The sequence below is a fragment of the Daucus carota genome, chromosome 5 (genome assembly GCF_001625215.2).
Source record: "Daucus carota subsp. sativus chromosome 5, DH1 v3.0, whole genome shotgun sequence".
Taxonomy (NCBI): Eukaryota; Viridiplantae; Streptophyta; class Magnoliopsida; order Apiales; family Apiaceae; genus Daucus; species Daucus carota.
In genome coordinates, this window is record NC_030385.2 from 951,217 (window position 1) to 1,071,974 (window position 120,758).

Consider the following 120,758-nt stretch of genomic DNA (forward strand, 5'->3'; position numbering starts at 1 on the left):
GTTCCCACATCCGTACGGTTGGATCATCCAGAAATATTTTTTTAAAAATGTAAGAAGTAATACATGATAGAACACTAGTCAGCAGTACAAGTCAAACCACTAGTTGACTGATAAAATCTCACTCCAAATAAAATTATTTTTTAATGAAACTTTTTTCATATCATAAAAATATATAAATCTCCACATCCGTACGGTTGGATCATCCAGAAATATTTTTTAAAAAATGTATGCAGTAATACATGATAGAACACTAGTTAGTAGTACAAGTCAAACCACTAGTTAACTGATAAAATCTCACTCCAAATAAAATTAGTTTTTAATGAAATTTTTTTCATATAATCAAAATATATAAATCTCCACATCCGTACTGTTGGATCATCTAGAAATATTTTTTAAAAAATGTAAGCAGTAATACATGATAGAACACTAGTTAGCAGTACAAGTCAAACCACTAGTTGACTGCTAAACTCTCCATCCAAATAAAATTATTTTTTAATGAAACTTTTTTCATATCATAAAAATATATAAATCTCCACATCCGTACAGTTGGATCATCGAGAAATATTTTTTAAAAAATGTAAGCAGTAATACATGATAGAACACTAGTTAGTAGTACAAGTCAAACTACTAGTTGACTGATGAAATCTCACTTCAAATAAAATTATTTTTTAATGAAACTTTTTTCATATCATCAAAATATAAAAAGGGAAATGATAAATAAGCTCCATATCTTACTATTTAAGCTCCAATTTTAAAATTTATACCATATTTACCCATACTTTCTCCACATGTTTCCACCATATTGTAGGTGTTAATGCATGAAAAAATACAATTGGAGCTTAAATAGTAAAGTTTGGAGCTTATTTATCAATTCCCTATAAAAATCTCCACATCCGTACGGTTGGATCATCCAGAAATATTTTTTAAAAAATGTAAGCAGTAATACATGATAGAACACTAGTTAGCAGTACAAGTCAAACCACTAGTTGACTGATAAAATCTCACTCCAAATAAAATTAGTTTTTAATGAAATTTTTTTCATATCATCAAAATATATAAATCTCCACATTCGTACGGTTGTATCATTTAGAAATATTTTTTAAAAAATGTAAGCAGTAATACATGATAGAACACTAGTTAGCAGTACAAGTCAAACCACTAGTTGACTGCTAAACTCTATATCCAAATAAAATTATTTTTTAATGAAACTTTTTTCATATCATCAAAATATATGAATCTCCACATCCGTACGGTTGGATCATCCAGAAATATTTTTAAAAAAATGTAAGCAGCAATACATGATAGAACACTAGTTAGCAGTACAAATCAAACCACTAGTTGACTGATAAAATCTCACTCCAAATAAAATTATTTTTTAATGAAACTTTTTTCATATCATCAAAATATAAAAATCTCCATATCCGTACGGTTGGATCATCCAGATTTTAATTCGATGATGCTATTTATGTGTATACCATCAGGGACTTTAACTCACTGGTATTATTAAAGTCTGCACCATCAGTGACTTTATATCACTGATGTTATTAATGCGGAAAGAATGTTATTAATGCGGAAAGGGTATAGCAGGAAAAAAGATTATGTAGCGTACATCAGTGACTTTAAGTCACGGTATCAGTGACTTTAAGTCATTGATGTACGCTCCCAGCACCGTCGACCTCAACCAACCAACGCTCACGATTTGTTGGCTGTAAATGTCCGCTGTACAATTGTGTACATTTAATTTCCCCCTTTAAAATTTATATATATCAATGGTTTATCTTTTCTAATATACTATATTAGAAAACTAATAAAAGATATTTTATATTCAATTCGATCGATACGAATTCGAACGTGGATATCATAAGGTGAAATTGAAATGTCCTGAATATCATATTCTGGAAATATGAACCGAAATACAATCCTAAAAGTGTTTACTTTTTTTCAGAAAAATTATAAACACAAAATAATGTAATGTTATAAAATTAAATTTAATATCATATTTTTTGAATGTGATATTTGAGATATTGTTATTATTGAGAACCGGTGCATTTAAAATTTTAAGATGTATCCATTTGGCACAATTAACGTCTTTGTGTTCATATTGAATTGTGAGAATATCAAGGTGAATTTGGGACTTCCGTTAAGCTCTGATGTCATGTTGAGAGAGGTAGTAAATTTAAAATTTTAGAATGTTAGAAGAAGGTCCGAGATGAATATATTTCGACAAAGATCATTGATCGAAATTGCGATAAAGAGAGAAATACAACACGTAAGTACGATAAAGAGGCAATTATTGTCCTCACTTTTCAACTTTGTTGTTTACTATATACATGAATATTGTCTGGTGGACTTAAACGAAGACAAAATATAATACTAAATATAATACTAAATATAATACTACTACTACTTAACGTAATTTTCAGACTGACATCAATTCATATTGTAAGCTTAAACTCAGATTCGAGAGGCCTGCAAACTTCTCTTAATGGCTTCCTCGGATCCAGGGACATAGCATATAAACTTCTTTATAAACAAATTCCATTTATTAGAGTATGTAATTTTATTTCACTTATATTTATGCTTCCGAATCTCTTATAAAAATGAAAATAAGTGAAGATGAAGATAAATCAAATATACTTTCATAGTTTCCCTTCATTTTCTGATTAATGAAAATTATGATGAAAGTACTTCACTTATTTAATTCCGTTCCTTCTAAAACTTGGGAACGGAACTAAAAAAAAACTGTTTTCATCTGATTAATGAAAATTATGATGAAAGTACTTCACTTATTTAATTCCGTTCTTTCTAAAATTTGGGAACGGAGCTAAAAAAAAATCTATTGAAAACTTAATTTAAAAGTATTTTTTAGTGGACTGGTTTTTTTTAAACCCAGAATCACATGTTTTAAGCAGTTGATAAGTCTTGATTTTCAGAAACTTGGCTGAAGAAAACAGGACATAAGTTCTTCTATCTTCAATGGCTTTCTTGGAGCATGGGAGTCCTGGCCTTGGTATCCTCTCAACTTTGCTCATGCATACAACATTGATTTTGTTTCCATTTACTCTAACAGTAAGATGATGCTGCATGCTCATGTTTTCGATGTGGGGTTCGAATATGATGAACACAGACCTTATCTTTGATTTGTTATAGTGATTGTCCAAGCACTGAGATGCTTTTGATAGTTGTTGCACATCAGATGCCTTATCATTTATCAGATGCTGATATGCTTTAGCCCTGTCAACTTCTTTATTTTTGGTCATAATGGTGTATGTGCTTTAATGATTATTGTTTCCTTTAACTCATCATACTTGGTATTATCTTACTTGATCATTGAAAATGCCATTTTCGATTGCTTATTGGATCACAAATCATATGGTGATTTTGTCGAAGTTTGGTTATGGTGCAGGAGGGCTTTTCTTTTTCTGCGAAGAAGGGTTTGATCTGGGGGCACCATGCATTCAAAGATCTGGGCTGGATATCTTGAACCTACTGATTGTCTTTGTTTTCTTGATTATTTTGGTTTTGGGGTTCATCAGTGGTCAGAACAGAATCGACAAGAAGTGGATCCCTTTGGTTGGTTCTTTCTGTTGTGCGGTTATTAGCATTGCATATGTTAGTAATGCTGTCTGGGGACTTGTCGATAAAGATGGTGGAGATTTTGGCTGGTTGGTGGTGCAATTCCTTAGAGCTGTAATATGGTTTGCCTTGGTACTATCTTTGATTGTGAAGGGGGGGAAAAGTTTACAGGTTTTGGCTTCAATTTGGTGGATTTTGTTCTTTCTTGCAATTACAGCTATAAACACAAGTGTTTTGCTGAAAAAGGACAATCTTGAAATCCTGGAATCAGTAGCATGGCTAGTCAACTTCTTTCTTCTCATATGTGCTTTAAGAAATATCAGTCATTTTGTATATAGTGATATCCGACTCAAAAGATTATCAGAACCTTTATTGGCTGAGAAATCTCAGGAAAGGCTTAGCCGATTAGGCCAGGCCAACCTTTTTAGCAAATTGGCGTTCTCTTGGGTTACTCCTTTACTGTCTTTGGGTTATTCAAAGCCGCTGGTTCTGGACGACATTCCATATCTAGCAACTGATGACCAAGCAATTGTAGCGAATCAGAAATTTGTACAGGCATGGGATTCACTTTTAAAAGAAAGAGACTCAAACAGTACCAAAAATTTGGTATTTTGGGCCATAGCAAGAAATTACTGGAGGGAGATGGTGTTTGTAGGAATTTGTGCTTTCCTAAGAGCAGCTTGTTTGTCACTTTCTCCATTATTGCTATATGGCTTTGTTAATTACTCCAATGGCGATACAGGAAATACAACATGGGAAGGAGTTTTGTTGGTGGGCAGCTTAATGATTGCCAAGATTGTTGAATCCATTTCTAATCGACAGTTCTATTTCAGTTCAAGAAGATATGGCATGAGGATGAGATCAGCTTTAATGGTAGCTGTTTATCAAAAGCTCTTAAGGCTTTCTAGTGTAGGAAGACGAAGGCATTCAACTGGAGAGGTTGTCAATTACATTGCTGTTGATGCTTATCGGATGGGGGAATTTCCCATGTGGTTTCACACTGCATTGTTTTCTGTAGTGCAATTATTTTCTGCAATTGGAGTTCTTCTTGGAGTTGTGGGAATTGGTGTTCTTCCAGGTTTACTTCCTTTATTCATCTGTGGAATTCTGAATGTGCCATTTGCAAAAATACTTCAAAAGTGTCAGATGCAGTTCATGTCTGCGCAAGACCAGCGACTTAGATCTACATCTGAGATCCTGAATAACATGAAGATCATCAAATTACAGTCATGGGAAGAGAAATTCAAGAAACTGATTGAGTCTTATCGAGATAATGAATTCAAATGGTTGTCTGAATCTCAGTTGAAAAAAGTTTATGGCACTGTTTTATATTGGATGTCACCAACCATTGTTTCTTCAGTCGTTTTTATTGGTTGTGCATTTCTCAAGAGTGCCCCCTTCAATGCAGGAACAATTTTCACAATTTTATCAGCGCTGCGTGTTATGTCAGAACCCGTGAGAATGATACCTGAGGCTCTTTCTATGTTAATTCAGATCAAGGTCTCATTTGATAGAATCAATTCTTTTCTACTTGACGATGAACTAATAAGAAATGAAAATGCAAGAAAATCAGGGGACTCAGAAATTTCTGCTAGAATACTAAATGGTGATTTCAGTTGGGACCCTGAATCAGGTATTCCAACACTTAAAGATATAAATTTTGAAGTGAAATGGGGGGAAAAAATTGCAGTCTGTGGTCCGGTTGGGGCTGGAAAGTCATCACTTCTATGTGCTTTACTCGGAGAAATAAGCAAGATTTCAGGAACTGTAAGATATCAAGTCAATATAATTAATAATTCTTAGTTTTTTGTTCAGCAGATCAAAATCAGATTTTTTTGTTCTAATGACTCAGGTGGATGTCATGGGTTCTGTTGCTTATGTTTCTCAAGGTGCTTGGATCCAAAGCGGAACAATTCGTGATAATATTCTCAGTGGACAACCAATGGTTAAAACTAAATATGAGGAAGCCATAAGAGTATGTGCTTTGGATAAAGATATTGATAGCTTTGACTATGGCGATCTCACTGAAATAGGTCAGCGAGGGCTTAACATGAGCGGAGGACAGAAGCAGAGAATTCAACTTTGTCGAGCAGTATATAGTGATGCTGACATATATCTTCTCGATGATCCCTTCAGTGCAGTAGATGCACATACAGCAGCTATTCTATTTAATGTAAGGTCAAGTTGTGATAACATTGAGCATTATAAGGCGGCACTACTTAATAATTATATATTAAGTGATACTGGTAATGCAATTGTAGGACTGTGTCATGGCTGCTCTTGCGAAGAAGACTGTTATTCTTGTGACACATCAAGTAGAATTTCTTCCGGTGGTAGACAACATTCTGGTAATACAGAATATTACAGTATCTAACATTTTTGAAATGCAAGTATATCATATATATTCTTATATTTAGTTATCATCTACTGCTTTACTCTTCGAAGGTAATGGAATGCGGAAAAATTACTCAATCAGGAAACTATAAGGAACTACTGATGGCAGGCACAGCATTTGAACAACTTGTAAATGCTCACAAGAATGCAATAACAGGACTGGAACCTTCAGATCGTAAACCTAAAACTTTTGAACATGTGTCAGGACATATAGATGGTCCAAAAGACTCTCAACCGAGTCATCTTATCAAAGAAAACAGTGAGGCTGATATTTCAATGAATGGTTTACCAGGAGTGCAATTGACAGAAGACGAAGAGAAGGAAATCGGGGATGTTGGTTGGAAGCCGTTTCTGGATTACATAATTATTTCAAAGGGAACATTGTTTATGTGTTTTACTATACTTAGTCAGATTGGATTTGTTGGTCTCCAGGCTTCTGCCAGTATTTGGCTAGCATTTGGTGTTCAAGTACCTAAAATCAGCATTGTCATGTTAATCGGTGTTTATACTGCACTATCTACATTAAGTTCTTTCTTTGTCTACCTAAGATCTCTACTTTCAGCAATTTTGGGATTAAGAGCCTCAAAAGCGTTCTTCTCTGGTTTCACTGATTCCATTTTCAATGCTCCCATGCTCTTCTTTGATTCTACCCCAGTTGGGCGGATTCTAACACGTGTAAGCAAAATTCCTTCTCTTTTAGTGTGCTCAACAATCATTTTTTTCAGTAACATCAAGCGATGACTATCTCTTTGCAGGCTTCATCAGATCTGAGTACTATAGATTTCGACATCCCTTTCTCCTTCTGCTTTGTATTGGCAGCTAGTATCGAACTAGTGACAACTATCAGCATTATGGCTTCAGTAACATGGCAAGTTCTTATTGTAGGTATTATAGCTACCGTATCTACAAAATACCTCCAGGTTGTTACTTCTTATACTCTTTATTGCACGCTTTTCATCAATAGGAAAATGCTACACACTCTAATACTTTCTTTGGTGGTTGAAGGGATATTATCAACCCTCTGCAAGAGAGTTAATGAGAATCAATGGGACAACAAAAGCTCCAGTCATGAGTTATGCGGGTGAGACAGCACTGGGGGTGGCTACAATAAGAGCATTTAACATGGAGGAAAGATTTTTCCATAACTATCTAATGCTTGTGGACACGGATGCAAGTACTTTCTTGTATTCTAATGCAACACTGGAGTGGCTTATATTGAGGACAGAAGCATTTCAAAATATGACCTTATTCACTGCTGCGTTTCTAATTGTGTATCTTCCCACTGGTTACATACCTCCAGGTACTTATTGCTATAGTTCATCAAAACGAAACATATGCGGTTTGATCACCTAAGTACGCTACTGATATGTAATTTTTTTATTTCACAGGACTTGTAGGGCTATCTCTTTCTTATGCTCTAGCATTAACAAGCACCCAAGTTTTCTTGATTCGCTGGTATTGTAATTTGTCCAACTATATCATCTCAGTAGAACGAATCAAGCAGTTCATGAATATACCACCTGAGCCTCCTGCAATAATAGAGAATAATAGACCACCAGGTTCTTGGCCTTCCAAGGGTGAGATTAAACTGCAAGAGCTAAAGGTGAGGGTACTAATAAAGTTTATTTCTTTAACTAGTACAATTAGTTCAAACAAAACTGTAATTGTTCGTACATGGAAATTAATGTCGTTTGATTGCTTGTTAGATAAAGTACCGTCCCAATTCTCCATTAGTTCTTAAGGGAATCACATGCACTTTCAAAGAAGGAACTAGAGTAGGCATCGTTGGACGGACTGGAAGTGGAAAAACTACATTAATTACTGCTTTGTTCCGTCTGGTAGAGCCTTACAGCGGAAAGATTCTTGTAGATGGGATTGACATTTGTTCTATAGGCCTTAGGGATTTAAGAATGAAACTCAGTGTCATCCCTCAGGAACCAACTCTTTTCAAAGGTAGCATTCGTACAAACTTGGACCCTTTAGGCCTTTATACAGATGACGATATATGGAAGGTAAGCCACTCACCTCAATCAAAATATCTTAAATTTATTTTTGATCAACAATTTCTGTTTCTTTTACAGTTTGGATCTTATGCTAAATTTGATACCTTGTTCATGCTCTAAGGCTTCTTTTTAACGGGGTCTTCAATTAATATTCCTAATAATAGGAACTGACTACTAAAATTGTTTTGCAGGCATTAGAGAAGTGCCAACTAAAGGATATTATCACTAGTCTCCCAAACCTATTAGATTCTTCTGGTCAGTTCTATTTTCTCTATGTACGTATTCAATGACATAAGCAATTGCTGTGAATTATTAAAAAAAACTGCTATTTTTCATTATTCTCTATTTCTCTACAGTAAGCGATGAAGGTGATAATTGGAGTGCTGGACAGCGTCAACTCTTTTGTCTAGGAAGAGTACTTCTTAGAAGAAACAAAATACTAATTCTGGATGAAGCTACTGCTTCTATAGACTCTGCAACCGATGCAGTTCTGCAGAAGATAATTCGCGAGGAATTTGCAAGCTGCACAGTGATAACAGTGGCTCACAGGGTCCCAACTGTTATAGACAGCGATATGGTCATGGTCCTCTCATTTGGTAAATTTTCCTGCATTCTTAGCGTGTGTTATAATTAATCTGTTTAGGTTAAATACGATGTGTTTTAAAGGCAATACGAGGTTGAAAAAAAACTATATATGCAGGAAAACTACTGGAGTATGAGGAGCCAGCAAAGCTTATGGAGGATACTAATTCATCTTTCGCGAAGCTTGTAGCAGAATATTGGTCCAGTACTAGTGCCGGAAAAGACCATCTGTAGAGGTGTGAAATACGACAGGAAAGGAACCATGCTTGGCTGAATAAATAGTTATCTGCTTAAAATCTAATGCCTGTGATTGCATAGCTATGCAAAGTTTGTAAAAAATGTTGACATTTCTTTTTAATAAATAATGGCAGCTGAAGTTCTGGTTATTTTCATTGGCAAGCAAAGAGATCAAATTCCAGGCTTATGAAAAACCAACTTGAGTGCTGATACTTTCACATTTCATCAGAAATCTGGGAGTAATGAACTCTCTGGAAGCTCTTGAAATTTTAAACCATATAATGAATCTTTGTTATTAAGATTTTGTAAGAAAAAAAAAGTGTGCTAACTACGATTTATATTACTAATTTTAATAATGACAAATTCGTCATCGTCTGAAATATATAACTCCGTCATATTAAATAATTAAATGTTAATTTTTTTTCGTGTAATCTAAAGATTTTATCCGTCAAAAAATGGATAAAAATGATAATATTTTTAAATATATAAATTTCGACATTCCCTCCTATTGAAATCGAAATTTAAATTATAATTTTTTGTCAAATTAAAAGAAATGTAAGAAATGTTACGAAGTTCCGCTCAAAAACCTCAATTTTCTCGTCCCCCAGTATCACCTCACAGAAAAGAAATAAAACCCAAAATAAAAATAAAAAAAGAAGAGAGAGATGAACGAACAATGAGAAATCTGAAATTATAATGATAATAATTATGATGATGATGAAGATGATGTAGTTATACATACAATAGCTATGTTCTGCTGCTATGTTACTCTTGTAATACCTACACTCTCCCTCCGTCTTAATCTCTCTCGTTCATTTTGCTGATCTCTCTCCCTCCCTCCCTCTCTCTCTCTCCCTCTCTCTCTCTCTCTGTCTGTCTCTGTCTGTCTCTCCCTCTCTCTCTCTCCGCCTCACACAACACAGTCTCTCCCGCTATAAGTGAAAATGAACGGAGGAGATGGAGATGTGACGGCAGCTCCGGCGGGGTCACTGGACTGGAAATTCTCTCAGGTGTTCGGTGAACGAACTGCCGGCGAAGAAGTGCAAGAAGGTGCTATTCTACTTTCGTTTTGTTCGATCTCGAATTGTCGCGTGCTTTTACTGAATTATTTAGGGTTTTGAATCAGTTGAATTCATTTAATTTAACTGAATTAGATGCTTGTATATGTCTGTCCGTTACTTGATTCACGGTGTTCTTCGTATTGATTTTGCGAAATTAAGTTGCTCAATGAAGTAATGCTTGTTACTGTTTCTTTTTAGAATGACTTTTGAAACATTTCTTATTTTGGTTGCATTTAGTTAATGTCGTAAATTACTAGTTTAAAATAAAATGTGGTTATAAGCAATTGGAAAGTGTTTTGTGTGTGTTCAAGTCAGCTTATAAATTAAATTGTTTCGGAAAGCTATTTCAGTGTTCAAGTTTTTCAAAGGTTTTTAGTGAATAATAGTTTCTTTCTTAGTTCAGTTTCTTTTATGTCATTAATCTTGTTAGCGCATCCATCCCCTCAAATGGCTTTAAATCAGGGAAAAAAGGTCAAATGAGAATGATTCATGAGTCACTACACATTCTGACTTTTTTGTCAGAAGACATTGTTTTCAACGTTAGAGATAACGCATGGCGTTAATCATGATACCAGGCCTACTGTCACAAGGGATCTTACTAAGTCTACTTCCATTTTTAAGTCAAACAACTATTAGTTAATTTGTCAACACTTGGCGATAAAATCTGTTCTACACCACACCTACTTTGTTGACTATAAAAACCGTAATGTGATCAATATATGAGGGGTTGATATGTTTAAACCGTAATGTGCTCATAACATACGTCAGCAATAAGAAAAAAATTGTTTAATTAATTTACTTTGATTAATGCTCTTCAAAGATATGAATATCAGTTATCTACTTATAAAATTTCTTAATTAGAACTTTTATATTATATATGTATGAAATCTCATTATGTTAAGTTCATATTAAAATGTGTATTACATGTGGAGCTGTCAGGATTCATATTTGCTGTGGAAATAGGGATACATATGTGTTTTTTACTTAATTAATTAGGGTTTTGAATCAGTTTAACTCATCTATTTGTTTAAATAACTGAATTAGATGCTTGTATATGTCTGTTCAAATTTGCTATGAAAATATGGATACATATGTGTTTTTTACTTAATTAATTAGGGTTTTGAAATTTGAATCAGTTCAACTCTTCAATATTTTTATCAAACTGAATTAGATGCTTGTATATGTCTGTTCGTTACTTGATTTACTGTGTTGTTAGTATTGTTTTACGAAATTAAGTTGCTCAACATTGTAATGCTCGTTACTGTTTTAGCATGGTTTATGAAACATTTCTATTTTGGTTGCAGTTGGTTAATGTTGTAATTTACTAGCATATAATGTGGGTATATGTAACTGAAAAGTGTTTTGTGTGTGTATTGAAGTCAATAAATTAAATGTTTCGGAAAGCTGTTTCTACTGCCCTTACTCAAGACAAATTTTTCAAAGGTTTTTAGCAAGCAATAGTTTCTTTCTTAGTTCAGTTTCCTCTATGTCATTAATCACATTAGCACGTGCATCCTCTCAAGTGTCTTTAAATCAGGAAAAAAAGGTCAAACAAGGATGATTAGTGAGTTACTACAGATTCTGACTATTTTGTCATAATAAATTGTTTTCAATGTTAGAGTCAGGTGGCATGACGCTACTTATGACGACAGGCCTATTGTCACGAGGGATCTTACTAAATTTCCTTTTGTTTTTTTAAAGTTACACAATTATTAGTTAATTTGTCAACACTTGGCAATAAAATCTGAGCTACACTACATCTACTTTGTTGAGTATTAAAATCAATATTCTAAAACTGTAATGTTCTCAATAAATAAAGGGGTTGATCTTTTAAAACCATAATGTGCTCATAACATACATCAGCAAAAAGGAAATAATTTTTTAAATTAATTTACTTTGATTAATGCTCTTCAAAGAAATAAATTTCAGTTATTTACAATACTTTCCTGATTATAACTTTTATACTATTTATGTATGCAATCTCATGATTTTAAATCAAGCAAGAAATATATGGAATTAGATCTGGGGCTGTAAGGATCCAATTTGCTATGAGAATAGGGTTACATGTGTGTTTGTCTGTTTCTCTGTTACCCTTTGTTTCTCCCAAATATATCTGGAGATTTATTCACTTGACTCATAGTTTTTTTTTGTTGTAAATTTCTGAAGGGCTAAAATTGTTAAAGTTCCATTGATATTTCTATAGCTTAGATTTTGGACCGGAACTGAAAATGTTTATAACGCATATATTTTTGTTAAATCATTATGATGATCCATGTGCTACTTTGCAGTTGATATTATATCAGCTATTGAGTTTGATAAATCTGGCCACCATCTGGCTACTGGTGACCGTGGTGGTAGTAGAGTGGTTTTATTTGAAAGGACTGACATGAAAGAGGTACGAGTTTTGTTTATAAACTGACTTTTGGTCCTAAAGGTTATGGATTATCTCCCACAATTTTTTTTGAATTATGAATGTGTAAACAAATTTAAAATTGGTTTGTAGCATGTTGGAAGTCGAAGGGATATGGAGAGGATTGATTACTCAAATAGCAAGCATCCGGAATTTCGTTACAAGACTGAGTTTCAGAGTCATGAGCCTGAGGTAAGCGTCATTAACCTATATGCTGAAAATCCAAATAAATAGCGGAGAACCCAAAGAAAGTATCATCCTACAAATGAAATATTGTTTCTGATTTGTGATTTTGCTTCCGTCAAGTCTTCTGACAAGTTCCCTAATGATATAGATTGTTGTACTCATTCTGAACTTGCATATTTTGCACTCAGTTTGATTATCTTAAGAGCCTGGAAATTGAGGAGAAGATCAACAAAATAAGATGGTGTCAAGCAGCTAATGGGTCCCTCTTTCTTTTGTCAACTAATGACAAGACAGTCAAATTCTGGAAGGTAGGTGTACCCTTTCCTGCAGCATAAAATTTATTTTTACATATTTGTTCAATCTATAATACAGTTAGGCTTTACTACGCCTTCAAACTTGTTGGGAATTTATATTAGGAAGGGCTTTGAGCCTCTGAACCTGTAGAAGATATAGAGATTTAATCATGTATGTGTTATGTGAATAAAATACGAGAGTGGTTGATTAGTTTTTTTATATTTGGTTTTGGAAAGACTACACACAAGAAGTAAAACTATCCCTCCTTTATCTTGAGCATGACAAGCTTCGTGTTAGTTTCAACTTTAACCTTTAGGTAACGCCTCCAGGAAATTAATAATGTACTAAAAATATATGTAACGGTTGTACAAGATTCTTCTAATGATGACAGAAAAATATGGGATTTGGTAGTGACATCCATATTTTGGTTTTATATATTTGAACATAATTATTCTAGTTAAGATTGCATTTCTTTCTTTATTAGATTTAGACCCCGTCACCCGGCGCCCTTAAAAGTCTAAATCTCTTTAATTTTCTTTTAAATCAAGATCTTCTCATCAATGTCTTATATCCAAATCAATTCAATATCTGATCACATATATATTTGGTTCCCCTGATGTTATATGGTATATCGTAAAGGTCCTGTTGGTAGTGCTATTTTATCTGTTCTACTTCTTACAAGAAGAACTGTGATACACTGATTATTTGATTTTTTTCGTATTGTTTTCAACGAAATATGTTAAAGATATCTCATACAATATGTTCTATGTGTGACATTTCTGTTTGAAAGGTTCAAGAGAAAAAGGTCAAGAAACTCTCAGAGATGAACCCAGATCCTGCCAAAAGTTCTGAGAATGGCAGTTCTACTCGTTCAAGTGTTTCTTCAGGCCATCTATCGAATGGAGATGAATTTTCTTTTCCACCTGGAGGGATTGCATCCCTACGTTTTCCAGTGGTAGTTGTACCTAGATTGAGCATTATTTTGATTTTAAAACTGACGTCATATGTATATTTTGTTGGATTTTGAAAACTTGTCAGTTCTACTGAGCAATAAAAAACTTTTAAGTTATAAATTTATAATACTTAACTGTTTGTTCTCGCATGTTTCAGTGTCTCTATTTAGTTAGAATTATGTTGTATCACACCTTGTGTAAATTTTCTTTCTGACACTTGTCTGTATTAGAATTACTTCATGAATTCTAAGTTCTTATTAAATTTTCTGTAACCCATTTGTGCACTATGCAGGTATACAGCAACGAGAGTAGTATTATGGCAAGATGTAGACGAGTATACGCCCATGCACATGATTATCATATCAATTCCATTTCAAATAACAGGTTGGTTTATACTTATCTAGTTATCGTCACTCCATAATTTTTCTAATTTTGAAATTAGCGTAATGATCACTGACTGTTGTTGCACCAAGACTTTTAAATTGTATTACCTTGCATTGAGTGTAATTTTGAGACTAAAATTGTTAGAATTATTCTCTGTCTGGTATTATAGCAGCTCTGCTACAAGCTGTCTATCCTAATAGTACACACTTTGTGTATCACTGAATCACTCTTTATTCCTTTTCTCTCTTCTCAGTGATGGAGAAACCTTTATTTCAGCTGATGACTTGCGAATAAACCTTTGGAACATGGAAATTAGTAATCAAAGTTTTAATATCGTGGATGTGAAGCCTACAAATATGGAGGATCTTACTGGTAAATTTCTCTAGGTAGTAGACTACTAGTACATGATCTATCCATGCTGTCATGTGTACAATTATATTATTCACTTGTGGCCTCACATATTTAGCTTGTTAAGGATTCAGTCAAGATCTTTGTGCAGTATTTTTTGTCATTAATTCGATGTTTGAAGTTTGAACAATGTGACTTGTACGTAGGTTAAGTGACAAAAAAGGAATTGTTATTGACTTATAGATAGATGTTACTGCGGAGGCTTTTTCCATAGGAATTACAGGGTATGTAAGCTACCTAAGCATGGTTTATAGATAAGCATAATAACACAGATCTTTTGGGATTAATGAAGTTTTCTGTCTGTGATTCTTCAGTAATTCTGGAATCTGGACCCTCCTGATCTGATATAGAGTTGGGCATCATTTTCTAGGTTCAAGATATTTGCTATGTGTATTTTTTGTATTGAAAGAAATTGATTAGTTTTTCTGTATATTTCTGAGTGCAGAGGTAATAACATCGGCAGACTTTCATCCTACCCACTGTAACACATTAGCTTATAGTAGTTCAAAAGGATCAATTCGTCTTATTGATTTGAGACAATCTGCTTTGTGCGACAACCATTCTAAACTGTAAGTGTTTGCTATGCTTCCCTTCATTGCAAGTTTTATTTGTTGTTCTTATTATATTTGACTTCCACAGGTTTGAGGAACCGGTGGCACCTGGTTCAAGATCATTTTTCACTGAGATAATTGCTTCTATTTCTGATATCAAATTTGGGAAGGAGGGAAGATACATATTAAGTCGTGATTACATGACATTGAAGGTTTGATTAATTGTGATGCTTTATTATATTATTTGAGTGCTTAATTTTGTTGTAAACGCTGAGTTTCTGCAGCACTTTTTTTCTTTTTCATACACTGTGGTCTTGTGGAATTGCATGACTTTACTTGAAAAAACAGGAAAGTGAAACCTATCACAAAGTGAAATAAGCTCTGAAATTACTAAATTTTACTACATGACTAAATTTGCTCATGGTCTTCATACATGCATATTGTGACACAAATTGAATTTGAGCTAGTGCATGGAATTCAAAACTAACGCAGCAACAATATCATCTGAACCCTACATCTACCATTGTAACTTTTTGTGCTTTGCAGTGATGACCCCATCAGGCTTAGCAGTTAACATGTAAAATAGACTACAACCACCTTGCACCTTCATTTACTTCCTGATGTGAACTCTGCCATAATTTTCTCCTGACACAATGCTGGCCAGTAAATTCATTTTCTGTATAATTTTAAATGTATCATGCAGATGAAATATAACATGAAGAGTATTTGAAGGCTGAACCATAGTTGCCACCCATATGTTATTCTTTATTTGGTAAATGTAACTCTCTATATATAGACCCAAAGACTATTTGTCCTCTTGATAATCGTTGCACTTGGCTCATTTATCTAAATTCTCTTTTCACTGTTTTCACATATTCAACCTTAGGTTCTTCTCCTATTTAAATCAGTTGACCTCTACGAACATTTTTAATTCAAAGTTTGGGAAGCATGTTAGTTGGCTCAGCTTACTAAGTTGGTTCTATGAATTATAGATGAACCCTGTTGTATCTCCTGAAAAAAGAGAATTTGATTCTGTTAAGCCACTAATTACGATTCAATGGATTAAATGTTCTCAATCTTTAAGAGGTGAGGTTGTACAGTCGAGCCTATGGCTTACATGGGCCTACCTGCATAACTCATAAGTCATGATAACAGGAGATTAGGCAGTTTCCTTGCATTACCTCCAACCGGAATTGCCACCTTGATCCAAGATACAAGTATGGAAACAATTTATACCTCGAGACCCCTTGTTTTAAATGATAAGTGATAACCTTAGGGTACCGTCTACCCATTCAAACTGAGTGATGGGTTGCTTAATTAAGGGATTTTCTTTAACCATGTGGTGGAAATCTGTCAGACCTGATAATGTTCCTTACTATGCTCGACTAGGATCCTTCTATGAAATGCATCAGCAACTTGTTGCTTCTCGCGGTTTATACTAAATATAGAATCCAAATCCTATTAAATTGCTAGCCCAAGTATGATATTTTGAACCATATCCCTCTGCTTCTGTTTGAATGATGAAGCATCGCCCAAAAGGTAGTAATACCGCTTGAGAACTATCTATACAAAGGCCGGTAACTCTTTTTTATAAATGGACTTGAGATGAGAGACCGAAGCCCTCTGACGCTACTCTTAACCAACCGCGATGCAAAGCTGGGCTGGGTCTGGGCATGCCTACTCTTGAATCAAGTATAAGGAAAAGATGGTTGCTACTGGATATGATCCGAAAGGAGGCCTTCTTCGCTTTCGACTTAAGCTGCACAGACAAGGGCCAAAGCCAATCCTGCACGTGTACCCAATCACTAAAAGCTACTAGATAAACCTGATTCGTCTATTTTGTTGACAAATTTTTTTACTAAAATTTGGCACGGAGAGGATCGAGGATTGTGACATGGCTTGCCTCAATCTTCAAAGAAGCATCTGACTTGCTACAGTCCATCCATACATATCCTCATTCATTTGATATGTTAAAGGACTTGTTATGTTGCATATCCCTCAATAAACTTGCGATAGTAGCCTGTTAATCCTAGAAAACCTCATCATTGCTCCAAATTCTATGGTTGCCCTGCTTGTATTTTGTCACAAATATGCCAATTGGTTTCGACCAAAATCACATCTTTTTCATACATTAGTTATTGACGTTGCTCCAAGGTCTGCAATACCTTGGATATATCATATATGTTATTGTTATGATGTTGCTTTTTTGGTTGAATTGTGGACATGATGTTCAAAAAATCAAGACTTTCTTATGGAGAAAAGACTTGGCTGAGAATGTTGCGGGAACATTTCTTTTTCTTAAGGGCATTGCCAAGGATAGGTTTGCCTTTCTTGGGTCCTCAACACAGTTTTTGACTTTTTTGCACGTCTTCTCGTTTTACTTGATTCTTTGGGGAGTGAATCAGTGAACTTCAAAATTTGATACGGAAAAAATTGTTTTGTTGTGGTGTTCATCCAACAGCACTTTGATAGAAGAATTGTGTATTTATTAGCATTTTGTGACCTTGTTTAATGCATAAATCTACATAAAAGTGCCAAGGCACATTTTTTTGTTCTGCTAGTGATATCGGGTTAGACAAAGTGATGTTAAATACTTGTATAATTCCAGCCTTGAACATGTCATGCAGAAGAGTTTTAGTTTCATCTTTTTGTGCACGGGGTATTGTACGACATTATGTTGATCGGGTCGTTTTTTTTGCTAATCGATTACACACGCACACGCCAGGTTTCGAACTCCTGAAATCACGCAAGGGAGACAAGAACTCAACCACTGCACCAACCTTTGTTGGCCGGGTCTTCATCTCTTTCTTTGTGATCCCATGGTCATGTCCCCTTGTTGGTGGCAGGGGAATGTGGAAAAAGGTGCTTTAAGAGTACCGAGTGCAAGTACATGGGTGTTAGGTCTTGGGTTCTCATCGTTCCTTGTGGTCGGCTTTAGGCAAATATGTGTTTGATCTCCACAAGGAAGTCATGTCCCTCTTTCTAATGGTGAAAATTATTTAGGGATGGGCATTCTCCCGCCTCATCCAATCCGATCCCAACCCCATTTGGGTTAGGGAATCGGGGATTTGTTCGGATACGGTGTGGGGATCAGGGAAAGTTCTATAAAAAAAATCGGGGATCAGGGCGGGTTCGGGGATCAGTATCTCGTCCCGATCCGCCCTAAAACTCCTTGATTTTTCTATATAATAAAATTTTGAGTAAATGACAAAATGATGGCTGTAGTTTTTCAAATTTTACAAAATATTGGCTGTACTTCAAAAATTACAAAATGGTGGCCGGAGTTTACTTCCGGTTTTTAATAAGGTGGCGGCCGTTAAGTTCCGTTAAATTTGCTCCGTTAACTCTAAAAAAAATAAAAAAACAAGGGTAAAAGCGGGTTTTGGTAGGATGTTCAGAGCCATGGAAGGAGTGGCACAAGGGTTGTGGGAATAGGCAGATTTATCGGAGAAGAGAGGAGAGATAAGAAAAAAGTAAGGGTGAAAGCTAGGTTCCTCCCGATTGTCATTGTCAAGACGCGACTCCACATATCAACTCTTCTTCTCAAGCACTCACACAACGTCAATCACGCCAAGGCTCATCTCGAGATATCACAATGGCTTTTAAAATCAGTTGCCTCCTGCTTCGATGTTACAGCCTGTTGAGCCAGTGTTAGCATCTAGTGGGTGCTATTCTTTCCCAGAAACAAATCCTCGCCAAGGCTTAACCCTTTCCAAAACCTCTTCCGAGTAAGCACCCTAACTCCAATTGGCTAATTCTCTTAATTAATCACTCCAGTCCCTAACCCAGCCACTACACTATTCACCGAATCATCAATTCCTCTGTAATTCAAAACAGGACTCTCTAAACCTGAAAAAATCAACCCCAAAACCCCAAGAGAATTCAGAGAAGATGGGGGTGGTTTGGTTTGTGATCAGAGAGATGGGTCTTGATTCAATTGACGGAGCAAGCGCCTCCTGCGTTTCCCAAACACACAGCCACAAAATCCCCAAGTCGAAAACCATGCTCATGAATCTTGTGTATATTAGATGGGCAGCTGTTTGTGCCTAAATTTGTGTTAAAACCCGTTTTTACCCTTAATCTTTTTTTTTTTTTGGACTTAACGGTCAGATTTAACAGACCTTGACGGCAGCCACCTTATTAAAAGACGGAGGTAAAGTTCAGCCACCAATCTGTAGTTTTTGAACTTCAGCCAACATTTTGTAAAATTTGGAAAACTACAGCCATCACTTTGTCATTTACTCTAAAATTTTAGTATTAAATATATTATATTTGTATATAGTTTAATTTAAATAATTCCCATCATCTTATTATTTAAATATTTTAATTTTATAATGCAAATTAATTATAATAAATCTAGTTTTATCTTCTAAATTTATTATAAAATAAGGGAGTACTCCCTAGATTCCTGTCCAAAGTATGTTCCTTTCCACATATTGAAGAAATAACTATAACGAATGAAGTAATCCTTTAAGAAAAAAAGATATGGGATTTATTTTGATTTAGTCAAATTGTCCCTTCGAAAAAAACAAAGAAATAAATACTAGAGTATGCTCGGATTTCATCCTAATGTAAATGAAGTAGTAACCAAAGGAGAATTTCACGTTATTCCTTTCGGTAAGGGAGGATTAAGGAAATCCTATTGATTGCAGCTTTCTCGAGACCTCTGGAAAAAGCATGAAAAAAACCGGGCTCGAAGTCCTTTAGATTTCGCACATAGGAGATCGAGACACGACCCCAGGTCTGTGGGAAAAGATGTAGATGTAGATTGATCGCCCTAGATAGAACAACGCGCTTTCTCACGGCCGGGCCGGCTTGGAAGCAAACTACCCGTTGCCTATCTCACCCCCTTTTCCCTTTATGACAAAGGTGGGGTATTTCTATTGATCGGTCGTGCCATATAGGCTCGACTTGGACATCCAATTGCTCCAATTTGAATTATCAGTACAATGCCTTCTACTCTTCTACATGTCCATGGAGTTTTGAAAAATCCAAACATCTTAGAGATAGATAGAGAGGTAAGATTTTATTGAATGAATCGCATGCTGAGTTGGATTCCCATTTGAACTAAGGATTCTTGTGGTTCCGGAGGATCCAACTACTGGGTAAAGAAACAAACTTCATACAAGTTTAAATTCAAAGTTAAAAGAGATATGCCTAGTTGTTTATTCTTTGAATAAAGGATCTAATTGATAGCTATCCGCGATGGGTAATGGCACAACCAGAAGAGGGGTAGGAGAGACAAGAAGAGCCCCGTCAAGGTGAGCGAGAACATTCGGGGAATCAAAGCTGAGGCAATGGTAATTGAACATCTCAGCGGCGGGATTGAATACCCGAATCGAATCGGAGTTCATGCTGTCTGTTTGAACCGGGGTTTGAAACCAAACTTCTCCTCCAGAGGATAAATGGGGCGATTCATGTGAGATCCAATATTAATTTGAATTAATACTCGAAATGTTATATAAAAGTAAAGAAATATTATATACAGTGACTTATTTATATAATTTTAATTAAAACTCATATTATTAGATATATTATAATATTTTTTTAAAGAATTAATGAATTTCTCGAATCCCCATTCCCCGTTGGGAATGGGGATCGGGGAGCAAAAGAATCCCCGTTTGGGGATTGGGGCGGGTTCGGAGATTGGTTTGAAGTTCGGGGATCGGGGGCAGGGATAGCATTCCCCGACCCCGAAGTGACCCGACGCCCATCCCTAGAAATATTGCCTTGAGAGAGAATCTTGATTTCTTGAGCTTACATTCTTCCCCTAGCCATAATCATCAAGGTCTATGTTTTTCAATCGGCACAAGTTGTACCAAGTTTCTCAAGATTTAAGTCAAAATCCCAGTAAAAAGGACAAATATAGTCAACCATCGTTAGATGTGCAAGATGCAAAAGCACTTTGTTATGTTCCCTTTGACCCTTGATGGCTTCACTCGTCCACAATGCGACCCCCAAACAATTAGAAGGCATTGCAGGTATGCCCAAGATGCTGGCAACACCCGTTGATATGAAACCACCACTTAATTCCCCATCATTTCTTCTTACAATTTAAGTGTCTTATAATTGGAAATGCTGACTGCCAAATTAAAGATATCTCTAACTGAAGTACTTTAAATGGAGCTTAATTCTGACTCAAATTGACCAGTTAGTTGTGTGTTGAGTTTTTGAAGATGAACTGATGAACAAGTTATATTAAGTGATTGGGTTGATTGCACTAATATCCCACCTTGATATGTGGCTTGAGTGAAGTTATGCATGATCAAACTTCTCGTTGGAATTTCTCCTGCTCGACCTCAAGGCGATGCACCATTATCTGTTGTCTCTCTATCACTCGGACCAGCCTTGCCTCCAATTGCTTTTTTGATTGTTCGACAAAGGCAGTGAGCTGCTCCAATTAGAATTTCTGGCAGAATTGACAGCCATTCTGATTTGCCCCGTCATGTTAGGACGAAATCCAGCAACCTTTTTCCAGTTGTTTTCTATTCTTAGTTGATTGGAAGTCAGTGCCATCATCTCTCATGACTGGATCGAACTTGCTCTAATTCAGACTTGCTATGCTATGATGTATTTATGAACCTGAACAACAAGATTTACTCTTATTAAGCTGCATATTTATTTTGATTAAATGAACTAAAAATTTTCAATCTTTGAGAGGAGAGGTTCTCCACTCATGCCAATCTAAACAATTTTTATGATCTTAATTACAACCCCCCCCCCCCCCCCCCCCCCCCCCAATACTATACCTACCTCACTTTCCACTTCCCCTCTTGTTACCGTTTTTCACTGCTCATACTATACAAGCATCACTCATGTAATAATTTGTTACTGTATTTCACCTGATGTCTTATTAGGCCTGGTTATTCGTGCACAAGTCATTGTAACCAAATATTTCTGTTTTGTAGTTATGGGATATTAATATGGATTCTGGACCAGTCTCAACATTCCAGGTTCACGAGTATTTAAGACCCAAGGTGAATTCGGCTTCCTAGAATACTAACATCCTATTTCTCATATGTATTCACGCTTGTATCAATTTAATTATTTTATTATCATCCGCAGCTCTGTGATTTATATGAAAATGACTCCATCTTTGACAAATTTGAGTGTTGCTTAAGTGGTAATGGACAGCGGGTTGCAACTGGTTCTTACAGGTATGTTGCCACTATAATTATTTGTGTAAAAGTTACTGTTGTTGCATTTTTCTTTCACTTTACATGTAATATTAATCTATGTGTTCTCAGCAATCTATTTCGTGTGTTTGGGACCGCTGAGGATAGTACAGAAGCAACCACACTGGAAGCTAGCAAAAATCCAATGAGGTACTAGTGACCAGATATGTTCTCACGAAGTAGCAGTAAAACTGACTCACTTTGACAGATTGTCTTCTGTTTTATAGATTTGGATATTTACTCCTCTCTACACCCTTGTTACTTGATATTTGACTAGTGCTTGAACTACACTGACCGTGACTGTTTTTGACTAGTCATATACTTTCCTATACTTTAGCATCATCATGGATTTGTGAATGTACAAATAATGCTAAAAGTTCTGATATGCTTTCGCAGGCGGCAAGTTCAGACTCCCTCAAGGCCTGCTAGATCCCTAGGCAGCAGTATATCACGTGTTGTTAGAAGAGGTCAATGCATTCTCTTTTTCCTTTTACATTCCTTTATTCGCTGTGGAATACTACTTAAAAAGATTCTCCAAAATAAAGAAACTACTGTTTGTTTCCAAAAGTTGTATTTACAGTTCTTTGAATTTAGCTTACCTCGTATGTATTCTTACAGGGGGCGAAAGCCCAGGTTTGGATGCAAATGGAAACTCATTTGATTTTACAACGAAGTTACTCCACCTGGCATGGCATCCAAGTGAAAATTCCATTGCTTGTGCTGCTGCAAACAGCTTGTATATGTATTATGCATAAATATGGATCTTGACAAAAATGTGGCATTACGCATGAATTAATATTCATGACTTCTCCCTGCCAAAAAAAAATTATTCAGGACTACTGATGGAGAAGGCCGCTTCTGAATATCTGGAGGCTTGGTTTATGCAGTCTCGTATATGTAAAAAATCCCTCAGTGTTGAAGGTTCAGAAGGTTGGCTATCATAAACATCTGCAAAGAACTTGTAACAGTAATCTATCCTCTTCCTGTTTATTTCTTTACCGGTCTGTCCTCTTACATCTGTTTTATCACCTTTCTATCTTTTGTTTCGAAGGAAAGATGTAGTTGTTTCCCTATTGTGTTTATTCAAAATCGAGTAGAAAGGAAACGTAAAGTGGAGAATGTTGTTACTCATAGTTGCCTTTAGGGTCAGGGCGAATGTAATTTTACAAGTCTCGGGAAGAGCTGGTGCAAATTTGCAGGCCTCTAGCTTCTGAAGTTTCTCTGTAACAAATTAGGATAATTATAAACTCTTTTTGTTATAGGTTTTGTTTCAAGTAATTTTTTTGGTAAAGCTGATTTAAACGATTCTGGCTGTTGGGTTAGAATTTTTTGTGGATCTTCGGGATGCTTTGTATTGGATATTTAAATATTTTTTAATGACGTCGAAGGTGACCAGGCATTCAATTCGAATATATAGTACCTAATGATTTTTTTATACCATTTTCCGATATATAAAAACTTGAAACATGATAAAAGCCGTGAGCTTTCTTTAGGGTTTTACACGGCTTTAACCCTCCACTCCCTCCTCTATCTTGTTTTCTTCGGGAGTTTACTCATTTTAACTTTTCTATCTAAACAGCATTATATTTATCATCAAAATATTCTTCTGTATTGCCACTTTGACAAATATATTTGCTAATGTATGAAAATGGAGGAGTAAAATGTATTAGATAAATATACAACTAGAAATATTCGAAATGTGCAACTAGAAATCTGAAGTAAACAATATTAAGGATACTGTGTAATGAGAAGTGTGCAAGGTGAAAAAGGAGGATAATGTATGAAGAATGAAGAATATAGCACTAAATAAACCATTAACAATAATAACAAGGATAAAATGTAATGAAAAACATACGGGAGATTTCTTTTACGAGATAATAAGATGTTTTAAAAGAATAGCGTTATATAATTTCTCTTATTTAAGAAGTGAGGGATAGATCTAGAATAATAAATGTAATAACTCTAAATTTGTTAATCCAGTATCCGACCAGCTTGCGCGCATTTCGACTAATCCGGAAGTCATACTAGCACTCCGAGCATGATAGCACACTCATTAGCTTGCACGCATTTCGACTAATCCGGAAGTCATACTAGCATTCCGAGCATGGTAGCACACTCACTCCCGAAATGTTTAGAAAATCGAACTCGTGATCTTGAGATACCGAACCTTAAACGCCAAATATATATATATATATATATATATATATATATATATATAGGCTCATGATCAAATAGAAACCACTCTTAAAATAAAAACTAGAAACCAGTTTCCCTACCACTATTTATGACTACGGGTATCACTAATTTATACTGCACTAATCACTATTTTTATACAGTATGTAAACAACGATTTTTATTATCAAAATTGAGAAAATCTACTTATCTAAACTATTGATAATGCTTATAGATGATCAATTTCATCCGTAGGAAGGTTCTTGGCGATAGAAAGCCGCAAGAGAAGTTGTATGATGATGGTAAGTAGTCGTTAGTTTTGTAAGTTATGATGAAAAGTGTATGTGACTATTAGTGATGATAGACAATGGTGACAAGTCATGGAAACGTCTGGTAATGGTGGTAAAAGGTCCATTATTATGATTTGGATGAAGATGATGGTCATATACGTTGCATATATATGTGTAGAGTGGAGATCTGTGGGATACTATTATTTATGAGAAATTGGAGTCCCTAAGATCTACCGTTGGATTCTAAACAGATCATGTGGCTAAGATTTAATGAGAAAAAAACGGCTGATCATTTTAAAACAATTTTAAACTCCAGATCTGGTCATGTTTCTTCAAATCCATATCCCGCATTCTCCGTCGAAGCACACAACTACCATCGTTACCAGGAGTGCTTGATTTTCGCTGTGATCAACCCTAGGTGCGGAACTTTAGAGACTGAAGTCATCGACTGGGGAGGGATTTGCAGGACGCCTCAACTTTGTACGAATATGAGTTTAGGTATTCCCACGAACTCCTTATTATATTCTTCATTTTTATTGAATGTCGTTTTTTTGACGACTAAATTACCCGAATTTATGAACGCCGGCAGCCTGGTTCAATGGGTTGTCCTTCATTTATCGTCTCTAATTTGTGGTTGCCCTCTGGGTTCTTTTTGGGGCTTTGTTTAGAAACTGAACTGGGTGTGTGTTTTCACTTAACATTGCAAGCTATTTGGATAACGAATGTTGTGTTTAAACACTTTAGATCGTTTTGGTGATATTTGGGGGTTTTGTTTTGTATTAGATTCTTCAAATTCTAAATGTATTTTGTATTTAAGTTCTGCAATTTATTGCTGTTTTGATCCTGAAGTTGCATATTATGTGATACTGCATTTGGTTTGTTGATTTGAAAACAGAGTTTGGTATTTGTAATGTGTCCTGCAAGTTTGTAATAAGCTTGACCGACTAATATGCCAGTGCTGCAATTTTGCTGCATGTCGATGCACTGAGCACTATAATATGTGAGTTTGTAAATCCTGGTAGTCGTATTTAATAGGTTGTCCTACATATGTTGTTTGTGCTTCGGGGAGGACTTCCATTTTTTTTTTGTGGGCTTTGTAGATTATGGAACTCTCTGTGTGTTCTTCACTTGACAACAAGCATATATATTAAATTAAACACTAAAGTCGTAACTGATGCTATTTGGATAATGAGTGCTGCATTAAGACACCGCAGAATGATTTGTTGATAGTTTGGTATATCGTATTTTTATTAGATTATTCGTGTTCTTCACTCGCTGATAGCCATGTTCTGCGTTTTTTTATATGTTTTTATGTTGAAGTTGCAGATTATGTGATAATGAATTAGATTTTGGTGTTATGCATTTTAAGTTTTAAAGTTGGTGTGTGCTAGACTTGTGCATGACCTTCCACTGTCATTATTTGGTTATAATATTGGTGTTTGTAACACATTTACTGAGGCTACTATCTTGTTCTTTTGGAAACAAAGTTTGTTCTTTTTAATGTGTCTTGCAAAATGTGTAATAAGCTTTACTGTCTAATGTGTATAGGGCGAAGGAGAAAAAGTAGACTGATCGATAACTCATGGGTATACAATTGAACAAAAAAGAAGCCTGAATGCATAACTATTAACGATGACGGGCATAGTTGCAAGTCTGCCCACGTTGTTTCAAATGGTACTTTGCTTAAGAAAAAAGTACGTGGAAGCGTGATTGGCATGCTATTAAGGTCCAAAAACAAAAAAGAGGCATTTGGCGTTGCAGAAGATGGTCAATTTCAGCAAAATAAAGTTGTTGGGAGATTAACGATTTTAGCACTAGAAAATATATTCCTAACGTGTTCCACGATTGTAAGACTTTATGTTTAGTTGCTACATTAGATTATTTGGAAATATATTATGTTATGAAATTACAATTTTGGTTGTGGGAATTTAGAACATGGGGATACACATTTCTAGCGGGTTGTTTATATGAATTTAAAACTTTGTGTTTGCTAATGAAAGTGCCCAGAGTTGTGGTACAGCACTTAGTTCATGTCGACATTATCTAGCTGCGCCATTTGGTAATGTTTAGCCTTGCATGTTATTAGTATCCATTTGTCAAGTCTAATGCACTTTCAGATTTTGCTTTTTGTTTTAGTCTCTGTTAAACTACATCCCTGATTTACATAACATGGAGTAACTTCACAGTACCAAAGTGTTGGTGTATATCTAGTAAATATTTAACATTTTGTTGCGAACCAATATACAGAGACAAACTCTAACTCAAATTTTCAAGGCATCCCAAATGCACAGCATTGTTTAGAAACTGACTAGTAGAACCAATCATATGGATACAACAACTAAAATCATTTTTTTTTTAAATAAAGCATCTTGCACCCGAATCAACGTCAACACCATTATTGATCTCCTCTTCAACATCCTCGTCACTTTCACAAGTTTCAGAATCAGAAAATCTGTATGAATGTTCCGAATCTGAACTTTCAGCGTGGAGACATCTTGAACACCTATACATCAAAAACAATACTGAAGCACATAACCACAGGTGCAAAACATAAAAAAGGAAAGAAACCTTATTCTAATGAAACACATAAGCACATTGGCAGAACAACATTACATGGTGAACAATGCAACTATCAAAAATAATACTGCAGAACACATTAACTACTAGAGTACATAACCACATGTGCAGAACACAAAAAAAAAAAGAGAAATAAACCTTATTTTAATGAAACACATATGCAAATGTGCGGAACAAAAAAACAACAAACACTTTGTAATGATACCACGAAGGGAGCAAAATACATTAACCTTAGACAAGTCCTGCACACAATTATTATATAAAGGACATCTTGCGAAACATTACAAGACTAAAAATGAACAAAAGATGCAATAACAAATCTGCAGAACTTACTTGATTCGCCATTCTTATTAGACATTAGACACTTGTTGTGGAGAAAAACACAGAATGCTCCAAGAGGTATATATATTTTCTCCAAAGAATCAAAGATTGAAAAGGAGAAAAAGGAAAAAAATGGCAGAGCGAGTGCAGGACACTTCTCCTGGCATTCTCCTGAAAATGGTCACAAGCAGTTGAAACTGCCCCGTGACTTAAGCAGCATGCAACTTTGACTCAAAGAAAGCACAGATTTGCGTCTAAAAAAAAAATTAAAACATACAAATAAAAAAGTATATCAAATATCCTATCAGCCATTGGATCTAAATCAAAATGGAGGGCTTGGATTAGGACTCCAAAGACTCCAATAATTATGGTACTCCAAATAACTTTCCTCTTATATTCGCGAGATATGCTATATATAAATTAGTGATATGTTATGTACAAATTAGTGATTTCTGTAGTTAAAAATAGTGATAAAAAATTGTCCAGAAACTGGTTTTTAGTTTTTAGGCTAATTTGGTTTCTATTGGAGTAGGACTCTATATATATATCAGGCAGAGAAAGCAACAAGATTAAAGGCAAGCAAACGCAGCCCGATTATATAAAGTGTGCGAGTTTGGTTGAAGTTTCCGCTCAAAACTCCTTTTTAGCGTCCGCACACAGAAAATATAAAATACCGAGCGAGAGAGAGAGATAGGAAGAGAGATCGAGAGAGAGAGAGAGAAAGAGAGAGAGTTCAAAACAGAATAATGATGATGACGGTAGCTATGGTGTGCTGTTCCTTGATTTTAATGTTACACTTCCACCTGTTAAGCTTCGCTACCAACACTTCCCATGCATTCTCATCATTTTCCCTATATAATCCCTCTTCATCTCTATCTTTATCACTATCTCGATCATATCCTCTTCCTCTTCATCCCTCTCTCTCTCTACACATTCTCTCTCTCTTTCACAAACACAACTCAAAATGCAAGGTGATCAAGCAAACGCCACAGCAGCAGCGGCAGCAGCTCCGCCGAGCTCGCTGGACTGGAAGTTCTCTCAGGTGTTCGGTGGACACGGTGCCGGCGAACAAGCTAAAGAAGGTCCTCTTACTCCTCTCTTTCATAATTATTAGTTTGATCACCAATTTGTTTTTTTAGCTTAATTAGGGTTTGATTTACTGTTATTATGCTGCTTGTAAGTGAATTAACTGTTTGTTATTGCTTGATTTTGACTTGATTCACTGTGTTGTTGCTATTGGTTAAGTGAAATTAAGTTGCTCAGTATCATAATGCTTGTTACTGTTTGTTTGATATCATGATTCAAGAGGCATTTCTTAGGTTTGATTTAGTTAATTGTTTTAGTAAGTGTAAAATGTGGCGATTTGGAACTGTGAAGGTCTTGTTTGTGTGTGTGTGTATGTGTTTTTGTGTTCACGTCAGATTTCTGATCAAATTGTTTCGGAAAGCACTTTGTTGTCATCGCATAAAACAATTTTTTCGTGGTTGCTTGCAAGTGATTGTTTTTTTTCGCTTGATTTCTTATATGTCCGGGATTCTTGTGAGCACATACATGTCATGTAATGGTTCTGTATAGGGAAACAGAAAGGTAAAATGACGTTTTCAAATGATCCGGGAGTCATAAATGATTCTTTCTTTTTGAACCAGGATTTTTAAACGTTCGAGATAGGTTGTGTGACGTTATTTATGAAGGCATGTCTATTATGACAAATTTTCTTACGCCATTTAACGTCATGCCTATCATGATAAAGTTTCTTACGCCTAGCATTCTCCTGTTTTCTTTTTTTAATTTGTCAGACAACAAATCGTTAAATTGTCAACCCTCTGCAACAAAAATCTGAGCTACACCTTTGTTATTGCATTACTGTCTTATGAAGGGTATGATCATAAATAAAGGGTCTAAACAACAGTAAAATAATAAATACATAACGTGCTGATAAATACGTCAGCAAGAAGGAATTAACTTTAATTTATGCTCTGCAAAGTTATATATTTGCTATAGTTTTCTCCTTATAATTACTTTCTTATATGGAATTTTCATATATGTATGTAATCTCTTGATGCCAAGCTCAAGTGATAAAGAGATGGTATTAATTGTTTTAGGTTTCTTTGTTATTTGGTTGTCTTTATTTATTATTGCTACTGAAAAAGAAATTGTATTTAATGTATACTTTGTTGTCTAAGTATAATGATCTTTTCGCTACTTTGCAGGTGATATCATATCGGCAATTGAGTTCAATAAATCTGGTCACCATCTGGCTGCTGGGGACTCTGGTGGTCGAGTGGTCATATTTGAAAGGAGTAACACAACAGCGGTCAGAATTTTTTATTAAAAAAATGACTACTTAATCTGATGGTTATACATCATCTTACTACATTTTTTAAAAGTTTGTGAAATGTTTATGCAAATTTTAAAATTTTTGTGTAGCATGTTGGAAGTCGAAGGGATGCAGAGAGGATTGATTATTCAAATAGCAGGCATCCAGAATTTCGTTACATGACTGAGTTTAAGAGTCATGAACCCGAGGTAAAGCATCATTAACCTGTCCAATTAGATTTCTGAGAACCCTAAGAAAGTATCATCATCCTACAAAATATGTTGTTTGCGTCTGAGGATCATATATTATATTCAAACATAAATTGTTGTCCTCATTCTGAACTTGCATATTTTTCAATAGATGGATTATCTTACGAGCAAGGAATATGATGAAGAGATAAATAAAGTTAGATGGTGGCAATCAGCCAACGGGGCCTTATTTCTTTTGTCAACCAATGACAAAACGATAAAATTTTGGAAGGTTGGCGTTCTTTCCCTGCAGGCTTAATTTGCTTTTTCATATTTTCTGCAATTCATAATACAGTTTCAGAACTTGTTGGAACGTGACAATCATGAAGGCCTTTGGTCCTGTAGAAAGACTTGATTCTGTTTGTGTATAAGTTACTCCTCCTCGATCTCGAGCCTGAAAAGCTTCAATTCAGTTTTAACTTTAACCCTTACGCAATTCCTCAGGAGTTCATAATATTACTTAAAATAGAGAAGATTCTTTTGTTGATGACTTGCTAAACGTAAATGAATGTGAGACCTAGCAGCGAGTCCATTGGTTTTATATATTTAGACGTAAGTTTACTGATTATGATAGCATATATTTTCGTTCCCCACCCCCACCTCTTTTAAAACAGTTAATCTACTCAATTTTCTTCCAATTTAAGATCTTTTTATCAATCCGTAATATGCAAATCAGTGCAGCATATGATCACAAATAAATCTATTTCCTTCTGATTTTATCTAATATTTGTTAAATATCTTGTTGTACTGATGCCAATTCTTTTGTGGTACTCCTTACAGGAAGAAATATGATACACCAGATCTTTCATATATAATATATTCGGTTGCTTTTTTTCTTTTTCTTTTTGTAGCTAAATGTTTTCCGTATTGTTTAATAACAACATATATATATATATATATGTGTGTGTGTGTGTGTGTGTGTATGTGTGTGTTATATATATATTATCTTATACCATATGTTCTCTCTGCGACATTTCTATTTTAAAGGTTCGAGAAAAAAAAGCCAAGAAGATTTTGCAGATGGACCCAGATTCTGAAAGTTCCTTGAATGAAAGTTTCTCTAGGTCAACTCTTTCTTCAGGCGGTCTATCAAATGGAGGGTCTTCCGACGTATCATCTGATCCAAAGTCACACACTGGTTGTTCATTTCCGCCTGGAGGAGTTGCATCCATACGTTTGCCTGTGGTAATTGTACAATTGTACCTAACTTGAGTTTTAGTTTTTATTTTTTTAAGTTAATGATATATGTTGGCATTGAGCGCTTATAATTTGGCACTCTCGTCTTGAAAAAATCTGAATTTCGTTTTAAGTAAAAGAGTGGGAAAATATTGTGCTTAGAAGAAGCAAAGATAGATTCTTTGACCATACTCTTGCCAGGTCTTACTGGCAAACCACTATTAAGATTGTTTGTGCTGTACTTCACTTCCTGCACTTTTAAGTACTAATCCTCTACCTTCGTTTTAAAAATAAATTTAAATGGGGAAGTAAAATAAAAGAATCTTTGTAGTTTGCACACGTCAGTGTGATACCTTAATGCGCCTTACACCGCACATCAAATTTCATTCCTTGAACTGAATTTGTGTTCAAATTTGGCAGGTTATCAGCTTCTTTCTCACCCATATTATGTTTTAATCAAAGACTGATGTGATATGTGTGTGTTGGTGGAATTAAGAACTTACGAACTCAGTCGGCACAAAGAAACTTATGACTTTATATATTCAAAAAATTTGTGTCGCATGTTTCAGCGTCTCTATTATCTGTATTATAAGCTCATCACATTTGTGCAAATTGCAGGTAAGCCGCAATGAGAGTAGTCTTATGGCAACCTGTAGACGAGTTTATGGCCGTGCGCATGTCTATCGTATCAATTCCATTTCATGTAACAGGTTTGTTTATGCTTATCTGTTATCTTGCTAATCGAAAATCTTTTACAATGATTTTTGATATTGTCGATTAATTTTTTAGTTTGGCACACACATTCTTGCAGCTCTGATTAAACCCGGCTCTTAATTGTGAACTCTCTGTATCACTGAAATCGCTCTTTTATTTGATTTCTCTCCTCTCAGTGATGGAGAAACCTTTATTTCAGCGGATGACTTGAGAATAAACCTCTGGAATGTGGAAACAAATCGTCAAAGTTTTAATATTGTTGATCTGAAGCCTGAAAAAGCAGAGGATCTTGATGGTCAGTTTCAGTGGAATCTGTAACTATGTAGCAGTACATGATCTATCAATGCTAGCATGTGTACATTTAAATTATTTACCTCTGACCTCACTCTTTAGCTCGTTAAGGTTCTTTCCATGTTCTCTGCTCATTATCCTAGTTATTTGTTTGAATAGGAAACATCTAAGTTATCATACAGTCGACCGTAAAGGAATGAATTCATATATATATAGTCTTACTCCAAACAAACCAAATTAGCCTACAAACTAAAAACTAGTCTCTAGCCGATTTTGAATCACTATTCTTAACTACAGAATTCACTAGTTTGTACATCACAAATCACTATCTTATATATAACATATCTTGCAAATATATATATATACACAACGTATATGATCATCATCCATACCCGTACGGAAATAACTGACCTCCTGCCACCATTACCAGCACCTTTTATGACTTGGCACCACCGGCTACCATCACTAATAGCCACCGCCGCTTGCCACCATAACTTACCACAATTAGCGACTACTTAAACTAGTGATTCCTGTGATTGTAAATAGTGATTTTTAAACTGTTTTTTAGTTTGTATTTAAGATTTGGTTTGTATTTGATCACTCGGCTATATATATATTTATTTATATAGTTGTTAGTACATAAGGATGCGAAAAATAAAAGGATGCATTGACATTTGTAATGGTTTAGTTATGTGGGTTATAAGCTAACCAAACATGATCAGAACTGGATATCTATTGGGACCAGTGAAGTTTCAGTGAGTGTTTCCGCATTAATTCTGGACCCTCCTGGCATAATTTTGATTTGTGCAGCATTTTCTAGGTTTTAAATATATGCTTTATGCGTTTTTGTTGTATAGAAAGCAACTGAAATTATTTCTCTACATATCTGAGTTCAGAGTTGATTACATCAGCAGAATTTCATCCTACCCATTGTAACACACTAGCTTATAGTAGTTCAAAAGGATTAATTCGTCTGGTTGATTTGCGACAATCTGCTTTGTGTGACAAACATTTCAAACTGTAAGTGTGTGCTCTGGCTTTTCCCTTCATCTCAAGTTTCAGCTTATTTGCATTTTTCTCATTATAAATAACTTCCACAGGTTTGAGGAACCGGAGGCACCTGGCTCAAAATCATACTTTAGGGATGTAATTGCCTCCATCTCTGATATCAAGTTTAGGAAGGACGGGAGATATTTACTCAGTCGGGACTACATGACACTAAAGGTTTGATGAATTGGATTCCTTGAAACGTAATTAGTTAATTTTTTGTAGATTCTAAGTTACTGAGGCACTTTTGCGTGTTACCCGTTTTGTGAAGCCAGAAAACGAAAACCTCTCAAATTATGCAATAGGCTCTAAAATTAATACGTAATATTTTACTTCCAACAGAATAACTATGTGTTTATCTAACTTACTGAGATACAAAAACGAGATTTAGCTGATGTCTGCCTATTTGGAAAACAAAATGAACACAGCACCAATATCATTATCAGAACCCTAGATCTACTTTATAAACTTTTTGCTGAGCAGTAGTGACCCTTTCAGGCTTAGCATTTAAAATATACTACCAACGACCTTGCACCTTCTTTTACCTCCACTTCCATCAAATATGACAACCCATATCAAACCATCTCCAAAAGAAGGGCTGGATGAAGAACTCTTCTTCCTCTTTAATTGATCATGCAGTGGAAAGTTGTTAGTAAAAGGATTCTACTGCTGAGCCACAGTTGCTAGTTGCAACCCATATGTGATTCTTTTCTCTGATCAATATAACTCTCTGTATCAAAGACCCGAAGCCTACTACCCTCTCAGAGTCTCAGTCTTCTCTATGTTTTCATATGTTGCATCTTAGGTTCTTCTCCGTCACTTTGAATCAGATGACCGTGAAGAACTGTTAAATTTAAGGTTGGCAATCACGCTCAGTAGTGATCTGACTTGGTTATGTTTACCAATTTGGCTATGCCTATAGTACATGGATCAACAACACAGTATTGAAGCCTCTGGAATCTGGATTCACCTTGAATGTTTGCTATCTGATTCAAAACCTGATCAGGGTTTACGAAAAAAGAAACTTGCCTACCATTCATATTGGCAAAAGTTTCTTTGAACTGGTGCCACTATGTTGGCCCAATATGAAATTGACAAGTACTATGACTTGGAGCTGTTGTTTTCCTTTATTTATTTTTAGGAAATATAGAGCTGTTGATTGACCTGTTAAGTATAAATGCGTTACATCAGTGTTTATGGTTGAATTGTGAAGTTTATTGGATGTTAATAGGGTAAAACTATATTAAAACGATGCAAATTTTTTTGCCTTGCCAAGATATATCTGGTTAGAGAGCTATAAAATAGTATATGAAGAAGCAAAATAGCTAATATTTTCATGTATACATGCACATATATATGTGTGTGTGTGTGTGTGTGTGTGTGTGTGTGTGTTGTCCTCACGTTCCTATCTGCCTGTCTTTAAGTTTATTATTGTTGTTTAAATACAGTGCTCCATTATTACTTCATATTTTTACATGATGTGGCCTCTTCTGCATTCAAATTTTAAACAGATATCTTTATTTTATAGTTATGGGATATTAATATGGATTGTGGACCAGTCTCGACCTTCCAGGTTCATGAGTATATAAGGCCAGACGTGAGTTCGTATTTCCTGAACACTAACCATCTCATTTCTGATATACGCTTAAGTTGATAAATTTTTGTTACTGAATTGTCATTTGCAGTTATTTTATTTATATCAAAATGATTACCTCACGGATCAATTTCAGTGTTGCTTAAGTGGTAATGGTCAGCGGGTTGCGACTGGTTCTTACAGGTATGTTGCCTGTACTATTAAGTGTACTGATCGTTTTTTTTGTGCTTGAAAAACTACCATATCGGCTTAACTATGTTCTTTTTTGTAAAGTTACTCTTGTTACAATTTTTCCACTTGCACATAATATCTATACAAATGTTCACTACAGTTTATTTCGCGTGTTTGGAACTGCTGAGGGTAGTACAGAAGCAACCTTTGTGGAAGCTAGCAAAAATCCGATGAGGTATCTTTGTAAAGCAGCAATAGAACTGAAATTCGAGCAGTTGTGTTCTATTTGATATATTTGGACAGTTGCTTTCTACACCTTGCTACTCGCCACTCTTTACTAGTTGACTATTGGTTGAACTAAACCAGCCGTGACTGTTTCTGACTAGTCATATCACACATCTTTTTCTATACCTTAATAATATGCGGGGTTGTAAAAAATACAGCCAATGCTGAAAATCTTGATATTCTTCCACAGGCGACGAGGTCAAACGCCATCGAGGCCTTCTAGATCCCCTGTTGTTAGAAGAGGTTGATGCATTTTTTTTCTTCTAGATTCCTATATATCATCCTCTGTGATAATGAATTTTCCCAAGCTAATGTTCCTCAAGAAAAAACTAATATTTGTTTCCAAAAGTTATACTTTGGCACATCTAACTTATATTGATATGTAATTATGCAGGGGCTCAAAGCCGAGTTTTAGAAGCCGACGAAGACTCCATCAATTACAATGCGAAGCTACAGCACCTGGCATGGCACCCAAGTGAAAATATCATTGCTTGTTCTGGTGCAGACAGCTTGTTCATGTTTTATGCATAAAACATGGATCCTGACAGACATGCATGAATTAGATCCGGAGTGCTGACGAGAAAACCTCTTCCGAACATCCGAAGATTTGGTTCATGCATGCTCATCACATAGTGCTGTAGTTTCTTTCCTATTATGCCTGATAAAATCTGCAAGAAACTTGTAATAGTAGTGTATCCCCTCTGTTGTGTTATTGTTGGACCCCTTTTACAGAACTAGAGCTGTAGTTTCTTTCCTATCATGCATGTTAAAATCGAGTCGGAAACGCAAAGTGAAAAATGTTACTCACAGTCACCTAGTTCAGGCCGAGTGTTGCGAAGAGCTTCTGCTAATTTGCAGGCCACTAGCTTCATACATGTCTCTGTAACAAATTTTAAGTATGATCACAATCACAAACTCTCTCTGTTGTAGGATTTTCTTTAAAGTAATTGTATTTTGTTTTGTGGTTGCTTATTTGTTTAAATCATATTATTTCAATATTCCGTTGGTTCTAATTTAGTGACCCATTGAACGTGCAACATATCTTTCAGAGATCTGTTTGAATAGAGTGTCTTATTCTTAGTTCAGGTCGACGGTCAAATGTTAGAGGTGGAATTTCAATTCATTGGCGTGTTTGACGGCACTTATATATCTTCGTTCTAAAAAAACAAATCCTACGTATATTTTGTTTATATTTTATGTCTGCATGTCAAGTTTATAAATTTTATTTAGAAGGGTGTATTGGATTGAGGTTTTAAAATATTTTTTTTCATTCATGAAATCCGAGGGTATTCGATTGGTATTGTTTGAAATCCATTAAAATCTTGATGTATTCAATTGAGATTTTAAATTATGCTACAAATTTTGGTGGTATTCAATTGGGATTTTAAATTATGCTTTAAAATCTGATGGTATTCAATGGGATTGTTTAAAATCCATTAAAATCTGATGGTATTCAAATGCTGATGGATTTTTTTGGATTTTATAAAATGATGGATTTTGTGGCATTCTTCAGTGAATTTTAAGTTTTTTGAAACCCCACCAAAATCAATGAGATTTTGAAGTATTGTGCTTAAATCCAAATCAAACTCTACGACATTTTATCAAGAATCCGCACAGAATCAAAATCACATACAATCCATAAACTAAAAACAATCCATTAAAATCCCAATCCAATACACCCCAATTATACTGTTTCTACTAGTATGCAATATAAAAAGCAAAATACGTAGTAAATTATATAAAATTAAATTATGTTACTCAAGAAATAATAATTAAAATTACAAATTTTATTTTAATTTTCAAAAAATTTTTGAGAAAAATTGAAAAAATGTAAGCGTGAAGAGACAGACAAGGCCAGTGGAGGCACGCGGTTGTTGGTTTGGTGAAAGACAGGAAAAGGAGGATAAGAATGCTGACTTATTCCATTTCTTATGGGGTTTCACCACGTACCACACCACATGTTCCATCCTCTCTCCTGGACCCTCAGATTGGAATTCAATCCAAACTCCTTTTCCCAAAAAAAATGGATTTTTTAGTGTTTGTTAATGTAATGTATAAAATTTTTGCATCAATAATACTTTTATTTAACTAAAAAATAGTTATTAATTTATTTACAGACACACACGATAAGACAGGGAAAAAATTCGAGCTTAACAACTTATTTGCACTCTGTAAGAAAAAAATAAAAGCCTTTGCCTTTCAAATTTTTGATGAGATTGTTTTTGTGTTTTTTTAATATCTAGCAATTTTTCCTTTTGCTTAACAGGAAAGCATTCGGTTTGTATTTTATTTTACTTACACGGATCTCATCTGATTTGTAATTCGTTTTGTTAGGACAAAATTTGAAAATGATGCAAAAATAATTTGATCATATTTGGGTTTTAGAGTAAATTTGGAAGTTGTAGCCAAATTTTATACCGAACTTTAAAAGTTTGTTAGATTTTTAAATTCTCAGAAAAATGGTCAAATCTTGATTCCGCTTTTTTAAAACTGTGGTTCCGTTAAATGTCATTAGCGGGAGAAACGGAAAGAGCAAAGAGCGATAATATGAGTTTCAAATTTTGATAATAAAATCGGTGTGATTTTGTTGAGCCATTTTCGGTCCCTATACCTATACGGTCTACATTTACCGTACAAAACAAGTAATGCACGCGTGTTTGTTCTCAATAATTCCGCTTCAAAGCCTTCACACTTACATTTGAACGTCCAAACCTCCCTCCCCCACCGCCGTTTCTTGTCGGCTTCATCTAAAACATAGTCCTTCCCTCTCGCTGGATAGTGGGGTGGTTTCTGAATTTAAAATAAATATTTTTATTTAAATAAAGAATTTAAGTAAAAATTATAAGTAAGTTAAGACTTATAAAGTAATTAAAGTGTTGGAAAAGAAGCAGAAATCATGAAACGAAAGCTGGCATTCTCAACTTCGTATTTCTTGACACAAACGGTACGAATAAGTAGTTCTAACTTATAAATCCAGAAGCAAAGCTTTTAAATCCGGGTTGGAGGGACGCGGAATGAACTTTAATATTTCTGTAAAGCATATTTTTGTAACTTGTTTTTGAGATTTTTCTGAATAAAAAATTAATATTTAAAAGAAAAAAATCTTTTAAAATAAGTTATAAAACTATATTTGAATTACGTGTTGAATAGTTTAAAAAACATATAAAATTAAACGAAACATTTTTCTCACATAATTGAAATATGATTAATTGCTTAAATTCTCATGCATAGTGCCGCAAAAAACGAGACTCATACTTGATCAGTAAATATGTATAATGAAAATTAATTAAATTAATCGAATAATTCACTAAATAATTGAAGACTTTAAAATGTAAGCACCAACTTTTAGAGCGGAGCTCACGAGTAATCCTCTGAAATACTTACTTGAATATAAAATATCAAACATTGGTTTCGGTCAAAAAATCAACGCTTGTTGTATATTTATTAAATTAAATTACATAAGAAGTGTAGTTTAATGAAGGTGTATAATGCCAAATTATTACTTTTACAAATCAAACAGAATGGAATTTTTTAATGCAACAAAATCTTGGATTTATTGTGTTCAAGTGAGCTGTCGGGAATGAGTTTAGAATAAGCCAAAAAGGTATCTAAACCACTTAGCTTGATCATCACTTTCTCCCTGCTTAAGAATTAATCATCATACTTATTTATTGTTAACTAGTTTATTATACTAATGAAGGTGTAGTAGTAGTACTATTGTTATCACTATAGTTGACATTTGTTTTTATTCTCCTTTTTTAATTACTTGAAAAAGATCACTTTTTATTAAATATTTGGTTAGTGGAAGGTGTGGTTGGACCATCCAGCCTCCATCAGCTTAAGCCAATTCAGAGTCCAACTGATCTGACAAAGACTGTACTCTTAATAGTCATATTCTCTCTCTCTCCCTCTCTCTCTCTCTAGTCTCTCATCTCTCTCCCACACACAATCTCTCTCACAGCACTATCTCTCTCTGTAGATATACCATTATATAGGGGTATCAACTATGCCACTCTACCCCTATGATCATGATGTTTGATTGTCATTTCCCAACATCACTACCAATTATTTTTCCTCATATCTCGAATTTTGTTTGATACATAAACAAATCTCTTGTCTATATATTCATATAAACAAACTGAAAACTGACAGAGTTTCATCAATGGGTAAAATCTTTCTGATCTCTTTGGTTTTTGTTTAGATCAAAAATATCTTCCAAACAGTTGTCTTTTTCCTTGTATTCCCTTCACTCTTTCCCCACTTCAGATATCCTAAAGGTCAAAACTTTGATCAGATCTTTCAATTTCTCAACACAAAAATCAAAAACTCACCAAAAAGATTCAAACTTCAGCCAAGAAATCAAGAACTTACCACAAAGATTGAAACTTTAGCCAAGTACTTGCCAGAAAGGTTGAAACTTTAGCCAAGAAATCACTATAAAGATTGAAACTTTAGCCAAGAAATGCAAGACCCATCAACTTATTCTCAGATCAATCTCCAATTCCCTGAGCAAGAACACTTGAAATGCCCAAGATGTGATTCTTCCAACACTAAGTTTTGCTACTACAACAACTACAATCTCTCTCAGCCACGCCATTTATGCAAGAACTGCAAAAGGTACTGGACTAAAGGGGGCACTTTGAGGAACATTCCTGTGGGTGGGGGTAGCAGGAAAGTCACTAAACGCAGCTCAAACCCGAAAAAATCGACAAATTCTAAGTCTACACAGGAGAAACAAGAACCCCTTTCAGCTTCTGCATCAGTGATCAATACTAAAGATCAGGATGGTTCTTTGCTTGAAATTGGTGGGACTTTTAGCTCACTTCTTGAGGTGAATAATGGCCAGTTTGGGAATATGATAGAGGGTTTGAATGCTAGTGGATCACCTAGTTTGCAATTGGGGGATTTTTCGCAGAATCAGAGCAATTCTGGGCTGGGATCAAGCTTAGTTGCTAACCCTTTTGTTGAATTTGGAAATAACAAGGATTCAGAGGGGTTTTTGGGTGTTCAACATGATCAAGATTCGAGTTCTTGGAGCGGTACTAGTGGGGATCCTGATCTTGCTATGTACACACCAGGTTCGAGCTTTTCAGTAGATAAAAGTTTCAATCTTTGATGGAGTTACTTATATAATCTTATATACAGTATTTACTAAGATTTCTCATCTTGGTTTCGCTGCTAGTGATGGTTGTTTTTTAAAGAAGCCTTATCGTCTACTGATATATTATATACCTATACTAATATATGTAATGCAAGAACAGATTAGAGATGTGTTTTGTTAACTTTGTTGAAGAAAAACTCGAGTACTTGTTCTAAGTTTATCACATTGCAGTGTTACGGTTTGTATGAACATTTGCAACTTTAAATTATCACTGAGAATGATATTGTGTTGTGACTGAGCAATGTGTATGGTGACAGTACATGATATGTGTTGTTAACTCTTAACATTGTGCTCTTCGTAAAGATCATACAAAATAGCAGGTTCTAGTAATGTGTATATCTGCTTACAGGAACTTAATGTGGATGAGGTAAATATACTTGAGGTTTATATTCCCGTCCCCAAAATGGAACCCTTTTCCTTCGTAGTTATAGTAGTCATATGAATCTCTCTTAAATTAAGTGCAGAGATGGTAATAATCGTAAAGATTTTCCAGGTTATGTTTTAAGACATTCAGTGTGATGGATACAATTATAATGCAGAGATTTAAGTTGTTGAACGACAATGGAGTTTTAGGAGTATTATATAGAGTCAAGATTGCTTCTGATCTTTATAACAGGAAATCAGAGATAGTGTTGTGTCTTCAATTGCTATCTAGAACAAGCAATGGAGCAGTTCTATATATTTAGTTTTTGTTTTTCAATATGTATAGTATGTTAGTTTAATACGAAGAACTGTTTCCATCACTTGGGTTTTGAATCAAAAGAAGAGACAGTAAAAAACATGAAGTAAAATAGACCTCCCTGAAAATAATAAGTAGATTGTCTTTATTAAGATCAAACTGCATATCAGTAGCAAGTTCTCTAAGACTATATAAGCTATATCTTGACATGAAAATTCTAAACTGATAAACCCAGGCCAATACCTTGGCCTATCGTATGCCATTGGAAAACCTTTAGTTAGATCGTAAAAAGGATACCCTCCTTACTAGGCTCCAACGATGCTACTACTCATCAAGGCTGTAATATCAGAGTCCAAAACGAAATTTTCCGTCGTGCTGAAAATTGTATCGTGCCCGTCTTTCATAATAATTGGAATACATATTTTCCATACGAAAGGTGTGGCAGTCCTTTCCAGCATGCCACTCCACCAGTCCGCAGGGCATGCAAATCAAATTCCAACACTTTGGGCACGCCCTTATGGGGTATCCCTTCGAATCATCCATGAACTCTTGTCGACAATCAGGATTCGGACATTCAATCTTCCTCCTCCCAAAAGAAGATGCCAGAGTTAACTCACTCTTCCATCTACAAAACACTTCCTCAGGAATAAACCTACGACAAAACTCTGGCCTCAGAACATCTTTACACTTAGATTCAGGACACACAACCTGTGAGGCATCTTCTTGTATCTCTTTCCTCAGATAAATTTTCATGCAATCCCTGCAGACTCTGTGCTTGCAGCTGGGAGCACACACTAAATCCCTGATCGAGAACACATCCATGCACACATCACAACTAGTGCTCGAAGCTTCCCCCTGCATGGAATGGCTATTCGATAGATCATATTTAGGAAGATCTTCCTGTCTGCAGCAAGACTCCAGGACACCCTTCATCTTCTTGACTTCTTCTCCGGCACCCAAGTTTTCGACATCCTTCACCAGCATTACATCTTTCATCTCTACTTCCCTGCTCTGCTTCATCATCTTCCTCTTCTTCCTGAGACGAGAGCTCTTAACTTGTTTTCGAAACTCCTTCCTCCACAAGTTCATATAAATATTTTCTATGCTTGCGTGCTTATAGTTGCACACAAGCACAAGATTTAGGGTTCTCAAGGTATGTGGAATGCGATTAAATTTATAGAGTTTTGGAGTTTTTGGTAGGTCTTTATTTCCTTGTGCAAGAGATTGTATTTGATATGAGTCTCTTATGGAAAGAGATTTAATTCCTAATAGAATTCAAATAGTTTCCCACCACCAATAATTGAAATTTACTTCCTCAGAAGAAAAAAAAAAGAACAAAAGGGAAAGTGACAGTTTTAGTGGAAATTGGTATGGACATAAATAAAAATAATATCATAAATTATTTTCAAACGAATTTGATACAAGCTTGAATTTAGTTGGAATTATTTATTTTTTTACATGTACCATTGTTTTCAGCTTTTTTTTGTTTTCACCCATATGCACCAGTAGATTTTTTATACTTCAAAATAGATTTTTTATAATTCAAAAAATCAGATAACGAGTCAAAATTTTAAATTAGTACACATATCCAATTTTCCTTGTCCCAATAAGATGGAAGATACTGGAGATATCAAATTAGGTAAAAAAAAAAATTAATGGTCATGTATCATGTATTTATTGATTATGATCTGAATAATAATAATAAATTTATTAGTAATTTTCACAATAAAATCATTCTGAATAGATATGGTCACAAATTTAAATTTGTACTCAATTTCAATTTGATACATGTAGTACCAATGGGCCAACGTGATGAGAACATCGAGAGATTCATGTTGCGGTTTCAAGTTTGGTAAATAAAGGAAAAGAATGGAGTGAAATTATTATTTATTTTTTCTTTTGAACAAATATTATTTATTTTTCTTTGAAAATCTTTTCAAACATGGCAATAAATTTTTTTCGACAACTATATAAAAAAGTCCTTTTCGAGTCTTTAGTTTCCTTTCCCCCCTCCTCGATAAGGAATAACTTAAGGAAATTGGAGTGCTACTTTATATTCTATCCCGTTTTCTATATCTAAATGATATTCTTATTTCATTTATTTTTTTTGCTACTACGTTTTCTGAAAACTAATTCTGCAAGTATTGCGAACCTCACTGCTTATTTCTTAAAGCCACTTTTTCTTTTTTGAAACGAATTTCTCTAATGATTATAAATCAGAATACTACAAAATATTTCTCATAATACTTATTCCTTATAAAGAATAATCCTAGGAACACATTATCGTTTGTAATGGAGAATAAATGGAAGACAGTATGGGTGTTTGGCTAAACTTATTTTTCAAAATAAGATTTTATTTTTTGAGAAAAATACATTAGACTCTACTTTTTTCGTAAATAAGTCATTTATTTTTTGTCAAATAATGAATACGAAACACCTCTGTATCATTTGTATCTGAAAAAATTATTAAAAAATCATTTTCCAAAACAAATTAAGTACTCTTTTTTTTTAAGTGGTGCCCAAGCATGCACATACCCAGCACATGTTGAGCTTCTTGGATTGTGAATTGGTGATGCCCGGAAATTTATTTTTGACAAAAAGAACAAGTTTCTATAACAATGGTAAAATAATATAATCATATCATATCTTATATATAATAAGTATAAAGGATATAATTTTATGGCATAGTCTCATTGTTATTAAAACTTATCCGCTTGATCATATATACGTCAAATAAGCATCGTTAAATTAGGAAAAAAATATGTTTTATTGTGTAAAGCAACTGATATTTGCTTGCATTTTATAGTTTGTTTTCTTAATTCAAAATGAATATGCCTTTAACATGTTTATGATTCTTTTTTTGGTTCAAAACAAATATTATCTACCAATTTTAATTCTAGAAGCACATAAATTCCACTATAATAAAATTATTTTAATTTAATATTTTTTCTTAAACAACATACTGAACAAAAATAATATTATGCACAATATTAAAGTTAATAAACCGAATTTGATCCAAACAATTAACATCATAAATTATTTTAATAAAAAAATGAGAATAAAGTAATAAATCATTAATGTTATAAATGATTTTAATCAAAAAAATTTCAAAATATATACAAATTTGGTTGGAAAATTACTTATCTGTCAGAGTTTTTAATATATATAGTCTAACAAGATGTATCAGATTAGTTTCCATAACACAACCCAATGCATTTAGGATGAGAGGATCCTAGTATCAAGGATGTTCGCGATGTGGGCGACCCCCGTCAAGAGAGGGCGGCCCCCGCCAAAAGAGGTCTGCATTTAGGATGAGAGGATCCTAGTATTAAAGGGGTCCGTGATGCGGGCGGTGCTATTTTTCTCTAAAACTGTAGACCAACCTATATACGCGGTTTGGTTAAATATTCAAAACACAATCACACCGTGTAAATCAAAAATCACGTAAATCACGCCACATAGATACAGTGTGGTGTAGTGCGGTTCATATTGATTAATACTTCGTCTCTTCATTCAGTGACCAAATCAACATTCAAATCACATTACAAATATAAATTTAAAATCAACTTCATGGTTGGCATACCAGACAAGAGTCATTACAGTGCTATATTAAAGAGCTATATTAAACTATTAAAGAGGAGTACAATATTTTAAATAAATAGAATAAAAAAATAGAGCTAATATTAGGTTATAGTAAAGACCATTGGATTGGGCTAATCTGAAATATAGTACATGTCTGTATGGACTGGGTCTTAAATACTGGTTTGGGCAACTTTTTAATAAATAAAGATGTAATATTAATATAAGAATAATATATGTGTATAAATATATAATATAATATATATATTATACGCAGTGCGGTGCAATTTGAACCGCGATATCTAAATATAAAACCCGCACCACACCGGATGACTTGTAAAAAGTTCAAACTATGACCGTACCATAAAAATTTAAAACCGCATATTATAATATGGTGTGGACGGTTTGTGCGGTCTGATTAACCCCGCCTGGCAGTATGCTCAACTAGTAATGGAAGACGGGGAAAAAAAATTTCTCTACAAACATCTGACTGATTAGATCTTCTACTGAGGAAGAGACGATGGGTTTCGCAGGAAATTTCAAATCGATTTGCACAATTCTTCTGTATGTTTTGATACATTTTTAATTATAACTAAAATATATTTAATTATTTAAATATATTTATGAGACCTATTTATATATATGTGAATTAGAAACTGATTTATCATTTATATTAAAAAAAAACCAATTTAGCATATCTGATAAATATATATTAATCTAAAGATATTTATAAATTTATTTTATTTAAAAATACATATTATATGTATATGTATATGAAATAAAACTAAAAAACGAACACACAAAATAAAAAAATAAATATTATAAATCACCCTCTTCATAGTTTAAAAATTGTGTATAATAAAATATTGAAATGTGAAATAACAATTTAAATTTTGAGTACAAATGTCTAGATTAATTATCGTATATTTAAATTTATATACATTTGACGATCAAAGAAAGTCAAACTCAGTTAAGCAAAGTGAAAACAGGCGGGAGATGAGTTCTCTTACATAAATCAGTTAAGTTAATGTTCGAAAAACAGTTGAGTTTGAATTCATGGACATCCCACAGCTCTTGTTCTTCCTCAAAACATTCACCAACACAAGATTACTTACACAAGGCAAACTTGTACATCAAAAGATCTTAACTTTAGGCTTAAAAAACAACATTGTCCTCTCCAAAAATCTCATAACTTTCTACTTTTCTTGCCAAGATTTTAACTATGGCAGGCTTGTTTTTCAATCTGTAGAAAACCCTTTTGATATATCTTTGTGGAATAGCCTTATGGCAGCTTACACTAGGAATTATAAATTCTTGGAAGTTCTTGATCTTTTTCGAGTTTTGTTGTTGCAATTTGATTGTATTAGGCCTGATAATTATACTTACCCTAGTGTTTTGAAGTGTTGTAGTGAGTTGGGTAGGATTGATTATGGTGGGATAGTTCATGGTAGTGTGTTGAAAAGAGGTTATGTTTGGGATGTGGTTGTGGCAAGTTCTGTTGTGGGGATGTATGCGAAAGGTGGGTTGTTTGGGTATGCGATGAGAGTGTTTGATGAAATGCCTGCGAGGGATGTTCCGTGTTGGAATGCTGTTATGTCTTGTTACTATCATGATGGGCAGTGGGAGAAAGCGTTGGAATTGTTTGGGAGAATGAAGGGGTCTGGATTTTCGCCTGATTCTGTTAGTTATACTACTGCGATTTCTTCGTGTTCTAGGCTTTTGGATTTGGAAAGGGGGAAGGTTATTCATCATGAAATGTTGAGTAGTGGGTTTCCTTTGGATAGTTTTGTTAGTGCTGCTCTTGTTGATATGTATGGGAAATGTGGTTGTTTAGAGACGGCTATTGAGGTTTTTGATCAAATGCCCAAAAAGAGCTTAGTTTCCTGGAATTCTATGATTGCAGGATATAGATTACGAGGAGACAGTAATTCAGGAATTAAACTTTTGTGGAGAATGATTGAAGAAGGAAACAAACCTACTTCGACAACTTTGAGCAGCTTATTAATGGCTTGTTCTAACTCGGTGACACTACTACATGGGAAGTTCCTTCATGGTTATATGATCAGAAATAACATTGAAGCTGATATATTCATCCTGAACACGCTTGTAGATCTTTACTTTAAATGCCGCCGTACTAAGTATGCTGAGTTCATTTTCAGAGCAATGACAAAGACGGATATAGTGGCATGGAATGTAATGATTTCTGGTTATGTATCGGTAGGTTGTTACTTGAAGGCTATTGGCATATTCAATGATATGAAAGAAGCTGGGATAAAACCTGATGCATTTTCACTGGCTAGTGTCCTTGCAGCATGTTCACAATTAGGTGCCTTAAAGCAGGGCAAAGAGATACACAAGTCAATGAGTTTGAGTATGATTGAATCAAATCAAATAGTCGTTGGAGCTCTTCTTGATATGTATGCTAAATGTGGTGCTGTTAATGAAGCTATCAGCGTTTTTAATCAGTTACGGGTGAAAGACCTTGTATCATGGACTTCAATGATAATGGCTTATGGATCTCATGGCCAGGCATGTGAAGCTTTGCAGCTTTTTAAAGAAATGCAGAAGTCTAATATCAAACCTGACAGAGTTACTTTCTTGGCTGTCATTTCTGCATGTAGTCATGCAGGATTAGTTGACGAGGGACTTTACTATTACAGCACAATGATCAATAACTATAGGATTCAACCCACAATTGCTGAGCTATCGTGCTTGATAGATTTACTTGGGCGTGCTGGAAAATTACAAGAAGCTTATGGTATTCTCCAGAGGACCCCGGATATTAAAGATGATATTGATTTGTTAAGTACACTACTTTCTGCATGCCATATGCATGGTGAACTAGAACTAGGGGAGGAAATTGCAAGCTTGCTAATTGAGAGGGATCCTAATGATCCATCAACTTACATTATCTTAGCAAAGATGTACGCTTCTGGCAGAAAATGGAATGAGGCACGCAAAGTCAGACTGAAGATGAAAGAGCTCGGGCTGAAAAAGAATCCCGGGTGTAGCTGGATAGAGATTGATGGAAGAATTAAACCCTTCTTTGTTGAAGACACTGAAGTATCACAACAAGATATGATATATTCGTGTTTATCCATTCTTGCCAGTCACATGGAGAAGGATGAACTGGTTGTGGATGATTCGCATTAGGCATAATTAGTTTCACTGTCATATCATGAATAGGAGGTAAATCTGTTAAAAGTTATACTCTTCTTTGTTAAAATGCCTGAACATCAATCACTTCTTGAAACTTGTTCTGTACCTTAGAGCTTTTGTGTATCTAAATGTATGCGCAAATTAGTGGTACCATATTGTCAATGTTTATACTCCAGCTAGATGTCCTGTTTATGTCTCTTTAAATTGTATGCAAGGTGATTATATGATACCTTTGCTTATGTTGCTGCACAATTGTACAAATTCAAAGATTTATTTTGTGGATGGAGATGGATTTGCTCACATGAAGGTATCTTATTAAGGGATATCAAAGGTCAACAAAGAACTTTTCTCAATGTCTTCATACGTTCCATCATAATGAATCACATGACCCTGAAGAACATTTTGATTAAAGTCTGGGAAGCATGTTCAGTAATGATCTGATTTAGTTATGTTTACTAATTTAAAAATGCCTATAATGTATGGATCCATTCCAAAGTCTTGGATCTTTTCGATTCACCTTGGATGCTTACTATCTAATTCAACGTGATCAGGTCTATGGAAAAAAAAATTGCCTACTCTTCCATATTAGTAAAACTTTCTTCTACCTGGTGTATCTTTGTTAGCACGACATGAAATTGACATACACTATGACTCACAGCTGTTGATTTTTTTAACAGAGTTGATAAATTAATTCGTTAATATGTTTACATCAGTGTTTTGATTGAATTGTGAAGTTGATTAGATGTTCATAGGGTGAAACTTTATATAATGATGTAAGTTTCTTATGTCTTACCATCATATATCTGGTTACAGAGATATAAATATTTGGTTACGAAGCAATATAACTGATATCTACCTATATATGCACTCCCGTTCCTATCTGTCTTTAGGTTCCCTGTTTGTTACTTATATATAATTGCTTACTCTTTTTTCGCGACATGTTGTGGCTGTCTGCGTTCACATTTTACCAGATACTTTTGTTTTATAGTTATGGGATAATGGACCATTGTCAAGCTTCCATGTTCACGAGTATTTAAGCCAAGAGATGACCTTGTCTCTCCAGAATACTAATCATCTTAAATTCTTAATTCTGATTCACACTTGAATTGATGAAATTATTTAATTATTCACTGCAGCTCTGTTATCTGTATGAATTGATTGCATCTTTGATAAATTTGAGTGTTGTTTATGTGGCAATAGTTCCTTAAGAGTCATTCTGGGTCAGCAGGCGGCACCTGGTTCTTACTGGTTGCCTGTATAATTACCTCTGTACTAAAGTTACTCTTATTTCTTATTTATAACTTGCACGTAATATCAATAAATATGTTGTCACAGATCTATTTCGCGCATTTTGGACTGCCAAGGATAGTCCAGAAGCAACCGCACTGGATCCCAGAAAAAAACCAGTGAGGTATATATGAACATTAATACTTGCAAAGTAGCAGTGAAAATGGTTTGCTTCGACCTATTGTATCCTAATATGTTGATTTTGACATTTGCTCACTACACCTTGCTCCTCGATACTAGTTGACTATAGATTAACCTAAAATGAACATGACTGTTTCTGACTAGTCATATTAGATATGCTTTTCTATACTTCAATTTTAATGCGGGGTTGCCATAAATACATGTAAGGCTTAAATTTATGATATGCTTATCAGGCGACAAGTCAAATTCCCTTGAGGCCTTTTAGATCCCTAGGCATCAGTATATCCCTTGTTGTCAGAAGAACTCGATGCATTTTCTCTTTGTTTACATTCGTAGACAGTATTTGCTTATGAGTAATACTTACGATAATATGTTTCTTTTTACTTTTGCACATTTAACTTAACTTAATATGTAATATGACAGCGCCTGAAAACTCAGGCTTAGATGCAAATGGAAATTTATTTGATTTCATGATGAAGTTTCTCCACTTGTGGCGTAACAGAAGTGTTGGATTTTCAATCATCGCTTCCTATTTAATAGTATAGAATCAACAAGTACATAGACGAAGTCTGTATTTTTCTTGAAAATAGCATAGTAGTAATAATAATAGCGACAATACAATAAGTGCTTGTATGTAATTAGACAATCCTACTACCATTAACTGATTAAAGACACTTGCCACCTCCCATAGGTTGTAATATCTTTGAATAAGTAATAATAACTACTTATATAACTGCTAGTAACCACCGGAGACTTATTTATGGTTAGGAACCTGTCTTAGTGACCACCAATAACTGATAGGAAACTGTACTTTCTAACAATCTGCATGCTTTGACAACTTTTATTCTACATCAACTTGGAATGGAATCCAAGTGAAAATTCCATTAGCGGTGCTTCTGGAAACAGCTTGCACATGTATTATGCATACAATATGGATCCTTACAAAAAAATATTGCATGAATAAATATACTGGACTGCTGTTGGAGAAGACCTTATCCGAACATCTAAAGGTTTGGTTTATGCATACTCGTATATGTAGAATTCACCTATTTAGTGTTGAAGGTTAAGAAGTTTGCTTATCATTATCTGCAAGGAACTTGTATCTGTAGTCTGTCCTCTTTCTGATTATTGCTTTATCAGTCTGTTCTCCATTTTGTTATCTTTGTAACTCTTTCAGAAGGAGAACTTTAGTTCCTTCCTACTGTGTTGGGTTCAAATCGAGTAGAAAGGAAACGTAAAGTGAAGAATGTTACTCATCGTCGCCTTTAGGTTGAGGGTAAATGTTGTTTTACAACAGTTTTGTTGTGAAGAGCTGCTGCTAATCTGCAGGCCAAAAGTTTCTCATGTTTCTCTGTAACAGATCTTTAGGATAATTATAGACTCTTTTTGCTAGTTTTTTTTAAATCAGTTCTTTTGTAAGCTAATCCAAATTGCTTTCGCTGTTTACTTAAAAAGAATATTTATCTATTTCCGTACTCAGCTTTTCCGGTTCGGAGCCATTATATATGCCAGATAGGATGCACGATGAGGTGATTACATAAAATGTTGTAAGGGCCTGTTACAAAAAATAAAAAAAGCATCACATCTAATTCAGATTATTATGAAGGACAACAGTATGTATATATCTTTCAGAAATTTGTTTTAATGGAGTGCACACTGATAAACTTGTAGTTGAAAAACTTTGAAGGTTTGGTTTTTACCTTATAAAGAAGCGTCATGATAGTTACTTTACCATTCCCTTTTTCATTAAGTGTTTTATTCAGAGTTTAATTTTTAAACTCACGCTTCTTCCAAGTACTTTGATAAAACTACACCTTGGACTGAAAGGTGTGATGTTGCATTTCCTTTGTGCTTCACAAAATGAATTAGACTGATGCATGTACTTGGGGAAGGTAGTTTTTCAATTTTTGGTCTCATCGTTTTGAAATTGCCCATTCCCTCATTAGTGCCTATATTGTTTTCAAATTTACCTCTAACATGTATACATTTTATCTGATGTTTTTGTGGAGATCAGCATGAAAGTTTCAGGGATCTATATTTGTCAAATATCAGTAATGTATAGTTACTGCAAGAATAATTACTACAATAAAAGTCAGATGTAGTGTAGATAGTTTGTAGGCAACTTGTCCCCTATTCCTATCCTAGCATCTATCTCTACTGCTAGCAGTAAGTAATATAGACAGTAACTTCTCAGTTTTGTTCTGTAAATAAAGGCTTAGCCTCATTGTAATACTTGGAGCAGTTACTGAATTGCTCCAAGTATTACAATGAGGCTAATCTCCACAAACATCAGATAAAAAATACAGTCCTGAACCTACTTTAAGCAATGAGTTTGGTGTGATTATATGTATCAAGTAATAATTACCGGGATATTGAAATAAAACAAAAGCATACAAAACCATATTCTCCTATATAACTTTGTGATGCTAAATTTCTTGACCTTGATCTCTGGCCTGCAGGTTGTTGCTGGAAATATGAACTAAAAGAGACCAGGGTAAATTGGTCCCTTGAGAACCTTGAATTCAAATATCAGGTAAGGCTTAAAGATTGAATATATATCAATTGTCTTTGCTTTCAAATGTTCGTGTACGTGATTTCTGACAATAAAGAATGTAGCTGTACGTGTGAGCAGGACCTGGATGTTTGAAATACTGTTACATGGAACATTGACTTTGTTTTTGTAGCCTGTTCTATATTTGTTTATTAATTGTGTGTAGATGACCAGGTAGATAATCAAGGAGGAAAACCAATAGTTGTCCCATTTGTGAGACAAAATTTGTCAGGTGGTCATCGGATCAACATTTGATTTAACGAAATTTCTGATATGTTTCGATTATCTCTAATTAATATTAAATTTTTCATGTATAAAGCTATGTAGGACCACAATAGAGGTCTTAAAACAACAAAAAATGTTAGTTATCTGGCTTTGCGACAAAACAGCTGATTATCTAAAAGGGAATCTAGAATAAGATCTCTATGGACAGTTTATGAACGTTCAATCTGGTTATTGTATTAAAGTATAATAGAAAGAATTTATTGGACAGAGTGGAGCAACTCCCGTTGACTAATGGGCACAAAAGAGTTCAAAATATGATGATATACCTACTATGTCATATTTTGTGTTCTTGTTTAACCATCATACTGATTAAGATAGCAAGTATAACTTGATGAGGGAATTACTGGGGATGAAAAGGTGTTGGCCAAAATTTCCTCTCTCTTAAATATTTTTGCTATTTATTGGCAAAAGTTTCCTGGATAAATATACAATTTCTTCAGCATTAGGTGTGTAGGATTGTCCACATTCAGTCATAATAGTATATATGAGATAAGATTATTATTTGGTGTTTACTAGTTATATTTCAATGATCTAAAAAACAGGTGCATTTTTAGGCTACAGCATGTCTTAACAAGGATGATTTAGATCGTGGACTGTGCTACGTATCGTATACACTACAAAGTGCTACATAATATCAATATATTTTGTTGCGTATCTCACAAATTTTTTTTGCATGGATTAATATTCTGGAGTTCTGACAGAAAAGATCTTTTCCGAACATCTGAAGGTTTGGTCTTTTGCCTACTCGTATATGTTTGAATTCTTGTTTTAGGTATGAAGGTTATAGTATAATCTGCAAGGAACTTGTAACAGCAGTCTGTCCTCTTTCTGTTTATGTCTGTAACAGTCTGTTCTATGTTTTCTTATTTCTGCACCTTCTGTCTCGAAGGATTACTTTACGCCTGTCAGAAATGACTTCTGTCAGGATTTATTTTTTTTTGACGAATAAAGTTTACTGAAATGATTTTGGCGATTAATAAATAATAGAAATTAATCTATTAATATGATGTTATTGAAACTTTATATATATATTAAAAATAACAAAACTTAACTAGATGTGTGTAACAAGCATAATCTTATAATATAAGCGTGTAACAAACATAATTTTATAATATATATTAATATAATCCACATATATAATAATTTGATACAGGTGCGTTTCATTAAAAAGGAGGTTTAAATAATTAAACAATATAATGAAAGCAAAATTAAATAAGATTTTAAAAAAACAAAAACAAGTTTGTGAAAATCAAATATAAAGAGTAAATTAAATTTGGTAGGATTGAAATTGTGTGAAGGAAGGAGGGAAGAAGAGAAATATCCTTAGAACCCTTCAGCTCAGAGAGTTGTTCTACTGGTAAAGACAAGCCAAAGCAGCAGCACACTACTGTTAATAAAGGCCATAGACTTGATTATCACAACTTCTCTTCACTAAAGACAGGGATTTTCTCATTACTTATAATGACCGCGCTTGTCTGGCATCTTTTTTTTGCTTATCTTATTCATAACCTCATGTATATGTTTGTCTGTTTGTTGTTTACTTGATTGATTATTCATATACCATAGAGGTACTTTACTAGATTTTACCTATACTGATTCATGTATACATTGGTAGCCCAGGCTATGCTCGTGTGCCTGCATTTTTGTCTGTCGAATTGTTATAATCTATGCACACTGTGTTTCTTTTTGTAGGTCCAGGCTAAAGCACCTCAAAGGTAAAGTTGTTGTTTTACATTTTGTTCCCCTAGTTCCTCAGCGTGATTATTTGACATATTGGACATCATCTTTGGTGGATATATGCAATGCAGTTCATCCTCAAGGTGGTCTCAAATTTGTTTTCGTTGGTGTTGAAGTTGATCATGATTTCTTTGTAAAGCCACAAAACTTACTTGATTCAAATCTAGATGAATCGTTCGAAGATAAATTCTCTGTCATGCCATGGGCTGCCATTCCCTTCTCTGATTCTGAATGCAGAACTACTTGTCAACAAGATGCCTCATGTCTAAGTTCATTAATACCTAGCCTGTCTCCTTCGTCATTGATCCAAGAGGCATAGTCTTACAATGTCGGGAAGACTATGTTTTTTCAATATGGAGCTCAGGGCTATCCTTTCACTGACCAGAGGATATGATGCCTCATGTATGAGACCAGAAATTTCTAAATCGTCCCTCCATTTTGAAACTCCTGTCCCCTCCTAAATGTAATATGTCGTTTACAAGTATATGCAGGTATAAATTCTAATAGTTTACTCTATCTAAGTAATATGTGTTCACATACTAATGATTTCTTATTGTTATATATATGTCCTGGTTACTTCTTTTACCAGGAGGTACCTCTTCATAATCTGGATGATAAGGTCGTAGGCTTGTAAATTTTTGAAGATGGCCCATTTAACAAAATCGATGCCCTTACAATGAATATTCAAAACATATATGAACAGTTTGCGGAAGAGGAAAACTTTGGAATTGTGCTTGTTACATTCATGACGTATTTCTTGGTTTTAAATGGTCGACTGAAGAATCACTTTGTAGATGATTCAGTAAAGTGCCTTGGTTGGCACTCCCGTATAAGGACCAGACTTGTAAAAAGTTGAGGCAGATTTTTAAAATTCCTAGGAATGATGAGGGGCTGAGGCCAAATCCCAGGCTTGTCATTATTGGACCGCAAGGAAAGTTCGTTGAACTCCATGCCGTAAACATCTTCGAGAATTTTAGTAAATCAGCATATCCATTTACTCGCACAAAAGTTGTCGAGTTAAAGGTTCAATATATAGAGGAACTGAGGCTGTATATGTTCTGGGGTTCAAACACTTTTTTTGGACAAAACAATAGGTCCACAATGACTTTATTTGACTTTCTTATGTACTTTGTTATATGCCGACTTCCCTCTGTTTGGAAATTTTGATTGCGTACTGATAGACTTGTCTGTTTAACATTACCAGGTATCCTCCTCACAACATGAGGGGAAGAAAATCATACATTTTGTTGAGACTAATTGCTTTACCGGGACTGCAAGTCTTAAGTTTTGGAGGAAGCTAATTGCAAGGTATTTCCATAGGAAGGGCACATACTATGAATTTAAAGTAATCGGCGTCTCTGAAAAACCAGAATCTTCATATCGTTTGCATGCTGCCACTATGTCATGGCTGAGGCACCCTCTTGGTACGCGATCAATACCCTATGAGCTGTTACATTGTGTTTTTAGACTAGGTTTTACACTTCTTGCTTTTGACTGTGATGGAAGGGTTGCGAGGAGAACTGTATTCCCTTCCACTAATAGGGGCAATTGGTAGTTACCTTTTATGCTGGTGGTTTGGATTAGGATGTCTTGATGGAACTGAGAGATAGGTTTGAATGGATTAGAGATGTCGAGTATGGGTTTTGTTAGTTTTATTTATGAGGTCATGTTGTTGTTATATATGGTAAAAACTATGGTTTAATTATATTGTATTCTCAGAAATCAGAAGTGTTCAATAAGTTGTCCTTTTGTAGTTTTTCTACTTCTGAGGTTTCCTGCAATGATCGCATGAAAAATGCCTTCTTCAAATCTCTATTTGATTTTCATATAAGATCTTATGTTTAAGGAGAGACCTGTGGATTATCCCTTGGTATTGAATTACAGTAATTTCGTATATCTGTTGGCGCAAAGATGTTTAAGCTTGAAGAAAGTGTACAATGTTGCATCACAAGTTAATCAATATCTCAGGTTTTTCTTCATTTACGAAGAAGTTTTCATAAAAAGTGACGGAAGAGGGGTTTGTTGAGTTTTTTTGTAGCTGGCCATTAAGTGAACCAAAGGATAAACATCAATAGCAGAGTGTGGAATTTCCTGCTTATAAGCAGACATGCACGCCTAATTGTTATGGAAATGACATGAATTATTTGTAAAATAAAATCACAAACAGTACGAAAGTTTTAATTACAAGTTTTGCCTAACATGCATGTATTATCTTACTTGACATATTGGTTTCTTAGAGATTCTTATCTCCTCCTCTCTTCCGAAATCCCTGCTAACTGAATAATAGTTATGTAAGATTGTTTAATATTTTCACATTTCTTACTTGATTTACAAGGCATCAAGGCTTTCCTCTTGTCAATGGGTTTGAGACTGAGTCCGTTCTTTTGACATAATTTTGATTGTTCTATGCCGACTTTCCTCTTGTCTTTGGTAGTTTTTATTCCACTCTGCTTATTAACATCTCTAATAAATTTTGCAGGTTCAATTGTCCCTACTTGTGCGAACAGAGTCATACTTGTCGTTGGGAATGATTTGTTGATGGCACATGCAAGCTTTGGTGGATGCCAAAAGCAAGGTATTCCCGAATGAAGGGCAAATTATAAGTTTGAGGTGATACACATCTGTAAAAAACAGTAACCTTCATTTGTAAGAATGCTGCAACTTTATCTGGCATCTTCTTAGTGAGACACTAAAAGAAGACGATCTTTTAGCTCTTGTTTGTTTTTAGACTAGGTCTCGGACTTCTTTCTTCTGGCGGTGATGGGAGGGTTGTAAGGAGAGCAATATATCTCCTTCGATTAGGAGGGGTAATTTGAACTTTCCTTTATATGCTGGCGGTTTGGAAAATGAGGTCTTGATGGAACTAAAAGATATGTTCGAATGGGACTGTTGGAAGTACTGAGTATGAGGTTTGGTAGTTTTATTTTTTTATTTATATATGTTTATATTGTTATCATGTTGAGAAACTATTCTTCTATCTCTTGTACTGTATTCTCAGAAGTGCGTTGCTATTTATCATTCTATACATTGGTACTTCCTTGGATCCCCAGGTGGGTGATCGTTGGTGTCTTGAAACGTGTTTTTCTCTATCTATTAAAGTATCTTATGTCAACATTAAGATGTGTGAATTAATTGTATCTGTTGGTGCTAAAATGGGATCATAATCCCTCCATGTTTGTTTGGAGGGATTATAATCCCTGGATTATTACACTATATATCCCAATTGTAAAGGATTATAATCCCACGAGTTCATAACTTCATGACTCAATCATTGTTTTAGTCCATTTCTACGGGATTATAATACCTTGTGAGAGAAGGTATTATAATCCCACGAAAATGTATCAAAAAAGTGATTGAAATACAATCCCATGGGAATATAATCCCTTAAATTTAAAGAAAATAGTGTAATTATCCCAGGATTATAATCCCTCCAAACAAACATGAGGCTAAGATGTTGGAGTCAAAAGCTGATGTTCTTAGTTAGCTTATTGCACCTTTAAGTATAATTAACTATGATGTGTCAAATTGAAATTTAAAAGCCACAAACTAATGCATCATAGTTTACTAATATCTTGTTCAGAAGAGAGTTCAGATTGTTCTCTTAACATGTTTTTTTTCATGTTTTTCGGAGTAGACTGTCACACACATCACGGAAATTTTAGAAAATACATATGTATTTTGAATTTTTTTTGCCAGAATGTATTTTGAAATTTGAATATATTGAATGTTGCTCTTTTCCACCTGATTAATATAGTTCAAATATTTGCTACCTGGTAATAACATGGTCACGCAAGTGTCTTGTCACACATTATGTTGCTTTACTGCTGTTTAGCATAACTGACATGCTCATAATCAAACATAATTTTCCCACTGTCACTGCATATTTACCAGAAATTTTGTTATGGAGTGATTCTGATATTTTTCCTATCTTATGAGACCTAACTCATCCGGTCATGAAAGCCAACACCAATTTGGTTTGCCAGAAGTTTCTGATATTCTGCACATACAATTATATCACATTAACCTTAATTCTTAGTCCTGACAAAAGATAAACCCTTTAATTCTTAGCCTACACAAAGCAGACAGATTTGAGAGCTCTTGAAACAGCAACCGATTTTGGTTAACTCAATTCTTAGAGACATACCTGTAAGATTTCTACAGACGCAGTATGTGGATGTTCAATTTATTTTTGGCAGCTGGTCCCTGCCCATTGATTGTAAGCAACCATCTACCAGCGGGTTTTTTTTTGCTGGAAGACAAAAACCCTAGAATGAGTAATTTTCCCGTTGCCTAATGCCTTCTGGCAGAACCCCCCCGGTAAATGGTTGCATCAATTGCTTGTCAGGTACCTGGAACCTTATTTATTATGTTAAATATCTTTAGGGAAAATCTGGTAGGGCAACTCATGAATTATATTGATTTCTTATATCCGGAATATGGGAAATCTTTTAATGTTCATTTTCTTTCTATATGATGGCCTGGGATAATTAATTCTCATACAGCATTAAATACTTATTAGCACTTGATTTCTCTTATATGCAAAGATCTTTCTTATTGCAAACTTCCTTTCCAGAGTTGATACTATAACTATACAACAGTCATAATGCAAAAAACCTTGTTTGCTTACATGTTTCTCAGTCAGTACCCTGCGGCTGTAACAATGGCAAGGTATATATGTTTTGTTTGTGTGAAGCTGAAGCAGCAGCAAGAGCTGATACATAAGGTAATGTTTCAAGAGTTTACTGATCCTGCTGATTGACAGGAATAAGATATTACTGGTTACGAAATGATGGGATCTCTATTAAATTAATTGCACAATAAATGCCAAGGCGCTGAGTGTAATTTTCTGAGATCTGGGTGGCAAGAGATGTGTGAAAGGAATGGTGGGAAATGCTGTGTGGCATATATGTTCGGTCCTGAAAATCGATAGCCAGGAGTTGCTTCTGCAAAAGGGATGTGTCATATGGAAACGGCCTAACGGGGTTCAGTGGTTCAGGTTTGCAGACTTATTAAGTTTACATTTGATCGACAAAGTTTGTGTTTTTGATAAATGTGCTTTCAGAGATCAAGATTAGAAGAATATAGAAGGACTCCTGCTTTCTGTTTCGTTTGTAATTTATTATAATGAGTTAACTAATGTTCATAAGTTGTTAAGAGATCTAGGATGTATACGCTGTACAGTAAAGAGTATTATTGATGAGCTCTAAACTATTAATCCCATTCATACTCCTCGATCCCGTGTTCTGTTAGATGGAACGGAATGGGGTAGAGAATAAAACCAGTTCTAGACATTTTTGCTTGTTCCTTCCTGCATCCCGCTGATTTACAAATGAACATTCATTTCTTTCCCCTAGTTATGTCCTTCACCAAACTTGAAAAATTACACCCTCTCATATCTTTTTTACGCTAACCTAATTCATCCTTCTCTCAGATCTTTATCTTCTTCACGCTTTCTAATTTATTTCACCAGACCACCCAACCAAACAAAGCCTAGAAGTTACCAGAATTTTTTCAAAGCCGAATATTAGCTAATTATATTCCAAAAAGGTGACCATATTGGTCGGCATAATGGTTTTCTTTGATGGGATCGATATTGTCATATCAGAATTACATGGATCCTTGTTATGCGAACACTCATAACAATATCTTGTTGGTGTGTCTCAGTTGTGCCTCTCTTGCTTCCTTCTTGGACGTTATGTGTGAAAGTTTTTCTAGTGATGTACATACTTTACTTATGTATAAAGCCTTGTAGGGAAGAGCACTTTGGCCCGTGGCTTGCACATGATAAGAAAGCTGATCTTTATTCTTGACTGTAATAACGTTCGTCATGGTCTGAACAAGGATCTCACTTTTAAAGCAGAAGATCATGTTCACTATTACCCAAAGTAAACATCTTTCATGAGTGTCAGGTGAGATTACTAAGCTTTTTGCAGATGCCGGAATTATTTATATTGCTAGTTTGATATCTCCCTACACTCCTACAGAAAAGACTGTGATGCTTGCCATGCTTTACTGCAAGGAGATTCACTGAGTTCTGTTTATATGAGGCATTGTACATTTGGGAAACTTTCTAGAGATGAAATGTAGATTGGTTCAGGAACATGACCGATACCTAGTTCCTGGAGAATTGGTTTCCACCTAGATACTATCCTTATATGTTCATCTGCAATTGTTTCAGATTTTTTTTTTGCAGGTTTTACATGCATTGACGATCCATACGAGCCACCATTAAAATCTCAGGTATGCATGCTTTCTGGAAACGAGATCTTGAATTTACTGTTTAGGGAATAATACATTAGAAGATACTAACCAAGGAGGTCACATGGTAATAAGGGGAATTGGCTAGTTTTTTTGGTTCTTATGGTTCACAACCTCTGTTCCTCAAGCCTCTTAACTTGGTAGGTCAATAGTTCTTAGCACCACTAAATAAGTTGATGCTGTATATCATCAAGCCTCTTAACTTAGTAGGTACAAGCAAGACTGTAGGGACCAAAAGACGAAACAAGTGATTTATTAAGAATAGAATTGTGCCACTCCTTCATCTGGTTACAGTACATTCAGCAACAATTGTCTCAATTAGCAGTGCTCAAACATAAGCTTAGGTTAGAATAACAATGTACCATAGGATAGGTTCACAAGCTAGCCGACGATATGCTTGGCTCCAAGAACAGCGTTACATAGTTGTCATTAAATGAAATCGTGCTTAACACAATAAATGACGAACCTGGAGACATAAGTAGGACAAGATCCTGTATATCAAATTGTTTGCCCGTAAAGGATGATCAATGACAAATATTGGAAACACATGAAAGACAAGATGCGTGTATCAAATCGTTCATGTAAAGGACTAACAATAAATGACAATTATAGATAAAATGACCTGTGTTAAGTTATTCCCACGACAAGACATAAGATGATGTATATTAAATTATTCCCTCAATAAGATGAAGTAAACATAATAATCTAGTAAGATGAATCAAACCAAATTATTCCCTCAATGACTATCTATTAAATCAACTAAAATTAGCATTAGGTAAATGTCTTTGTATAAAACTGCCCTTAACTCAATAATTAAGTGTTTGTACTATTAATAAATGACAAATCTTGAAACATAATAAGGAATGACATATATTAACTGTTCCCGTAATGAATCATCGATAAACGACAAATCTTGGAAACAAAATACGAACAAGATTACATATATTGAAATTGTTCCCGCAGTGTTGAGCCTACTGCCTACCCTCCACCCTTGTTACGCCTTTTTTGATCGCTACTTTGTAGGGCTCTTGTTGTTCAAGAAGTGCTCATCTCAACATTTCTGACAGTTGGTGTATTGTTACAGCATATCGGAACAATGTGTATGGATAATCTTAGCTTGAGCTGCATATTTAAATTACCAAACTATAAATGTCACTCCGTCAGTAATCTGCAACAATGTCAAGGTATACATTAATATTCGTTTTGTTTGTGTGAAGCTGAAGCAGCAGCATGAGTTGATATATAAGGGAATGGTTGCAGAGTTTATTAATCCTGCTGATTGACAGGGTGAAGATATTCCTAGTCATGAAATGATGAGATCTCTATGTAAATAATGGCGCGAATTACTGCCAAGGCGCTTACTTTTCTGAGATCCGTGAGTGGAATGGTTGTGCTGGTTTAGTTTTTGTTTCCTTTTTTCTCTTGGTGCTCATAGAATAGCTTAGATGTTCTTGGTTTAATTTAGTTAATAGTTAGTGTTGTTTCATTTCCAACCTTAGGTGAATTGATGATGATTTTGTATATGGTGAACTTTAAAATTTATATAAGAGGGTTCTCAAATGATTTTTGCACACCTTCACTTGTATCTGGGCATGTTTCAAGCAAAATAGTGCAGAAATCAAAAGACTATATACATGATGGGCAATAGTCTCAGCATATGATTGTCAGGGATCTGAATAACTCACTGATTCCTGATCGTTGGATGAATATTCAGCGATCAAGATTATAACAAAGTTTCAATACATACGGCACTTTTTAACTGTTGTATGGGGACTCATCCAGTACTATTTGTCTAAAAGTGATTATGACAAGTTTGGAAATATTAAGGTAATCGAATTATTGCTAAAATATTATTATAAATGACGAATCTTGAAACAACAAAGACATGAATACATATATTAATTGTTGGCGCGTAAAATAGTATCGATACCGATGCAAGATAAAATGAATGATGTATCTTAAATCATTCGTGAAAAAGACTATCTATAAATGATTATTTTTTGATACTGTGATAAGATGATAAAATTATGTATATTAAATTATTCCCGCATAATCTAGTTATAATTCTTCCACGGTCAATGATTTAAACTATTTACTACAATTAACTAAAATTAATATTAGGTAAATGGTTTTAAATACATATTCTACAATCTAAGTGTTTATATGATCAACAAATGACAAACCTACAAACAAAATAGCGATAAAATGACGTATAGTCTAGTATTCTTATTATAAATTATTGGTTCATGACAAATCCTGAAACATGATAGACACATGCTTATGTATTAAACTGTTCTCACAATGATCAAGTCCTCATTCTCTTGTTATTAGAATCGTTAAAAATTTTCTGTAAATTTGTACATGATTATTGTATCATCATTCTCTTATAGTAGAATTTTGAATTTGAAATCGTTACAAATTTCTTACAAATGTGTATATGATTATTATATCTCATTTTGTTGCAGAAGAATCTGGAAACCCGTGTTATGATTGACATAAAACCCGTATTATGATTGCCAAAAATTTACTGTAAACCTAATTATTTATAAATCTTGTTATGCTTGTTATATCCTTCCTAGATTTGTTAACATACATCTTATTGTAGCAAACCATTATTTTTTTCTCTTAAATATTAAGAATAACGCTCTTAGCATAATTCTAAAATATCATACTATTTAATGAACTTGATAAATTTATATTATACAATGATATAATGATGTATTTTTAACCAAATATCATATACAAAATGTATCATAAAGAATATATTAGAATAATTATTGACTGTATTATAAAATTTAAAAATTATAAAATTTAAAATAAATAAAATTACATATTAAAACTCATTGTTAAAGATCAAATCTTACAAGAGGTAGACAGGTAGTAGTAAATTAGTAATTGCTGATTTAACACACTACTCCCTCCGTCCCAGTCAATAGTATACATTGGGGGACGGGGGCGCGGCACGGACTTTAATGCTTCAATATAGTATAGTTCTGTAAATTATTTTTAAAATTTTCTTTTTCTGTATAAAAGTATAACATTTATACTTTTATACAAAAAAAGAAAATCTTAAAAATAAATTGTACAACTATGTTTTATAAGTGTCTTAAAAAGCTTGTCGAGCAGTGAAAAAGAAACGTATACAATTGACTGGGACAGAGGGAGTACAAATCTTCCTCTTTGTTAGAGTCAAGAAAAACACAAAATCCATTGACTAGTTGGACCAAAGATTGCCCCGAAACAATCGTAGTAGCGCCCCCAGCTTAATCTGAACAATCACATCCGTTAACGCATGACCGTCAAAATCAAGGGTACAGATTGTGTCAGCTTCACCCACGTGGCATAGTGTCCAGATTGCGAGTGTACTAGGTACATGTCATTCCTAATAAACCCTTTTTTTCTATTTCTTTCTCAATCTTTATCCTACATATACACTCACACACTCTCTACTCCCTCCGTCCCAGTCATTTGTATACAAATGGCTGGGACACGGAGACCAAGAAATTGTGTAAAAAATGAGTAAAGTTAGATGAAAAGTGAGTATAGTGGTGGGACCCATTTATATTTAATGATATATTTGAGATAGTGGAGGAAATTAGTGGGTGTAATAGTGTTTATATTATTATAGAATGGAGATAGTGGAAGAAAGTAGTTGGTGTAATGATTTTTTATATTATAAAAGTTTACTACTTTTGGAATGTATACAATTGATGGGACGTCCCAAAAAGGAAACTGTATACAATTGATTGGGACGGAGGGAGTACATTGCAGCAGTAAAATAAAATAAAAGCAGCAGCAGTCTCTCTCTCTCTCTCTCCCTCTCTTCTCTCTGTCTGTGTCGAAGGCTCAAGGTGTCCTCTCTCTCCCTCTCTCTCTCTCTCTCTCATCTCTCTCTCTCTCTCCCTCCCATCTCTCTCTCTCTCTCTCTCTCTCCCCCCCTCTCTCTCTCTCTTCTCTCTCTCTTTCTCTCTCTCTCTCTCCCTCACAACTGATCTTATTGAATTACTAAAATTCATGTGTTTTGCATCTGTTTTATCTATCTTCTTTATGTATACAGTTTAATCGGATTTTATGATGCAGAAATGATTGAAAGATTGAATCTTTTGTTGATTTTTGTGTTAAAGATTGAAATGGGTGTTTGCATTTGGGCACCGAAAGGGTTTCTGATCATTTCTGTGATTCTTGATTTTTAGGGTTCTGTGATATGAGATGGGGAGTCTCGGCGAGAAAAAGACAAGTAAAATTGATGATTTTTCAAACGGGTTGGTTTGGGTCCGAAGGAGAAACGGGTCGTGGTGGCCGGGTCGGGTTCTGAGTCCGGATGAGCTGCCGGAAAGCAGCTCGACTCCACAGAGATCTGGGACTCCGGTCAAGCTTCTTGGGAGAAAGGATGCTAGTGTGTAAGTTTTTTTTGTTTTCACTTTTTAATTTTAATTAAATTAATTGTTTCATTATTTAATTGAATTAATTATTTTGTTTATTCAACTGAATAAAATATTTAATTATTTTAATACTTTAATTGACTCGTTTATTTATTTGAATGAATTTATTTATTAAATTAATTGAATTATTTATTAATTTTAAATTATGATTACATGTGTGTGTGTGTGTGTGTTTGTGTTTGTTTGTTATGGGGAGGGGATGATGGTGTTTTTGGGGTTAAACTTTGTATTTAATTTGAGGTTTGTGCTGCTGTGGTAATATATGTGTAGAAAATCTTGACTATTTGAATGTTTAAGGAGAATGTGTTGTTTCTTTAAATGAAAATGTTAATGTTTTTGCATACATGAATTTGTGGTTTTTTTTTGTTTTTTTATTCTTGAGATCAAGGCATGCCTTGAATTTGGAGTTTCATCATATCTAGAAGTGATTATGTGATGCGCACGCATCTAGGGCATACGATAGGTCTTGGTCACCAAAATCTTCGTTGTGGTTGTATTTATAATGATAGAAAAAACCTGCCCTCTAGGCAAAATTGATGCCGTAAGATACTTGATACGTTACTTTTATCTTCAGTGAAAGATAAATTATTACCAAGTAAATTTCTATGATGTAAGTACTTTGATAATCTGTTTATCTTTCCTTTTTTTATTGCTTATTCCTGGTATGTCATATATACCTGAAGTTTGTCACTCCTATCGAAAGTGTGTGTCTTCTTCTAATTCATTCTATATATTGGTTGACAAGGGCCCTTGATATTTTCTTGCAGAGACTGGTATAATCTGCAAAAATCAATACGGATTAAGGCGTTTCGTTGCGGAGAATTTGAACAGTGTATTGAAAGTGCTAAGGCTTCTGCAACTGGCCCTTCTAAGAGAGGGGTGAAATATGCACGAAGGGAAGATGCAATTCTTGATGCTCTTGAGATTGAAAGTGGTCGACAATCCAAAGATCAGCCTGACATTTGCTCAAACGTAAACAGACCTAGTAATGAAGAAGTGGATAGGAAGGAGTCCCCTCCAGTTTCACTGGATGATGTTGAAACTAATCACATTGCTGAAGAATTAATCAGTTCCAAGGATAAGCCAATGTTAGGACATGAATTGTCTCATTCTGGTGTGTCATTTCAAGAGGTGAAAACACAGGGGCAATCTTCTCTGGGAATGCGAAGGAAAAATCCGAACGATTCAGAAGATGATGGGACAGAAAAGAAGAAGCGAATGAGAGGAATTGATGACCTTGGTGTAGGCGTAAATTCATCTGCCAAAAGGAAGAGATCTTTAAATCCAGATGTTCAAGCATTTCTAAAGAAGAGAAGCCGCAGCCGTCAGCTAACAAAGGTTCTGGAAAGTACACCTGTGGTCAAGGTTCCTGTTATTAGTGAACATGTTTCCTGTCCAACTAAATCATCCATTCTTGGAGCATCTCACAGCAAGGTGTCTAGGTTAGAGTCTATTGAATCTAAGGGAAGTCTTTCAATGGTTATTAACAATAACTCAGATAGCACTGGAGAAAATGGAACCTCTTTCAATGCATCTAAACAGGCCAATCATGCTGTTCTTCTCAGTTGCAAACAGAAAGAGAATGAAATTTCTAGCACAAGGCAAGCTGACGGTGATTCTTCCAACAGATTAGTTGATGTGACTTTGGTTGGAGAGGATCTTGCAGGTATGGTGAATTATTATTTTGTATGTGTTTTGGTTAAAATATGCTTTTGTTCTTGCCAAGTGTTGTTAGTTTAACTTTAATTATAAAAGCTGATTAGAGATTGCACTTTCTTATTCACATATATTGAAGCAATTGCGAATAATCTATCTGAAGTTCTAACAAAATTTTCGTGTGCCGATTGTTTATTCTCAATTGTAATAATAATGATTCCGAGTTGGTGTGTGTGTGTGTGTGTGTGTGTGTGTGTGAGTGAGGTTTATGCTCACCGATGATCACAGATTGTTATTTTTATTTGTTCAATTATGACTTGCTAATCTTTTTCTATGTGCGCGTGTTATCACTTTTAGGTATGGTAATTCAAATCTAATATTTCCTATCCTACAGTGCTTGTGCCACATCTGTTCTAGTGATATCTCTTGGATTTTTTTAGCCTATGCCCACTGCCAGTAGTGATTATATATCTTTCTTTGCGCATTCTATATATCCTCATTTAAGAATGTTTCTCTAATACGGACATGCCAATTTTGTTCCAATAGGTTTTACGTCAGTATTCGTACCTTGTGCAACTCAGAACCCTCAGGTACCTGCCAGAGCTCATTCAAGTCGAAGCAGGCAAGTTGAAGAGGAGGAACTTAACGAGACTGCTTCAACAAGCTCAGGTGCTTCAAAGTGGCTGTCTAAGGGGAGAAGGAAGTTGAGAACTAGCAGAAAATCAAATGGCTGCTTGACAGTTCTTAAGCCTGTGGTGGATGGTGCTGCCCTCATATCCAAAGAGGCTTTCCAGATAAAGTCTGAACCGGTGACAGATGACCAGATAGATGACATACAGGACTGGGGAAAGCGTATCCTACATACAACTCCTCAGATGGTGGTGCCAAAAACGGAGTTGGCCCCATCTCAAAGGTTGCTCCCTTACCGCCAATCCCGGTATACGATGAACCCGAGATATCAATCCTCTGCTTTCACTCCTAGAGTGTATGATCCCGACTCGAGTTTGTATGAAGTTAAAGTGGTAGTGGAAGCTAGCTCTCAGCATCGCCCTCCGCATGTTCCCTATACCTCTGTAATGAGTGAACTGACTGGTGAATCCATCATCGGTTATCCTCTTACGGTGGAGGTTTTGGGTGAAGGCTCTTTTGAGCAGAAGCCCAATCTTACCGGACAAAAAAATCCTGGGAGGAGCCGACTTGCGTGCTCAACCGGTGAAGCACCCATGCCCCGGAAAAATGGGGTAGTGCCGAAAAAGACGAGGAAGTTGTCCTCGATAAGTGGTTCTCACAGGGACCCTGTTAAGGGGAAGAAACGGGGCCCCCGGAAAGTCAACAGACCGTCTTTATCCTGTATTCCACTAAATGTGGTTTTTAGCAGGATAAATGCAGCAATCAACTGAGCGGCTGCAGGAAAACGGTCTTTTTCTTTCTTTACAATAGGATTCCATACATCTGAATAGGAGATTCAAATTATGTTTTTAGAATGCTATAAATTCAGTACTATGTACATTCTGCTCAGCACAGATAGATCTTTGTGCTTATGATACATGTTGGGGAACCCTTTAGCTTAGCTGGTTTTTGGGCGCGTTGAGTATATCTGTTAGTTTATGATATATGTCGAAGAACCCTTTGGCTTAGCTGTTTTTAGCTGCGCTGTGTATATCTCTCAGTTTCTAGAGTTGTGAATGTGATGTTATCTGATTCTTTGGGTTTTAATCAGTTAACATCTCACTCAGCTCGAAATAGAATATATTTGAAATATATTTTCTTGGTTTCGAAATATATTTTTCAGAGGAAGAGCAGTGAAATCTAAGGATCAAGAGGCCTAGAAATGTTCTCTGCCTTAAGAATCTGTTCCCCTGTTCTCCTCTAAATTCTATTCTATTTCAAGTTAAACTTTGCAAAAGAAAAGGTGGGCTAGTTTCTTTCTGTGCATGATACTAAAGAAAAGCCAGGAAGATGATATTTGGTCTTCTGTGATTTTCCAGTGATGTATGTACTCACAGGGCTTTTAGTGGCAAAAGACTTGTAAAATTTGATATGTATAACAAATAAAGGTTCAGTCTCCTGTTCAGGATTCAGATAGAAAGGGCTTTCCCAGTTTGAAGTGAACTACCAAACAAATTCATTCAGTGGCAGAGCAAACTTCATGAGGATCCAGGGATAAGCCTGCTAACAAAGTTCCATGCCACAGGTCAAGAAAGTTACATCCATCAACTCACATTCAGACCAACACTCACTTTTCTTCCCTCTGGGTAATAAGATGTTAGACGTTAATTAGACATTCAGGTATGAAAATGCATGGTGCTGTTATAAGGACTTCACAGTGGAACTTTTTGAGGAATTAGGATTTCTTCCATTTGGAATGGTGAAAGAATCATGATTTCGTAACAAGCGGGACTACATCAAAATTGTCCCAAATTTTGGAGGTTGGTCGAGATTAAAAATCAGTTATCTATTAATTTTCAATTAAGACTAGGGCTGTAAATTGATACGGACTATCCGGTGTCTCGGCTCATATCCGGCTTGAATATATGATACATGTCTCATATTCGTTTTGAAAACGATCCAAATCTGGCGGAAAAATTAAGCCCGTATAATATATGATCCCGGATACGAGCACACATATACCCGCTCAGATTCGGTCTCATATAATTTTTCATAATATGATACTACCCGAATAACCGAATATGATCCACGGTTCATATTCGATTCAAACTCGTATACATATTATATTTTATCACCATCATATTTGCAAGTAAATAGTCATCATTTTATAAAATTGTACTATCTTATTTAAGTTTATATCTTCATAAAATATGATTTATTTAATGTGATAATGTTTATTATCTTCATATATATTTAATAAATGACATATACCAACACATAACTATAAGTTTTAATTCAAAATTATTATACTTTATAATATTATGTTTACTTAGACTAAATGATAATTATTTGAACAACTGAAATAATAATGATATTTGATGTTAGTGGATCATATCCGGCTCATATTCGATGGATCATAAACTACCCGGTTAAAAAATAGAAAATACGATACTGGATCATATCCGGTTCGAATCCGAATTTCAAATACCCGGGATCGGTTTATACCCGAATAAAACGATCCCGGACCCAAATCTGGACAAGCTAAAAATAATATGATCCGGTACTTGAGCAGAGGGGTACCCGGGATCACCCGGATCATTTTACAGCCCTAATTAAGACATATATAAAAGAAATTATATTAACTTCGATTATCAAGGCATTAAGTTTGACGCTCAATTATATTTTGTTGTGAAATTTTCGATTATCAAGGCATTAAGTTTGACGCTCAATCATATTTTGTTGTGAAATTTAATAATTATGTTTCGATGTTTTAAGGTGTTGTTGTCCTGCTAGTATGACAATCAATGATTTTGACGCTTAATCATATTTTAGATCCATTTTAATGAACGGTTAGCAAGTAACGTTAAAACTTATATACAGACACATACAAGTGTTTATCAATTTGATTATGACGGACTAATGTATACTAATTTAGTAGCACTTTTGGGCCGACCTGTGGTGATTTAATGGGTCCGGTATGCATTCGATTATGGGTTCAGATGTTATAAATGACCCAAATACTCTCAAACTAATCGATGTGGGATGTTACAATATATATTAGTTTGGAGTTATTTGTGTATATGTACCATAATTAGCGGTTTATTCACTAGTTTTCGTAAACATTGAGCGGACAAATCAAGAAAATAATTTTATATAAATTATGAGCTGTCATCGGCTCATTGTTGAGATATTTTCAATTTAGTTTGTAATATCTATATTAATCGATGATGATAATTATGAGCTGTCATCATCATTGTTGAGATATTTTCAATTTTAGTTTAGGTAGAAGTAATATCTATATTAAGCGATAATAATAGTTATGAGCCGTCATCGACTCATTATTTTATATAAATTATGAGCTGTCATCGGCTCATTGTTGAGATATTTTCAATTTAGTTTGTAATATCTATATTAAGCGATGATGATAATTATGAGCTGTCATTGGCTCATTATTTTATATAAATTATGAGCTGTCATCCGCTCATTGTTGAGATATTTTCAATTTAGTTTGTAATATCTATATTAAGCGATGATGATAATTATGAGCTGTCATTGGCTCATTATTTTATATAAATTATGAGCTGTCATCATCATTTTTGAGATATTTTCAATATTAATTTAGGTAGAAGTAATATCATATTAATGATAATAATAGTTATGAGCTGTCATCGACTCATTATTTTATATAAATTATGAGCTATCATCGGCTCATTGTTGAGATATTTTCACTATTAGTTTAGGTAAAATTAATATCTATAGTAAGCGATAATAATAATTAGTTAAAAGGAGTAGACGTGAAGAATGTGGTGAACGAGGCTTGTGGATCCATTTCAATGAACGGTTAGCAAGAGAAACGTGCGTAATATTAATATATATAGACATACATCAGTGTTAATCATTTTGATTTGTACAATTATTACATTACTATGATTGCAGGTGAAAAATGGCTAATTCAGTGGATGCAAAGGCGATTTTGACGAGGAAGTCACGCCGCTTACTCTGGAATTCAGAAAATTGGACGTGATTGTAGGGTCGGACTCTATCACTCTGTTTGGTTGGCATGAATGGAATCAGTTTAGCCCAGAATGGAATGGGCCATTCCATTCCAAAAATAAAAATTTCTGTTTGGTTGGCCCAAAGAATGGAATAACCCATTCTTTTATTCATTCCAATCCATCGACTAATCAGACAATCGATTCATTTCTGAAAGCGCGGGTTAAGCCCATTCCATTCACGCAGCTCTCCACCTCTATCACGCAGCTCTCCCTCGCCTCTCTCACGCAGCTCTCCCTCGCCTCTCTCTCCGCCTCTCGCCTCTCTTTCTCGCATCTCTCTCTCATCTCTCTCTTCCTCACATCTCTCTCTTCCTTTTCTGCCTCTCCCCCTCTCTTCAGCTAATCCTTTATCTGGAAAGCAGCTAGAATCTTCAAACCACGCATCTCAACGATTCCTTTTATCATTTGCAATGATTTTCAAACCTAAATTAATCTAAGCATACAGGTTCGAACTTGATCCATTTGAATTTGTTTCATTAAACTTGCTAAATTGTGTAATCTGTAGATTGATTTAGATGGATTATTTGTTAATCTAGCTGATTTATGTGTTAATGTATCTGTTTATCGGGCAGTTGCGTTTTCGAAAGTATGTTTTCGCACTTGATTTCGTGTCATATGTTTGTGTTCGAATAATGTGTATTAGGTGTTCGATAAAAAGTCTCTAAAAAAGTTGTGTTGTGTTGTCGTGTAAACGAGTAGGAGTAGTAGCACCTGCTTGTATAAATTGATGATGGATCAGGATATCGTCAAATTTTAGGACGGAGGGGCAATCCGGAGAGTTGTAGAATTCCGGGGCTTGTTTGAATTGTTGTAGAATTGTAGTAGAGGTAGTAACAGAAGTTGAATGAGTCGACGCTGTTAAGGAGAGTACAAGAAACAATGAAACGAGGGATCGGAGATTTTGGTTTGTCATGGCAGTGAGGGGAAATGTTAGATTTAGATTTGAGCTGTGTCTGGGGTTTTATGAGTACAAATTTGATTGAGTTACAAGTTTTGTGACACGTTTCGATGAATAAAAGTCTATAATAGAGGAGATGTGGAGTCAAAGGTTTAGAATTTTCAGACCAAAGTTTGTTAGATTTCATCCTGTTTAAGAAGTGGAGATGTGGAGTCAAAGTTTTAGAATTTTCGGGTGGCTAGAATGAAGGCAGGAAAGTAGTTCCAGCCTTCCGCAACATGGAGCTCATAATTCTTGTATTGTTATTAGTTCCCTTGTTGATGTTTCTTAAAATTCTGCAGAGCAAGTGCTAGAACAGAGCAAAATGAAGACAAGAATGAACCAAATTTGAGGCCTAAGAGAGGGAGAGAGGTGAGATGTAGAATTTTGTTAGCTGTGAATTGCAAGGATCTTTGAGAATTAAAAAGATATATTTGGTTAAGAGCATAGGCCTTAACAGGACTTCTAAAACAGGACTTGTTGTGTTTCTCTTGTAATTATGATGTAAAATTAAGACTTGCCAGTATTTCTCTTGTAATTATGATGTAAAATTATAATTCTGGCTTTTTCTTGTTAGAATCTTGCCAGTAATTAAGTTAAATAGTATGATTTCAGGCCTGCGCTACTGTGGTCCATGCACTTCATTATGAGTCAGTAGTGTCTCTTCTGTGCACTTTGTTTTGTTGCTCACTAATTTAACATTAGAATTTGTTTGGCTTGTTATTTAAGATTGGAATCTAAACCACTTGGTTTACATTTTTGCGAACTCCAATAATGTTTCTTAATCATATATTTCATGTAGTTAGTTTTATGAAATTCTTGTCGAAGGGAGAGAATTATGCTAGTTTTGTGCTCTATAGTTAGTTTTATGCCACAATATCTCTGGTTGTTACTCATTCTATGGTCGCATATTCTCAGGAAAAGCCATGTAGATGTATATTCTAATCTAAGCTGCTGCTACTTAATAAAATTGTGCAGGTACCTTTATTTCGATGGAAAAAACACATCCCTTGCTGCTATTAGTATTGTCATTGTGAGAGGAATCACCATTCAAGTCACTATCTTCTATCATATCCAGGTAGCTATGTATATGTATCAAGTCACTCTTTATCTGGATATCCTCAACCTCAACCTGTCCCTTACCATTTTATGTATGCTCAGATAGAGAGATAACTAGACCTGCATCCACCACTGGAAGATGATGTCTGTTTAACTCTACATTATGGAATAATGCCTGCACGTGTTGCGGTTCTCCAGTGTTCTCATATTCACTTCCCAAATTTTGTATTTTATTTGTAAGTTATGAAGGAGAATTGATAGTGGCCAAAGTTTGGATTTTATTTGTAAATTTGTAATATTTATTATAGTTGATTTTATGCTAATAATTTGTGTAATGAAATGGGAAGTATGCTATTGATATAAAATTAATTAATTTGTGTATGTAATATATAAATTCTGAAAGTTAAAGTTTTACATGGAAATATTTGCTAAAAAAAATATTTAATTACCATTCCATTCCTTTGAGTAACCAAACAACTCAAATGAATGGAATTGTTCATTCCATTCCAACCATAAAAAAATGAACCAAACAAGAACCTTGAATCGATCATTCCATTCAAACTTGTTTCCATTCTCCCACCATTCCATTCTCAATTTCATTCCATTCCTTGCAAATTTCATTCATCCCAACCAAACGGAGTGTATATCTTAATCAGGTTTCAAAGAGATGGATGTGCTCATGAAGATTTGAAACACGAAACCAGTGTCGAAAACGGATGTCACAGAGTAATCACTCTCTTTATTCATTTTTTATTTAAACGGTTTTTCTATGGTGTGCCCATGGGCACATGCTAAGCGCAGAAAATTTTGTACTTAGATCATTTTGATTGGTTCCTCCCTATTGATAATGGTGGACCCCCCTGCAAATACACCAACCACCCCAATCAAAATCTCCCAAATACAAAAATTTCCGTGCTTAGCATGTGCCCATGGGCACACACTAGACAAACCGTTATTTAAATAGCATTTATCGTTTATAACTAGAGGCGGCAATATTGGACCCGATCCGACAACCCGACACGAATTCGACCCGCAAAATACGAATTCGGGTTGGGGTTTTTCGGGTTCGGGTCGAATTCGGGTTGACCCAAAATCAACTCAGAAAAAAGGTTATTTTCGGGTTGAATTCGGGTTACCCGAAATTGACCCGAAAATACCCGAAAATTAATAGATAATATAAATATTATATATATAAATATTATTTTTATTATTTTTATAAAATTTATTACTTAAATTTAATATAAAATATTTAATTTAATAAAAATTAATTTATTTTGGATTAAAATAATATTTTTATTAATAAATATTAATTTTCGGGTCGGGTTCGGATTACCCGCGGGTAGTGCGGGTCGGGTATCCTGACCCATTAAAATTTCGGATCGGGTTCGAGTTGGATAAATTTTTTGACCCGCGACTGTCAACCCGACCCGAAACCCGAAATTGCCAGCCTATTTATAACCAAGTAATCTTGAATTGTTTTCATGAGTTTTTTCTCCTTATATTCGATCAATTATAAATTTAATACGTGATGTCGTGCTTTAATTGATATTAGCTAGTTTAGGTGCCTTTTAGTAAAAAACGATTAAGAAATTAATTAAATAGTCTTTAAAAGAACATGAATTGTAATTTTATGAGTTGTTGATTTGTCAGATTTCACATTTTGGGTGGCAATTATAGCAATGAGGACAAGAAAGTTCAATTTTCAAATAAACCAAATTGATTTCATGATACTTTTTTTGATTTGATGAACCCGTGTTTTAAATTGATTGCCATGCTATATTTACTTTACAAAAAAAATATGATTCTTCATTTATTTGAGGTGTACCTTCACAATTTATATCTTAATTTAAAGCATATTTTAAATTAGTATCAAGAAGAAGAGCAAGTTCATTCTTCATTCTTTTTGAAATATTTGAAGAGAGTTTCATGTAGCCTACATTGATATCATATTTATTTTTACAAAATAAGATGTGTAGATAAAGCCATTTCATATTGTAATTGTCCGATTGATCTAGGGTGTGGATTATTAATGAAACATCTTCACAGGTCAAGGCATTTCGTTGTGGTGGATATTATGCGTGCATTAAAGAAGCCAAGGCCGAGCACGATTGGATAGCCCAAGTTGTGGGCTCATCCGAAAAGTATTAAAACAAATACTAATAGCGTGTGTCGGCATGCTCCTTATGCTTCGGCAATGATTGAACTGGATGGTTATCCTCTTACATTGGAAGGCTTTGGGTGAAGGCTCTTGTGATGTTATAATAAGGAATTCTGAATGTTATGACAATGTCACTAGTCTGAAAGATTTGGAATTTTTTTAACATCATTTTAAAAAGTTTTCAAATACAGACATGGCAATTTTGTTCCAATAGGTTTTAAGTCTGTATACGTACCTTGAGAAACTCAGAAGCATCAGGTAGCCGCTGGAGCTCATTCTAGTCGAAGCAGGCAAGTTGAAGCTGTACGTTTGATGAATGAGGAACTCAATGAGACTGCTTCAACAAGTTCAGGTGCTACAGACACTGATATTATTGACAAGGAAATGAAGAAAGAAGGTAGTTCAAAGTGGATGTCCAAAGGGAAAAGGAAGTTGAGAATTAACAGCAGAAGCAAAAGCAAGAGTTTGAAAAAACTATTGAGGATAAATCAAATGGTTGTTTGACAGTTCCCTCAATACTTTTGTCAAACTCCATGCTTCTGCTTCTGCTGCTAATTCTCAACTTCCTTTTTCCTTTAGACATCCACTTTGAACAACCTACTTTCCATCTCCTTGTCAATATCAGTGTCTGTAGCACCTGAGCTTGTTGAAGCAGTCTCGTTGAGTTCCTCATTTATCAAACATTCAGCTTCAACTTGCCTGCTTCGACTTGAATGAGCTCCGGCGGGTACCTGAGGCTTCTGAGTTGCACAAGGTATGTACACAGACATAAAACCTATTGGAACAATATTGCCATGTCTGTATTTCAAAACTTTTTTGAATGATGTTCTATGCAATCTATTATCAGTAAGCAAAATTTGGAGTGGAACGCGCTTAGTACCAAAACATCGAAGTACTAAAATTTGGTTATCTTGATTTATTTATTTTTTTATACTAATACACCTATTACAGGTAAGCCTATTCTTGCAAATTCTCTCACATGGAAGAATGAAATCTTACCTTCTGCCAAGATTGTGTTGAATATGAAACTGGGGACCCCCTCCCTCACAAAATACCAGCTACAGTATAGTGTATGAAGCTCTTGTTTAATGTGCATGGTTTAGTACCTATAGTGAAAGGCTAGTTCGATGGCAAGAGCTGAATAATGTGCATGGTTCGGATAGCTGGACTCCAGGTATGACTGATTTCTCTGATTGTTTAGCGACGCTAAATTTGGTTGATTTAAGAAGTATTGGCTCAAGCTAAATTTTTGCTGAAGGCTTTGTAGTATCATTGTCCTGCAGCTGTTCAATTGGGGCTTCCTGAACTAAAATGTCTGAAAACTGCTTACCTTGAAGCTCTTAAAGCTGAAGAAATTTTCTTGAAACAAAAGTCTCTGGTTCAATGGTTGGACAGTGGAGATAAAAACAGTAGGTTCTTCTTCCAAGTTCCAAGCATGCTATGGTAAACGGAATCCTAAGAGAATTCTCTCTCGAAGATGATGCAGCTTTACCCTATTCACAGAAAAATCACCACTAGTTCTATAGCAGCTGAGTATTACACTCGTATCTTCTCAAATAGAATCACTGATTGCTCTAATCTCTTCCTCTGAAATTTGGGCAACTTTCTAAAACATGGGAAAGCACAAAAGTCCAGGCCTTGATGGCTTTACAGCAGAGTTATCTCTAGCAGCTTGGTCTATTATCAACGCGGATGTCATCAAGGGTATTTTGCATTTCTTTCAGAATAGCTCTTCCTAGGATGATCAACGCGACTGGAATGTTTTTAATCATAAAGCAACACAGTCCAACTTCCATGGCGCATTTCAGGCCTATCTCTTGTTGCAATACTTTATGGAAATGCATTTCTGGAATCATTGCCAATCCTTTTATTGAAGATTTTACCTTCATTGATCTCCCCGTGTCAAGCAGCTTTCTGCCTTTCTTCCCGGGACAATTAATGGGATATGCAGAGGATATCGCCACTTCAAGCAGCTGAGGCTTTGAGTTTAGCCAAAGAGAAGGTTAAACACAGGGTTTTCTAGCATGAGAAATTTCAAATTAGATAGTACTAATTCAGTTGTGACTGTTTCTTCAATTTTATGATGAATGTAGTACTACAATTTCTGAAATGATTAATCTAGTGTCTTTAATCTTCCGTCGTGAACAAGGACTACATATATAAATCTGAAGCCTTGAGGTATCTGAACAGAGATATATAGTATTAAATCAAATAATTTCATCTATGATACAACAGATTCCAGTAGCTCACATCTTATGATACATATGTTCAATCTTTCTAACCAGTATAATTGGTTCACTATAACGTTTCCTCGTCTCCTCTCCGCGGTTTAGATCATTTGTTCCTTAGAGAAACCTACAGGACCTTGATTGCTATTATGCTGATAACTTTTCCTTATATCTGTAAAGGAAGAAGAACCATATCCTCTCGAAATATTCTTGGATATAACAGGCTTCGGGAGAGTATGTAATTTAAAGTTGTTTAGTCCACCACCATAGCTCATGCTTGACTTCATCAGCTTCTTTCTGTTGTTGTAGGGGCTTCTTATCTTAGGAAGATCTTCTATGCTCTTTACTCTTGAAAGGTTGGTAAAAGATTGTGATTTCCCTTGATAGAACTTGGATAATCCTTTCCTGAAAATACACAACATAAATCCTTGTTAAAACTAAAAAAAATAAGCGGTAAGCGACCTAAAATTTGATCGGATAATATTTGACCGAGTACTCAGAAATTAAGACCGTGTAATATTTGACAGAGTATTCAGAAAAAAATTATTTGACTGAGTACTCAAAAAGAAATTAGAGAACAAAAAAATCAAATTTAACCGAGCATAGAGGAATTTGAAATTTGGACGAATACTTAAAAATCAGAGACCAGTCAAACCAGTTTCAACCGAATCTCATATTACTAACTAATTTTGATAGTACCGGAAAATTTGGACGAGTACTCGAAAATCAGAGACCAGCCAAACCAAATTCAACCGAATTCCATATTACTAACTAATTTTGCTAAAATTGTATACTTACTTGAGGGGTAACTGGGGAATAAGGTCTGTCAAATCAAACAAAGATCCACTAGAATTTCCAGAAGCTGAAGATGCATCATCTTCTGTATCCAAAGAAGTCAAAGAACCATCCAAAGCTGATGAATCCTCCCCAACAGAAGAAGAAGAAGAAGGGGAGGTTCTGCTACTATTAGCATCATATATCTCTCCCTCCATGATAACAAAACCCTGATCTCTCTCCTTAATCTCTCCAGATAACCACAGTTGCTGAGAGCATGCAAAATCTTGAAAACCCTGTCTGCTGCCTAAATTATTTTCCATTGGAAGCACCATGATGAATAAATAAATAAACAGAGGAAAAGATGAGCAAGTAATTAGAAAAGTAAACAGAGGTGTGAATTTTATATTCTTGGAAAGTTGTTTATATACTTGTAGTAGATGAGGAGATGAAGGAGTTGAGAAGATGCTTTGCATGCAGACACAGACAAGATGATTTGTGGCCACATGAAGTTTCCATGGATAAGTTGTATCCAGATGTGCATCCAACACAACTTTGTTGACTCCTGTAGTCTAACTTTTCTTCTGGTTGCTCAAATCTGTGCCATAACATATTCAATAATTTAAAGAGCATAATTCTGGTATAATTTCTTTTCTTTTTTTTTGTCGGGGCCGGCTAAGATGATCTCATTTCACATTAGTACAAATTTTAGCTAAAATTAATAAAAAACTACTGTATTAATTCTAATCTTGATTAAATAAACATCTATAATTAAGTTTCAAAAAAAAACATCTATAATTAAATTAACATCAATCTCGCCAATAAAATCATCTGAATCACCCATTTGGGATCATTTCTGGAAAAATAATATAGTATATAAGCTCTCTTTTCCAAATAACAAAAATTTGATCGGTCTTTTGTTCAGTTTTTTGAAAAAGTAGCGTCCGTCAACTCTCGTTAATCATATACGTTTAAGTGTTAAAAATAAGAGAATAATTTCAAGATATTGACTCAAATTTTCTAATATTTACAAATTATTGGCTAAAATTTTCTCATATCAACAAGATATTGGTCAATTATAAAAAAAATTCTATAAGAATTTGAAAACTTTAATAATCATCCCGCAATTTAGCATTTAATTTTTAATACTTAACGGCCACCGCTTTCTTTAAAAATGGAAGGAAAACTAGTGAAATTATTGTTATTTTGTAAAAATCTAAAATTTTTAATCTAGTCCAATAATTCTGAGATAAGATCGGTTGGACCGAATTTTCCAAGCAAGAGAGTGTTATCCGAGTAGAAACGGTGCTTTTGACTTGGCGATTATCACATGCATAAAAATACTTGGAAGAGGAAAAAAGAGGATAAGCTCGAGAATGAAATCGATTGGAGAGCATTTAACAATATCCATTAGCTAGTCATCTTCTCAGCCCAGACAACACGTTTCTCTCTTTTTCATTAGAATGAGTTATCGTGTTAAATTTTCGTACCACAAAATCTCAAGATAATCTTATGTGAAAGATTCGGACATTGACTAGGAGACATCGAGGCCCGATTATTCCTTATTACCAACAATAATTCTCAACTAACTTTGCTACCTTATCACCATTCTTGGTGGCTTTTTATTAATTTAATTATTAAAAGCATCAACTGGAGTAATTATAAAATTTCATGATTAGCCAGAAATTTAAACATGTTAGAATGCGTCTTTCTAGTTCACTGTTATCAGCAGATAGAGCAAAAAAATTTGATTCGGTTTGGGTTTTCGATAAAATCAGAATCATCGATTTTAATAATCGAAAATCTCAACCATAACTAAACGGTCAGTTTCGGTTTTAAAATCTCAGTTCGGTTTCTATCCGTTCATTTTCAATTTGAAAATCGCAAAAAGAAAAAAAAGTTGCCACTATAATTGTAAGTTGTAGTTGCTATTTAGCTAGTAATTCAGTTTGACTAGATTAAAAAGAGTGTATTCGCTGTTTCAGCTATTGGTATTTCAGCTTAGAGATAGTCTGGTGTGTGTAGTCTCAAGTTTATCCTGGAATACTATCAAATTTATATCATCAGTTAAATGTTTACGAGGAATAAGTTCGGACAACATCTCAAAACTCGAATAGAAATCAAACTTATTTAAGCCTATATATATATATTAAAAATATTATTTAATTACCTATAATATATGAGATATAAATTTTGTATATATGTGTGTAAATATATAATAATTGATATTATTTATTTAGTTTAATAATCAGTTCGGCTTCGGTTTTAACTTAATATCAGAATCACAACCATTGCAATCAGTTGGATTTCGAATATTCAATTTCGGTTCGGATTCAATATTATGTGGTTTGGTTTGTGTCGATTTTTATTGATTTTGATTTTAGTTTGATTTTTTGCTCAGCCGCAATTATTAGGATAGCAAATGATAAGAACGCAAATATACTTCGGGTTAATATTCTATTTTATTATTTGACTCTGTCAAAATTTGTAACTGAACAACCAAATGAAAAAAAATCAATTAAATAATTAAATACATAAACATTCTCGATTATGAGAATAAGTTTAAATTAACTTTCAACGCTATTAAGTTATGTTTGAATTTTAAGATGGAGGCTTTAATGTTTGTTGAATGTCTCTCACTAAGGGTGTGCACGGGTCGGTTCGGCTCGGTTTCTACCTAAAACTATTACCGAACCGTGTATTTCGGTTCGGTTCGGTTTTTAGGTAGAAACCGTAACCGAACTGTTTCAAACGATTTTTTTCGGTTCGGTTAACCGTGGGTCGGTTTCTGTTTTTTCACGGTTTTCATATGATTAGAAACTACTCTACAAATTTAATACTTTTATAAATTTTAGAAAAATATTTATATACTTATTATATCTATTTCTCTTACTAAAATATATAATTAATATATTGTAGCACATATATATATATATAATATGTTATATATAATAATAATAATATATAATAAATGTTATATTTTTATTATATATTATATAAACGGTTCGATTTTTCGGTTCGGTTTTAGGGGTAAAACCGTAACCGTTACCAAACCATTATATCGGTTCGGTTCGGTTACAGTTTTTTTTTCAGTTTTTGTCGGTTACGGTTTTTTTCGATTTGGTATTTTGGTTTTTCGGCTCGGTTTCGATTTTTCGGTTTTTTTTGCCTACCCCTGCATGTTGTATCAAACATCTTATGCGCATCTCAAATCACCCCATATTTCACATACATATCCTACCCCGAGTTCTTTATAAACATATCCCAAGCAAATCCAGTTGGCACAACCATTCCTTTGGGAAAGTTGCAGCAAAAAAACTACTAGAGTTGGAGATAATATTGCAAATTAAATGTGTTGGCAAATTTATATGCTTATGCAGATAGATGAAAAACAACCCATAGGTTGGATTGAAACTTCTGATCAGACTCATGTATTTGTACCCGGAAACAAATTCACAAACAGTTCACACCTATTAAATTGCATACTGAACCTTGTTTATCTAAATTGTCCATCTGTAACATCCTTCCTCTCAAAAGAGTCAAGAATCGGATAAATGATTATCGAACTTATTCTCACATTCTGCGTGCTATCTACAAACATAACATATTCTTTATTTTTAAGATGCACACTTAATGAAATTTTAGCGACAACGAGAACTTATATATAACAAGCTCGCATTGCAATCGAATAAATAAAAAAGAAGAAAAAAGAGAAACTCATATGGGGAAAATGATTGTTGTTGAATCAACGAGATGAATGAAACACAACTGCCCACCTTCCCCTGAAATTTGTTATAGCATGGGAAATCTTTCGAGCTTGGCGCATTTTATTTTAGCACCAGCCGATACACACTATCCCTGCAGATTCAATCTCGAAAATAAAATCAATAATTACATATATCGTATAGCAGAGAAAATAATTGAGGAAGCAGCGCTTGTAGTTGTAGGCAGATGTTCTTGTTCTACGTTTATATAGACGGCCGCGTTGATGGATTAGGGTTTCGATTGGGCTTTTCATCCGGAGATGAAGTTTTCGTGGATTCAGTTATTGGGCTGGCCGGGCTATGTAATATTTTACACACTACTACTGTGTCCTGAAGTATTAACTTACTTTAACTAAAAATTTAGTTTGATTTACCATGATTTCACCTATAATTATTATTATATACATGCTATGTAACTAAATGACTATGAAAACATATTTCATTAAAATGTATATTCATTCTATCATAAAATATAGCTAGGGGTTTACACTTTCGACATGTCTATAGCTGGTATCCGGTATGTAGATAGCTGGGTGCCGCTCTTCCGATCTCAGTTTATGCGATTAGGGTTTTCGAACAATGGTCTAGTAATAATTTTTATGTGATTTCACCTATAATTATTATACATGCTATGTAACTAAAAGACTATGAAAACATATTTCATTAAAATGTATATTTATTCTATCATAAAATATAACTAGGCGCATGTCTATAGCTGGTATGCGGCATGTAGATAGCTGGGGTGCCGCTCCTCCGATCTCAATTTATGCAATTAGGGTTTTCGAACAATGGTCTAGTAATAGTTTTTATGTGATAAGGTCAATTGTGATCTTGCTGCTCTCTAAAATGTTGATGCAATTTGGATCGCTTTTGATTTTATTTTTAGCTCTAAGAATTTTTAAATTATATATGTTAAACGATCAAAAAACAAAACAGCTAATTGTGTTTAGTATGTTATTTGTTTTTCAACCTGGTTGTATCGGCAATTGGGAGGTTTGTCTTGGCTGTATTTTATTTTGGTTAATGAAAGTGCTATCTTTTCTGACAAAAAAAATAAAAAATCTTATTTCTAATATGTGCCTCGTAATCAAGTCAATAGCAACATTTGCATTTTGATTTGTTCTTCTCGATATATTTAGTCCGAAGATCTATGCATCTGTATAAGATTTTCATTTAAATTTATTTTGATTGGTATTTTTTCTAAAGATTTCTGAAAAGATATGTTTTCCATTTTTTTATAAGTTCTTATAATATATGAGTATTCTAAGTATATGATAAAATTTATTATTGTTGTAATATTTAAATTTGAATTATATTATGTAGACTCTAGTTATTAATATATGTATTATATAATTATCAGTATACCTATATTTATAAAATACTTCACTTCTACAAATCTACGTAGAATATACAATAAGAAAAAATACAAAAAATACATAATAGGAATTTTAACTTGATTGAATATCAAAACGGATATATATATATATATATATATATATATATATATATATAATACAAGAATTTTTATTTTTGATAACATATATATTATACTTTATAAGAAATATTTTTTTTTGTAAATTAAGTGTGAATTTATATTTATTTCAGACGGATCTTCAATTATTTACAAAAATTTATTTGTTGATGAATTTAAACAATTATCCCAATCTATTTATCCAATGAGATTATTCGCTCAACTTATTTCTATGATATATCGAAAATTAAACTATCTTTTTAGATAATAAAGTGATAATACATATCAAACAAACAAGTATATATTGGAAATTATTTTAAAATTATATATATACATAGGCTCATGATCAAATAGAAACCAATTTTAAAATAAAAACTAGAAACCAATATAAGTTAGTGATATTCTCAGTACAATTTAGTGATATTATCTTTAGGATTTAGTGATCTGTGTTGCAGGAATTAGTGAAAATTTAATCTCCCGATATGTTCCAGCTTATAATCTCCAGATCTGTTCACGTTTTCGATTCAGATGGTGGTGATAGTGGTGGAGATGGTGGAGGTGAAGGTGTAGATGGAGGGAAGATGATTGTACCAGAGGTTTGGGCAGCTTGAAGTAGGGGGTTGGAGCGTTGCCGGAATAGTGGCGGCTCCACGTTTGAAGTTGAGTCGAGGTGGAGAAAAAGAAGTATGAACCGGGCTGAAGGAGGTTGAAACAACGATTAAAAAGGGGCTGGTGAAGATGGAGGTGGAGGTTGTGTTGTTAGAGAAATAATGGAGGTGGAGGTGGAGATGGAGGTGGTGGTTATGGAGGAGGCGGGCGGCATAGAGGTGGTAGTGGTTATGAAGGAGTCGACGACGAAGGTGATGGCAGTAGAGGTGGGGTTGGTGAAGAATCAAAAGATGGAGGTGGGTTTGGTGAAGATGGAGGTGGAGATGGGGTTGTTTAAAAATTTAGTGGTATTTGCTTTAGGATTTAGTGATATTTCAGTTTGGTTTTTAGTTTCTAGGATAAGGAGGTTTCTATTGGAGTAAAACTCTATATACATATACATATATATATATTATTGAATTTTATGAGTGTGTGATGATCATATCGCTTGTAACAAAATGAAAAAATGACTATAAAATTATATACATATACTTAAAACATTTATATTATATAGATGTGTTTGTAGCTTTTGTACAACAACTTTTAATTATATTTTTTTAAAAACTTAAATTTTGAATTATATGTCTGTTTAAGTGATTTATATATAATACAAATTTAAATTTACATGCATATAATTGATTGATTGTATTTTACACACACACACACAGTTTTGGTGATCCTTATACAACACATTCTTTGTTTCTATTTAAGTATTATATAATTTCTATATGTACGTCAATACATATAGTATATCTTTATGCTCAAATATGTATTTTTGAAAAAAATTATATTTTGCATTATATAACCGTTGAATTTAAGCATATCAGTTCAAATCTTTGAACGACTATATTTCATATCTATGCAAAACTTTTATGATTCTATGTGCAACATAATCATAAATTATGTTTTAATATTTTGAATTTTGAATTATATAACCGTTGACAACAACATGACTTCTATTGAAAATATATAAAAACTAACACATAATTATAACGGCTATAATATAACGGATATAAAATTATACGCATAGTATAACGGCTATAAATTGAACATCTATATAAGCACCAAAACGTACCCATCATAAAACCCCACACATAAGTCTTCTTTCTCAAATATTTTCTAGTTAATTCATCAATTCAGACAGGAAATTGTGGGTGCTCTAGAATGGAGGTGATCTTTAAATTTATTTTAGTTTGTGTCTGTATTTCATTCTTGTAAATATTTTTTTCCTTACTTATTGTTAATGATGATATCGTTATTATCGCAGGGCTATTCGGAAATTGTTCCTTTTGTTCAAGAATCAGAATCTTTAATGTATTTTCCAGATAAAGTGATCAGAAAAGATAACGGTATGCTTCTTATAAAGCCCGACAAAGATTATTACAAGATCTCTGACAATTGGAAAAATTGTTGTATGGGTGTGTTTCATAATGAAGCTCCTGTGAATTTCAATGCTATTAAGAATGCTTTACTTCAGAATTATCATCATATCGGCCTTCTTGATGTGTTTTCTCATCCATTAGGCTTTCTAGTCCTCAAATTTAATTCCCAGCGGGCGGTGTTTAATGTAATTGATTGTAGTCCTTTGTCTATCAATGGGGGAAAAATATATGTACACAAATGGTGGGAACGTTATCAAACTAACTATCCTCTTGCCAAAGAGAAAGTTTGGATTGAAATTTCAAACATTCCTTTCTCCTATTGGTCTGTTGAAGGCTTATGCCTTATTACGAGTGCAATTGGCAAACCGATTTGTTTCGATGAGCAAACATTTATGAATGCTACCAAGAAGTCTCCCTCTGGCAAGGCTCTTATTTATGTGGAAGTTATGATGGGAGCTGCTCGTCCATCTGTTATCATGACTTCGCTTCCGGGTCTTTCAGATAAAAATATGGCCATGGTTAATGTGGCTTACATGCAAACTTCGAAAAATTGTTTGATGTGTCTTTCAGTTGACCATACAACCAATAGATGTGAGAATGTACGGGAGTTAGTTCCTTTCAATCCGAATCGAAAAGGGAGTTTGGAAATTGTTGCAAATTTTCGGTCTGATTCAAAGGAAGACTCAACAACGGGTGATATAAAAAAACCAAAATCACTCGAGAAAGATGAGGAACTTGCGGTAAAATCTATGTCGTTGATTCATACTACTCTTGGTGTTGGGCATGATAATCGTGTGCACGATTCTGTCTTCCAGGGTAATAATAATACTGATTGTAATGGTTTAGCTATCACATCACATACGGAACAAGTTCAACCCAATGAGACATACTCAGAGTGTCATAACACAGAGCGGGTTGTTGATGAAGCTCCACCTCAGGAAACTGTTGTTGAACAACTAACACCAAGAGGTAAAAAACGAGGCAGAGGAAGGCCGCGCAAAAAGCCCTTGAAGCAACTGGAAGAAAGTTACGTGCAAACTTTGTCTATCTCCCATGGTGGAGATGTTGTTGCTGTCCAAGAATCAATTGACGCGCCAAAAATGGCACTTAATAGTGTAAAACACAAAAGGGGAAGGCCACCTAAAAATCAAGGCACAAATATTTCTAATCCCCAAGGATTAGTTGCTGCTTCACAAGTGATGGATAAAAGTGAAAAACGAGGCAGGGGACGGCCGCGCAAGAAGCCCTTGGAGCATGTAGGAGGAAGTTATGTGCAAAACTTATCTATTTCCCACGATCGGGATGTTGATGCTGCTCAAGGGTCGATTGATGCATCACAAGTGAAAGTTAAAAGTGTAAATCACGTTAGGGGGAGGTCACGAAAAAATCAAGACGATAATATTTCTACTCCCCAAAGATCAGTTGATGCTTCACAAGTGGCACTAAAGAGTGCAAAACGAGGCAGGGGAAGGCCACCAAAGAGTGCAAAACGAGGTAGGGGAAGGCCACCAAAAAATCTGGGCACGGATATTAATTCTCCGCAGAGATTAACTGAAACTCCACAAATGATACTCAGGAGTGCAAAGAAGGCATGAAATGGCAAAAAAAAAACCGTAATTGACGTATGTAATGAAAACAAACAAGGAGCAAATCTTTAGCTTATTTTCAAATAAACTTGTAGTATGATGTACCAGTTGGATGAAGTAATTGCTAAGTTCTAGTAGTGGTTTTAGATCTAGTTTATTTTGATCTTGGATGTTTAGTTTCATTACAAGTAATGTGGTTAAGTCCCTCATTGTTAAAGTAAGGGTATAAACTGAGATGTTTTACTATTCTTTTAATTAATCAAGTATTTATTTAAAAAAAATGTAACTTAGGAATGTCTTTGTTATTTTATATAATTGTATTAATTTTAAAAGTTTGAAATTTATTATAGTTTGGAGCATGTATAAATTAGTTTTGCAATTATTTGCATGATAAAATATATGGTGAGTTAAATATTCTGAGTTCATGTTGTGATGTTAGAACATTGAAGTAAGTGATTTTTATGATGTATGTACCAAAAAATATGGGGACATGATCACTGATTTAAAATGCAAGAGGGTACTCCTTGAAAAAAGTTTCCCCCCTTCAATATTTTAGAAAATAAGATCAAACTACTTTTTGTCACAAAGGTAGAGACAATTATGTAGGGGTGTCAATTTCGGGTAACGCGTCGTGTTCGTGTTCGCAATCGGGTCGATTTCGGGTCAAGCTAAAATCACTTAAAATTGAATAAAATTGAAGAATGAATTTATTACAAATGAAATTCTAATTTCGGGTCAATCGGGTGATTTCGGATCACTTTCGGGTTTCTGTCTCAGTAAATCGGGTTGGGTCGGGTTCGAGTCGGATTTCGGGTCGTGTCTGATATTGCCACCCCTACAGTTATGAATGAGTAGTGAAGAAATTAAACTCTCGGGGAGTGAACCAGAAAAATTGAAATGCGAAAACAAGAGTATATATGTGTTGATAGATATATTTTTGTGTTTATGATTATTTTTCTTAAATTTTGTTAAAATAGGTTTACCTTAAAAATATATTTTTATCTTGCTTGATATCACTTAAAAATGAATATTCATACATTATTTTATTTTTGATCTTTTCGAGATTTTAATTTTATCGCAATCTATAATTTTAAAAGTTTGAGAGTTAGATATAAGATATTTATACTAATTTAAATAGAACTCTGTCAAATTATTGAAGAAAATGATACGTCATCTCTGTATCAGTGACCAATTTGATACTTAACACATATAAGTATTTATATCTTTTTATTCAAGATATGTTAAAATTTTAAAAAAATTTTGAATTTTGAATTACATAACTGTTGGAATGGTTTGTTATTAAAAAAGACTAGAGTTACAAATATATTTCAGCCTTAGAGAGTTTAAATTTTGAATTACATAATCGTTTCACGCATATTTCACGGTTATAATTCTATATAGCACGTATGAAATCATGTATAATTAAATTTATAACTCACATATATTCAATATCATCGATTTCAAATGTCAAATTTGTGCAAAATATCATCTGACACTTTCCTAGAGCGGGAAGATATGCTTGCTCAGAGAGAAAAGTATTCAACATGTTTAAATTTTTATATATGTTAATCTTTTATATAAATATATATTTTATCTGTACTAAATGATAGTTAATTTTGTGATATCAGAATTCAATAAATGTGAAATTTTTTACTATAATCACGACGAGCTCATTAAAAAGTACTACGATTTCTGATGCGATGTTTCTCTTTAAACAAAAGATGAAAAATTAAGAAAAGTTGAAAGCAGTTGACTGCAAGGATGAGCTTGTGTTGAAAAAATTAAAGAAAATTCAAATAAAGTTGAGCCGACAATGAAAAATTGGTAGACAAGAAAAAGGAAAATAAAATGCAGACAGAAGTAGCAACCATATGTAAATATTAATGTCATTGTGTTGTGATTGTTCTCTGTCTTTTATAATTTAGAAGACACATCATGGGTCACCGACTATAAGTTCCAATTTTTGTTGTTAAAATATATGAAATTTAATATTCCTATGTGAGAGATTTAAATAAAGTTGAATTGATATCTACAGAAAGTCAAAAACAATCAAAATTCTTGATCTTTACTTAAACGAATAATATAATATTTTATTTTAAATATTATGATATGGGTTGAAAATTATAATCGATCATAAGTGTGGAGAAGTCATTATATTAAATCAATCCAATTTCTGATTTAATTGATGATATTCAATTCATTCTCGTAAAAAAAACTATTAATATTCAAATATTTTACATCTTTATATTTATTTTAATTGTGATTTCTTGTTTGACTTATCTTATTTTTAAAAAGTAAATCACTTATTTATGAAAAAATAGATAATTGTATGAGTGTTTGGACAAAGTACATTGGAGCATTTTTAAAAAATAAGCGGTCTTAAAATTTTATGACTTGTCTGGATAAAAAGAGAAAGCTCTTCTTTTAGATTATCAGAACATCTTCGGTAATCTTTTGTTTGACCTCTAAATATAGTGTAAATTATTAAACTACTAGTTAGCTAGTCATCTATACTATACTATACTATAATAAGCCAACATGGGTATAATTTGTAGTCCCAAATTTTGTTCATATTTTTTGGTTTGATCTTGTTTTTTTAGTCATTTTTATATTATTATCTTGGTAAAAACAAAAAAAATCACACTAGAGATCTATCTGTTAATGGGTACAAGTCTTAAACAATTATAAGACTAAAAATCTATATATCTCTTATAAGTACAAGTTTAAAATAAACTACAAAACTAAAAATTTATCTCATAATAAGTACAAGTCTTAAAGATTCAAAACACCACATGCATATAACTTTCGAGACTTCGGCTTCCTTTATTATAATGACGATAAAATAAAATTATAAATATATAATTTTGAATATCTTTTTTCAATACAAACACGAATAATTACATATTTTTTCTAACTCTAATATGTTACACGACAATATCTTTTTTTCATACATATGAAGATATATGAAATATGAAAAATATGATTTAAAATTAATTGGATAATAAATTATCCCATATTAATAACAAAAAATAATTTTTAAATAGATAATAAATTGTAAAAACTAAATTTTTGTGAGAAAATACAATCCGTTGGTTAATATAATTTAATTAAAATTCAATACATTAATATTAAATACTAATAAAATGATGTTACAATTTAAATTATAAAAAATAAACGGTTTTTCTAGTGTGTGCCCATGGGCACACATTAAGCGCGCAATTTTATATGTTTGGAAGATTTTGATTGGTTCTCATATCTTAATAATGGTGGACCCTCCTGCATATACAACTACCACACCAATCAAAATATCCCAAAAATATAAAATTCCGCGCACACTAGACAAACCCAAAAATAAATTACGAATTATATAACCGACAGTGCTTCGCACGGGTTAAAGGCTAGTATTATTAAAAGTGTGAATTCTAATAATACACGCCCCTCGCTTCTCCTTTACATAGAAACAAAATCAGATTAAAACTTTCAAGTTACTATATTTCATAAATAGTCTGAAACAAAATCAGATTCTGAAACTTGCTTCTAATATATTCGAAACTAAAAAAAGTAGTTCTAATTTTTGATATTTTTCATCCAAAAATTTCGGAAAATTAGAAAAATAGAACGGAGCGATGTGAGAGGCGCCACCTACACGCCCCTCGCTTCTCTTTTATATAAGTACATTGATTGATTTCATATCATTTTATTTATAATTAAAATTCTAATCAGTTATGGCAGTTGGCAAGAGTCAATTGACTTGATTGAAATTTTTTATGGGTGTGATTATATGACCGAAAACATTTTAAGTTGGATGACTCAATTACAAATTCATAACGACTTGAGTGATCAAAACACCATTTAACTCGATAATTATGAAAATAACTAAGCAACTCTAAGTAAAGGAGTTAGCAAAAAAAAAAAAAAAAAAAAACTCTAAGTAAAGGGTATATATGTGTTAAGTAGTTTGTAAGCTATTCGAGCTTGTTTTGGTAAAATATTTAGATACATTTAAACTAATAACTAAGTTAAATTCGAGCTATTTGAATAATTTATGGAGCTGTGTGTGAGTTTTGAATTGCTCATCTCATGAGACTCGTAATTATTTTTATAAAGAGAAACCATTCAATACTGAAGAGACATACATCTTAAAAATAATTGAGTTGAGCAAATATAAAACATGTTGTATTATCTTAGACTTCATGGAGAGGCAATCTGATTCGTTCAAGTTGATAGATGTATATGTACCGTTTCATCACAACTACTTTAAAATATTGAATATAATCGAAATCCTATAAAAATCTTTATTATTGAATCGAAAATCGCGCAGATCTAATATCACAGACATTAAATTACTCCAAAATACACCCAACTTACATGAAAAGATAAGATAACTAAATCCAAATACATTTGGAAAAAAAATAACTAAAAAGAGATTTATTAAACCAAACAAACAAACTACATAAAAGGCATAAAAGAACACAATACTAAAGAGATTATATGATTTTGTGCTTTTCACATGTAAAAACTGACGACCACTATGAAGAGAAGAGGTTGAGAGAATTTTATTATTTATTTATTTATTATTATTATTATTATAGTAAATATTCAATATACATTACAAATTTAAACAACTCAAACTCGAGTCAAGTTTATTACACAAGTTATTTTTAATTCACTTCTTTACTTAGAGTCAACGAGCTCATCTAATTTGGGATGGAGGAAGTATATAATATTAATATACTTGAGTATTTTATAAAATTGAAGACAAAAATTTAAATTAAAAAATCTTTATAAAAAATAAACAAAAACAGTAGTAAATGAAGAGAAGGAAAGGACATGCGAAAGAAGTTTAAGTTGAGTCTCCAAAAAAGCTCTGATTCATAGCTTCTTTTATCAGCTTCTTTTACTCTTTTTAATGGCTTCAGATCGCTTGCCAAACGCATGACAAAAGTGAGGAAGTGGGCTTCTGGGCTTTTAAGCCCAGAAGTTCCATTCCCAAACGCACACTAGATCGTATCAAATTTTTTAAGTCGACTTTTGAATTTAAGCTCGAATTTGAACAGAGTCGAGTTTGAACTCTTGAGTCAAATTTGAAATTTATGTTTCAGTCGAGTTTAAACTTAAACTTGATTCTCATTATTTAGGCGAGCTCGCGCTACTCGGCTCAACTCCACTATGTGCAAGTATGTTTCAATTTAGTGATTTACATGCAAGTATTGTTAAGATATAAGCAGAAATGTATATATTCGGGTCACTTGGGTGAGTTTAAAATAAATGATTTTTGTTTAAAATAAAAATGTGGAGTTGAAGTTAGAAACAAGTTAAAACTTAAGTTTATCTTATATTCTTCCATAATGTAATCATTGGAAAAGAAATAAAAGTCATGAAACAAAAACCAGTATTCTTAACTTCTTTAAAGTGTTGTTGACTTTTTACACAAACGGTACGAATAAGTGCTTGTAACTTATAAATCCAGAAGCCGGATTTTTAAGTGTTAGCCAAACACCACCATTGATCTTTAACTTTATAAGGGGAGTTCTGTCTCTAATCTCTCATTTCCAACCTTTTGCTCTGCCTCTCTTTTCTGTATTTATAGCTGGTTTCTTAGGCATTGTCTTTGGACTTGGGCATGGCTGAGACTAGTACTTGGGAGCCTAAAAAGTATTCTTCAATATAGTAATTAATCTATTTACAAACTTTTTCAGTTTGATCCTACTTGTAAATCAGGGTCGAGTTCTATAATGATTACTCCAGAACATAATAGTTTGATCCTACTTAATTACTTCAACATATAGTGGTGTTTGAGAAAACAAAAAAAGCACATCTTTTTTAAAGAAACTTCTTCTACTTTTCTTAACCTGTTTGTGTAAAAAGCCAGAAACACTCGTAAGAAGCTGAGAATGCTAGCTTTTGTTCTTTGACATCCCTCTGTATTTATTCTCAATGTCTTAAATCATTCCATTTCGAACTTAAACAAGATGAAAAATAATATGTGCAGCCATGAAAGTTGCAACACATACTTCACTAGAACGAGTTCTTCCTTTATAGTTTAGTCTTATAATGCTGTACGTTTAGCAAACACGACAATAAACAGAAAGAAAAAAGAAGTGACAGCATCAGCTTTGATATATAACATTATATTCTTCAGAGAATGCTGGAGGGATCAGCTGATGAGGTTGATGCCTTCGATGAGCAGGGAATCCGCAAGAATCTGATTTGCAGCCTCAGAAGGGTGAACGCTATCCCAGAACACGAATTCAGTCGCGTTGGGACATGTTCCTATGGACTTTGGATTGCACAATAATGATGTTAGCTCTATTCTTCCAGTTCCGCAACAGCCTCTAGTTGCCTCCTTAAATCCTGCCGGAACAAAAAAAATGTTCATTTTCTTGCTGTGATTTGAAATTCAAGATTTTTATGAATATTTACTCACCGTTGGTTGCTGGGGATTTTATGACATCGTAAAGAGGCTTGAAAATATCAAACACTGCAATCTTTAGGCTAGGAAGTTGCTTCTCCAGTTGTTTTGTAGCTGCATTGATTTTCTTATTGAATCCTTGTGCATCGGTGTTGATTCGTGACACACACCCTGGCTCGTGGTATCCGAACAAAGTTCTTGTAGCTGGAAGACATCCTAGTGGTGGGAGTGATGTTACTCCAATTCTTCTGGCTCCCAATGCATACAAGTTCTGTTGATTGGAATACAAGTCCAATTTTGTCGGTTTGATTTTACTTGCTTCAAATTAACATAATCGTAAGATAATATAATGGTTTACCTGGATGAAGCTTTGATAAATGCCAACAAGGTATGATCCGTATTCATCAGGAGTGTAGAACTTGTTCAGGTAAGGATTGACGTAATAGTTCTGAACAAAGTCACTGCTTCCGAAACTTACTAAATATAATGCTTCCTTGATGATCGATGCTGCTTTTGTACTACCTGCTACTGCAGCTAATTTTGATTGGTACTCTTTGTAGTATTCTAATTGCTGTGTTAGTGAAATCGCGTGCTGCAACCAGAAACTTGTATTAGTACAGACCATGAACTAATATATACTTTCTGTAATCCTGATTCTTTTTCTTGAACAAGAACTTGTATTAGTATAGTATTAAGATGAAGATTTACACTCAAGAAAGCTGTTTTGTCATCGAAGCCGGATGCAGCAGAAGCAAAGTTGGCACCAATGAGTAGATTTTTCCCAGATGCTTGTGGACTAAGGTAGGCAGGTGGATAAGTTGTGAATCCAAGAGTATCAGCTTCAAAAGGTGAAGTTTTGTTAGTACAATGTAGATAGTATACAGATCTGTAATGTGCATGATAAATTTCGAGATAAATCCTTAAAGCAGTTAAATACCAGTAATGTCAGTGGCTAATTTGCCATTACAGAACCTTCCTGTAGCCTGCTGTTTTGCAAAGTCCCTGCCATAAGGAGGATAATCAGCCTTGAAAATGGTTGGGAGATAATCATTATTTCCGATATCAACCGCAGAGTCCCCAAAGGTGATGATTGCTGGAACAAGAGTTGTACTGGTAGTGTCTTGAGCTGCCCCTTTATAATTGACAACTGCTGCTGCAAGAATAAAAACCAGGACTTCTCTGCAAGAGTATAACCCCATTTTACTGAATATGCTGAATGAGGTTAATAGCTGAGGAAATTAAGGTTTTATAAGGGAAAAAAGTACTGATCATTAACAGAAAATCTGCATTGACAAAGTAAGAAGGTATTAATGGAGTGTCCGGAAGTAGTTCAGTCCTTCAATAGCATTGAAAGCATTGACAATGTTGGAAAAGAATTGTGTGCAACCCATTTTCTCTTGTCGAAAATTTACTATAGTAGACTATTAATACAATCTTATTACAATGTAGCAAAATTATTTAGTATGGGGCATCCAAAAACATTCACTAGTTGATGTATATAGAGTCTAGACATTAAAAACCAGATTGCATGCTGTATGATAAAAGTTCTCATAAAAGCTCCGGGTCCTGAAAAGCGATCGATGCAACCATCTTTGAGCGGTTATTTTCCGCTGGAAGATAGCACTATGAGTGCTTTAATACCTGTTATAAGATTTTTGTCTTCCAGCGGGAAAAAAACGCTCAAAGATGGTTGCAGACAATCGTTTGTCAGGGACCAGCTTCCTAAATCTCCGAAAGATTAATTTACTTCAAAGTACAAAACGCCAGTTAAAACCCGAAAATGCATCTACCAGATTCGAAGCCTTCACCTCAAATAAAGCAGGAATAAGACAATACATCGAGCCAGATGTCATTCAGTGTCTGTATAGGCATTTTGCTATAAACTGTAATTACATTCACCACAGTAGTACAATTATGATTGTTTGCTCATCTAACTACTATGGTTTGTTGGGGAGATCAATGATTACTCAACTGCCATGAGAAGTAGGCATGTGCTTGCTAAATGCATCTCACAACTATTCAATGCATTCCACAATTTACGATGATCTGAACTACAACGTATGATCTAAGACGTCGAAAACTGACTGTAAATTTGTGCACAATGCAGGGGAACTGTAAATCCTACTGCAGAAACATAGATCAGACGTCTCTAGTTTCATTTAATACTAACAAATTTGAGTAGATTAGTCGAGGTTCAGCTAAATTTGCTTCTAATTAGTACTTCAGACGCGAGTATCGATCTAATCTAATGCAATTGTAGGCTATTTATTAACTTGATAAGGACTGATGTGCAAGTTTGTATTTAAACAAGTTGGTTGACTGCCAAATTAGGTAATGATTAATTGATTATAACTAAGAATTAGTTGATTCTTACTGAGAAAACACCTCCATCACATTCTTGGTTTAATTATGAATACAGATGTCTCCTTTATGCACCGAAAAATTATTTATTGCCAAATATCTTTGTAATTAGTAAGTACTTATAAGTCGATTTTCATTTAAGAAAAAGGTAGCCGAACAATCTGTTGAATCAACTCAGCACGGTCTCAAAAGCTGTCTTGCATATGTTGTTACTTATGACTTGTTCAGTGATCAATACAGTAAGGAGGCGTATGGTTCATGATTAATGAGCCTGATGAGCCCGATTTACAGAAATCGGAGTCTTAAATCCATGTGTTGATGTTTGGATTAGCAATTTTGTTATATTGAATGGAAATCCCGATCCCAATTGGAAGGTAAATGATTTCTTACCCTCCTTTTGGAATACTCATTCTCGTACCTCTCATTCTCGTTCCCACTCACGACCAAACACCTCCTGAATTAGTGATCAAAATATTCGCGGTAATGTTAGTGGCCTCAGCAGGCGAACAATGATGCTAGATATAATGTATTTCGGGATGGAGGGAGTAGTCGTAAATAATCTTCTGCTTCGACAATGAAATTGCGTGATGCGACCGAAACCTGGTATAGTGTCCAAAATTCTGCAATTGTATAATCAGTATTCCAAAGGCTTATTGGCAGGGCAAGAACTACAATTATTCTATGCTGTACAACTCATGTACAGCAGGAGTTACATTTAAGATGAATCCAATTTTACCCTCAATAAAGGCTTAAGCTGTTTGATTTGTCAACCTAGCAAGATTTTTGTGGGCTCAGAGATAGTACTGGTAGGGAAGCTGTAAATTAGCCCATGTGGAACAGCTTAGCTACAAGAGCTTCCTATCTCACCACAACTATATATTGTGCATTAAACACATTCACCTCGACGTTCTGTAAGAGAGCGAGAAAGATATTATTGGACCAGGAGACGGGTTTGGCGAATTTTGTTTGAGTTGCTTATAACTAGGCCCATGTCAGATTATGTTAACTGGTTCCCACAACTTGGGCTTGTAGTAACAGTCTTAACTGGAGTCTTCACAGACCAACTCTTGGACCTGAGGCTGAGACCATACAAGTTTGATATTTTCTGAGAAGGAGCCCATCTACATACGAAATCACTAGGAAGTTCATCTGTTGTTTACCTTTTATTCTTCTGCATATATTAAAAGAAATCATCAGTCACGTGTTGCATAAGATGATTGTAATTATATATTTTAAGTTAAACTTTAAAGTTATTATATATAGATTATATAGAATGGTACAAAACTGAGCTGCTAGGGCTCTCGTGACGCTCTATAATACTGATAATGGTGTCGATTTCCGAGCATGGTGGTAGCATATAAGAACCCGCCCATAAGAATTACACATATAGTGCACCGTCCATTACCGGAGGAAGACAGAGTAATTCTGCAAGACTGTATTAATTATATGAAATTTACGAAGTAGATGCCTCGCATAGATTATAACTGGTGTAATCGAGCCGATCCGAGCCGAGTCGAACACTGTCATACTCGGTCCGAGTTCAATTAAAATGTTCTGACTCGATCTAGAGTTCGACCGAGTCTTTAATTTCAAGTTCGAAACTCGGCTCGTGAAAAGCTCAATAAGCTCGAGTTTGGCTTGAACGCTCAAATCAATTATATCAAATATTGACATAAACTTGAAATCCGATCGGTCCGACTCGAATGGTATATTAAATATAAATAAATATTAAAAATTTATATAAAAATTCAGTTATAACTGAAAATTTTAATAATAATTGAGGTTCGATAAACCTCGCGAACTTTATGAGCCGAGCAACTAGAAGCTCAAGTACGATTCGGTAAAGAATTCGAAAAGCTCAACTTTGAGCTTGGCTCGATTATTATCGAGCTAAATTAAAATATTTTACGAGTTAAAGTCAAGTACTTTACGAACTGTTTGATTCATTTACAGTTCTAAATATCAAAGTTATCAAGTTGGATGATTAGTTTTACGAAAATTTTAAATTCAAGGTGTGTATTATAAATAGTTCACAATAAACATTACAAGTAAGGTATATTCAATAAACCACTACAAATAATAGTTTTGATGTTAATTAGATGAAAGTTGGTCGAATTAAGTTAAATTTGATCAATTCGATTCATTTTCTGAAAATAACCATCAAATCAGATAAATTCAATCAAGTCATTTTTGACTACTTCGATTTTGAAATTGGTCGAATTCAGTTAAATTTGATCACATTCAACCAATTTCAGTGAATTCGATCTATATTCTGTTTTTATATTGATTGTAATAATTTTTGATAGTGATCATCACATACGTAGGTGTAAAGGAATATAGAACATATAAAATCAAGAATATTGCAGGTTTTTTAGGAGAACGATCTTAAAGTCGGTTATCACCAAAAATTTATATATTTTATATGAAGATAAGAACGACTTACAGATATAATGTCAAGTTGGAGGTAAAGATATGAGCGAACAAGATATATAGGGGAAAAAGCAAGCCAAAAATCTGGGCAAGCCAAAAGTCTGGGATCTTCCGCAACAGAAAGTTTCTAATTATAGCAAAAGCAAAATCATCCGTTGCACGTACTTGTTATCCAATCCTATTCGAACAACAAATTGGTTTTAAGCGACGTGATCATTATATTCCATTAAAGTCAAGGTAACCCAACAAGAAGATCAGTTCCATTGTCAAAATGAATTATTTTTTATTTTGTTTTTTATATTCAAAATGCTAGTTAATCTGGCGTTAAGAAATGAAAGAGGATACGATCTTGTATTTTGAATTATAAAATGATACTTGAGATCATAATTCTCGTGATGATTTTTGGAATTTTTTCAAAAGAAAAGGAGATAGAAAAATGATCCCAGATCTCATAAAATTCGGAAAAAATGTTCAGAATAACAAAGTTAATAAAAATATAGCATTTTTAATTTGAGAAGAAAACGCTAGAACGTGTAGCGTTTTGTTGTTTTAACCCGACAAAAGGCTACAAGGCATTCTGTTAGGATAACCGTAATGGACGATATAGCGTTTTTTATGAATATCCAAAACGTTACATGTAACATTAATAAATGATATTTGGGGTTAACCAGGGCCAACACTGAATAGATAGACCGGGTCGACACCCCTGTATGATCCGTCAGTGTTCGAACCGCTAAGCAAATTTCTTCAAAGCCAAGTACCCCTGGTTTGAGAAAGTATTTTAGGCGCAGAATACTTTCTAGAGAGGTTATGTTTGAAAGGAACAAGATTTAACGTTATGGAAACCAAGCGAGAGGAAAAGATAAACAAGAAGAATAACTCGGGCAGATGAGATCGAACACGTGGTCGCCAATACGCGAAACATAATTAAGTAGCGAAAATCAAGAAACACGCATGCCTCTAAAATTGGACAGAATAAAGGGGACACAAAGCACTGACTGGTGAGCTGCGAGTTTATTTAGAGAATGTTTGCCTCACGCCACATTCTTCACTCTACTTGTATAAACTATTGATTGCTCTGCATTTTAACTTGAAGATCACAAAAGACACTCTTACTTTTCTTCATTTTTTAAGTTGAACTAAGCACACAAAGTTGTAAGGACATTCGGGTTCGAGTGAGAGATTGTGATCGGATTATATATATAGGAGTGTTGCAATTCCAACCTTTTCCATTATAAAACTACTTTTCCTACAACTTTTGTGTATAAAAGTGTCTAATTAATGGGGTATTTTGGCTTTAATACTCCTAGCTAAGTAGGTTAGGAACTGGGGAGGATTAATTCGGACCGAAGTCTCCGCTAATTTGAAAATTTGATGATATCTTTTTCAAGTAGTTTCTTTTTTAAAAAAAATCCGTATATTCATACAAGATACTGATTAATCTCAGAAATTCATTAAACGAATTATTTTTGATATTAGTCCCAGATAATTTGAATTTCTGGTTCCGACGCTGTTAACATGTTTATTGAATTTAAGCTGTAACTTTCATTTTGGTTCAAAAATTATAGGGAATTCATATATAATTATCCCATGGAATATTACTCTTGGAATTAGATGAAAACATGCACAATGATAATACTACTTCTTGAGATGATTAAATACTTACTCCCGCCGTCCCAATTTATGTAAACTGGTTTGACTTTCACGGAGATTAAGAAAAAAAAGTAGTAAATGTAGTTGAAAAGTGGGTAAAGTGGTGGGACCTATCAATATTTAATAATAGATTTGAGATAGTGGAGAAAAGTAGTGGGTGTAATAGTGTTTATGTAATAAAAAGAGAGTATAAAATATAGAGGTAGTGGGTGTAATAGTGAAAAGTAGTGTTCAAAAATAGTAAGTATTGTAGGTTCATTCTTTTTGGGACGTCCCAAAAAGGAAATGAGTTCACATAAAATGGGACGGAGGGAGTATATAACACTGGATTTTCGATATTGCAATATAGTGGGGTTTCATAATCATGAAAATCATGATTGAGTTTAGTAGTACTGTACATATATCTGAATCTTCTAACTAGTCAAATAGAGCACTGCATGTAGTAATGATGGCCTGGTGAATTGCATGATGATTAAGTAATGATAGGTAAACATAACTAAATCATGATATTTATGATTACATGATCGTGATAATGACTAACTTTTTAGAAAGATATCAATCTATGGAATACATTCAAAAAAGTTTAAATTAACAGTACCATGATCACAACTTTATCAAATCTTGGTGTGGCCGGTGGGATTAGGGTTTTGAAAGGAAAAACTAGTGCTGTTCTGCATGGAAAATGGAGCTAAAGCATGGCTTTCATTTGGGGAATTCCCAAAATCACCCTTTTGGCCAAGATTTTCCAGTGCTTTAACTTGTGACCTCAAGAACTTGAGGTAATTTGCAGCCTCATCTAGCATTGATGCTGTGTCCATTTTGCTTCCACCTGGAACAAGCCTCTGCAGAACCCTAATCTTTTCGCTGATTTTTTCCCTGCGTTGCCTTGCTGCCACAGTTTGAGGATCACTGGAGATTTTCACATTCTTTCTCTTTGGTTTAGCCACCACTTCATCACCGAAATTCACTGGCCTAAACGCTGCTGCGCGGTATATCATTTCCTTCATCTGTGCTATTGCCTCGGAATCAGGCTCCTCCAGCACACAATTAGCAGTGGCCAGTGAATTATTGTTGGTTTGTTGAAAGCTTATGTTTGATGAACTTGGCGGCTTGTCCAAGATTCTCCTTTTCTTTGATTTTGGGCAGAAACCGCTGGAATTCTTGCCATCTGACGTTTGGCCTATCGACTTAGTAACCACGTTTTTGTGACTATTATCAGGATAGAAAATAGAATTTACGCCCTCGTCTTCAATGGAAGTGCTAGTATTGCTGTTTGTGGCAGATAGTAAGCAATCCAGAGACTCGAGAGAGGCAACGTTGGTGGAAGCGATGGCCTTAAAAGCATTACCGTCTTTGTATGGCATGCCAATATCAGCCATTAGGCCACTCAATGTGTTATCCATCATTACACTATGAGGCCTTTTTACAGAACACAACGCAGGGCGGCCTTGGGAGAAAGTACTGACAGCTTCTGCTTGGCTTTGTGGATAATTTGGATTCGAAGAAACAATGATTGAATCAATTGGCGGTGCTAAATGCTGAACCACTTGGTTGAGTATATTTTCAGGATTTGAATAGTATTGGAGATGATGAGATTGAGATACTGGCGCCTCAGTGACATAAGAAATTCTGTTGAGCTGTTGGATTGGATTGAATATCATATCGTCGACGTTTTTTTCAAGACCATTATAAGCACAACCGGATTCAGCAGTGAAAGCCTCTGCAACTTCATGTTCTTGATTGCTCCATGAAGACGATATGTTTGTTATGATCGGTGAGCATTCCCAGTCCAAGTAATCCATAAGTATCTGAATTACAAGATCCTTATCGTCAGTTCTGTAAGATTGAAAACAAACTGAGGTTAAATCACAAGCTACACAATTAAAACTGCTAAAGAAAAGCACGATTGGATAGCCCAGTGGTGGATTTATCCTCTGTTGTCCTGGAACACCCGGGTTCGACTCTGACTCACCACGAGAAGTATTAGAACAGCAAAAAACTGCTAAAGAAAACCCTGCATACCTAAAATCGATGCACCTTCAGCTCTGCTAGGGAAGACGTGATCGGATCAAGCTTCTTCTGGATATCTTTCTGTAATTTCTTCTGTAGGAAAACACACAAAACAAAAGAGAGAATACATAAAAAAATGAACAAAACCTCTACTAATTCATAATTCAAATTATGTTAAACTATAACATTAAAATGTGTAGGAGCTGCCATAAATGACTAACCTTGATTGTCTGTTAGAGCATGTGTGATTTGTTGAGATCCAGTGGAGGGGGATGTAGAGAAGAAGAGAACAGATGTGCAGTTAACTTATACAAGAAGATAAACATGTAAAATATGGGAAGGAGATATCTATATTTGAATAGAATATCAGTTCTGGGATATGAATAATGGATGTATTTGTAAAAGATAAGCCTTTTTTTTATTTGGTCAGTCTTGGTGGGATTGTAAGACTTAGATGAGCATTGTAAGCTGTTTTATATACACATCCATTTTGTTAACCTAGCTACTCCTTCCTTTTATTCAAATGTGTGTCCCTGGAACCAGGATTCAGAGAGAGCCATGCCGAAATCAGAGGAGGCTAATCCAGGTTGAAGTCCCTGTTAAGTTAAATTTATTAATATTACTCATATTTTGTCCTCGAAAATGAATAAATTCTTTCATCTAAGCATCGCCTGATCTCGAACATTTGGTATAATTTATTATTCAGACTTTAAGGGCGCCTGATATTTTTCATTCCCGGTTCCGTCTCTTAAGAGAGTTTTAATATATTTTTTTCAAAATTAATTTTTGAAGATCAACCGAGAATGTGGCTTTAGTTGCACCCGTCTAGTTTCACTTGTTTATGTACAAATGTGACATATATTGAGAAATTATTTGCAGCTAAGTGAGTGGGAAAACTTGCGATTCCTCTGACTTTCCTAGTTTTGGGTACTTGTTGTAATGCTACATTTCATTCCATGCGTAGCAGCCTGGTGCCTGTAAAGTTTTCACAAAGTGCATCGAGAGAGACAGAGAGAGAGATAGTCAGAGAGAGAGAGAGAGCATGCATGTTTAGCCGTGCAAAGTAGTACTGCCACTGTTCTCTTTCTCTACTCAAGACATCCACTAATCATACTTTTAATCATGTACTAATCTTTCCCATGGCCACTTTCTAAACAAACAGCCAGGACTGCCACTTTCTATACTCTTTAAGATGATCCAAATATTGTCACAAGCCACATACCTTTTTATGGTATGGTCCATGAATCTTATATTCTTGATTTTTAGTTGCTGCAATGAAATAATATTAGATTATTCATTATATTAGTGAAACAATTTGGCATTTTCCTAGGTGGAGGATGGAGGCTGATGTCTGTCAACTTATATGTCACAGTGATATGCAGGTACCTTATTTCTTAACATTTGCATCATGCTGGATTTCAGTACTAGTGGAAACGGGAAGTCATTGGAAACATGCATATGTATCGCAAGTTATAATTTAACGGAGTCGAAAAGTGTTAAGTTATCAGTTCTCTTTTAGTCGAAAAATCTGGTACGGAATTAAGTTTTTAGTTCTTCTAAAACCGTGAGGTGTGTTAGGAAATTAACTGATTAAATTATTATGTTTTAAGAGAAAGATTGCTAATTGACATAGCTTGAATTGCTAATGATTTACTAGTAGCTAGAGTGATTGTATTGAGAATGTCATTAGAGTGCTTAATTAGATTAGTCATCCTAAAATTATTGAATAATTTAGGTTTAAAGTGCCTCACATGCAGCCCATTTCAATTCCTGTAACTGCACAGCTAAACCCAGTTTTTTATATTATAGCCTAGCATAATTATCACATGCCTTGACTGGGATCTATAGTCTATGTATATACACAAACGATTCAAAGAATAAATGAAGACCGGAAAAAAAAAAAAGGGGAGCTGCTATGAGTTCATACCAGGACGTTCTTGCATATTTTAATATTTCGAGGATATCATCAAACCAAAGAGTAAGTCGGAGTATTTCTTAAGAAAAAATCTCGAATCTTATAATTTGGGATTGAAATATCCTAAATTTCATGTTTGTGAAGATATGATCCCAGATATCACACATCAAACATTAAAATTTGGGATGGTAGCGTATATTATCAGACCTTATGATTCGAGAGATTCTTGCATGTGTTTTGTTATGGGTTTGGAGTTAAAGATATGGTAAACGGTAAACGTTTTTCGTCCTTTTAGAAAAAATATTTAATCGCCAGATAATATAACATTATAAAATGATATTTGGAATCATATTTCCAAATATGATATTTGAGATATTATTTCTTAAAATTGTGATAAACTGGACGGTTTTCTTAGACTTGATGGCTCGTGCGGCCGTGCCAAAATCAAATATGTAACTAACCATCTGTTTTCAATTTTTCCTGCTCGATTTCTTCGATTGTGTGAATTTTTTATAATGTGCATTTTAATTTTTCTGTTTTTCTGTTAAGACAAGTAGGTATACAAACACAACTTGTAATGGTGGCGTCAGTTGTCAGGCTGTTCAGCTCATCAGCCAGCTGCTTGCTTAAGTAGTCTGTTTCTCAACAATTTTGCCTGAAAAAATTCAACAAATTCTCATAATTGATAATTCGCTAATTAGGCATGGTAATGCCTAATTTACATATATAAGTAATGATCATCACATTATTTAAACGTAACATTATGACTACAATGCCGTAAATTAAGTCGTAAGAAATTATCATGGGTTCCATTTTCACTCATCCGAGAATCCTTAAAGAACATATGTAACTCTGTCTTTGAAGGAGTTACGGAGTGATGCATGTATTGCAATATTTTCGTGTCCTATTGAGTATCCTTTTGTTAAACAAAATGCCAAAACAAAATTAAATCCTGTGGGGTTGACAAATAATTGGACGAAGGGTAGGGACTCTACGTCTCTACCCAATCTGCCTTAAATGACTAGTCCCTTTCCGTAACATTTTCTAGAATTATCAGTAGCAGTAGCAGTAAATTGGGATTTCAGTAGCAGGAGGAGGGGAGGCAATTTCGGGTACCAGGTCGTGTTCGTGTCAGCAATCGGGTCGAGCTAAAATCACTTAGAATTGAATAAAACTAAAAACCTCGGTCCAACTTAAATCCGGTCTACCAAGCTTTTTGTGCATCTCTGCATGGAGGAATGGTCTAGTCACTCAGGCTTGAAAGCATGTTGTTGCCAATTTAACAAGCCAGCATAAAAAATGGTCTTGCTTAGTCTCTATGATTGTTCATAATGTTCATACTTCATAGTGTTGTTTTATGAGACAAATTGGATGTAACAGTACAAGGGCAGACTAAGAAAAGTTTACATTTTGCAACATGACAACTTGACAAGTCTCTGTTAGTCACATAGCTCGTATTAGGCACAAAAGTCCGGATAACTTCTAGAAAATTGAAAGGCATCTACCCATATCCACTATGCAGCATCTAGATAGCATTCCATGCTGCGTCGAAGATGCTGTTCTAAATTTGTAGTTAAACACTCATCAAACGCGTAATCACAGACTAGGATTTGAAATTTCAGCTGCAGCCGCGAAGTTCTCTTTTTCACTCTGATTCAAAGTCAGTTAAATCAATACTTACAGACCAGTACTGAAATGCCCGTGGAATGGTATTTGCTGCAAAAGATGACTCGGCGAGGAAACAGCCAACTTATAATGCTACTCAAAGGAATTAATACCTAACTGATGATTAAATGAGATGAGATGGAAATTTAATTGCAGAGACAGTGTTCAGAGGTGGCAACATAAACCGATGTTCTTATGCTTGCGCCCTAATTCAATCAGCATGACTTCTACAATACTAGCTAATAAACTAAACTAACAAAATGGAAAAAACAGCGTCTTACTTATTCTGCAAAACACCACCACTTTGGAATATGAACAATGAAGAAATAGTAAAGCCCAGATACAGAACTGAGGGTCAATTGTGTATCAGATGCTGAGCACCACAACTAAATCAGTCTGCAGACAATTCAAAGCCAAACAACCAAGCACTTAGATGAAGAAAAAGAAAAACAAAATAGATTTTGGCCCATTACTTCACCTTAACATTTATAAGGATCCATCAAATTCTATTGTGTCTGAGCTGGGAATGAAAAAACACAGCTCTAGGGCTACTGACTAAAAAAAAAAGAGATACATATAAGCCTCTTTAGACAGATTGGTCATCACTGAGCAGCGAGCATCACTGCAAGCACCTACGGCACTTAGGTTCGAAGCCATTTATCTCATGCAATTTGCATATTGCTAAAAAATCTCCTTAGTCAAAATATAATTAAAATGCTATAAATGGGAGATTCAAAGAGGATAAATACAAAATACAAGTATGAAGAAAAATCTAAAGAAGCACACTAGATAAAAGAGCCTCATAGCTTGCAACCAGAGATAATCTGTCATCATCACCACAAATTTCTAACCATCTCATCCAAGAATGAGCTCCCCCCCCCCCCACCCCAGTAGATCTAGAATGAAATCAAAATGCTCACAAGTTTTAAAAAAACAAAAAATAATGGATGATATAATACAATATGTGCTCCAAACATAGAACCCAACCCATGGCTGAGGCAGAGAATAAAAGCACAGAACATCATTTCAAAGATAATCATCATAAGATTATAGCACGCAATTCCCACCCAAAAAAGCTAATAATGATTAATAAATATCATCAAACATCATTTCATTCTCTCTCCACCCCGACATAATATTACATTCATACAAATCTCTCAAAAAAAGTTATAAGTGATGCAGAATAATATTCTTAGACAACAATGGGAGGTCCAAAACCACACTGTAGGCTACTAAATGACTGGATAAAAGCTGCTACAATAAATAAAAAAAAAGATGAAATAAAATACTCAATACAGACACCGTACGTTGTCATATTGGTTCTGCAGGTATTACCAGAATAGCAATGTTTCTAAAACAGGTAAAAATTAGTTTGTTTATAAGAGGCCTGGTCATATTGTACTTGTCATTCAAAGATCTCAATCAGTAAGCTAATTATTGTTCCAAACAACCAAAAAAAATGACTTATAATCTTTGGTAGTAATTAGTAATTATGATGTGCAATTAAATAGTTGAGGTGTGTGAATCATCTCAATTTACGCAACAATAGTACAAACACCATAAGAACAGAGTCAATAATAGTGTACTTGCCCCAACTAGATTCTACTTAAATTACTTCTTCAGTGCTATAATTAAAAGGGTGTGCCACATTACAACAAGCCTATCATTTCTAGAAACTCAAAAGACTCAAGTATTTCATTCAAATATCTAAATTAGTTATGATCATAATAATGGATGTTCCAAACAACCGAAAATAATTCTTTGATAAAATGTGCAAAATTAAATAGCCAAGGTGTGCTAGCCATGTCAATCATATTTAAGGGGGGACGAAACAACAGTATTCACACTATATGAACAGAACCAATAACATACTTATCCCAACTAAATTCTACTTATAAGTAATGCAGTGCTATAACTCAAAGGGTGTGTCCATTTGCATACATGTCAATCAAGTCTAAAGACTGATAAAACGCAACTATCAGTTCATGGGATCATTTCATGTATTTGAAGACATTTACACAAGTCTTGTACACAAAACCATTACACACTAAACATACTTATAATTAGAAATCCTGTAACAAACAAATCCTATTAAAATAACAAGAACCGCCACCAACCACATACATGTTCACTGATCAATATCAAGAGACAAAGAACACGTATTTAAAAGAGTGACACCAAATTCACAGGAGTAAACATCGGAAGTACATAAAATATCATTACCCAATAAGTCTAGTACCACGAATCCACAATTCATGAATTTACAAACCACGTTCAGTAGAATAGTAGAATATGACATAACATATACCACACATAACATCAATCAATAACCAAATCACTCATTACCCACGGGCCTTAAGCTCCGCAAGCCGCCTCGTGAGATCATCCTCATCCACCTTCTCCGCACTCTTAACCGGCACAGCATGAGCAGCCGGCTGCGGCAACCCCACCGACACCTCCAACCCGTAATCATCCGCCACCTGCTGCATCAAACTATTCACCTCCCCTTCCGGCGTCGAAAGCGACGTACTCCCCGCCATACTACTCTCCATAAACTCCGCCTGCACCTCCATATTCACAAACTGCCTCTCAAAACTATCCATCGTCTCCGACATCTTCTGCAAGTTCCCCGTCGCCAGCGTTGACTCGAGCGATTTCACTATATTCGACATCGACTTGCTGATCGTCTGCATCTTCGCCTGAGTATCGAGCCGCGCCACGACGGCGTCGAGGCGGGACGCGAGGCGGAGATAGTTCATCTGCTCGCTACGCTTTCTGATGGCGTTCTCGGCGTAGATGCGAGCGCCGTCCATGTTGCCTTTCTCGATGGCTTTCTTGACCTTGAGCTTCTCGGATTTCTCGTCTTTCTCGCACTTGCGAGCCTGGCGCTGCAGGCTTTTCGCGGTGAATTTGAGCTCCATGATCTGGTTCATCATCTTCTCGGTGTTTCCCATGGTGGATTGGATCGGATTGAAGCGAAATGATCGAGATTGATTTTCTAGGGTTTATGTGAATTGGGGATCTGTGAATTGGGGCTGGCTTGACTTGTGTTATGGTGGTTTTATTCGATTTTTGGCCTTCATGTTACGCGGTGTTTCACAGGGAAAGCACACTTTGTTAAACTTAAATATAATAAATGAAAATTAAAAATTAATTTTTTCAAAAAATGTAGATGTATTGATCAGGGTGTTCGCGGGTCGGGTTGGGCGGATTATATGTTAAACCCTAACCCAACTCATTTAGTTTGCTTTTTTTAATTTTTAACCCAACTAAAACTCGGTTTAAATTTCATCGGGTTGGGTCAGTTAGCATTTATTTCGGTTTGGGTCGGCTAGAATAAGTTATTAGAAAATGAGTGTGAGGTAAGATCACCTAAGTTTGTAATTTCACAAATTTTTCGATACAAGTTAGAGTTCAATATCGAGTTTGTTTACCAATAACTTAGTTCTTATTAAGCGGAACTGATGATTCGTTCAAACTAGAAATTGTTTCATGCGCTTATTATGAATTTAAGTGAACGACACCTAAAATTGTTTCACTAAAAACAAATAAAATATGTGAGAAGTAAATAAAATATGTGGGTCGGGTTAGAATGAGCTGGTTATAGGCAAAATCCTAACCCAATCCATTTAGATCGATTTTAATTTTTCAAGCCAATCGAAATTCGTTTTAATATTTTGGGTTGGTTTAGGGTTGAGTTGGGTCGGTTAGATCGGTTTGGGCGGGTTTTGGTAACCCATGGGCACCCCTAGTATTGATCATTAAATATATTTATTTCAAAATATTTTCGTGAGTTCTCGTCTTTAATATTTAATTCTCCCCGTCTCAGTTAGCTTTTCACATTTTTTCTTCTTCTTCTTTTTTTTAAGTAGGAACCCGCAGCCGCTACCCTTTGATGCGTACTGGGTAAACTCACGATCACATTTTTCACGTATGTCTTCTTGATTTTTAATCTTTCGAAATTTTATAATAATAATAAATTTCTATAATATTAATATAATTACAACCATTAAAATATCATTTTTTCTAATTGTATTAAGTAAATATTAATACATTACATTAATTTACTCATTTCTCTTAATATTTCACACTTTTTTTATATAATTTATAAAATTTCATGCATATTTTCAAAGAAGTTGAACGGGATGACCGAAATATTAAATTAGTGTGTGCTTATTATGGGTGAAATCGAGTCAAATACGTATTGATAACATTATATTCAGATTCGAAATTATAATTACTTGTTCAAATTCGATTTAGATTGAATTAAAATGCAATCATTTATAGAGAATTATATTAATATAAATTCTTTTCTTACATATATTATCATAACAGAAAAAGAGGTGAAGGCTGGTTTGGTTTTGCAAAGAATTCCTTATAACAGTTATCTTATTTTCTATTTATCCGTATAACCTCAAAACAAAGAAATTATACATAACTTATCTGAGTATTTTCTACAATTATTTTTAAGTTAACCAAACCATTCTGAATAAATATGATTTAATATTCAAGTGGTAGGACCTGATTGAGCATTGGTATCAATTGTAAAATCATATTTGAATTCACTCATTTTTTCTGTAAATAATATATTTTTAATGAGTTAAATCCGATTCGAATCTAAAATATTCGGATTCGTTTCTCATACATGATGACCAGTATCTAAAAATTGAAAACTAATATCCGTGCTTTTTAGATGCAAAAAATATCAGATATGATCTTAACTCGACCCAAATCCGCAACCCGATTTATTGAGAGAAAACCCGAAAATGACCCGCAAATCACCCGATTGACCTGAAATGGACCCGAAAAGACCTGAAATTAGAATTTCATTTTTAAACACTTCAATTTTTAGTTTTATTCAATTTTAAGTGATTTTATCTTGAACCGAAATCGACTCGATTGCTGACACGAACACGACCTGTCAAATTGCCACCCCTAAGACCGGTCTAAATACGAAGGACGCAAGAAACTGTCGTGTTGCGTGTTTGTCCGAGCCCCCCCTTCCTATACGCATCAGGCATCCAGGGAAGAATGGATACAGTACACGATATACCAAGGGAAGTCTACTGAATAAACTTTCAAGAAGTTAGCCACAATAGACGGATGAAACTGAATCCCAGCGGAACTTTTAAAAGACAAGAATCGGATTCTGATAAACGATTGTTACGACATATTATCAACGAATTTCTCTTCTCTAAGCTATCAAGTTTAAATTTCTGATATGATTCAGGAAACTAAAGCATCTGTCAACCAAAAATTGATGACTTATTATAAACTTTACACAACATTCAAAAATAATATGAATGACATAAGAACACAGAAAATTAGCTAACTAGCATGAACAACCTGGAAAACTATATATATAGCTAACTAGATGGATTTCGGTAAAATTTCCCACAAATGGATTATTTCTTGATCACAATAGCAAGCTTCACATTCTAAGTCAGCAAACCTTTTCCACATATGGAATGTAGAATTTGCACGTCGGTGCGTTGTGCAACAAATCGGCCTTGCTTTTCCGATCAGGGCAGTATTTTTCACCCACATTGATTTTAGCGTTCTTGAAAATCTTTCCCGAATTTCTGCAATTTTCTTTCTTGGCTGTAATTTTTTCATGTTAATAATAATCTTCATTCCCCTTTCTTTATCTTCACCTCCATGTAGTATCAAGATCAGACCAATCACGAAGGTAGCTTCAAGGTGTCCTGAATTTGCAGCCCTCCTCAAACACTCGATGCCTGAATTTATCTCCGCCTTCCCAAAATATTGTACCTAAAATTTTGGAATATAATATCAATAACTGAATTAGTATACAATATGATCCTGATAAAACCTCCTCTTTGCACATTGAGATTTTAGGAGATTTTAGGAGAACTGGTCACTTAATAGCTACTGAAGACAAATACAATAATACAGATGCAACTTACAATTCCATGCCGGTATAAAGCCTCTGGATTACCCGAATCGATGCAGCGGTCCAGGAAGACTATATGCTGGTTTGATGTCTTTGATGTCCATGGTACTACGTGAAACTTGTCAAGCGAAACACGTTTAGATATGTACTTATCATTAACATCGGCAAATTTGTTAAGAGTTCTGCAGCTGCATGAACATATAACAGAGAACTTCAAGTTCAACTAGCACACAATATTATATATTGTTTATTGTGTTAACAGAAATTGTTAGAATACCTGAACTTGGTATTGAACAAGTCATCGAACGAAGATGCTGCTACTCGGGCCACGATTTCGACGAGTAATTCTGTTGGAATGGAGACTAGTGTGTTTTTCTTCTTGCAAGTTTTCTTCATGGCTTTAACTTGAACGCCCATCTCTGAGATCAGGAATAAGACCAGGTTAGGACTATGTATAACCTGGATTAAATTTCTTTTCCTTTTCGAATTCAAGTTTGTATACTTTAAGAAGGTATAACGTGATATTCCTAATGTCCAAGATTATAAGGACAAAATATAACCCTTATCACTTGAATTATCTCATCAGGCTCAATATATTTTTTAATTTAATCAATAGACTTCGACATAATTACACACAACCTATTCTATATCTGGATTTATATAATTTTACCCGATTCCGGATCAGAATATATATTCTAATTTCTAAGCACTCCAAGAACAAGAAGTACAATCAAAGAATATAGAAAGATTGAGCATATGTTAGTTCATGAAATATGCATTAAACAACTTACCAAATTACTGTCATCGTTCAAACCCTTCGAGCTGAACGTAAAACAATTGTATTATCTGTTGATTTAAAAGAAGAATGCCAGACAATATTCTTCCAAAACTTGTTGATTCAAGAATACCGAGATTCGGAGTTTCAAATTCATTGATTATTGATGGTACTAAATATCGGATTTGAGAGAAAATTATCTCCAAACAAGCTTGTTCATTCAAAAACAAAGACCCCTTACTACTATTGAGAAGTAGCAATATAAACTGAAAAATGCAAATCCGCAAATCCTGATGAGGAAAGAATATCAGATAGTTTCTTTCTTTATCAGATAATTTAACTTCTAGAAATTAAATAAACATAGCAGCTGGAAATTAAATAAAGGATCTGCTTATGTAACTTGTCATATAGGAGTACTTGCATATAATTCAATGCAATATTATTTATGGTATCCACATCATAATTATGTGTTTCTACTTACAGAAATTATGAAAGAAAGGAACATGAAGAGGTATACCAGACATGCACTCTTTGAAGTATTCATACCTCCATAATTTACACATATTTTAAGTATTATAATATAGTTCATAATTTATTTTTTGAATTTTGTTTATCTAATAAAAGTTTAATTATTAAATTTCAATATAAAGAATTTGAGAGACAATGTATAAAGCTACTATTTTATGCTGTTATAAAATATGTGAAAGCAACTATTATTTTGAAGACGGGGAAAATATTTTTCCACTCTTTTCTAAGAACACAAGTATCTTTCCATTATAATTTTTATTACCAATTTATGTCGAGAAATACCTCCCGAACTGGACAAAAGGTTACTAATTTACTATTTATAAAGGAGTACGAAACAAGGCCACACCTTAATCCATAGATAATTGCACTAAATACAAAAAAACAAATGATTTTAACTGCAAAGAGATGAAAAAACCTTAGAGTGAAACATATATACTACTTAGAAAGATTGGACATGTGTATCATAAGATGTGAGCTACTAATTTTTTTTGTATCAAAGATGAAATCATTTGATATAATACTATATATGTCTGTTCAGATATGATGAGGTTTCAGATGTATATATCTAGTCCCATATTCATGGGAAAAGATTAAGCAATTTACACTATAATAAAGATGGTGCCATCATAATGAAACAGCAAAGATGATGTTTCAAGTGGCAAAGGCCAAAAGAATTCTTCGGTGGAGATGATTCAGCACGGAGACACAGCCTTACTGCGAATTCTGCTTGATCGCCTTACTGGAGTTGGACTTGATGTACTACTCACTTTCCCACCTTCGGTTTGCTGCATAAGTATAGAATATAGGCCAGTTAAAAGTATTCAGAAAGTAGGTAAAACATATGCTCATGAGCTGAAGAATGCCTATACCATTGCAAAAGGACGCTAATAACTTTACCTCTTTTTTAGAAAAACTCTTTTTCTTTTGTGATGAAGTAGACGCTGCATTGGAGAGACCTGGCTGTGGTGAATAACTTTGATTCTCAACGATAGGGTCCTTGCTCAGTGAGATTTGCGTATAAAGATGATTGTTGCCATTCTTCACTCCAGAGTCTAGAACCCTTCTCCTTTTAATACTCCTGAAAGAACGGTTTGCCTCTCCTCCAATTACAAGCTCTCCAAGCAACTCAACTGTAGGAGCCTGGCTCCGCCTGCTAAACTCTTCTGCTTCTACTTTCATTGGGGAAAATGGCGCTGTTGAAGGACTAACAGCAGATTCAATCCTTTTCATCTTCTCTTCTTTCGTGCCACATATTGCATTGCTGTTTTGAATCCGATTAGCTGCTTTAGCAGTTTCAGCATTCTGATGGTGTGTGTCCAGAGGCAAATAATCTTCTTTGCCACTGTTGTTTCGTGTAGGGCAAGAATATTTACTACCAGTTTTCCTTTTCCTTGCCCGATAAAGAAATCCCAAAGCAGCGATTATGCTCAAAGATACAGCAAGAACAAGAACTTTAAACTGTAATATGATATCTTTACTTTCCATCATCACATTTTCCGCATTCATATCAGTGCTAGGCTCGATTATAGGAAGCAAATCTTCTTGAAATGATTCAAATACTTCTAAGATTTCAGCACCCTGCATCTGGTCAAAAGCCTCCTCAGTACTTTCCATTTCCTGAACCCTTTTGCATTCAGTTGCGCTAGAATCCAAGGTTTCAGCTTTGCTATCAACCACTGCGATATCAGTATTAGCTCCACTTATTATTGGTTCTGCCTCCACTTTGCGAATCGATTCAACACTGTAAACATCTTCAGATTTCTCAATTGTTGCTTCAGGCAATCCAACAGCACTATCCACCACACCATTACCATAACCATTCACATCAGTGCTAGGCTCAATTTTAGGAAGCAAATCTTCTCGAAAATATTCAAAAATTTCTACAGTTTCAGCACCCTGGACCTGGTTGAAAGCCTCCTCAGTGCTTCTCATTTCCTGATCAGCTTCGCTATCAACCACTTTATCATCAGTATTAGCTTCACTTTTTCTAGGGTCTTCCCACTGTAATGTAGCAGAAGCTTCCGCTTTGCTCATCAACCAATCATTGTAAGCATCTTCAGATTTCTCGGTTGATACTCCAGGCAATCCAACAGTACTATCCCACAGTCCATTACCAGTTCCATGGCCTACAAAAATACCTATTTCTGCAAACTCATTATCAATTATATCTTGTTGTGTTACCAAATCCAGCCAACTAATGTGAGACTCCTCTGCTTTCCCATACTTGACTTCGAATCCACTGTTAGAATACTCCTTTCTTATTGCACTTTCTTCATGTACAGTACTCTGATTCACAAACTCACCTCTAAATTCCCAAACAACCTCTTGAATCAGTGAAGGATCAGGGGAATTCATGCTGTATATAAAGGAAGTCGATAGAATTAAAGAACCCAAAACCAGCAAAAATTTCAGAATCCTTAATAAGCCCCAACACTTATTCCCCTCAAACTCTTCACTCCCCTCCAAATCCTCCACGTCTTCATCTTCGTAATCATCACACTCATCATCAGTCTTCACCAATTCTACATCCTCTTTCTTCACACAAACTTCTTCAAATATCCTTTCTTCCACCACTTCCCCAGACTCAAAAGAACTACGAGTACTAACAAAATCCAACCCATCTTTTATCTCCCCGATTTCATTTTCTTCGCACAGAAAGATCCTGCGCTTCTTATTCGGATTATACCGCAGGAATTTAGGCCTAGGAGAAAGATAATTGGTCAAAGGATCATAAGGTTTCTCCCTTAAAGACGAATCACCATCAAACCTATTCTGCTTATCATCACAATCAGTATCAGGACAAGAAGAAAATCGAACGGAACAAGCAGAACCAACCAAGGATTTTGGCGACATACAAAAAGTAAACCCCTCATTTCTATCAGCCAAGATTTTCTTTCTTGGAACTAAAGCAGCAGCCTTTGTAGCTGCAGATATAGTTGGTGACATGTAGTGCTTCCTCACAATTTTCTTAGAGTTCTCTAATTTAGGGCTACCACTTTCATCATTTTCATTATTTTCCCCTGCACAATTTATATTACAATTTTTTCTCAATACAATTCTAAACCCTTGAATACAACACTACCAAGATACTTCAATATTAAGGTCATATAAAAAAAAATCAAGAAAACCCATTTGTGTGTGTCAGAGAGAGAGAGAGAGAGAGAGAGAAAGAGATTGAGAGAGAGAGAGAGGGAGAGAGAGGGAGAGAGAGGGGAGAGAGAGGGGAGAGAGAGAGGGAGAGAGAGAGAAGAGGGAGAGAGACATACCAAATGGGCTTGACAATGTGAGACCCTTAACAGGAGAATCATCCATCTTTTCTTAGAGCTATCTTGTTTATTCTTGTTTTAATTACTTTCAAGGTTTCAAAGAAACTGCAGAACAGAGATATAAAATCTCACCTTCAGACTCTTTGAATACTAAAACCCCAGCGAATTTTTCTCTACATTTAGCGTCGGACTGTAACGGCTACTACTAAATTGTTTTTCTTTATCGGGCTTAAATAAAACAGAACACTTTTGATAACGGGCTGCCGTTCCATCTACATAACCGGTGAAGATTTTATAATCAGGCCCATCCTTTTCTTTAATAATTTCTTTAATAATTTTAGGTTTTTTTTAACTTTTTAACTATGATAAAGCCATAGGGATAATTTAGCGTTTCATTCTACTTGCAGTTACTTAAAGAAAAAATAGATTTTTTTTATCACCCAACTTATTTTATCTTTAGAAACTTACTAGTCAACCAAATTGTTTTTCTTTTTACTCAATAATGTTAGGTTTAGATTTTTTTTCCCACTAACCCAAGTTAAGATTTGATTACCATGATAATATTTTGTATCATCATTAGTAGACGATGTAATATTTTGATGAGGTGGGGTAGGTTTATATCTTTATATATATATCAATATTAACATAAAATGAGCTGATAAAAAATTTAAAATCGGAAAAAATCGTAATTAGAATTCTAAAATTCATTAAATCATCAATATGAAATCAATGACTTCAAACATTTCATCCTCCTGGATAAGATAAAGTGAGTGATAGATGCATCCTTTTTTACTATTAAACTTTCAATCCACTAGTTCAACCAAAGATCGATCTCTTTTAAATTTATCTTCATAAATTTTAGTAACTTTATCTTATTACAATTTTCAAGATAAAAATAAATAAATAGATAGGAAAACTTAATCTTCGATAATTGTCCTCTACAATGCATCATTTTATGTTACTATTACACTCTCTCTCCCTCTCATTTGTTTATAGTTTTTCTACTCTCATTTGTTTATAGTTTTTTCTACTAATTAGCACGTACTTTAAAACTCTTATAAAACATAGTGTTATTGATTATTTTTTAGATTTTTTTGTGTGTATAAAAATTCAAACACTAAAATTTTATTCGGAAGAAAAAAATAAAATAATATATGAAACTACATCTTTTAGAATACGAAAATGCATGTCAAATTCTTATCACCGAAGGTAAATGACCTTGGGAACATAAAAAGTACTGTATATAAAGATATAAACATATATCAAATCATCAAAATATACAAACTACCATTATATTTTAACAATACTACAAAGAATTAAAATAATGCTAATAATCAAATCCGAACCTAATCTTAGTGGCAAAAAAAATTTGAACATAACATTAGTAAGTAAAATAAGAAAATTTGTCCTTAAGTGGTAAGTTTCCAAAGAAACAATAAATTGAGTGATAAAAAAAATCATTTTTCCTTAAAAGATTTTAGTTTAACGATTCTGGAAAAAGTTTGAACATAAATTTACTTCTTATATAGAAATTTAATTTATAAGTCAAGTTTTATTAACTTTTGGTATTCAAAAAAGTCAAGTTTCCTCGAATATTATTAATATTTCTTGAAGTATTGAAGTCCTCGATTATAATATAATCTAATGATCCACATTATCTTGCATTCAAATTTTATTTACTCCCTCCCTCCTTCTTTCAAATTTTATTTACTCCCTCCCTCTCTCACACACACACACACAAACAAGTAATTTTGAACTGTTACATTAAAATATCATTTTAGGAGTTTGGGTTGCTTTATCGTTATGACTTTTTATTGTTCTCCATTTTTATAGATATATTGAGCATGTTTGGTCAAGTGTTTTTTTCTAAAATCTAAGAATTTATTTTAAAATAAATATTTTAATAACTTTTTCAGATATAAATGTTAATGAGATGTTTTATATTTTTTATATAGCCAAAACAATAAAAATTTATTTTATGAAAATGAAACTCTGTGTATTTTTTAAGAAATAAGTCCTTATTCATGAAAAATAAGCAAAACCATTATAATACGGGTTTAACACTATGAACCTTTTAATTTTATTTCTTCTAATTATCAATCCAAGTTGATTAACTTCAAATTTTTGGAAAGTAATCTTTTAAAATTATTATAATATGAACATATATAAGTTAACTTACTATCATCGGTCACAATCATGTATAATATGAATTTTAAGTATGAATTTTTCTGTATATTACCTTCATTATGATTTTATAAGCTTCTACACTTTAAAGAATATAGTATTCTTACATTTATCTTAATCACAAAATAGTAGCTACTTTGTTGAAGCTCGTGTACCCCTAATTTTTTTTTAATAAATTGTCACGTGATTTTTCAACGAAGATGTTGTCTCCCTAACGCAGATTTTTTTACATAAACTTTTTGAAACTAAAACCGATATTTATATACTCATAAAAAAATTTCATCGTCTCACTTTTCGAGGTTGTGATCATCCAAGAGTGAAATACAATGTTGGTGTTCACAATTCCACTTATATCGAATCGTAATACAAATAATACATATTGATCAAACAATTCATTCTATTGATCTTCAAATTGTGAAACGGTCAATAATTTGTACACATGATTTGAAATTGTTTCAGATTAGTGGATGATTTTTATACAGAACTGTTATATTCATATTAAATTTATTATATATTTGTCAAGAATTATAAAACAAATTTTATATGTCAATAGTCTTGCAATTGCATTTTCAATAGTAATGCCAAGTAAATATGATGAATTGATATAACTAATTTAACAGAATATTATAGGACTTAATAATTTAAATAGAACGATGTCAAAGTAATAATTTTAACAGGATTCTATAGAATTAGAATTTAATTTTTTGAACAAATTTCAGGTTGTGATTTCCCGCTCGAAATTGAGTGGCGGAATAACATGTCATTGATTTTAGGTGTTTAAATTTGACGGCATTAGTTGTCCGACCATAGTTCAAGCTGTCGAAATTATATGTACACCGAATTTATGTCGAAATTTAAAAGTTAGACTAAACACTGTCGAAATTACAATTTTGTAATGTATTTGACAGTGTTTATTTAAATACAAATTCAAAGTTTTTGGTTAGCTTTAGGCGGTATTCCCCCTTTTGAAATTGAGAGGCAGGAAAACACCCTCTTGCATATGTCAAAAAATATTTTGATAATGAAAATATGTTATCGAAATTAAAATTGTATTCAGCAATTTCATTATTTTATAATCGACGATTTAAATCCTACGGCCCTTAATTGCGACATGATTTCTTTGAAGTTATTTTGGGGCGAAATTAAGTTGTTGTATTTAGTAGTTACTACTCATGTAAGAGAAATATGGTAAATTTGGGTTGAAAGCAGAGAAATTTTTGTTGCCACAATATATGAAAAGCTAGAAGAACAATATAAACTATGGAACATACAGTCCCCTAGAACATAGTGTCACCACACTTCAACCGTTATTTGAGAATTGCATGGATAAAAACTTGAACGCCAAGTGCTAAATTCCCTGTTAGTCTCCAGTTAGCCTGATGTTGGATTTGTAAAGGCTACAACCATGTCAAATTGTTTTTCATTTGAGGAATAGACTATATTCAGACTCAAATATATCTAAAACAGCAGGATAGTTTACGATCGCACCGCATACAACAAGGCCAATGTCATAATATCTCACAATCAAACTAACTGAAAAGCCAATGTTTCCGAAAAACAAGCAAAAGACAGCTATTTTAATACCAACTCTTCCAAACTCCCTCCTCGAATCGAAATGCAGAAATATCCCCTTCATCGCCACAAGCAGACATTATAGCTGGATTAACTACAAAGCAACATGTACCATTTTCAAAGGATCAAGACAACAACAAAGAAAGAGTATCATAATGAGGCCACTTTGATCAACATAAAGAGGGAGGAATAAACAGAGAAACAATCTAAAGTTAAATGAAAAAATCAACATACTGCCTCATTATCTTCAAAGATTTACCAGAACACAGTAAAAGCTTCCTGAGGTTCTCAGCGTCCAAAATTATCTTCAGATGAACATTTTGCTAAGAAAACGTGAAGACAACTTTCTGGCCGCAGACAAAGTTCTCAGGGCATTAAATGATTTACTTCTTGGATTCGCTAATACTTTAACGTCGAGTGGATGAACAACAATGTACTTATAATTTAATCTACTTATTAATTAGATATCTACTAATAACAATTTAATAGTGGATCCCGAAGACGTACCCAAACATAGGTTTGTGTGAATGGCAGGACATGGAATAGACCAATAGCATAACAATTGGCCAGCAAACTTCGAGAAGTTACTAACTGATCAGCATCTACATCTCTCAGCTCGAAGTCTGCCAAGTACTAGCTAGCTAGACTGGCTTTTCATCTAATTGAAGATGGTTTACAAAAGCATATTTCCAATTTTTATTTTTCAAGTTTCTTTTTCCTTTCAGGATCCAATTTACCAAGAATGACAGTGGTAGCAGCACAAGAATCCAGTTCAGGAGGGAGGAATATTATATTCAAGGTACTCCCCAGTTATAAATAGGGAGGAAAGCAAGTGAAGAGTAAGTAAACTTATATAACTTTCACTCTTATTTGTGCTCCCGAGTTTTTTAGAGGAACGAAAGCAAGTGAAAATGAATGCAATTATAACATAGTTTCGCTCCAAATCTTTCACTCCACAAGTGGGATGAGAGTGAAAGCCCATTTGCTTTCACTTACATTCCCTTGCTTTTTCTCCCCTAAAAAAACTGATCAGGAGCAGGACCTTAATAA

The 120,758-nt window shown here is 34.3% G+C and overlaps 12 protein-coding genes, 3 long non-coding RNA genes and 1 other non-coding gene across 22 annotated transcripts; 8 read left to right on the forward strand and 8 right to left on the reverse strand.

Annotated features, from left to right (window-relative positions):
- Positions 1-2,855: 2,855 nt before the first annotated feature.
- On the forward strand, positions 2,856-8,941 carry LOC108219780 (ABC transporter C family member 8-like). 2 transcript variants are annotated; one of them, XM_017393293.2, is made up of 12 exons: positions 2,856-3,010; positions 3,407-5,343; positions 5,429-5,749; positions 5,838-5,924; positions 6,022-6,645; positions 6,726-6,890; positions 6,976-7,270; positions 7,359-7,573; positions 7,677-7,982; positions 8,165-8,228; positions 8,330-8,569; positions 8,674-8,941. In XM_017393293.2, exons 1-12 carry the CDS (start codon positions 2,977-2,979, stop codon positions 8,787-8,789), a joined length of 4,404 nt encoding a protein of 1,467 aa, XP_017248782.1. In that variant the 5' UTR covers positions 2,856-2,976; the 3' UTR covers positions 8,790-8,941. The 2 variants fall into 2 exon arrangements, with proteins under 2 accessions (XP_017248782.1, XP_017248781.1); XM_017393292.2 differs by lacking the exon at positions 2,856-3,010 and having other exon boundaries at positions 3,251-5,343.
- Positions 8,942-9,404: 463 nt separating this feature from the next.
- LOC108223074 (serine/threonine protein phosphatase 2A 55 kDa regulatory subunit B beta isoform) lies at positions 9,405-23,594 on the forward strand. 2 transcript variants are annotated; one of them, XM_017397137.2, is made up of 14 exons: positions 9,405-9,842; positions 12,142-12,248; positions 12,357-12,455; positions 12,638-12,757; positions 13,534-13,698; positions 13,989-14,080; positions 14,334-14,452; positions 14,934-15,057; positions 15,128-15,251; positions 21,948-22,016; positions 22,105-22,196; positions 22,287-22,364; positions 22,611-22,681; positions 22,833-23,594. In XM_017397137.2, exons 1-14 carry the CDS (start codon positions 9,737-9,739, stop codon positions 22,967-22,969), a joined length of 1,503 nt encoding a protein of 500 aa, XP_017252626.1. In that variant the 5' UTR covers positions 9,405-9,736; the 3' UTR covers positions 22,970-23,594. The 2 variants fall into 2 exon arrangements, with proteins under 2 accessions (XP_017252626.1, XP_017252625.1); XM_017397136.2 differs by having other exon boundaries at positions 9,591-9,842; positions 13,534-13,701; positions 22,833-23,213.
- Positions 23,595-28,202: 4,608 nt separating this feature from the next.
- On the forward strand, positions 28,203-36,384 carry LOC108223073 (serine/threonine protein phosphatase 2A 55 kDa regulatory subunit B beta isoform). Its single transcript, XM_017397135.2, has 14 exons — positions 28,203-28,656; positions 29,785-29,888; positions 30,002-30,100; positions 30,252-30,371; positions 31,127-31,324; positions 31,934-32,025; positions 32,206-32,324; positions 33,217-33,340; positions 33,421-33,544; positions 34,896-34,964; positions 35,053-35,144; positions 35,293-35,367; positions 35,608-35,660; positions 35,812-36,384. The coding sequence occupies exons 1-14, from the start codon at positions 28,539-28,541 to the stop codon at positions 35,946-35,948; spliced, it is 1,524 nt and encodes a 507-aa protein (XP_017252624.1). The 5' UTR covers positions 28,203-28,538; the 3' UTR covers positions 35,949-36,384.
- Positions 36,385-39,304: 2,920 nt separating this feature from the next.
- LOC108220475 (dof zinc finger protein DOF3.1) lies at positions 39,305-40,813 on the forward strand. The gene has a single exon (XM_017394256.2). The coding sequence runs from the start codon at positions 39,880-39,882 to the stop codon at positions 40,531-40,533; it is 654 nt and encodes a 217-aa protein (XP_017249745.1). The 5' UTR covers positions 39,305-39,879; the 3' UTR covers positions 40,534-40,813.
- Positions 40,814-41,602: 789 nt separating this feature from the next.
- Positions 41,603-42,346, reverse strand: LOC108221125 (uncharacterized). The gene has a single exon (XM_017395024.1). The coding sequence runs from the start codon at positions 42,344-42,346 to the stop codon at positions 41,603-41,605; it is 744 nt and encodes a 247-aa protein (XP_017250513.1).
- A 3,455-nt stretch (positions 42,347-45,801) lies between these two features.
- Positions 45,802-52,795, forward strand: LOC108220565 (pentatricopeptide repeat-containing protein At5g27110). 3 transcript variants are annotated; one of them, XR_010292589.1, is made up of 4 exons: positions 45,802-48,025; positions 48,211-48,302; positions 49,331-49,406; positions 51,883-52,795. XR_010292589.1 is itself a non-coding variant. In XM_064094821.1 (2 exons), the coding sequence occupies exon 1, from the start codon at positions 45,893-45,895 to the stop codon at positions 47,987-47,989; it is 2,097 nt and encodes a 698-aa protein (XP_063950891.1). In that variant the 5' UTR covers positions 45,802-45,892; the 3' UTR covers positions 47,990-48,025; positions 48,211-49,030. The 3 variants fall into 3 exon arrangements, 1 of the variants encoding a protein (XP_063950891.1); XR_010292588.1 differs by having other exon boundaries at positions 49,331-52,795; XM_064094821.1 differs by lacking the exons at positions 49,331-49,406; positions 51,883-52,795 and having other exon boundaries at positions 48,211-49,030.
- An 11,219-nt stretch (positions 52,796-64,014) lies between these two features.
- On the forward strand, positions 64,015-68,132 carry LOC108220052 (uncharacterized protein At1g51745). Of its 2 annotated transcripts, XM_017393694.2 has the most exons (4): positions 64,015-64,105; positions 64,448-64,654; positions 65,464-66,362; positions 66,899-68,132. In XM_017393694.2, exons 2-4 carry the CDS (start codon positions 64,464-64,466, stop codon positions 67,750-67,752), a joined length of 1,944 nt encoding a protein of 647 aa, XP_017249183.1. In that variant the 5' UTR covers positions 64,015-64,105; positions 64,448-64,463; the 3' UTR covers positions 67,753-68,132. The 2 variants fall into 2 exon arrangements, with proteins under 2 accessions (XP_017249183.1, XP_063950468.1); XM_064094398.1 differs by lacking the exon at positions 64,015-64,105 and having other exon boundaries at positions 64,322-64,654; positions 66,899-68,001.
- A 2,921-nt stretch (positions 68,133-71,053) lies between these two features.
- On the forward strand, positions 71,054-73,393 carry LOC108220820 (uncharacterized). The gene is made up of 3 exons (XR_001806809.2): positions 71,054-71,461; positions 72,932-73,031; positions 73,115-73,393. It is a non-coding gene; the product is annotated as an uncharacterized LOC108220820 (long non-coding RNA).
- Positions 73,394-75,064: 1,671 nt separating this feature from the next.
- On the forward strand, positions 75,065-77,306 carry LOC108223896 (uncharacterized). Its single transcript, XR_001807322.2, has 2 exons — positions 75,065-75,924; positions 76,122-77,306. It is a non-coding gene; the product is annotated as an uncharacterized LOC108223896 (long non-coding RNA).
- Positions 77,307-77,349: 43 nt separating this feature from the next.
- Positions 77,350-81,099, reverse strand: LOC108223895 (uncharacterized). The gene is made up of 2 exons (XR_010292228.1): positions 78,197-81,099; positions 77,350-77,803 (listed from the first exon to the last, which is right to left on the reverse strand). It is a non-coding gene; the product is annotated as an uncharacterized LOC108223895 (long non-coding RNA).
- A 790-nt stretch (positions 81,100-81,889) lies between these two features.
- On the reverse strand, positions 81,890-82,037 carry LOC135146888 (small nucleolar RNA snoR135). Its single transcript, XR_010283982.1, has one exon. It is a non-coding gene; the product is annotated as a small nucleolar RNA snoR135 (small nucleolar RNA).
- Positions 82,038-92,925: 10,888 nt separating this feature from the next.
- On the reverse strand, positions 92,926-94,671 carry LOC108220439 (GDSL esterase/lipase APG). The gene is made up of 5 exons (XM_017394212.2): positions 94,373-94,671; positions 94,144-94,274; positions 93,794-94,027; positions 93,451-93,706; positions 92,926-93,377 (listed from the first exon to the last, which is right to left on the reverse strand). The coding sequence occupies exons 1-5, from the start codon at positions 94,632-94,634 to the stop codon at positions 93,181-93,183; spliced, it is 1,080 nt and encodes a 359-aa protein (XP_017249701.1). The 5' UTR covers positions 94,635-94,671; the 3' UTR covers positions 92,926-93,180.
- A 5,690-nt stretch (positions 94,672-100,361) lies between these two features.
- Positions 100,362-102,476, reverse strand: LOC108222497 (transcription factor bHLH84). Of its 2 annotated transcripts, none has more exons than XM_017396419.1 (3): positions 102,111-102,476; positions 101,902-101,982; positions 100,362-101,687 (listed from the first exon to the last, which is right to left on the reverse strand). In XM_017396419.1, the coding sequence occupies exon 3, from the start codon at positions 101,679-101,681 to the stop codon at positions 100,494-100,496; it is 1,188 nt and encodes a 395-aa protein (XP_017251908.1). In that variant the 5' UTR covers positions 101,682-101,687; positions 101,902-101,982; positions 102,111-102,476; the 3' UTR covers positions 100,362-100,493. The 2 variants fall into 2 exon arrangements, with proteins under 2 accessions (XP_017251908.1, XP_017251906.1); XM_017396417.1 differs by having other exon boundaries at positions 100,362-101,715.
- Positions 102,477-107,651: 5,175 nt separating this feature from the next.
- Positions 107,652-108,570, reverse strand: LOC108220047 (ESCRT-related protein CHMP1B). Its single transcript, XM_017393689.2, has one exon. It carries the CDS (start codon positions 108,421-108,423, stop codon positions 107,812-107,814), a length of 612 nt encoding a protein of 203 aa, XP_017249178.1. The 5' UTR covers positions 108,424-108,570; the 3' UTR covers positions 107,652-107,811.
- Positions 108,571-110,783: 2,213 nt separating this feature from the next.
- Positions 110,784-111,787, reverse strand: LOC108221126 (putative F-box protein At1g67623). The gene is made up of 3 exons (XM_017395025.2): positions 111,661-111,787; positions 111,397-111,571; positions 110,784-111,241 (listed from the first exon to the last, which is right to left on the reverse strand). The coding sequence occupies exons 1-3, from the start codon at positions 111,777-111,779 to the stop codon at positions 110,840-110,842; spliced, it is 696 nt and encodes a 231-aa protein (XP_017250514.2). The 5' UTR covers positions 111,780-111,787; the 3' UTR covers positions 110,784-110,839.
- A 1,331-nt stretch (positions 111,788-113,118) lies between these two features.
- On the reverse strand, positions 113,119-116,177 carry LOC108220969 (uncharacterized). The gene is made up of 3 exons (XM_017394871.2): positions 115,953-116,177; positions 113,584-115,706; positions 113,119-113,471 (listed from the first exon to the last, which is right to left on the reverse strand). Exons 1-3 carry the CDS (start codon positions 115,996-115,998, stop codon positions 113,379-113,381), a joined length of 2,262 nt encoding a protein of 753 aa, XP_017250360.1. The 5' UTR covers positions 115,999-116,177; the 3' UTR covers positions 113,119-113,378.
- Positions 116,178-120,758: the final 4,581 nt, after the last annotated feature.

Excerpts from the sequence above, each read along its gene's own strand:
- LOC108219780 (XM_017393292.2), top strand. The coding sequence starts at position 3,337 with ATGCCATTTTCGATTGCTTATTGGATCACAAATCATATGGTGATTTTG. Across the intron at positions 7,271-7,358 it reads CACTGGTTACATACCTCCAG|GACTTGTAGGGCTATCTCTT; the intron begins GTACTTATTGCT and ends TTTATTTCACAG. Across the intron at positions 7,574-7,676 it reads TTAAACTGCAAGAGCTAAAG|ATAAAGTACCGTCCCAATTC; the intron begins GTGAGGGTACTA and ends ATTGCTTGTTAG.
- LOC108223074 (XM_017397136.2), top strand. The coding sequence starts at position 9,737 with ATGAACGGAGGAGATGGAGATGTGACGGCAGCTCCGGCGGGGTCACTG. Across the intron at positions 12,758-13,533 it reads AGACAGTCAAATTCTGGAAG|GTTCAAGAGAAAAAGGTCAA; the intron begins GTAGGTGTACCC and ends TCTGTTTGAAAG. Across the intron at positions 22,682-22,832 it reads ATCACGTGTTGTTAGAAGAG|GGGGCGAAAGCCCAGGTTTG; the intron begins GTCAATGCATTC and ends GTATTCTTACAG.
- LOC108223073 (XM_017397135.2), top strand. The coding sequence starts at position 28,539 with ATGCAAGGTGATCAAGCAAACGCCACAGCAGCAGCGGCAGCAGCTCCG. Across the intron at positions 34,965-35,052 it reads ATGAGTATATAAGGCCAGAC|TTATTTTATTTATATCAAAA; the intron begins GTGAGTTCGTAT and ends TGTCATTTGCAG. Across the intron at positions 35,368-35,607 it reads GCTAGCAAAAATCCGATGAG|GCGACGAGGTCAAACGCCAT; the intron begins GTATCTTTGTAA and ends ATTCTTCCACAG.
- LOC108220475 (XM_017394256.2), top strand. The coding sequence starts at position 39,880 with ATGCAAGACCCATCAACTTATTCTCAGATCAATCTCCAATTCCCTGAG.
- LOC108221125 (XM_017395024.1), bottom strand. The coding sequence starts at position 42,346 with ATGAACTTGTGGAGGAAGGAGTTTCGAAAACAAGTTAAGAGCTCTCGT.
- LOC108220565 (XM_064094821.1), top strand. The coding sequence starts at position 45,893 with ATGGACATCCCACAGCTCTTGTTCTTCCTCAAAACATTCACCAACACA.
- LOC108220052 (XM_017393694.2), top strand. The coding sequence starts at position 64,464 with ATGGGGAGTCTCGGCGAGAAAAAGACAAGTAAAATTGATGATTTTTCA. Across the intron at positions 64,655-65,463 it reads GGGAGAAAGGATGCTAGTGT|AGACTGGTATAATCTGCAAA; the intron begins GTAAGTTTTTTT and ends ATTTTCTTGCAG. Across the intron at positions 66,363-66,898 it reads GGTTGGAGAGGATCTTGCAG|GTTTTACGTCAGTATTCGTA; the intron begins GTATGGTGAATT and ends TTGTTCCAATAG.
- LOC108220439 (XM_017394212.2), bottom strand. The coding sequence starts at position 94,634 with ATGGGGTTATACTCTTGCAGAGAAGTCCTGGTTTTTATTCTTGCAGCA. Across the intron at positions 94,275-94,372 it reads ATTAGCCACTGACATTACTG|CTGATACTCTTGGATTCACA; the intron begins GTATTTAACTGC and ends CACCTTTTGAAG. Across the intron at positions 94,028-94,143 it reads ACAAAACAGCTTTCTTGAGT|CACGCGATTTCACTAACACA; the intron begins GTAAATCTTCAT and ends TTCTGGTTGCAG.
- LOC108222497 (XM_017396419.1), bottom strand. The coding sequence starts at position 101,681 with ATGGATTACTTGGACTGGGAATGCTCACCGATCATAACAAACATATCG.
- LOC108220047 (XM_017393689.2), bottom strand. The coding sequence starts at position 108,423 with ATGGGAAACACCGAGAAGATGATGAACCAGATCATGGAGCTCAAATTC.
- LOC108221126 (XM_017395025.2), bottom strand. The coding sequence starts at position 111,779 with ATGAAGAAAACTTGCAAGAAGAAAAACACACTAGTCTCCATTCCAACA. Across the intron at positions 111,572-111,660 it reads TTGTTCAATACCAAGTTCAG|CTGCAGAACTCTTAACAAAT; the intron begins GTATTCTAACAA and ends ATGTTCATGCAG. Across the intron at positions 111,242-111,396 it reads CTTTATACCGGCATGGAATT|GTACAATATTTTGGGAAGGC; the intron begins GTAAGTTGCATC and ends CCAAAATTTTAG.
- LOC108220969 (XM_017394871.2), bottom strand. The coding sequence starts at position 115,998 with ATGGATGATTCTCCTGTTAAGGGTCTCACATTGTCAAGCCCATTTG. Across the intron at positions 115,707-115,952 it reads CACATTGTCAAGCCCATTTG|GGGAAAATAATGAAAATGAT; the intron begins GTATGTCTCTCT and ends TAAATTGTGCAG. Across the intron at positions 113,472-113,583 it reads AGAGTTTTTCTAAAAAAGAG|CAAACCGAAGGTGGGAAAGT; the intron begins GTAAAGTTATTA and ends ATACTTATGCAG.